The sequence below is a fragment of the Hippoglossus hippoglossus genome, chromosome 12, assembly GCF_009819705.1.
Source record: "Hippoglossus hippoglossus isolate fHipHip1 chromosome 12, fHipHip1.pri, whole genome shotgun sequence".
Taxonomy (NCBI): Eukaryota; Metazoa; Chordata; class Actinopteri; order Pleuronectiformes; family Pleuronectidae; genus Hippoglossus; species Hippoglossus hippoglossus.
In genome coordinates, this window is record NC_047162.1 from 17,332,511 (window position 1) to 17,476,689 (window position 144,179).

Sequence of the window (144,179 nt, forward strand, 5' to 3'; positions counted from 1 at the left end):
TAGATAATAACTTGTTCCCATAATATAGTAACTTGTGTGCACAGGAATACAATATATCATCTTTTAGGACTTTAAAAAGTGAGACTTTAGTTTAAATTAAACGTTTTTTTTTAATGTAAACGTCACTAAAACAATCTCAATGACTTCAAACCATCCAGGTAGAAGGTGAGTGTTTTGGCCGTTTTGATTTAATAATGTCCCTCGTCTCCCTCCGTCGCCTCTGAGCGGACCGCGCATGCGCAGAGAGGCCGCGGCCGCAGCACATTCCCCCCTCGCTTCTCTTCTTCGTCTCTTTTTCCCCCCGGAGTCGAACGATCCACGGGCGCCACGAGCCGCTGTTGCCTTGTACACGGATCGCGAGAATAAATGTTCGAGTGTTTCCCTCGACAGCCTCCAAGAAGAAGCGACGCTGCGCCCGCGGAGCTGCTGCGAACACCGTGAGTAGCGCCGCATGTTCGATTCCCCTCATTGTTTGAATGGAGGGCCGCTCCGTTGGCAGCTCTGCACATTTGTCAACAGCATCGTTTTGATTTTTTTTTTTTTTTTTTTTTTACAAACCAGTGAAACGCTCTCACGCCAGTTAGCCTCCGGTATAAAAACCAGTGAAACCAACATGGAGCTTGTGTGTATCTCTTTATCACCCGGGAGCTAAAGATGCTAAAGGCTGCAGCAGCGGAGGCACGTTACGCTGTTAGCATCACTTTGAGTCGAGCAGCTCTGCTTCAGCTTCTGTTCGACGCCTCGTTTCTCACATTTATTACATTTAATTATTAATTATTAAATTAATTATAACAAAAACATGTCAAATAAACAAACACCATTAGCGAGCGACCGTGTGAAACGTCTCTGTTTACTTCTGTTCACCAGCAACAAGGCCGAGTAGCTGCTAGCAAGCTACAGCTAGCTGACAGCTACATGTACAGCCCGTCCGGGGGGGTGGGGGGGAGGCAGCTTAACACGTCACGAATTTTAAAACCATGTAATTATATAAAATAAACATCTGCATCATTCATCACGGTGCAGATGTCAGATTTAATCCAATACAAGTAAGTACAGGTTTATCTCGACTGGCTACGTGGCTGTGAACCAGTGTTTACACCATTAGCATGATTAGCTAACACATAAAGATAACAACAAGTTAGTGTCAAATCGATTAGATCATCAAATCTGCAATGAAAATCTTATATTTATACATTAAAGAGATACCAGTGTCTAATTATTATTATTATGGACACCAACTAATACAAAATCAATCCGTGTAATTGCAGATTCAGTAAATATTAATGTGTCACTCAGGTTTTACTTTATACTTTACGTCAGTTTTTTCTCTCATGTCACTCTACTTATACTATCTGCACGGTTTCAGTGAATAGAAAATAACTTTTTGCACATCTGTGTCATTGCACATCATAATATATCCTTATATTTATGTGCAAACAGTTTTTCTACTTGCTCCCGCACTGTACTCTACTTTATAACATTTCCATACACACCACTACAGTGAAATTGGTATATAATGGACATACTCTTTTTTAAATATTTTTTATTATGACCTGGCTGCTGCTGTAACTACTGAATCCCCCCCCTGTGAGTGGATCAATAAAGTTTGATCTTATCTTCATCGTCTGCCTCTTCTCTGGTCTCAGGATTGTGCTCAGTCGTCGCCTGTTCCCTCACCATGGCAACAGAAGACAAGAAACCAGAGACTGATACCAAACCTCCGGTGGTGCCGTCGGCGTCCGCCAGTCAAAGCAAGGTTTGGATCTGTTTCAGTGTGTTTTCACTGTTTCCCCCCACAGCCTTCCATTCTTTAAACTGTACTCATCAGCTTATTGTTGGTATTCGGAGGCAGGGTTCAGGAAATGTGTGGAGGTGGGACGTTGGGGAAATAAATATTTGGGCACTTAACACATCGGGGGGGAGATTTTTAAATGTCATGTTTTGTTTTCATTTGCAGTCTGCACCTGCCAAGCCAAACTACAGCCTGAAATTCACATTAGCCGGACACACTAAAGCTGTCTCCTCGGTCAAATTCAGTCCCAGCGGAGAGTGGCTCGCCAGCTCCTGTGAGTCATGTTTCCTTCAAGCCACTTTATGAGCCAGAGTAAATTAGGCCTGTGACTAATTCTACTGATCAACTGTTATGTCATTCTTTTCATATTTGCTTTGTCTTCACAGCGGCTGATAAACTCATAAAAATCTGGGGGGCGTACGACGGCAAGTTTGAGAAAACCATATCTGGACATAAACTTGTGAGTTTAACAGGTTCTTACCTTCACTGCTGCAGTGGTCATGGTTTTTTGTTTCTGTTTTGAAAGGGGGGATCATAGTTGTGGTCAGTTTTTTGGTGTTCAGTTCCAAACCTCTGGTCAAATCAGAGCCTTCAGTGTCGTGTGACTAATTATTTCCCATGAATCCACAGGGAATATCGGATGTGGCCTGGTCCTCTGACTCCAACCTCCTGGTGTCTGCGTCAGACGACAAAACCCTGAAGATCTGGGACGTCAGCTCGGTAAGAGATGTGCAGATGTGGAGAAACAATTGTGTGTAAAACTGGAATCGCAATGTTGCCTAAAGTAAGACCAGCGTGTGTGTGTGTGTGTTGAAGTGTTGTGTGTTATTACACATTCATGACTTATCCCAGGGGAATTCATGCCCACGTTTTAGATTCATATCTGTGGTTTCTGCAAAGTTAAATATTTATGTCCCCATTAAATCTGCAGTGACTTCCCCCGTGTTAAGTGAAGATGGTCTAATTGTTCTCGTGTGTTGCCGGGAGAGAATGTGACATTTCCTCTATGTTTTTTGAATCCAGGGAAAATGCCTTAAAACTCTAAAAGGTCACAGCAACTACGTCTTCTGCTGCAACTTCAACCCCCAGTCCAACCTTATCGTGTCAGGATCGGTGAGTAAGACGCTTTTCGCCCGAAACCAGCGAAAAAATGGAAACCAGATGTTAGACCGTTTCGACTTTGGAGAGAAATTCTGTTTGGTGGTGAAGAAAATAAACAGGAGACCATTTCTTTTGCCTTTTAGTTTGATGAGAGTGTCAGGATATGGGACGTGAAGACTGGGAAGTGTTTGAAAACATTGCCGGCTCATTCGGATCCTGTCTCTGCTGTAAGTTTTCATTTAAAAACTTCTGGACGTCAGTGAAATGTTGTAAAGATTGAAACGGTGTCACTGATGTGATGATGTGTTCTCAGGTTCACTTCAACAGAGACGGCTCCCTGATCGTGTCCAGTAGCTACGACGGCCTTTGGTGAGAACACACTGGATCATCTCGCCCCCACGAACCTCAAGATAGTCACAACCATTAAAGATTATATATTTACCTTAAACTATAGTTGTGTTAGACATTGTGTTACCTACTAACTACCTTAACAACAGCATATTGAATGTTTTTGTCTTTTAAACATTAACAGCCGAATCTGGGACACAGCATCAGGCCAGTGTTTAAAGACGCTCATAGGTAAGATCATCTAATATCTGCAGCACGTTTAGGCCTCGTTCGATTCCCCTCGACCAATCCAATGAACCCCTGCTCTCTGTCTTTTGGTTTGTTTTAGATGACGACAACCCCCCTGTGTCGTTTGTGAAGTTTTCTCCCAACGGGAAATACATCCTGGCTGCTACACTGGACAAGTGAGTTTTAATAAATCTACTTTTTCTGTTTCACAAGTCGTCTTCATGTTGGTCCTACTATATTTGTTTACACATTTCACCAGCAGGGGGCAGTATAACTCTAAAATACACTTTCCTCAGTTACAGTTTTATGTAAAAAAAAAAAAAAATTAAACTATTTCTGATTTCATCTCATTTTATATTATATTTGTGTTTATTTTCAGCACGCTGAAGCTGTGGGACTACAGCAAAGGAAAGGTAATGAATTACATCATTCTATCGTCATGTTTTGAGTCTGGTCTTATATATTAATGTATGTAATGATCTGGTTAACCTGATAAAGTTATTTATAATTATTTGTATCACTTGGTATTTGTTTTATAGGAGATACACTGACACATGGTTTTCTGATGGCCATATTTCTGACAGTTAAATACTTCTTCCTTCTTTTCAGTGTTTGAAAACGTACACGGGCCATAAAAACGAGAAGTACTGCATATTTGCCAATTTCTCCGTCACAGGTGGAAAGGTAAGAGCCGTCGTTCCTGCACAGTTTTAGGTATTTAAGTATCAGTGACGGTGTTTAGGTCGCTGATGTTTTGCAGATGAACTCTTTAACGTTTAACGGCGGCCGCTCTCTTACAGTGGATCGTGTCGGGCTCGGAGGACAACATGGTTTATATCTGGAACCTGCAGACGAAGGAGATCGTGCAGAAGCTCCAGGGCCACACAGGTACAGTAAAAACTCAACTTCTCTACTTTCACAGCTGACGTTTGTGGCTGTGTGTCAATATAGTAAATTTCCCTTTCGTCTTTTCTCTCGCCAGACGTCGTCATCTCGACCGCCTGCCACCCGACAGAGAACATCATCGCGTCTGCGGCTTTAGAAAACGACAAAACCATCAAGCTATGGAAAAGCGACTGCTAAGCCCTCTTGGATCTTTTTGGGATCCCTCATTCACTCAAGTCTCTTTCTGTCTTCCCCCCCCCCCCTTCCTTCCCTACATTTTGATGTAAAAGGACTTTTTATTCTAACGGAGAGCTCCTGCTGGATGTAGCAGGTAACGAAATTCAGCACGGCGAGCCAAGCGGTGAGACAGTGGACACGTACGAGATATTTCACCGGTCACATTTCACACATGCCAGATTTGCGTTGCCTCGTGAGGGAAATGGTCGACTTTTGTTAAACTTTACATCAACGCTCTTGTTCTTCAGTATTTTTTTTTTTTTTTTTTTTTTAAAACCCTGCATTAACCTTGATGTTCTTGATTCATACAAACTCCCACATTCGCTGACGTTTCTGCTGTTGTACAATAAATGTAACGGTCATTTGGACTTTTAGTATCATTTATTTTGCCTTTTATTTTTTTATTTGTCTAACTTTGTAGAATCAAAATTACTTTGAGGTGACGGACACGGAGCTTTAAGTAAAAAACAAAGGCATCCAAGGCCCTTTTATCTTTTATTACAAATCTTTTATTTCCCTTTATATTAAACGTCACATCTCAAGTTAGCGCTCTGCTTTACTGAGATATCATTTCAACAGTTTCTCTAAATTCTGTTTTGATTATTCAGGCAACAACCAGACCTTTTACTTTGAAACCTGGAAAGAACACAAACAAAAAATGCCTCAAGAAACAATGAAGTCACTTAAAACATCTTAATATTTAATTTATCGGTCCCTTAAGTGAGATCCCTCCTCTTCAAACACACAATTCCCTATTTTTAAGTTTACCACAGTGACCAAGTGCAGTTATTTTGTGTTGTAGGATTTTGTACATATTACACTTGTGTTGTGATTTCTTTTAGCTGTCTTTGTTTTGTTTCTTTATAAGTTCTGCTCCTCGTTTAGCTCGTAGTTCTGCACATGAAGCCGACGGCCTCTTGTTCTTCAGTTACCTGGATCTTTTGTGGAATACGTTTTTTTTTCACACCTGACAGCAACAACCTTCAACTTAATAAAACCAGTTTTTGTATGTTTCATGTCACTGAGTCCGTGAGTGAAAGCATTTTTTTGGGATCTGTAACAGAATCAACGGGCAGCAGCCGATTGTCACTTTTAAGTTTTTTTTAATAACTTTTTTTTCAGTCCATGAAAGAACATTAGAGAACAACCCACAAAGAACAGATGACAAAATTCCACCTCCTTTTTTCGAAAAATAGACAAAAATATAATGAAAGAAGACATTCCCATCTTGCAGCGACAGATTTGAAAATGGCGAAGTAAAAGGCGACACAGCTACCGAGGCGCCGGCGTCGAGTGTTCCTCTCGTTTTCTACCAGAAAAAGTTCTCTTGCCTCGTCGAATAAGCTTTTTCCACAACGTATACAACAGCCCACAGAAGAAAAGGCAAAGAACAGAGCACATAAGCGAGGGATAAAATTACCTTTGTACAAAAATAGATCTTTTTTCCAAGTGTTTTTTTTTTTCTTTCACTTTTTTTACTTGAACATTTTTACCGTCTATGCAACGAAAGAAGCAGTGATTGTGTCACGAGCTCAGCTTTTTCCTGATTACACTGTTTGAACACTGAATTGCCAAGCAACACACATTTCGGAGTTTTTTTTTTAAAGACTTTGAAACCTTTTTTTGTTTTGTTTTCTCTCTTTCATTGTTTTTTTTCTCGTTGAGGTCCCACAAACTGCTGAGGAGCTGGTTCCATTCTGCTGGTTGATCAAGATTTAAGATTCTTTAATGAACTCAAGGTCGAGATGCACACAAAAAAAACACACCCCTCAGATGTTTGTGGAGAAAAAACACAAACTCTTGAGTTGAAGAAAACACGGCGCCGAGCAGTTTGGTCTGAAAGACTCGTCCTCCCTCCCTCCTCTCTCGCTCTCTCCCAATCAACAGATCTGTTGATATATATTTATAAATATATACACATATACATATTAACAAAATATAGCTTTATGTTATAAAGCATTCATGTGGGTGATCGTTTCTGTGTCTCGTCGGAGAAGATCCTTGTCCGTCCGTGTTCCTGCAAAAGGAGTTGAGCTCCCACGTCGTTATGGCTTAAGATACCTGTGGTAACCGGTCACAGTAAAGTCAGAGCAGGACACTGCATCACAACAGAGAGAGCACGAGGAGATGCTTCCTCGAGTCGGGTCAAAAAACACAAACTTGCTTTACAAATCCTTTTACTCGATTACCTCCGCCAAGGATTTCATGTTTTCACCCCTGTACGTTGGTTTGTTGTCCTCAAGTTCGGCCTGTATCGCTGGATCACAAGGCCAAAGCACAACTGAGAGTTATGTCCCTAACATCTGCCGGTAGTTGGTAACTTGCATTTTGCAGAAGAGCTTCAAACGTACAAGAGATATTCTCCATCTTGTCCCATATGCTAAAATACAAGGATGCAGTGTAGAGTCGGGGAAGAACCCGTTCAATCTTAGTGCTGTTTCAGATCAGGGGGCAGATCCAGGAATGTGTGTTTTCACTTTCTTTAACATTACGAGATCAGTTATGTAGAATGTGAGGGGACGGTTGGGCCTTGGCGGAGGCGTGGGATCTCCTGAGTGCTTCTCATTAAAATCTGCTTTTCTCTAAAAGGTACAAATCGAACCTGGTCTCACAGAAAAAAAAAAAGCTCTTTTCACCAAACTGCTTATTTTTCTTAAACAAACAATAATCATTTCCCAGAATATAAATACTGTAAACTGAGCTCGAGCTGGCAGTCAATACTGTCACCTGGATAATTAGTCATAACACAGACCGTCCATTATTTTTTTTTAAACTGTCGATTCAGAATAAAAACAACGAGCCAAGAGATCATCACTCAAGTTATTGCTACTTTTTTTTCCGGTTTCGTCTGATCGATGATAATAACACTGTGAGAAAAGTGCCGTCTCTGCGTCTGACTACTTGTAGAAAAAAATTCAAGTAATGTTGCAGCGCCGCGTCTCTTCCACTAGAGAGCGCTCACAGCTCCTTGAATCGGTGCCACCTCTCTCTCTCTCCCTCTCTCTCTCTCTCTCTCCTGTCCAAACTGCTCGGAGACTGAAGGTAAAATGTTGTAATCCCGCTTGAAGCCGACAGTATCTGACATTTCAAAGCTGCCATCTGAACCGGCTCGGAGCTTTTTCCGTTTTCCTTCACAAGGAAAAAGATCATCGGACGTCTGGGGGATCGGTTTCTCAGAGGAGGATTAACGGGGCCCTTTGCCGGTGCCCGTCTGTGAAACCGGCCCCTGGACACATGGTCAGCGCCTCTGTGGAGTCCTGAGGGGGGCGGCAGAGTTTGGACTTTTTTCCCAAACTTTCTGTATTTCGACTTTATTTGAGATTCGTGACGTTGACAAATTGTGGGAAAAAAACAGTAATAAACTTGGGGGGCGGGTCACAAGCCGACAACTGGCCAATCACAGCTTCACTTCACTTTAACGTGACGCTTTAACTGCTTTAAATGAAAGCGGCCATTTAATGAAGGTGTCGACGTTAAAGCAGCGAACAAAACTTGAGATAGAAAATATCAGGCACGTGGAATAATGACGGAAAAAGTTTTTTGTTATTGTGATTGAATTTTAAAATGTAATTATTATTTAATTAGGAAAAAGTAGAACCTTTAATTGGAAAATTTAGCTTTTTGGCTTTTGAGATTAAATTTGAAAATGCAAATCTAATTCATATTTTAGGTTTTTCAAATTATATTTTGACTGATACCAAAAAAAGTGATTATTGACGCGGCGCTCTCAAGACTCCATACCCTCGCTCACACCATGAACTGATGGGAAAGTGGTAAAAACTGATTCTTTACTCTGCGTTTATCTAAACGTGCCCTTAAACTCCACCGTTCCATTAAAACCGAGGGTTACTCGCTGTTTCTTTGCGATGAGATCACTTAAGGCTGAATTCACCAGAACATCTGAATCGTGTGGAAAATCACCTGCACTACATTTCTACTCCCGTCCAGGTGAATGATCCTCGTGGACCCACAGCTCACAGACACGCTCTAAAAAGGACTCAGCCGTACGCACATGCACCCGCCCTGTGGACAATCTTTGGAAATGCACTCGATGCATAGATTTGCAGCAGCTGCAGCGTTGAAAAGAAAAGAACAAGCAGAGAAAATGAAAAAAGCAGAATATGGGCGTAAAGCATGTTTATACACGACATGGAGACATTTTCTTTTTAAAAATTTCAGTTCATCTTGAATAACACTTGGTTGTCCAGAGAAGTGCAGAGAGAGTGACTGTGCGTGTCCCTCTGAGGAGGACGAGAACCGGGGACGTTCCTGATTGGGCCCGGGCCAAACTCCGCCCCCAGAGGTCGATTGCGTCGACGTCAGCTCTCCGACTCGGAACCCGACTCCGCTGTCATGAGGTTAAGTGCCAAGTAAGAAACAAATAAACAAAACAAAAATAAAAACAAAAGATGGCTCTGCTGCAACAACACACACTCTTTCCCGCCTCCTGCAAACGGTTAAACGACGAAGTGAAGGTCCGAGGATGGAAACAGAGGTAATCTGTGTGCATTGTTGTTGTTAAAAATGAAAACTGAACACAACGTCAATACTGTGAATGGTTGTAACTTTCTGTACAGGTAAATATGAGGTTTTTCAAGGAGCTGACGCCTGCTGCTCTGAGCAGAGGTTCTTCTGAGGGTGGAAGTGTGAATGGTGAGAGCTGAGATTTCTCGTGTGAAATGGAGGTCGGACGAGAGACGAAGAAGGAGCTCGAGCGGCCGATGAAAACGATATATTCCAACGCAGATGAGACGGCGAGCTCACTTTTTTCCAGCCGTGTCAGTTTGTTGCGATCAGATTCCGGTGAACTGGTGAAAACGAGGATGACACCAGGAGTTGCTCCAAGGTTTCTGCACCGGCTGGTTCCAGAGCTTCCACTGAGGCCCGTTAGCAGCCAGCGTTTTTTCCTATGTGCAGAAAGAACAGTGCAGATTGTACGTAACGAGCTTCATCGATCAGGACGTGGACCGACAGGCTGATGATTGGACTGACGCGTCGTCCTCCCCGATGTTGCACAGTGCTAACAGAGTAAGACATGGTTGTATTGGTTGGAATTGGGCAGAGACCTGAGGTTTTTTTTGAACACTTGCAGTCCTGTTGACCCGCCTCCACTCCAGAAAGCTCACACTTAGAGAAAAATAACAACAACAAAAAACCCAACAGCTAGTGCAAGACCTGATGTGTTCAGTCGAGTCAGGCGGGAGCAGACGGACCCCCCCCCGCAGTCTCTTCCCGCCGCCGTCCCTCCCCCCGGAGTAAGTTCAGCCCTGAGTCCAGAGAGGGCTCAAGTGTTGACGGCCCGAGTCTCTCCCAGTCCACGATTGTCCCGATCACAACGCTGAGTGTCCAAATGTGACATCATCACAGTTTATCCCCCCCCCCGGTATACGTGGGTGTCTGATGGTCTCTGCTTCTTCTCATCAAGGTGTAGGATCAGACAAGATGAAAACGATGGCTCAATACTTTTTCCTCCTCTGTCCGTCCTCATTTCAGTCCTCTGATGACACTCGTGTTTGTCGTGTGATTTTTTTATTCCATATATATATTTCTTATTTATAATATTTTTTACAAAGTATAAAACAGACCCGCAGACGTGACGATGTCATTGTTTTCAAAACGACGGGGGGGGGGGGGGGGGGGGGGGGGGGGGCGGCGGCGGCGGAGGAGGGGAGACAGGCAGGAGACAGGTTCTCCAAAATCCAAAATAGTCACGTGATCCGTCCCTCGCTGGAGATGGGATTCTTAAAAAAGAGAGGAGGAACCCTGCTCCTGGTCCAGGGGTGGTGGGTGAGGCAGGGGGAGGAGGCGGAGGAGGAGGAGGAGAGGGCGGGGGGGGGGAGGGCTCGACCATCGACGCCATTATGTCATTTGATGCGGCGCTTCTAGCATCTCCATGAGGAAGGTGTCGATGGGCGTGTCCCCGATGAGCTTGAAGAAGAACAGGTGCTCCAGACACTTGAGGCCGATGGAGCGCAGCGCCGGTAACCGCAGCAACAGCTTGGCGAACCTGTCACAACACGAGAGACAAAGTGAGACAGGAAGGAAGGAGACGATTCCACAACTACAAACTACACAAACTACACAACACGGACACACACTGCATGAAGTTCACTGTAATGTGAAGAAGCCCCGCCTCCTCCATGTGAGCGGATGGGACATAGAAACAACTTCAAAGTTGAATAAATACTTCTCAAAGATGGTGTCTGTCATTTTAGATTCTTATCACCCAGATGTTTGTTCATATTTCCTCTAGGTTTGGTTTTAATTTGTTGTTTAACTCTATAAAAACTGGATGAAACATAATGATTGACAGCTGAGACTGACTCGTGATTGGTCGACAGCACGTATGGGCGGAACCTCGATGGTGCAGCTCTTGTATTCAGGATATTTTAGCTTTATTTTTGTACAACGGGAGGAAGTGTGAAGACAAGTAGTTCATCTTTATATAAAGTCATAAAATCTGTCATTCCAGATGTGTACAGATGCTCAGGGACAATATTGATCGATTTAAAATTAAAAACATTTGATTTTTGTTATAATTCATCGTCTATGACTCCTGACCTTGTTAAATATCTTCTGTTTTTATCTGATGTCTTAAAATAGCACAGCGTGACCTTCTCTTTTTTTTCATTTACGCTTCGTTAACATTTCTGTGAATGAAACTCGTCCACAAACTCCTCACGAACAGCTGGCGTTCATCGGGCTGAAATAATCAATTCACGGGCAGGTTTGCACAGCGCGGAGAGTCTGGTGACTACAAGCCGACCTGACGGGGAAACATTCAGGGCAAGAGAACAAAATGTTCCTGCACGATGCCGACTTTATTTAATTCAGACCTTTAAAACTTATTTTAATTCAAATATTCTCCTTAATTCAGTGGTTCTGCTCAGGGTCTGGTTCTGCTCAGGGTCTGGTTCTGTGCAGGACCGTCTCTGTGTTCGTCCTCGTACCTGCCGGGCTGCTCGGGGTACTTCTGTTTGCAGTAGGCCTCTAATGACGCGTAGACTTTCTCTCTCAGGGCTTCGACCTCGCCTGGGTTCGACAAACCTTTGGAGTCTGTTGGAGACACAAAACTAAAATTACACAACAACAACAACAACAACAACAACAACAACAACAACAATCTATAGCCTGTCTGTAGGAAGTTATAGAAAGATTCCTCTTCACGCTGTTATGATCCAGTGCCTTGCTGAAGGGCACCTCGCAGGACTCGCTTACAAGATGAGCTTTGACCTCTCGGTCTCGTCGTGGACGTGTGTCGCCACATTCTGGGTTCGTCCAATTAGGAGCGCGAATTCAAAGCTGCGCTAATTTCGGCCTCAGTGGACGACTCATCTTCGATTAACCACACAAACACGTCAGCGGTTAACATTTCTCGTGAACAAAAGCTTTTACGCAGCTGAGTCGACAGTGAATGAGCATTTTGTTGTCAAAGGCTGCACTGGATCACACAGTGTGGGAAAGGAGAGGACTGAGGGCCTTTTTAGCCCTTTAGCCTCGGAGTCCGCCCCCCCCCCCCCATGTTTGTGAAGCACTTTGTAAACTTGTCTTTGTTCAGTGCTATATAAATAAAGTTGTATTATTATTAGTATACAGCGTGTTATAAAATCTAATATTGTTTAAAAAGAACTACAACACACAGAGATATTAAAAACTATCAAACTAATAATACAGCTCAATGGAAGCAGCGTTAAATGAACGTAACATAATTAAGATCTAAATGTATTTAATATGTAATATTTGTATTTAAGACTTTTTACAGCCTAAAATCCAGATCAATACATGTTAAGACCTTTGAGTTGACCTCAGTGCCACGCAGAGGTTGGACCGTGTCGGTTTCCACAAACAAGTGTCAGCTCCTCAAAACAAATCCAAATTTAGGCTCAAAGAAAACAAAGTACAAGTCAAACTCCAGGTCCCACTTCTCATGTTACACTAATGAGGTCAAGCTGAGTCACCACGATCCAAAACCTGAGGAGATCCTCCACCGTCCGGCTCCTGAGATCTTTGAAAAGTGGACGAGGCCTTTATTTAACAAAGGTCCACATGTTGCTGCAGGGAGGAGGTCGATGAGGCTTCAGACGTGATCTGCAAACTTTCTACAGATGTTTTAGGTTCTTTCTTTCTCCTCCTGTGATTCGATTTTTTAAAACAAACTCAAGCTGCGTCACAAGAGGAAGCAACACTTTCTTAAAGTCCTACTTCAAGCCTTCTGGGAGGAGAGGGTTTGATTCTCCATATATATCCAGAGCTTGTGTTGAGGATCACTTTAGGCTTAATGAGTCATATTCTATTCTTAGTAATATCATCTGTTTTTACCTCATTATAACTGAGCTACAGCTCACAAAGACCTTGTGTTGTTTGGTGTTTACCTGCTGATTCTTGTGCTTTAAAGAATAAAACACAGATCTGTGGTGTATACACACAGCCTTTTAACACCACAGCGAATGAAAGCACACATACTGTTCAGTGATAGTTACCTGGATTGAAAAGGACTATAGCTCGAAGGCACCCCAGTTCTGTCTTATCCATCTGCATGTCCCTCATCTTAGACACCAGCTCTGTGAGCACTCTGCACAGAAGACGGGAGAAAACACAACAACACTCAGAGATTCAGCTCATTTGGAGTTAGACAGAAGAAAATACTTCCAAGTGTGTGTTTTTAATCCTTTACTGGCTACCGGCCTGTTTTCATGTTATATCACAGAACCAAACAAGCGCCAGAAAAGTTAAGATCACAGGAAACCATTTGCGTCTAATTGGTACATTTCTTTATCCAGATCTAGACGGAGACATTAAAAATGTGTTTTAACTGCGATCCAGCTCAGATCTATTTAAAGACAAATAACACACACACGCACACACACACACGCGCGTGTACTCCCAGCCCACATAGGCACAGTTAGATCAGTGGAAAAGTTTACAAGGCTGCAAAGTAATTATATTTAGTACATGGTTTTCATAAAGGGGAAAGCCGCAGAGTAAACACACGCTGTAATCGAACACCAGTACTCCCACTGTCTGCGTGTGACATCACTGGGGTGGGGGGGGGAGTGGCGGCTCTCGAACTCCTCACCCCTCTTTGACTCGGTCACACCCTCTCCCCGGCGCTCTGTATTTCCCCTCTTCCTCCGTCCCCCGTCCCCCCCCCCCCCCCCCCCCTCCCCCCTCTCAGATAGTAAAGTCAATTGTGGCCCGTTGCTCATTCTAATTCAATTTGGCTCCGAGGAAGAACAACAGGCCTGGAAAAAAGAAAGAGAGAGAGAGAGAGAGAGAGAGAGAAAGAGGAAAAGAGAAGACTCAAGTGTTTAAGCTAATCAGGCTCTTCATTTGTATGGCGAAGAGAGAGGGGAGTAGATAAAAGAACATTATCGGTCCTCTGTATCTTAATGCTCGCCACAGTTAACGCAGAGACGGAACATGTCCTGGAGGCGGCGAACGCCAACGAGCGAGCGCTGGTGACGAGAGGAGCGGGAGAGGAAGAGGAGGAGAAGAAGAAGAGGCAGATACGCAGAGATAGGCTGCGGCGGGCGAGGATGTGATGACGGCACCTGTTACTGCCAAGTCTCTCAGTTTGCTCGTGTCTTTTTATAACTTTCCCAAACTGTGTATTTCAGACGCAAGTGAGATTTCAGTGTGTCAGAGAGCTTCCTGCCCGGAGTTGTCACCGGCGTGGTTCCTGAACGCACCCCCCATCGCTGTGACGGACTCGTGTGCATGTTTCTTTGTTTCTGTGTGCGACCCCTGATGCACACATCTGTACATATTTAATACGAGGGAGGCGATCGATAGTTCCTGTGCTGCTTTGCCCTTCGTTTCAGTCGAGGCGTAATATTTCAGTGAAAGCTAAAGGTCACAAGCAGTAGAAATTAAACCACTCTACACTAAAGGTTTTGATATTGTAACTGGAGGTGTTCTGATACCGGTTCTGGCATCGATCCACACTGATCTGATACCAGTGCATTTAAAAACATGTTTTGACAGTTACATGCTTCTAACCCTGTATAGAAGTGATTAATGCTATAGAAGTGATTTCTGGGGACAAGATGACGGTTCATAGTTTTACGAATTCACAGATTTTCAGCTGTATCCTCAGCATTTGCGACGCTGGAGTATTGGAACATCTGTAATTGTAACTTATCAGCGCCCCCTTGTTTCGCTGACTGATAAAAACCTTCATGACCAAAAGCTTGATGATTTATTGACATCAGCAGAAACCTTTAATCACCACTTGTAAAATACATAAAAGGACAGACAGCTTTTCTTTTATAAGTAGATGTTTGTAATAATGAAGTCATTTGTTATCCTTTATTGATCAGTAATAAGACATTAATAATGATAAAGTCAATAGATACACGTTAAGGCTCATTTATGCTGCATTTACGTACAAAACCGGATACGTCTTATAAATGATTTTAAGTTGAGAGTTTCTAACATCAACAAAAATGTCGACGGGGGAAGAATCTTCCTCTCAAGAAAGAGCCAAAAGCAGCTGTTTGTCCCTGTGATCCGAGCAAAGTAGCATCAGCATAGACGCCGGTTGTTTCCTAGCAACTCACAAAAAGCTCCGCCCCTGTTGAAACGTATTCCTCTTGTCCTGTGGTTGAACTATTGGCTACGCTGCCGTCACAATCTAGGACGGCACTGCTCCACTTGTCTGTTCCGTCCGCACCCGTAAGACGTGCACACATACGAAATGAGGTGTCCATTTAATGCTGAGAATAAATGAGCCTTTAGACAGCGGCGCCCCCACAGTTTGCATTTGCATTCACGGTTACTTCCAAGTGACGGAATGTGACATATATGGTAATAATGACCTGTCGAAGATGGCGCCCACTCCGGCACTATGGGCGCTGTTGCGGTGCACGTGCAGCCCGGTCGCCAACAGGATCCCGTCTTTCACCGCTATCGAACGGTGCGAGAATGATGCAATGAGGAGCTCATTCCAACCTGAGGGAGAGAGACGGGGGGCGGGGGGGGAGGAGAGGGATCGAGGAAAAAGCATGAGGAACAGAAATAAAGGGGAAAGAGAAGCAAATCCCAGTACAGAAGTTCACACAGCATTCAGGCAAAATGAAAGTGACAACAAAGGGTGGGGGAATTTCGACGAATCAATTAGGCTGCGCGGTAAAGAAAGCGTGCAGCCCTCTCAAGCGCGCGGGCATCGGGATATTACTGAGACATTCGAGTCATGCTTTCTGAGGGACAGGCGTGTAAAAGGGATGAACTGCGGCTGCCATCGCAATGAAGACAGCGGGCTTGACGTGCCAAAGCAGGGGCCTGACACAGCGAGCACCGGAGACACAAGGCGCCGCCTTTTGAGTGACAGGGCTCCTTTAACTGTTCTGCCTGGCAACACTTGCCTCCTCTCCCCTGAGTTGAGTTGGGTATGAGAGGAGCCGCGATGCTTTTATCTGTGATACAGCAGAACTAAAGCGGTTATTTATAGAAAAACCTGAGAGCCGAGGAAGAGACGAGCTCCTCGGAATAACGTCTCTCTCTCTCTCTCTCCCTGCTTTGCTGAAGTCTCTCCATCAGTGTATGTGCCAAAGATAAGAAATGATGGCAGGGGGGGGGGGGTTGTATTCAGGGATGGGTGTGTAATAGCATCTTTTTTTTTTTTTTTTCTCCCAGAGGTGGATTTAGAATATAATGGTGTAATTTGGGGCGACAGGCAGACAACAAGGTTCAATGTGTTGGGAGAACCCAGAAGACCTTTCCCTGCGTGTGATGTGGGTGAATGTACCAGAGGTGACGGATGATTCACTCGCTGCTTTACATTGCTTGCGTCTGTGATCCTGAGCGGTTTAACTTGCTTTTCCACAAACGGCGGAAACGCACGATGAGCCGCTCTGACCTTGGTGGGTCTGACGCTCGTCTCACGTGACCGAGAGAGTTATTCACCAAATCGGTCTCCGCTTGGCTTCGAGTCTTCTACCCGGATACAGACGGAGAAGCTGTTTGTTTTCTCGTAGAACATTTAATTTATCGGCTCAAATGCTTTTTATTCTGATGTGCATGATCATATAACTAAAACAAAAAGAACAATCAATGTTGTCCAGATGAGTTTGTATTTATTTTTACATTATTTGAAGGGAAACTAGGTGTTTTAATCCAATTTTTTGAAAAAAATCTTCATATCTCTCATTCTTAAAAGATCATCATCATTGTGTTAGAACTTATTTAAGCCTTTCTTGACGGACCTGCTCGTAGGAGGATGACCTGGTCGTCCAGCGGCAGCTCGGAGAAATGCGGGATCCTCTTGGCCCACTCCACCAGGGTGAAGAGTTGTTTATCAGCCGCTTGACAGATATTCGTCACCGGATCGTTGGGCTGTGGGGAAGCAGAGAGACGAGCAGACACCGATGTGGAAGTTAGAGATCCAGGTAACGCATTGGAAATGAATGGGAACCTTTGTTTTTTTATTTTGTCGCTCTTGGCAGAGGTGTCATGTTGAGCAACCGAACACCATCACCCCCCCCCCCCCCTCCTTTTTACAACTCATGCTAACATGAGCGTGTGTGAATAATGTCTGAAGAGGAGCGAGTGGGAAGACAAAACAAACTGTGAGTCCGTCCCAGCTCGTGGAGGAAATACCTGCAGAGAGCGGCCGGTGAAAAAACAACTTTCACTCAGTGAAAGTTCTTCTGGGACCGTTTAGCCGTCGCACAAATCAGCGAGTGGAGCTGGAGACGATCTACTGACACTTCAAAACTGCGCTCGCTGTTTAAATGAGACAATCACCAGACCAGGCTTCGTGAAAAAAATCTGCAAATGATTGCGTATAATGATTATTAATGTTTACTCTTAAAATAATGGTTGTGTGGTCATTCTCCAGAGACTCAATTCAACTAAAGAGAACTAGTTCTCCATCGAGAATTCATATAAATACGTGGCTGTATGTTTAATGTTTGCTATAAAAGGTCAGAAGTTCTGTGTGTGAGAGAATTTCACTGGAATCTGATTAATGATCGTTTGTCAATTCAGAACCAAAAATAGCAACACTGACTAATTCCCCCGTAAAAATAAAACATCAGGTGAATTTAGAAACGCTTCCTTTATCGATTTCCCTTCATTAGACGTACTTAGGAAACAGACGCCTCGAGGAAGCAAGAGCATAAAAGCTGGAAGAACGGCTGAGGATGGATGTTACAGCCACGGGGATATGGAGACATCCGATATTTTGGTAATTAGGGTCCAAAACATGTTTTCTGAGAACTTTTATTACCATTTCCATCTGTGATGTTAGTCTAGTTGTGCTGAATTATAGCTTTTAAATATTTAGTCTCGAAGAAAGAAACTTAAACTTAAATGTAAGGCATCATTTGCAGGTCAGGTTTCCAGAATCTTCCAAAAATAAAAGAAGTATGAGCCAAGTGTCCTAAATATGAGCTCCACTGCGGAATATCAGAACTGTTCCTGTATAGATAATGATTTGTGTGTGCAGCACCAGCTTCAGCGCCAGTTCAAACACAAGGACTGTCTGTCCTTAACTGTCCTGATGCATCAGATTGGGGAACAGTATTTTTTAACCCACGGGGAGTTTACCAACTGGAATACTAATGCACCACACATACAGTCTGACGGGGCTCAGTGCAATGTAAATCCCTCTGTGCAAGGAGGGGAAGGAAATCTTAAACAACACTGACAATCCAGTAATTTACCATCCTCCCAGGAGTGCATACCCCCTGACATGTTTGTCAGTAAACAAAGGCTTTCAGCACATGCGTCTGTGCATAATTTCAAATCAAGTAAACATCCTTAAATTGCAAGTATCCCTGTGTGAACTCGAAGACTTTGACAAAAAAAACAGTCAGCAACTTCTCCCCAACTTCCCCCTTTTTCGTCCAAATCCCACCGATCGATGCTAAAAGCTCGGAGGATCCCGACATCAACTGCAGCTCTCGGGAGGAGATCAGTTCAAGATGAAGGGGAACACATCCCTCCACTCACACTCTTCCTTTTTTATAACGTGCGGGCCAGAGACTCTCCCATCCTCCCCTCCACGTCCTCCTCCTCCCCGCGGTTTGAACCTCACGCTGACTGCAGAGTATCACAGTTATGCAGCTGAAATATGAAAAAAAAAACTTCAGCCAGACACAAAGCCTACACTGTTTTTGAAAACTGAAAGTAGTCTCTCTCTCTCTCTCTCTCTCTCTCTCTCTCTTTTTCTCTTTCTTCAGGGGAAGAAAGAAAACAGGCATCTTATGAATATTTCAGCATCTGATCTCCGTGGGAGACGTGGACGGCGCAGCCTAACGCGACAGTTTTCGTGAGCCGTGCTTCCTCTCTCAAAAAAAAAAAAAACACACATAAACAGACTCCGCTAAATCATTGCAAAAGGGCAACCCGAGCCAAAACAAAGGAAAACAAAAGGGGGCTTCAACGTGCGCCACGGCCGAGTCACCCCTCCTCATAAGAATACAAGTCCCAGGGTTCTCGTTAAACACGACAAGCCTCATGAATGTTGTATGACTATCTTAGCCGTGTTTACACTGACCTGGTTTTCTTTGCCTCTGTCTGCAGAGATGACAGGGGAGAGGAGCTTACACTTTCCTGCAACAATCCTTCCGGCATCGCATTACTGTACTTAGTGTTCGTGTTACAGAGCAGCATTTAGCATGTCGCCCGAGCCACAGTGGAGGAGGAGCCCGACGTGACCTGTGATGAAACCACATTAACCTTCATGTATGAACGGACAAGAGTCCACCTGGGAATTTCCCACAGATCCGCTGGAAGGGGCTTCTTCTTTTACTCTCGCTTGCGGGACTGGAGATGTGACGCAAACGCGCTCGGACAGAAACGAGACCGCGCGAATGTAAGAGGAGATATTTTTAAAGTTACTGGATGCCAGACGCAAACAACTGCTGTCGTCACTCCCAGCCAATCACGGGGTTTAAAGCCCACTGCACCGATGTGGTCGATCATCCCAACTTAGAGGAACGCCAGGCTTGCATACTGTCCTATGAAATTTTCATCACTTGAGGAGGAGGTGGGGGGGGGGAAGGGAGCCGAAAAAATTTGCCTTTCAATTTTTCATTATTCTGCTCGAACCAGACTATACTAGCGTGACAACGGAGGGAAAATTGGGAACTCGTGAGCATGGAAATGAGTTACTCAAGTGCCCCACTTTTTTTTTTAGACTGAGAAAAGAAACCAGCCTCGTACGTTGTCATGGGGATGAATCATCAGCTAATTATCATCTAAGTAACAGCGACGTTCCCTCGTTGTGCTTCCACAAAATGTAAGAAACTGAAACCTTTATACAAATGAATGCACGGAGGGTAAATGAGCCTTCCAGAAATAAAAATACAAACAATTCAAAGTAAAGTAACCCCCCCCTCGGGATCAGTGAGTGATAGCATCCTTTCCTCCCCCCCCCCCCCCCCCCCCCCCCCCTCTCCTTAAGAGAAGAGCTCTCCTCGTCTGATTGAAGGCACATTACTAACGCCTGTTTAACTCCTGTTCTAGGTCACCATGAGATAAACACACTTTATTCAGCTTGGCCAGACCCCAGTCATTAGACAGTGGCGGTGGCCTATTCATGTTGTACACTGATGGCCTGGGCCCTGTGATTAATTACAGCACGGGGCAGCGCCTCTCAATGGAGACCTCGCAGAGGGGGGGGGGGGGGAGGATGCAGGGAGAGGAGAAGCCCTCGCGGTCAGGTCAGGCTACAGCCCAGGCTCCACTTCTGTTCAAGCACCAGGTCAATCAAATTATAGGTAAAATCAAATAAAATACATATCCTTGCTCACTCTTATTTGTATCTGCCCTGGCTAAGAGTTTACCTCTGCAACGGAGGTTACATATTCACTAGTTCGATATTTAGGATTTTGCACAAGCTACCGGATAGATTAGCACAAAACCTGGTGAAAAGATGCAGTATGTGTCAGGGAAGAACCAATTAAATTTTGGCGTGAATGTCTTTCTTTAACATTTGCAAGATTGATTTCTCGCAGTTTGGTGCAGATCCAAATGAATTTAAATGTGGTTTCGCAAAGGAGACTGAGGTGTGAGCTCTCCTCGGTGTCATTCTAGTTTATTTTTCCCCACTTTCCCTCAGACTTGGAATAGCCGCTGTCGTCCTTGTCACTGTAACTCTGCTGCTGGCAGACAATCTGCCTCCATGATGCATTATACCGCCTCCTCTACCCACCTGCCAGCGCTGCACATCAATCATCGCTCAGTAACCCATTACAACAAAGATAAATCAGGTCTTTATAGGTTTTTGCTTATCAAAATTCAGAACTTCAAAATCTCATTTTACAAAAGTACTGAAGACTTTGCAACAAAATCTTCTGGCAGCAATCACAGCCCGACATCTCCGTGGATAAGTCTCCACAAGCTTTGCACACCTGCTGGGACAGTTTATCCCAAATCTTTCAGGCAGATCTTCTCAAGCTCTGTCAGTTTGGACGGGAAGTGTCCGTCTGTCTGCGAACTGCCAACTTCAGGTCTGGGCTTCGAATGGGCAACTCAAGGACGGTTAAGAGAGTTGTCCCAAAGCCACAGCAGGGGCGGTTGAGACAATCAACTTCTTGGAAGGTTGTCCCGCTGCTACAGACGACTTTCGGAGCTCCGGTCGAGTGAGTTGGGTTTTTGGTAATCTCCCTGACCGAGGCCCTTTCTTACCAAGTCACTCCGGAAGAGCTCTAGTCGCTCCAAAGCCTTTCTGCTTTACAATCATTGAGAACAGTCGAGAGTTCAGACAGGGTTCTATACTCTTGCATTGATCAAAGAACATTAAAGCCAATAAGATTGATTGGGATTGATTCCACTTAATGTTGATCAGCCTTAAAGCTCTCTGCAGACGAATGTGGTGTTTCCATCTCGTCTGTATTCCTTCAGAAAACCTCCTGTTCTTGGTGTCGGGCAGACAGTGGGCATCGAGGGACCCACTGTGGCTGAGCTCAAACACACTCAGTGCATTAGTGTGTCTGAGCTGCCGGCTACCCCCCCCCCCCCTCGACTCCCTCCACCTAATGTCAACGCTCATCTCCTACATTTCCATCTGGCCCCCGAATATAGCTCCCATTTACTCACATAACAGCCTTCACATTTCTACCTTTGCTTCACAGGACATTTCCCTCCCCTGAAGCAGACGAATCCCAGAAGAAGCCCTCCCCCTCTTTCTCTCCCTCCTTCAGTCTCACCCTCTGTAACTCCCCACCCCCCCTCTGCTTTCGGTAGGCCCGATGCACAGTTCCTCTGTTTCTCATGTTCCAGCAGAATTACTGAGAAAGCCGAGGCTTTGCGGGATGCTTTCAGGAATAGTCTGCCTGTTGCATTATTCATCGGTCTTAGTCTCCTCTGTGTCAAAGACAGCCCACAGTGCCCAGATGATACTGAGGGGACAGATGAGGGAACGCGCCGCTGAGAGAAGGAGCCAATACGAGGTGAACAGGTAAACCGGCGCTGGAGACCAGAGGCAGCCGCCTCCAAAGGGACCAGAAGAGAGGGGACAAAACAGAGCGAATATCTGATGTTCATCACCGGCTCTACACGCAGGCAGCAGGGTGTCAGCTTGTGAATACACAACAAAGAGAAGTCGGAAAAAAGTTTACTGTTTAAAGAACATTCTTCTATTGAAAAATGACTCAAGTAAGCCTACTTGACCTTATGCATTATATGTCAATGACGGCATAGAAAGTTTGAGCTGTGAATCCTGAACTGCGTCAGAACCAACAGAGCTCCTCATAGTAAACAAAAAGAAATCGAAAACTCTATAAAACTACAAATAATATTAATGATAGAGAGAATAGAGGAATTCAGGTCTTCTTGAATCACGAGCAAGGGCCAAGAACAACTCTCCGTGGGCTCAACAGTTCAACGCAGAAATGAGATACTGTGCAGGAACTGCTTGCAGCTGAAAAAAAAAAAAACTAAAGTAAATTGTGGACGATAGTAAGTCAACTCCAGGAACAATTTTGGGAAACCAAAAGAATCAAAGCATGAGCAAAACATTTAGTTTTCTCGTCGGTAAGTTTTTACTGGCAGGAGCTTTGGACGCAGTTAAAGTTTCACTGACAGCCACTGGCAAAAGTTTTACATCATAACAAAACTATGCTGTTTAATACTATGCATCATAGTATTATGTACAATTTAATGCTAGTTGTCACATGTAAGTTATCAAACTTAATTGCATCTGTCCACATTACCCCAGTGAACCAGTTCAGACCTGGTACAAACTGGGACGCCTGAGACCACAGTCTTTTAGTAATGGGAACCCAGATGCATCCTGGGTCACGCTGACTCACCTGACGTCCTCTGACTCTCTGCAGTTTCCTGATGAACTAAACATGAACTTACACTTCTCACTCTTACACCGATTAATCTGTAACAGTCTGTCCTGTTAAATTCCAATAAAACTCTAAATCAGCATTTAAGAGGTCATGGTAATAATCTGTGAAAATGAATAGTTTCCATTTGCAACACAGGAGTAACCATGAGACTAATGACCCCCCCCCCCCCCCCCACCACCAGCTCCTGCACGTCTACCGTGCGAGTGTTTGCTAAATAATGTATAAAACTGCCGACTCACCGAGTTAGACGGCGCACCGAGGTTGGTCTCGATGTAGGTCTCCGTCTTGGGCTCCACCGCCTGCTCGGCCTCCAGGATCTTCTCCACGGGCATGTCCTCGTTGGCGCAGGTGGTCGACTCCACCTCGTTCTCACTCCTCTCCTTGGCTCGCTGGCGCTCCTCCTGAACGGCTGCATGTAACAAAACTGGTTCCGGTCACTACTGCTGTTTTCTGTTTTGTTTTATTTACACTGTCGATGTGTTTCAGAGCACTTGTTTTCAAAAGAGAGATTCAGGATTGCAAGAAGGGCGGTTTGGATCGTGAAGTGAGCTTCTCGTTGAATTCATTTATTTGGTTAATTAATGTCTTTGCTTCTGAAAAAACACACAGCGCAAATAAAGTAATTCTAAAATGTTTTATGTTGAGAAATAATCAAAAGACAAATAATCCACTGCAACGAGCAGCAACATCTTGATTTGATAAAGTAATTTTGAATTGTTTTTTGTAAAAAGTTAAGAATATGCCGATGAGCCAATGTGGTGAAATGATTCCAGTCACTTCTCTGTTTATTTTTTTTACAATTAACTGCCCTGGAAACCACCATGATAAGATTATCTCTTCTCCCCCGGAGAAAAAAAAACAAACAGCGTGCTTGATAAATATGAGATGAAATGACTTGATTAGCTGGATTATTGTTTTGCAATAGAGATGTAATCTCCTGCAGAACTGAATCTTCCCTTTAAGTGCTTGAATTCTTGCAGATTGTCCAAACTCTGGTAAACATCGACAAATACATATTGACCCTTGTTTCTATGTTCTCACACACACACATATACACAATGTATGTGAGATGCTTGACTGTGTATTTGCCTGCATGCATGAGTGGCTGGTTCAGTCGGTGTGTCTTGGCGAGGCAGTGAATAGTGCATGACCCTGTGTGTATTATGCCAGTAAACATATCCAGGAGGGTTCAATCATCAATAATTGCTTCGACAATGCAGACAGAACATATCTAGGACCTTAGACCTACATTATGCACAACACAACACAGCAGCGTGGAAATGTTCAAGGACTTCTATTGGTACCTTATCAAAGAAACATGTTTTCCATGTAGCCTCCTCCCTTTTAGACACAAATCATTTACAGTCACAGAAGTGACGAACGGGTTGTCGCTGCTTCACGACGCCGCGTGTGATCACCAGAACGTCTTTTAACTGAAATCACCGCCTCGTGATTGTAAGTCTCTGCCGAGGAAGAGGATTTTAGAATCCTGGAAACTGGCCTCAGGCTTCAGTGTGGACGTCAAAGGAATTTAATGAAGGATAGTAAGTGTGCTGTCGCAATGAGGTTGAACTTAGGCCGTTTGAACATTTAATCATTTTAGATATTAAACAATGCAAAATGTATTAATAAATAGAGTATTCATTATTTATTCATGGACAAAAAGTTCACATGACCTTAACATTTGACCTTTGACCACCAAATTCCAATCACTTCATACACTTGCATAAAATTCCCTGCAGGACTTTCTGATATATTTCGTCTGGATATGATGGACGTGAGTTTACAGCGACCTTGACCTTTCTTACCACAAAAAATTCAGCTCATGATGAGTCCACGTAAACGTTTGAGCCATAACACAATCACAGGAATGGGACTGTGGGACAGAAAAACCCCCCAAAAACACAGTTACTCTCACTATGGCTGTTGCTGGTGCGACGGCAAAAAATAAAACAGCCTCAGCGCAAATGAACGAAGACTTTGTCTTGTTAAAAAAATCTTTTTTTTCTCCATGTGTTGTATAAAAACCAATTGAGGGAAAGCTGTGTTGCTTTTGTCACCTGATTGGTTTGGCGAGGAGAAACAGGAAATGGTTTTCGGTGCTGAACAGACACTGAGACTCACTGTGGCTAAGGCGGGAAAAACCTCAAGTCAGGATGGAAAAGATGCGTGCGTTTTCAAAAGGCTGTAATTTACATAATTCAATATACCGCAGTAAAAAAAAGAATAATAATAACTATTGTGGCTTTTTGCAAGTTTTCAACACAACGCGTTAATAAAGCTGTTTGTGTAAATTCAGTGTCAGCGCGGAAGCTCACATTCGCCACAGGAGAACCGCCCTCACACATACAACACAATCTGGGTCTGCAGGATGATCTCTCTTCTTATGGTTCCCCTACTCTGGCTCCTTTGCCAAGTCCTGAATCAGAGAGGCCGTGGTCATGTTGGGGGGGGGGATGGGGGGGGTGGGGGGGTGGGGGGGGTGGGGGGGTGGGGGGGGAGCAGAGCAGGGGTTGTTAGACGAGGGAAAAGGAAAGGGGCCCCACTTTGGAGGAACTGCTGTCTGGTGGTGGAGGTCAGCCCAAGGGTAGAATACTTGTGTTGGAGTCAGGGAGAGGTGAGGAGGGCTGAAATTATGTTAGCTTTATTTCCTCCCCCCCCCTCCCCTCCTCCTCCTTTCCTCTCCTGACTGGGAGAGCATAAATTCATTTAATCCTGTTTTTCTGTGGATTCGCTTAGCCTTTTGGGCTACTGCTGCCTTGTTCTCTAACCACAGCCCTCGGGGTGCGGGAGGAGGCTTAGGCAGCACTGTGAGTGAGGCGAGAGGCAGTAAATGATAATATCCTTGAAAGGAGTAAAGAGCCCAAACAATGATATAAATAAAAGGCAAGACGGACGGGAGAGGAGGAGGCCAAGTGAAGGTCAAGATAAACGGGGCCGCGGATAGAATCGCCACCCCCCTCCCCTGAAATGTATTTGTCCAAATAACACAGATTCTTCTTGTTCACACGACTTTGAACAGTCAGGTTACATCTACTACTACACACACACCTGCACACACACATACACACACACACACACACACCTGGTTAACAACTGTAACCTCCGCTGGCTGGACTGTACCAGTATCTATACACTAATGTATCTGCATTGTGTAGCTGTATTGAGCGTAATGGCGAGAGGCAGTGATTGATTTATCCAATGTGCGAAGGAGTGCTTAACAGCCCTGCTGAGAGTGCTAATATTTCTCACACCTTCGTGGAGTGTTAAAATTCACACCTCGCTGACTGTTTTCTTTTTCCCCTGACAAAACAACCCCTCGGTAATCTTCCCCCCGAACGTACAGAGGGTATTTGCAAACCCAATATTTACAACTTAGCATCGCTCTAAAAAAAGAAAATGTCTGGAGATGGATAAGTGCGGCATCAAACAAGTGCGAGCTCAACACGGCCTGTAATTAAGAGCCCATCTCTCTCCGTGAGGATGCAGTCAATCAGGCGATCCATTAAAAGAGAACGTCTGCGTGGAAACGTTGTTAAGCTCCCGTCCAGATAAATGGATATAAGGTCTTCATGTGCAGTTTCTTTTAATTCTACTTTACCTCCTTAGTATTCGGGGAAGAGTTAGTCATGATCCAGTGGAGCAGAGCAACTCTGGTCTTAAGGAAGTCTGAGATTTTGGCTCTCCTGACCACACCCATTCCCTGACAACGCTCCAATCACAGGCGGAAAACGAAGAGCTTGGTCAACCTTTGACATTTGAGACTAAGTGTCCTTAACAGAGGAGTAAGACCCTGAATTTAAATTCACATGTGCATCTGATGGACTAATAATGAATAGTTTGGTTCAAGGAAATTCAAGGATATAAAGGTTTACAATCAGTGACTGAATTAATGAGCAAATGAAGGTCTTATAGTGATATAAGCTGAAATCGATAATTACCACAATAAATGTCTCATTAGTGTTTCTTTTCAGTTTAAATATTTGTTTTTTTTGCTTCTGAGCGAAATGTGTGTTTTAAAACTCACTCACAGAATTAAAAAAACATTTTAAAACACTTCACTAGTCTGAGGCAAATCAATTAGGTGTCCTACCTGATTAAATGTGAATTGAAAGAGATGTCGTTGCCTCTTTAAATTCACATTTAATCCATTTACCAAACGTACACTCAGACTAAATATATGATTTTAAAGGGACGCTTTGATTAACCGTCTGTCCTCCAACTACAACTGCGCTCTCTGTCTGTGGCTTCATCGTGTGGCTGATTGAATCACTGCATCCATTTCAAAAAGGACACAGTAGTATGCATTCCATCTGTAGTCTGTAATTTGAGGAATGCGGTGCACATGTTCATTTGGCTGTGTAATTATAAGACGTTATCCCATTTGAGTGCTTTGATCAAATTGTGTGCCTTGAGTTCCACGGAAAACTTTGTGCTGGAGAGAAAGACGAGACGGAGCTGGATAACTGGGGCGCTTGTTCTGCACGACGCTTTGGGTTTGTGCTCATCATTAAGTGCACGAGTGGTGACATTCAGACGAGGCAGACAGAAGCAGAAGTTCGCACAGATCCGTCGTTGTGTTTTTTTTTTTTTATTCCTCCAGTCTACATCAGCGAGCTCCCCCAGGAACGGCCTGTTCTCACAAACCCTCACTCCGCTTCCACATCCACTTAATGCCGGATTCCTCGGGGTTGCAACAGCTGAATGCATTATTCCCCCCCCCCCCCCCCCCCCCCCCCCCAAAAAGAAGTGCTTGAAGAAGAAAAAATTGGCTATGGCTTCCAATGCACAGCAGGACGTAGAGCAGTATCACAGCTGCAAGTGCTTCTGTAAAATTTAATAGAGGCAGGAAACAAGCTGATTTACTCGTAAGAGGCAAATAAAAGGAAACTTAATCTAACGTTAGAGTCGTATCCCCGGTCGTCTTTGGTAACTCTTTAGCACGTGCAGAGTTTAAATCAAACTAAATTTGATTTTATGAAAAGGCAAAGTGGTGGGTTTGCAAACTAAAGGAAGCACAACATTTCTTTTAAAATTCGGCGTTGTATATTGTTTCTATAGACTGTGCACACTCTCGTCTCTGAAGTGTTGTGAAAATAAATGACTTGCAGTGACAAGTGGAGTCAATCTGCACGCTCTTGTCGGTGTAGCATGAAGGAAAGTGCGCTTCTTTTAAAGGGGAATGAGATTACGTGATTTAACTGGCTGTGAATGGCTCCCACCGGTAATACGCTTCCTACTCCAACTTCATTACCAAATATTATGCAGGTGTTCAGGTGTGTTTCCGGCAGCAAATACATCAAATACATTCATCACATGCACCGCAATACTGCTATAAATCGATCTGTATGTTAATGTGTGATTATGTGGATTAGTACAGCATCGAGGGAATGGGTAAGTCGGACTTTATCCTCAACGGTATGTGCTGTACCTTCTCTCTTCATGCCCATCGCTAAACACTTCTGGTAGCGACAGTACTGACAGCGGTTCCTCTGGCGTTTGTCGATGACACAGTCCTTGCTGTCGCGGCAGGTGTAGGTCAGATCTTTGCGCACTGTCCTTTTGAAAAAACCTTTGCAGCCCTCGCAGCTGTAAACCCCGTAGTGTTTACCTGAGGGGAGACACGGAGGCAATGGTTAGTGGTGTAACAGTGAGGGAAACAACTCAATGGTGGATATTACCCATGATCCCCTGCTTCTTGAACCAGGAGAACTGTCGTCGTAACAAACAAACCAAACTCTGTTGTGAATTCTTCATATTCTAAAAAGTTCCTCGCTGAATATTGGAGTTAAACGCTGGACGTCTAAGTCTTTTTAATTGTTCTACAATTCAGCATCACTCTTAAAATCACAGGAGATTGAACCTGAAAGTTACGTAGAGCAAGAGCAGACGTTCGGGGTGAGGAGTGGGAATGGAAGCGGCACCAGTCTCCCCATTCCAAGGAACTGTATCATGCAGGAATAGCTTCTAAGCTAAGCTAACTACAGAGCAGTTATGATCAACGACCTGTTAAAGAGAGCCCGATGCGTACTGGGGGGGGGGGGGGGGGGGTTACGCTGAGGTGGCTGGGGAGAAAAGAGGGGTCTTCTTCTGACAATAAGCTGCAGGGCGGCCCATGATGTTGTGTTACGGTCCTGTCGTCCATAACAGCTCTCGCTTGTTATCTGTGACGGATGAAGTCCATTTGTATTCCCTCGTAAAGTGACTCTTTGTTGCCTCTTGCGACAAATAAAGTCTCTGGACACAGTCAAATGAAGCATGACCTGCGAAAAAAAACATTGTTTGGATTTTCCCCCCGTGGGTTCACGTCGGACCGATGACGCAGGACGACACTAAAAGTGTCCAATGAATTACACATCCAGCTTCATCCCGGGGGCGGAGATCGTTTCATGGTTATTTCCGTAAAACAGTCAAACACAGAGTTATTTGTTAGCCGTGCGAAGCCGGGCGATTCTGCAGAGGGGACCGTTTGAATCATTAGCTCTAGGCTAACAGCAGCCGAGAACATGGGTTAGATGTTTTTGTGGTTACGGTGGTTTAGCTAGCTCCTTTACCGAATGATTATCCGTGATTAAAAGAGCCCCGGAGGGAGCATGTGCTGTGTGAAAGGTCAAAATAGGTCCACAAGATAACACCAATAATGATATTTTCTGTCCGAGCTAACAAGTGAGAACTTGTGCAGTGGAATATTCCCTTGAAACTAGAAAGGAGGATCTCGATTTGAATCTAAAACAGGGACATTTTCAGACCTGTGCAGCGATATCAACAACAAATGAAAGTATGTAATGTAATGGGATTCTGCGGGACATTGCATGGATGATTATTTCCACTACCGTGTCCCCTCGATTGGGAGTTCTTCTTTTACATATTAAGAATGCAGTAGGAAAATGTCAGAGTTACATAAACTGGAAAATCTACCGGGCGTCCAGTCGAGAGGTGGAGCCTGGGTGGAGCCGCATGAGGCAAAACACGACGTATGACTTCAGCTGCAGCAATCAATCTTTGTTTAGAGCGCATCGACACAGGCGTCTGACCTTAACGCCAAAAGCTCTTGAATCGTGTTGACATCTTCTACGTCTTTGCATTGCAGTTTTGCATCTGTCGTGTGTTCGCTCCCGGTGAATACACCCGTTTCCTGGAGTTTGGGGCTTGCAGGAAAACTTGTGCTCGATGCACAAGTAATATTACCATCAGGTATCGAGATAAATCCTGAATGCATCTTTTGTTTCCCTGTCCGCGGGCTCACCAGGGGCAGCTATCACACTAACATTGTTGTAGTGTAACCACAGTTTGATTCCAAATCTGCCTTCAGTCGTCTTTCTCTCCGAGCGGCTCCAGCTGCAAGAAAGAAAACGCCCCCCCCGCACCACAGTGGTGCAGGCGTCGCCATGTTTCACAGTCGGGGTGCGATGAGATGAGTGATGGACGGGGCCTGGTTTCCCCCTAAGACACAGAGCTTCTCTATTTCAGTCGAAGTGGAATTGAGGTTTGGTTTCATCAGACCCTACAATCTTTTGCCTCATGATTTCACATTTTTTTCATGTGCCCTTGCGCTGCTGTGCTAATATTTGTCTCGTCTTCCTGCCATTCAGCCCAGATCTGTGAAGAACTCCACCGACTGCCGTCCTTCCAGGAAGATCTCCCACTGCGTGCGGCTGCAGTCTGGAGTTTGTGCCAGAGCGGTGCACGGGGCCGTCCCCTGACCAGAGTTCATCTTTGGATCTTCTCAGGAGGTTTCTCCGTGTGGTCAGAGACACTGGATTGAGCAATTCTCTGGACAGTCCCGTTTTCTTTTCAACAGGCGATGACGGAGTCTTGTGTAATCCCTGCTGCTGGGGAATTTATTTTTACACCACATTCAATTCGATGTTATTTGTACAGCGTCAAAACACAACATATATTATCTCAAGGCAAACTATCATGTTGCAAGAGCTCAGCCTCACGCTGTAAAGAGAAACTTAACAATTTCAAGAGTGAGCAAGCACAACGGAGCGTTAACATTTAATTTCAGATGCTTCTTCCCTTGAATTATACAAAAAGTTCTCTGGACTTTCTGTTCAGAGTTTGTCAATAATTCAATAATTCATCATTTTAATATAGAGAACTAGCTGATATAACAATAGTTCCTCTGCGTACAGCACACGTGGTCGTGCAGTGCGTGTGTTCATCCCAGTCGGTTGTCACTCACCTGAGGAGCGGTCACCACAGATGGCGCAGATGTGTTTGGTGAGCGACAGGGCCGTGCTGGAGGGCTGAGCGGGCACCTTCATCACACCGTTGAGACCCAGCGGCGGCTTGATGTCCTCCGTGCTGCTGATCGAGTGCATCGGCGAGTTCAGCTGGAACATCAACACACACAAACACACACACGCCCGACAGGTCACAAAGCAGCTCGCCCACACAAGGCCACACAGGCGACGCCACACACGCCGCCGCCGCACGGGTGGGACACATTTAGCTTTATCTGATGCGGCATAGTTTGCCGATGACATTGAGTGTTGAACGAGGGCCAGGACTGCAGAGGAGGGAGAGAAGGTTCGGGGATATTAAATCACAGAAGAGTTGTTTCACGCAGATTGTCCTGAACAATTTGTTAAAAGCAGCGAGTGAGAAGGATGTTATGACTTGTGATACTGGATACAGATGGTCAGCGGTCCTAGCAGCAGCTCTCTTTGCCCTCGTTCATTGCTCCCTCTGTCTCGCTCTCCTCCCTCCCGCTCCCCCCTCTGTTTCAGATCTAAATCTGGCGCAGCAGGATCCTGCACCACTCCACCCCAGGAACTCTTTTATTCATGCTCTCAACAAGCCCCGCTGGCTGCCAAATGTTCAGCTCCAGCACAACTCCCCTGCAAAATTTAACAGTACAGCGGAATGAAGATACAGCATTTGTTTTAGCAGCAGTGCAACTGCAGCCTTGAGTCTTGCTTCGATCGCTGCTTCCTGCCTCTCTGAGAAGTGATAAAAATTCATCTCAACGTGACCTCCACTAGCTTTTTGATAAGAGCACAGAGCGAGGGGAGACTAATTATTCTAACTAGCTACATGCTGTTTCCAGAGGACATTAACGTTGGAGGGGGCAGGATATAATTTATCCTAAAACACTAAATGCACTAGAAGGCACAGAAGCTAACTAACCATTAGCACCATCTGAGCAAAAAAATATTAAAAAGTAAAAAAGCACAACCCTGCTTGACTGGGGCAATGAAAACATTACATTAGACTGGAGGAGGAGAAGAGAAGAGAGAGAAGAGAAAAGCGTTTCACCCACAACAGAGTGCAAAGAGTTGGCACAGCAGCCGCATGGACTCATATAGCCAGACGTGTTTTCATTAAGTTACTGCACACGAGACGTCAGACAGCACACAAACACGTTTTGGCTCTAAATTTAGCTTCTTCCATAACAGAGGAGGCCTGTCTCTGTCTGCGGGGATCGGTCAAGACATTTTGTTCTTCTAATGATGAGGCAAACATAGCCTGTCGTCCTCAGCTCTTGTTTGCCGTACTACGTTGAGTGCATTAGTTGTGTGCAATGGAAGAACATGGAGTTGTACACACCACTGATAACAATGTCCTCTCCAAAACACGATGTACACAGCACAACCCAAACTATGGACGGAGGCATAGAGAGAGAAAAGTCCCTCATTAATTCTGGGTCCGAAAACTATTGATTATTTCATAATTGCCTGTATAACGGAGTAGTCCTGCAAAGATTAATCTTGGAATCCATCGGTCAATTGATGGAAAACCTAATTGATCATTAATCAAATCAAAAACTCTCCTCTGAGAAAGCGTGACGTGTATTTTTTTCCCCCGTTTTCTGAAATAATTGAAATGAATAAAAACCAAACTACAGATATTTGTTTTATCTCACATCCTCATTTCTCTCTTGTTGCGATCAATACACACCTGCAGCTCTAACTGCTGCAGCGATTAATGTGCACGCACCAATAATCAAATGCATCGGCCCACGAAAGTCAAAACCAACTACAGTGTGTAGGCTCGAGCCTGAACATCATTTCAAAACTTTTGTCCAAACCCGGCCTGACTGGTTGCGTCAAATATCTACACTTTACTACATAAACTAAAGTATTTCTGTGCAGTAAACCTACATACTGTACTGTGTACTACAATACAGAGGATTACCACATGCGTCTGACATACAGTAGATATAACAGAGTGTGCACATTGAGCTTCTGTGGCTCCTGGCACATCGTTTCACCTTTTGGCATCTCGTCGTCTACACGTTTGATTCCTCATGAAAAACTTCAAATGTCAGCAACGTCACGTTCATTTTAGCCCCGGAGCTACGACATGTCACGCTTCCATTGAGTGGCATCAAATAGAAACTGTCTCCTGCATCATTTCAAACACACACACGTCCACAGCAGTCAGCATCACGTATGTGTTGTTGTCATGGGAACCCTGAATGTTTTGCCCGCATTTGAAAGATGAATCCACTGCTGGGCACCGTGGGTTGAAAAGGTTAAAGCCGTCCACGTCATGAAAATGTTTAAATTCACACCCCGACACCAACCCCTGGCCTGCTCTTCACACCCTGTTTACACAAATACAGACTGAATGCAACGTACACACGAGGCTTAAGCTTCCCGGAAATCAAAAATAACGAGATTATTCCTGGGTTATTATGCTGCAGAGCCTTTCTTGTGGTATTTTACACATAATTTCATTATTGACGAAGGAAATCTGCAGAATATTGATGGAGCATAGTTTATGTTGCTGCGTTTTAAACTGTCAAAAATGTATAATTTGCAATATTTAAATTCACAGCAGACACACGGGAGAATAGGAATGTTTATTATTGTGAGTTTTTTTTGTCGGTAAAATACCGCTCGGTGCTGAAAAAGCCTTTTTTTTCCCCGGGAATAAGCTGATTTTTAAGAAAAGCGTCTCGATGACACAAAGGGACCAATAAAGCTGCATCATGTGGCAGCATGTGCACACACCCACATCTCAGTGTGTCCCCCCCACCACCACCACCACACGCCCATACACACTGACACGCACATGTACACAACACGGGGGCCTTACCTCAGTTAAACGTCTGAGTCTCTTTCCCCTGTAGCGCGGCGCTAACAGAGCTGTCTCCTCGCCTGAGATTCTCTCTATCAAACCCTCTGACAGAAAAGTCTCTTCCTCTCACAATCTATTTTCAGTTAAACCTGCAACACAATCTCAGAGACACTGCTCCCCAACGGTGGGGTGGGCAGGCCGAGGGGGGCCTTTCTTTCTCTTCGGACCATGCCCATGGAGGCAAGGCGGGGGGGGGGGGGGGAATTAAAGGGGCTCAGGGCTGGTTCTGGAAATAGAATACATGTGCCCACCACTTCAACACACACGCATGTGACCCTGCACAGGGTGGCACGACCAGCTGTGTGTACAGGCGTCTTGGGAAACCCCTCGACGATCCTCTGTCTTACTTACTGTCTCTGTCTTTGGAGGAGACTTCCCCCCCCTTCAAAACCTTTACAGACTTGAGGGAGAGGAACAAACGAGGGACATTTAACATCAAGGAAATGTAGCACAAAAGATTCCCCGCAGAACAATGTACCAACACCAGCTCCTGAAGTGCTCCAGCTGAAAAAAAACGGTGTTTTCAAGTGTTGCAGGTGTGATGCAACATGTTTCTGAGGACATTGGATCAGTACATCCAGTACAGTGGGTGGGGGGGGGTCTCTCTCTGCTCGTGGGTGTCAGATTCTGCACGGAGCTGATGTATGTGATTATTTGTCCCGTGCCACCCGCTGGCTCGGGCACATTGATGAAATATTCAAACATGTACGGATGATGAATTAATGTTTCCTCAGAGGAGAGTCGGGTCCTGCAGAGCGGAGGGTTGTTGAGTTTTTTCTGTGAAAGGCTACTGGTAAAAGATAAACTATATATTAGGTTAATATTTTATGTTTCACGCAAAAAATGTAGTGAACTCCGCTAATATATTTAAAAACGTTTTTTTGTTGAAACCCCAACTTGTCCGATACTATTTTGAGATGATAGCAAGATGCTAACAGGTAAGTTGTACAAAGAACAAAAACATTTCTATGTTGTAAATCAAAAGTGCTCAATAACTTCATAAAAACATTGATTATAAGCTTTTAAATAGATAACTAGATTTATATAATTCTAATAATAATTACAATGAGCTTTATTTGTACAGCAACAGGATAAATACAATAAAACTATACTAAAATGAATATGAAGTAAAACTGATAACATTACAAATATAGCAAATATATAGATATTAACGTCCAAAATATATATTAATATTTATGTGTACTTGTAAAGACAATAAACCATGTTTCCTATAACCTATTTTCCCATTCATACGTTCAAAAGATGGTAAAAAAAAAGAGCCATCACAGGTTCCCAGACTCAAGGTGACATCTTAAATTTGCTTTGAGAAGCTGGAAATATAAAAGTACTATGACTGATCATGTATAAAATATTGCAGTCTTTTAATCTCCTGTCAATCAACTAATCGATCAGTCTTTTCTGCACTACAGACACTTCAGGCACAACAATAACCACTTGAAATAGGGATCAAATCACAGACAAATTCATATTCAATACGTCAAATACGATAATAAACGATAATAAATTCCCATATATTGGATTATTGTCAACAATCAACAGTGAGATATACAAAGTTGCTGTGCGTCGGCCCGGCTCCCTGTCGTCGTCTTCCTCACTCGCGGTTCACTTTAATAGAAAGAGTCGTTGCCGGCAGCGGAGCAGGTGCCGTAAACTATTAGTATGCTACGACAACAGCAGCACGGCGGCGAAATGAAAAGCGAGGGAGCCGTCCCCCGAGTGAACGGAGGAGAAAAGGGAAGAGGAGCGCAGACAGTGGAGGCCTCTGCTTAAGACGGGCTTAGCTCGATTCACCGAGTCAGAGCACAGACTTTGCACATAAAGACACTTCAAACGGAGACATCAAATCCTCGCGCACCACTCCTCAATGCACAAGCCTCATGTGGAGCTTCACTTGCTTTCCAGTTCAAGGGCACCTTCTCCTTTTTTCTGTTTCTTTTCAACACAGAGAAAGTTATCCTCACAGAATTCTTTTAAAAAAAAAAACGACCCTTACAGAATTCCTTCCACAAAGAAACACGGCCAGGAATAGAACGTTCTACTTTTTTTTTTACGATCTCAAACTCAATCACAACCCTCAACCGCAATTTCCTCCCCGAGAATGATTAGGAAAAAAAAAAAAAGTGTTGTAACTTTAATTTACTTTTACTTCAAGGCGAGTTTCGGCTGCGGAGGAGCGGAGAGGTGCGGAGTGTGCGGGATACAAATCTGGTGTTGACAGGAGACAACACACGACCAGCTGCCTCCTGAGAGGTGAGGACAGGGATCAGGTCATGATGTCACCTCCTGATAACCCCCCCGCCCCCCCCCCCCGTCACCTTTCACCTCTGACACCTCACGACAATCACTTCCTTCTAAAAGCAAACTTATCTCGACAGCCCCGTGAAGTATGAGAGGAATGAGTGATAACCCTCCTCCCCGTCGTGTGTGTGTGTGTGTGTGTGTGTGTGTGTGTGTGTGTGTGTGTGTGTGTGTGTGTGTGTGTGTGTGTGTGTGTGTGTGTGTGTGCGTGTGTCGGAGTCTTATCTGGACACGTATCAGCAGAGATGGGGGATCGGGTTTTACATAAGGGCCCATGTGTTAATGGGCCTGCTCTTCAGTGGCCTTCAGGGTACATTCACAGTGAGCCACCCGTCGGGATCAATTACAGGTTTTTTTGAAAGGCACCTGTTTGAACACACACGGCTCGAGAACGAGCACGAGTCCACGGACACGTGGGCGCGAGCACAATACGTCGGAATAGCTCATCCCGCAGTTCGGCTATTTGTGGACGAAGTTAGGGGTCGTCTGCAAATATGCCTGTCGTGGAACTGAAGAGCCAAACTCAGGAAGGAAACAGGACGGAGACGTGAATATGACTCGTTGATTTCAGCAGGATTATGCAAAAAATAGTCAACAGATTTCTGCGAAACTCGTCGATATCGGTATCTAAGTTTGTCCGATTATGTTCATCTAGATCCATGAATTATGTCTCTCTGGGAAAATGGTGAAAAACGCCCAAAATTATTTCCCAACATCCACATCAAATTCCAATGGATTCTTTCCGGACCGACATCCTTCCACCAAGTTTCGTGGGAAAGTTATTTTTTGTGTAGCTTCCTTACGAACCAGCAAACAAAGACACGGGTGAAAACATAACCTCCTTGGCGAAATGAATAATTCATGGATCCACAATTTGGTGTGGATCCACATAAAAATCTAAATCTAGCAAATTGAAATGTGTTTTCATAGGATTTAATTTGGTTTATCGTTCCTCTGCAATGGAGATTATGATTTCATGTCCTTGGCGGAGTTATGTGCTCTAATAAGAGTCATTCTCATTAAAATCTACTCTAGAAGCATCGAGCACGATTTGATAATTCTAATGTTAATCATGCAGATTTTCTTTGGAAAGGAAACCTCAATGGGATCCTACTGTATATTCTGAGCAAAGTTAAATCTCCAAATGTTTTAGGAACCCGTCCCTGCGTCGACATGTATTCCCTCGACTGATCAGCATTTGAAAAGAAATGTACGTCAACTCCCCCCCCTCCCAAAAAAACATAGGATCAAGATCAAACTCTGTGCTACCTTTCAAAATAAGATGAATAATAGATGATGCTTTTAACACAAGACAGTTCACAGTAAATAGGTCATCAGTAACGACTTCATTGATGCTTCATCACACACAACATTTTACAGATCAACAATAACCTGCTGTTTACATTTCTGGGTTGCCAGGTTTGCAAGTGCAGACTTGAGGATGTACTTGAAGTAGAAAAGTAACAAGTTTGGCTTTTTAACATTTCATCTTCTTCGTCTTGATATTGGAAAGTTTGCAGGCGACACCAATGAAAGAGCAACATAAAAAAGAAAATACTTTAATTTACTGTAATGGCTTATTAATGATCTGTAAGTGAATCCATAAATCATTCATTAAGTGTTACTAAAGTTTTTTTCGTGACACCATATAAATCCTCGCCCGCATTGTAAAACTGCTCTATTGTTATTGTCACTCAGTTGTAATAAAACACTCTCTCGTTCCTCCCGGTGGAGAGAATTTAGGAGAAGCAGACATTATTCTAGACAGCTCGGAGGTTTTCCAACACTCACCCCCTGCTGTGCCACAACAGATAAAATGAATCATCACAAGCACTGCTGGCACTCGCGTGTGTGTGCGTGTGTGTGTGTGTGTGTGTGTGTGTGTGTGTGTGTGTGTGTGTTTTGACAGAAACTGTTGTTACAGTGAAAAAGGCGGATATTAAGACTATCAGCGGCATGAAAGGCGGCGAGCCTTACAGCAGAGGAGGGGGAATACGCAGAGTGATGCCGAGAGAGCGGGCGGCTGATGCACCTCAGCGTGGCAGAATCTGTGTGTGTGTGTGTGTGTGTGTGTGTGTGTGTGTGTGTGTGTGTGTGTGTGTGTGTGTGTGTGTGTGTGTGTGTGTGTGTGTGTTTGTCTAAGTCTTTGTGGCATCCATGGGAGTGTGTGTGTGCACAAAGGGGTGGGTCCACGGCATGAATACATGCATTTTTTAAATTTTTGTGCCAGTTGCATGTGTGTGTGTGTTTGTGTGTCTGTGTTTGTTTGTGTCTGCACGTGTTTCTGGATCTTGTGTGTGAATGCATGAGCATCTGTTTATGTTTACAGTAACTGTACGTGTTTTAATAGGAAACAGTTCAACAGGTGCCACTGACACAGCAGCTCCTACATATAGCTCTTTTATATTAGTGCTAATCTCGCAGTCGCCATGGCAACGTGTAAGCAAGCAGTAACCAGGGACTGTTCCTGATCTGTTTGAAAGTGAAAGGGTGTGGTGACGCTCAATTTAAATTAAGGCTTGAAAGAAAAGTTGAATTAACTGATTTCCGACATTTATTGACATAGTTTCCCCCTTGATGCCAGGGTGAAAAGTCATGATTGACAGCTGAGACTGACTCTGTCCCCTGATAAAGACGGCACAGACTCCGGGTTCAAATGACGTCATTACCGCAATATGTCAATTTCCATATCCGGGCTATTCTGGCTTCCTTTCTGGAACGTGGGAGCAAGTGGAGACACATCGTCCATCTTTATTTTACAGTCTATGGTTCAAACATGAGCGAGAGAACCAGGTCCATAAGCTCTAAATGCAGCAAAAAATCTGTGACATGTAATAATAAGCTTATTTATGTCGTCCATCTGTCATTCGGTGATGAACGAGGCGTTTCTCGATCCATTAGGAAGTCTTCCAGCAGTTATCTGGCCATTCATCTCCAATGTCAAACGAGCAATTAGCATTTCCATTTTCCGAAGCTAAATCAAGCCGTGAGTGTCCCACTTGTGTTTCCACCGTCCACTGGTACGCGTCCTCCAGCGAGTCATTGAAAACACTCTTCGCCGTGTAACTTATCACTTAGAGACGGATCAGGAAGTATTTTCAGGGTCAAACCAACGAGACCCAATCCTGAGATAAATTTTCTAGTGAGTCCATTATCGTCAAGCCATTCGCCACGGATCCACTTCTGCTGCTGCAATACGGCAATTTTTTCCATATTGCAGCAGGAATATTTAATAGAATTGTGCGTTCATGTGTAATCTCATGTCAGATCAGCAACTACGAAAATGTTGGTACACGAGTTGCCGATGTCATCATTTTAAAAATTAATTCACATACATTTGCAATTGGCTCTAAATAGTAGCTCCTGACGTCAACTTTTAACTTTTGTTACGTGCAAACTGTTCATCCGTCTCTGACAAGTGCCAAACACCATCTCTTTAATATACAATACAGACGTTTTTATGATTAACATGCACAGATGTTTTTGAATCATTCGTTTACCCGTCACACCTGATCCCCTTTCTTTGCTCTTTGTTGTTACGTAAATATTGGACAGAGGTGTCAAGGTGTCGTTTAAACAACTTAACACAAAAATAAAAACACAATTTCTTAACAGCGTCCATGTCTTTTCCACATTCCAACTTCTAAACACATGAAGATTTATGCCTTTCAGCTCACAGGCTGCTATTCACCGATTAGCACACTAATCACAAACAGTTCCATCTTCGACCTTCCAGCTCGACATGACAGCTGTCAGTCAGTCACCGCCTGCGAAGTAAAGAATAATGTGGCAAAAAACCCTGAAGCGCCTCGAGTCCCAGCAAGTTACAACAATGTTAGTTTTTCAAAATGCTGTTTGACCAGCGTTTGCCTCCTTTATCCTCTCAGCACAGGGCTTTTTCCTTTGTTGTGGGGTTTTGCCTTCCCTGCGTGACGAATCGCGCTGAGAGAGTCGGTAACTACTTTCTGCACCGAGCCACAGAAAATTGTACAGGTGTGTAACGAGGGAAAAAGAATGGAGTTAGTCACGGAGAGCGCGTCATTACACTTCACAGACATGCCACGGCGTACGCGTCCGTCCACAGACAGTGTTGAGTTGCTGTAAAATCACACCAGCAGATGCCATTAAAACCCTAAAGGGATTATTTGAAGCTTTAAAATAAATGTGTGTCCCCGGAGGCATTCGAAAACCACAACGTCTAGGAGTCTGCATTAGGGAGGCTGCTTTTCTGAAACTTAAACCCAATGTTACTGTTTCTATCCCTTATAGCTGCCACCTCCTGAATGGCTTGTCTCCTGTGTGGGCCCCCCCACACAGGGCCGAACACACACACACAGGCCCCTGTGTTATCATGCTACATACTGTCACTTCTCAAATGATGGCCTAAGGTATGTTTGAGGGGGTCTGAGAGGACGGCTCAGTAAAGAAAAGAAAAAAGTTGAAGGGTAAATTCCTCCGAATCCGCAGCTCATCAGCCTCATCTCTACAAACAGATTCTGCACGTGGATATGAAAGATTAAAGAGGCGGAACTCATTGAGCCAAATGCATCAATGATCAGCTTTTTTAACTCATCTGCAGATAGATGTTAACAGAGATCAGTCAAAACAACGACTGGACCTCAAACACCTACGAAAAGTATCACCGTTTGTGTTTTGTGCTCAGAAACATTCAACTCGTGCGATTAAAGAAATTAGCCGGACTGTAAACTCGGACTTTAGGCAAATGCGTGTGAGATTGTGCATTTCAAAATAAAAGCCTTCACTGCAGAGGTTTTGATATGAGACGGACGCAGGGAAATTGCATCAAGAGCAAAGTAACTAAACAAATCAGACCCTTCTTTCTAAAATACTTTAAAGTTAACTGTATGTAACAGGGTGAATCTGATAAAAAAGGCCCGGCTGTAAGAATATCAAGGTTTTCTTCACGATAAAACTGAGAAGAACCGAAGACTTGTGTACGAAACTTGTCGTGAGGCACAACTTAATTAGTTCTACACATTAGTTACACTTCCTTGGACTACCAGTGCAGGGGGGGAAAACGGCTTGTAATTGCTACCTGGAGACAGCTTGGGCCCCCCCCCCCCCTCATCCATTTGAGGGTTGATTGACGTTAGAGAGCCTTAACTGTTCCCCTGGGACTCCACACACTGCCTCTTTGTGCGGCCATTAGAGCCATGCGGCGGTGATGTCATGCAAAGTGACTACAGCGAGGTCCATCAAAGACCAGAGCAGCGGAATGGACCTTTATTACTCCCACACAGGAAGAGGGGCCTGAGGTCCACCTCTCTCTCTCTCTCCCTCCCTCTCTCCCTCCCTCCCTCTCTCTGGTTCTCCTATATGAGTGTGTGTGTGCATTGTGTTTTCGGTCTCCAGGCGACCCTAACCTAAACACGGCCGTACCCAAACCCCCGGCGCATGACATCAGCGCCACCGCTCATTTACAAACGTATTAAGAGTGTGTTCCATTTCTTGTAAAACATTTACACCTTCTTCACGTTAGTGTCCGACTTCCAAAAAAACACCCTTTCTGTGCTTTATGTGTGTTTTTCAAGCCAAACTGGGAGAGACACTGGCGGCCTTGTTGTTGGTTTAGGATTCTCAGGGAGGGTTTTTTCGGTGGGAGAGCAGCGGAAGACAGACGGTTACAGGCCGAGCCGCCAAATGGAAAATGCGAGTCTGCAGCGGTCCGATGATAAAGGAACCCCCCCCCCCCCCCCTCACCACCACCACCACCACCAGCCGTCCTCTTTTCCGCGAAGAACAACAGCCAAACAAGTCTCACCATTGTCACTGGAAGTGTAAAATGTCTTCCAAACCCAGAGCATAATCTCTTCCAGCTGCTCGGAGAGTTGCGGTGTCTGTGATCGAAGGGGATGGTCCGCGTTGTCTGCGAGTTCAAAACCCGCAGACACGACCACTGATGGGTCTGATGCTAATGGGAATGGCCGTGTCCGGGCACTGGCCCAGTATCAAACACCCCGAGGACATGTCTCGCCATCCCTGCCTTCATTTAACTCGAACAAAGGCAAATCTATGTTCGTCCCGAAGGTGAAAGACCTGAGGGACAAATTCTCAGAGTCAAAATACCATGTGTGTGGCCCTCAGAACAATGCACACGTTTTTCTGATCTGAAACAATACGCACAGAAGATGACTGGGATGCACCGAGCAGAGGACGACAAACCAGAAAAAAACTCTCACTGGAAAAATAAAAGCGCAGTCAGCGTGTCTGTGTGTTTGGGGCAGGACTGAAGGGGAAGCACTGCAGTTGGAGATGTAAGGATTGGCTGACGATAAAGGACCGTCTCTGTCTTCACATGTGGTTTTGGCTTTTGTGAGGACGCAAGACTCCGGCAAGACTCCAGCAAGAAAGAGACTTTTGTTCATCCCGTCCCCGGCTTTCATCAACTTGTCACTGACAGCTTTGATGCAGAGGAGGGGTAATCCTCATTGTTCTTTTTATATTGACATGGTTTTGATTGACTTTTTTTCCTCGGAGGCCAAATTTTTCACCTGGATTTTATCGTTTTTTACGCCACAAGAAGACGCTGATTGTAGTGAAAAAGAAAAACACAACAACAACAGCAACTATGGCGTTATTTACTTTCTTTTACGAAACTGTAAGGTCAATGGGAAGGATTCAAGGTCTTTATGACACCATACTCAGTAAGATCGAAGAACTAGTGCAAATCTGTGTGCTCACAAGTATGTGATTTCTCAGTGTGTGTGTGTGTGTGTGTGTGTGTGTGTGTGTGTGTGTGTGTGTGTGTGTGTGTGTGTGTGTGTGTGTGTGTGTGTGGTGAGCCTAGGTGGGGGTGTCGGCTCTGGGTGGTTAAGTAGAGGAAGAGGCTGAGCTGTGACCTCGTTCCAGTCAACTGCTCATGAAGACTCAGCCGAGTGTGAAGAGCAAGTGGCATCCGCCGTCTGACTTAAATCACGACTCGTCAAAAGTGCCGCACCTCACGCACCTCACTCCGTCTTTAACTGCTACCAACAAACTGCTCGTCTCCACCCTCACAGAGCAACTGTCAGCAGCAGCTGGATTCCAATTCTTTGTCTTACTGTACTTTGAGAAACAAAACCTGTTTTTGTCTTTGATAAAACACATAATTTCAAGCTCACAATCTGGCATTTACAAGAAATATACACTAATTTAATGTAGTATTATACATAGATACAGTATGAATAAATTATTGTGGGCAACGGAAGCATCACAGAAGAAGTTATTGTTTTATTGTAAGTGATCGATGACCCATAGCGTATAGACCTTTGAAATTATACTCAAATCTAAATTGTACTGTTGTATTGTTTGTTATGAACTATTTGCTAAATGTCTGCTTACTACTTGTAAATGCTAAACAGGGAAACAGGAAGTGAATTCAATCAGTATCGATACTGAAGTTCTGCTATTGTATCAGAGGTAGATGTGTGAGACTTAAAAAAGTGAAGAAGAATCGGGAAGCGAGAGAGACAGAGAACGAGGGGAGCTTTCTAGCAACGGCAGATTCTGTCCTCTTCCTGAAAGTGGCCCTAATCCACTCTCAGCTCCATCACACGTGGGACACTCTCATTGAGAAGGCGGCGATAAGCCCAACAATAGCGAGGAGAGCCCAATTCCAAACAGCGTCACATTGCCGACGCACTTTAACACAATTATTAACAAACACACCCAAAAAAAAAAAAGGGCAGCCGCTGCGTTTTGGGGAGGAGGATGAGAGGGGTGTGTGTGGGGTGGGGGGGGAAACAATTTCAATTTTAGATATGGTTTCAGATGGAAACTGGGCCACTGCAGGCTTTGATGTCTTAATTGTGTGTGTGTGAATGCAAGAGGAGAAACTGAGGCTTATTGATGGAGCAAAAACAACAGAGATAGAGGGGAGAAGGAAATGGAGATGATGTGAAAGGGAGTATAGCGAATTAAAAAAAATAATAATGGGGGGGGAATTAAGAGGACAGAAGACAGAGAGGAGAGAGAATGGAGATACAGACGCCTCAGATACAGACGACAGGGCCGACGTGCTGTCGAATCCCAGTTTGAATGGGCCTTGATTAACTGTGGCACGGGGGGTCAACGCCGGGGGCCTCAGTCTGCTGCCGGGGCCCGGGCGCGCTGGAGAGTTGTGTGTGTCTCTGCGTGAGTGTGTGTGTGTGTTGCACTTCTGAGACGTGTGAATAGAAAGACGTGACAACGCAGCAGCGTGTGTGGCTGGTTTGTATAGTAAAGTTCAGGGTAAACACACAGAGAAATCTCACGTGAGCGCGGTGGAGGCTGATGAATGTAAAGGTTTTCGGACATTTCACATGTATCAGCATCGCGGTTTATTTTATGCCGATATGCATCAATATGAATATATAAACAATTCAAATATATTAGGTTGTATTTGTGTTTTATTCTTATATTTACCTATATATTTATAATGAAGTTTATGATTAAACGGTTCAATATCAAGCCTCAATTGCATTTCTTTGTCATCAGGGTTTGAACATGTATTTGTTTGAAATTTTTCTTCTTGCTAATATCAGTATCGGCATCAATCGCCAAAAAAATCCATATCGGTTTTTAAAAATCAGTTTATAAATTAATAAATCGGAAATGTATTGATTTTAAATGAATGTTTGAATAGTGGAAGTGACTGCTACTTGAATTTTCAAACAAATCCGACATCAACAACTCAAGCGAACTGGTGAAATAACAAATACTGTGATGAGGAACCACAACCTGGAACAAAACTTACTTCCTTCCACAGCAACTTCACAAATAAGTCAAGTTCCGCACAAACACCGGCCACTAACTTCAAACTAACATGTTCTGTACAAAGCAGCCTTCATGAATGATGACGCTGAGCCCATGACGACATCTGTGCAACAAATACAACTCTGTGTACCTCGGTGCCTGGAAGTCACTAACATCATTCTATCGTGAGGTAATACGAGGCCAGGGGTTGTTGTAACACTAAACCCTGAGTCGGTCACAAATAAACAAACGTTAACCGGTGAAACAAACTGAATTTAATAACACAAACAAAGTGTTTGTTTTATTTTTTTTTCTCGCGAGCAGGTCACAACCCCCCCCGTGACTGACACTGGATCCTCAGGACGAGATAAGCCAGCACTGACCTAATGTTATTGCATCGCTCACTTGTGACGAATCAGGTCAGACTCGTGTACAGTGGTGTAACATGTAGCTGCTGTTTCTTCATGTGTGTGCATGCTCATACGTGGCTGTGGACATGTGTGAGATGCATTGTACAATTATGTTTATGTATTTATGTGCCATATTTAATGTGACGCTCCATGTTCAAGGGAGTAAGTGACCTTGAAGACGCAATATTCCCTTCATACTGTCCCTTTGTGAAAAGGTGTACATGCTGTGTGTACTTTATGTATGTGTGTACTTTATGTGTGTGTGTACTTCATGTGTGTGTGTGTGAATCTGTTACGGGCCTCACCTGGGGACTGACGCTGGGGCCGTAGCCCATGCCCGGCGAGTTCATCGAGTGAGGGCCCATGGGCGAGCTGATGACGGAGAAGGGCGAGGCCATGCCGTTCATGGGGGAACTCAGCGAGCTGATGGGAGAGTGCAGCGAGCCCGAGGGCCCCATGGACGTCGGGCTGAGCAGAGACGGGTGCATTCCTCGGTGGGACGTGGGGGAGCCCAGGGGCGAGGAGCTCATCTGGCCTGAAGAGTCTGTTCGGGAACAAGGGGAGAGAAGAGGACGGACCTTTAGAATGAAAGAACCCCATAAATCCCTGTTCCTCGTGTGCACATTTGACATTTTCACACTCTAATTTAGAGTTTTCTGCTGAGCCGCCGCTGGCACCGAGGATCCAGCACATCTGGTGAAGTGTGAAAACAGTTGTTGAATCTGAACGCGATCCAGCAAAAATTGTCAATTCAGCAAAAAAAAACACTTGAGACTATTAAAATCCGACGGTGGCTCTTGTGGGAAAGAAAAGTAACACGAGAGTCGACGGAGGCTTATTATCCCCACGTGGCTGAGTGGGGTCTGTCCACCTCGAGTGGTTCCCTTCAGGGATCAGCGAGGACGGGGTGTGCATCCATAATGCATGCGGTGGATGAGTGGGGGTTAGCTGACCCAGGAGCAGCCATGTCCCCTCGAAATGACGTTTTTTTTTCTTTACAGCTGAACTGCGGCAGCAACTCTGTTCTGTGAGGAAACATAATCGAGTTCAGACGCAACATGTTTTTTGAATGAACGAAGCGCCACGTTTATTAACAGCAGAAGAGTCGCTGGAAGGAGGCTTGGGCGGGGGGGGGGACTGCACAAAGCGCACAACTGTCGCAGGACCTCGGTTCACATGCAGGGTTCCATCTGCGGTGAGGTGCAGGCAACAAAAGAGCTTTGGTGGAGATTAGGGGAAGATTGTGGTTTTTTATTCAGATGTAGGAAGAGAAAAAAGAAACTGGTTGTGTCTGAAGTCTGTTTTGAACCAGACAGCGATCGTTCCCCAAACTTTTACTGAGTCTCAACAAACAAATGCATATTGTTGTGCGAGATTTGATATCGGTGCATAACAAATAAATAACTTGCGTAGAACTTGCAACATATTTGTATTACGTTTGTTGAAATCTACCCCTTTTCTGGACTTTTAAAACATTATAAACTTATAAAACATATTCAAACATTAACTCTGGGGAAAAGAAAACTGCAGTTTGTTTGCTGGGTGAAACCAATATACTTAAAGTATGTAGTTTTATTGTAATTGTACGTAGATTTGCGTACTCGCTGATGTCCTTCCCAGTATTCTTGGAAGTATGTGAATCATTATCAGCACATCTCCAGTTGCAATGATGTTTCTAACAAAAAGGTATTTGCTGTTGAACTTTATATTCATATTTGAACATAACTTCGAGGAGACGAGTGTTTCCAGGAGTTCAAATGATTCGGTGGAAACACAGTTGAGGGGGAACTTGCACGATAAGGAGAGAATTGTACATATTAGAGCCCCATGTTCTCTCAATGTCTCTTTTCCCTTCTACTCTCATTCCCCCATCTTCCCATCAGCTGTCAACACACAGGAGAGAGAGGACACTGTGCAACAGGCTGGATAACAACCCCCCCTCTCACTCTCTCTTCTTCTTCATTTGTCTGTCTTTTCTCTCTGTCCCTCGTCTTTCTTATCCGTTCATCACGGAGGAGGGACACAGCTGCAGTTTAATTTACACACAGAATTTGCTCCGTTATTAGTGTCTAGCGGAGGACGTAACAAACTAATCAGACTGATTAACCCACTGAGACGATCTTGTGATTTCGGGCTTCACATAAAGACGCTTTACTTGAACAATGTAAAATACAATTTGAGAATTTACTCAGTAATCGAGCTGAAACGATTAGCCGAGCGACACAAAGTGAATCAGCAACTGTCTTGATAAGTGATAAGAAGTCATTTTCAAGGGGAAACTCGATGGTTTCTACCTTTCAAGTGTGAAAATTCAGCTTTTCCTTGCTTATAATTAAAGAAAAAATTCTTTGGAATTTAAGACGCGTGAAGATATCATTTAATCAGGTTTATATTTATCAAACGAATCACTAATAAAAATGCAGCTGAAATTATTCCTCTACCTGACGATACAGCAGGAATTTCACCTCAAAGTGATGGGTCAGGAAGTTAAAAGACTTTCCCATGTTTATATTTGAATATCTTTTAAATTCAATCTTCAGATATAAAATGATATATACACCCTGCTAGAGCAAATCATGAAAACCCCGACCCAGCGGGTGATATAACACACTTATCTCCACCCTGCCTGTCTGTTGTCCCGACATACCCTCCTGTCATACGCTGTCCTTTTTTGACACTATACAACTATGCTCTCTCTCCGCAGCGGGGACATGGACTTGTTATGTAACAGATGAGCGCTTGTCCATCACACTCCCTCCTGTCATGAGTGACCAGGTTCCTCTCTGTTTTTCCGCGCGGTGGAATAAAAAAAAACTGACTGATGACTCAATTAGCCGACGGCCCGAGAGTCCAGAGTCCAGTTCACAGTCGTTTTTTCCCGGAGTGGTCTGTCTCCGTCCCGGCTGAGTTTACAGGAATCTGTTTCTGTGTGAACGCGGGACGACCAAACAGGGGGGGGGGGGAATCTTCGCATCTTCCTCCCTGCATCGGCAATCCTCATGAGCAACAACCTCACTGCCAGCTGAGCCAAGCCAAACACTTCCTGCACATCCTGCTCGCCTCACGAGCACTTCCTGTCAGCACGAACACACACACACACACACACATACACACATACACACACACACACACACACACACACACACACACACACACACACACACACCATCCTTTTGAAAACAAACACCCATCCATCTTAATAAAGGGCTAACAACAGCTCTGCATCGAGCTGTATTAGTTCTGTGTTTAATCCTGACTGATACCCCTTGAGCTTACATCCCTCTGATTACATTTTTTTTTTTTCCTAAAATGCGCCCACACACGTAATTCCTGAGAAAAAAAAAACAAGAAATAAATAAATAAATAAATAAAAGCTCTCCCTGAGCCAACAATTCCCATAACCCTTCTCCAGTAGGGTTTTAATTCAGCCAGATAAAGAGAGCTGTGGTATTAGGGCTGCCAATCTGCCATTGTAGGCCTCAGCAGGGGGGCGAAGCTCAGCTGACAGAGTCCCGGCAAGCCCCCACCTCGGGGGAGATGACAGAGACGGGCTGGGAGGTAGACCTCTCTCTCTCTCCCATTCATTCCTGATGTCTCTCTCTCTCTCTCGCTCTCTCTCTCTCTTAAGACTTTCTTTGGGAGCGGAGGAAGAAGCTGAGCTGAACACTTATTGAAAAATCTTTAAAAAAGAAAAATCCTCTCTGATGTTATTTTTCCATATGAAGCTACGAGCTACGTAGCAATGTGGTCATATATGTGCAGGGTCTTATTTGGGCAAAGCTCCCAGAACATACAGTATATATATCACACAGCAAAATGTGTGTATGTGTGTGTGTGTATGTGTGTGTGTGTGTGTGAGAGAGAGAGAGTGCATGTCCGTGTGTATGTTTATTCTTGTTGGAGTTGGGTTGCCAGTGTAGGATTACAGCAGGATGAAAAGGACTCTGTCCTAATCCTCCCCAGAGAGGAGAGGAGAGAAAAACAAGGAGGAAATAAGGAGGAGAGGAGGGAAGGAGCCGAGAACCAGAAAGGTGTACGAAGAGAGGAGAGACGAGGACGGAGGGAGGAAGGTCAGAGGAGAGGAGAGGAGAGAAGAAGATGATGGAGGGAGGGAGGTATGAGGAAAGGAAAAGGGAGAAGAGTAGGGTAGAGGAGAGGAGAGGTGAGGTGAGGAGAGAGGAGAGGAGAGAAAAACTAGGAAGAAACGAAAGGAGGAGAGGAAATACGGAAAGGACAGGGGGGGAGAAGAGGATGCAGGGAAGGTAAGAGGAGATAAAAAGGAAAAAGTAGGAAACAAGGACAGAAAGTGAGGAATCAAGAGGGGAGGAGAGCAAATAAGGAGTGGAGAAAAGTGAGGAGAGGAATGACAGCAATGAACGTGAAGGGGAAAGAGGACAAGCAGGACAACATAAGAAAAAGATAAAGAAAAGGGGCGTGGTGTTACACTGTCACATGTCTGTAAATACAGCGGTGCCACTTGAATTCAACTCAACCTGTTGAACTGGAAAGTGAAATATGTCTTGAGAAAACATTGCAAAGCTCCGGCAACTGTTTATTTTAATGCGTTTTGCAGGTAGAGCAAACATGGCCCGCAAGATTAAATAAGAGAGAGGGTGTCGGTGAGCGAGGGGCAGGGCAGGAGGAGGAGGAGGAGGAGGAGAAGAAATTATCGAAGCATCCAAGACATGAGTGGCAGTCGTCCAGGTTACTGAACGCCAATATACAGAATATGTTTTCCTAGGGAGGAGGGGGGGGGGACAGAAAACCTCTCCCTGTCACTTGGCCTGGATCGCCGGGCGCACAAAAGCACAAGTGACAGCTACAAATAAGCAAATTACGGCTCATCTCACTGGCAGCCGTCGACAGACTTCTCCAATTTTCACTCCTGCACTACACACGAGCGTCTCCTGTTTCCAAACAATCCTTCCCTCCCTCGCTCTTGCCTTTTTTTTTTTTTGTTGTTGCTCTTTTGTTCCGCCGTTGGGTGTGATTACACAGAGGAAATTTGCCAATTTGTGTTCAGGCTGTTTGCGGGGCGCTTGTGAGCACACTGCATAATATGATAAATGGATGATTGAGATGACAATGGACGGCGAGATGAAAGGAGGCGGCAAATGGAATAAATGACGCCCACGTGGCGTTCGTTCAAACGTTTTTGAGGCAACCTCTGTTTACGGTTTGCTGACAGGTGATCTGTCGTGCGGTGAATAACGGCCGTCCCCTCCGGGAAGAAGACACCGCCATCCGTCATTCTTTCAGCAGCAAAAGGTGGAAACACAACGAGATGCTCGGAGTTGGTTCAGAAAGTGGTTTTAGAAGGTGGCACATGACGGGAGGTCGGACGGGCTGAAGGTCGGAGGCAGGGTTTGTGGAGAACGAGATGAAAAGGTGTGAAACGATGCCTTTTTCTGTTTTTCTTTCCTCTTTGTTTTATACAGGTTGTTTGTGAATGTCAAAGTTCTGCAAAGACAGAAAGTTAATTGGACGTTGTCAGGAGGAGGGGCTTAAAGAGTCAGGAGCGAAAAACCAAGTTTTTCAGACAGAGGCTGAAAAGAGGAGCTGCAGCAATAAACTGTATGAGGAGAGTAATGTGTTTTCTTAACATTAAAGCGTGTAAAAGTAATAAAACAAATTCAAATGTATGGATAAGAATAAGAGCATAATGTCTATGTCCTAATAAATGTACTGAAAAAGACCTTTGTGAGTCAGTTTGGGGACAAAGCATCTGACTTCGACCAGAACTTAACAGTTAACAGTCTTCCGAGGTGTTTTAGGAGGCAGAAACGCTCCTGCACAGTGAAACTATAGAGGAACTCGATCTTTGTTCCTCTATAGTTTCACTGAGTCCCTCCACGTACTGGTTGGGAAGCTCACATCCTGGAGGGAAGGCGGCGGAGGGCGCGGTGTTTGTCAGCCAAACAGAGCTCGTGGTGACAGACTGAAGGCTGAGAGAGAGAGAGAGAGAGAGAGAGAGAGAGAGAGAGAGAGAGAGCCAGTGTTCACACAAACCTGCACCAGACTCTGCTTAATCATCTCTGAGCGTCAGGTAGAGACACGAGGCTCCGATGATAAAATGGGAGAATTCTCCTGAGCGACTTGTTCTCAATTTGAGATACAAACAAGGGGATTGGGCGATGATTCATGCGAAAGAGAAGAAGAGCCGTACATGCGTCTGCACCACAGCATGATGTTTATTTCCGTCTAGTTAAAAATATGGTAAAACAATTTTTTTATTGCATGTGGCCTACAACTGGGATTTATTAGGCTCTTTCACCGCTTTTCAGCTTGATCCAGTTTTTCTATTTGGTTTATTTATTACTCGTCCAGGGGAATAATAGGAAAACAATACGCTTAACAATAATCAGCAAGTGGTGCGCCCACTTCTGTGTGTCTTTGTGACAAATTTTTAACATTTTAAAAATACATGCACAGGCAAACAGGCGTTTGTTTTCTCCACTCTGCAGCTAACGCTCCTCCTCTATTATTCATCCACCAGTGCCACCGTGGAGATTTAGCGGATCACGAGGGCAGTAAAAAACAGAGAGGGAGAGCTCATAAATCTCAGCAAATCACTTACTTACATCCCAAATTGCCATTTTGCCTCTAAATCTCGTCACTTGTGGCAGCAGACGAGCACGAGTCCTGATGCTTTTGGGTGGTTTGTGCTCACAGAACGATGCCTGCAGCGGTGCCAGCTTTAGGTTTACACAACTATTGCTTCTGTCCAAATACCCGTACTCTACTGAGACGTTGTTGGATCTTTCACTTCGACAAACACGCACAGAGAAACACAGAATATCCCCGACTGGCTCCGTGCAGATCCTCGCTCAAACAATGGGGGGTTTTTTTCTATACCACCCTGCTGGCGCTGGGTCAGCTGAGGGATGATGGCATGGGTGGGACAGCTGCCTGGAAAGAAACGATCACTCCATGGATTGGATTCGGTGCAAAATAAAGAAGTCATGAGTCACTTTCACCTACACTGCGACACTACCCCCCCCCCGCTCCCACCTTTCTGTTGATCTGGGATGGAAAACAGATTATTATATATCTTTTATTATTATTTGCAGGAAACGTTTTGGAGAAGCAGGTGAGTCAGAGTTTTTATTTTTTGTGTGAAGAGCAACGAGCGCCGCGGCTCAGTCACAGTCTGGATGAGACGCCGCTCATTCACATTTCTCCAGATGGGTTCAGAGGAATGAAATTCAACCCAAGAGATTCAGTCGGTTGCGTAAAAAAAAAACAAAACAACAACAACCCCAGAGCTCAAAATAACACCGGAGTCGGTGGAACAGCTTCATTTTCAGTTCAGAGTTTTTCCCCGCTGATGTCTATATCACCATGACGACAGCAGGCGGATGTGCTCAATCTCTCACGACGCTCGCTGCATGTGTGTATACGAGTTTCAACGATGAGGATGATTACTCATCAGCTTAATGTCACACTTTCTATCTGTCATTACAATTAAATACTGAAGCCGATGTGTGTGTGCGCGTGTGTGTGTTAATCAAGTCCTAACAGTAAATATCCCAGTCTGATGTGTTTATTCTATGGACAGATATGAAACTTTTCAGTATTTCAGTATTGTCGGAATTATTGACGCTATATTTTGTTTTAAAACGGAACCCAGCATTGCTGAATTTGTCATTATCCAAGACATCAGTACAGAAACTCATCCCCCTCGCCTCTTTCACAGCACAAAGTTTTGTCTTTTGTTTGTGTGACTCTTTCTTTGTATTTGTTTTGTCAGAATATCCCACCTCTTTACTCCCTGACATTAGATGGGAGAGTTCACGTCTCGATATAAGAAGCCGCTGATCAGAACAAACTTCAAACAACGCATCAAAGATTCCAAGAGGGAAAGTCAGTATATTTGTGGATACCGGCGTCTGATCCACACCTCTGAGACGTGGGAGCGGGCAAAGGACATCGCAGCCTTATTCAATGCACGAGGGGGATCCGTGATGAAACCAGGGTTTTGTTCTCAGTCGTTTGTTCTCCGTGGTCTTTGTGCTTTTTTTTTATAATCCTTTCACAATTACACAAACAGTACAGAATTACTTTTAATGACACAAAGCAAGGTGAGCGATTCGGAAAGTGCAAAAAAATCCACAATGTGACGCGTCGACAGGAACTCCGAGTCGTGAGGAGATATTATCAGACAGCAGCTGAAACTCGACTCTGTGACAGCGCCGATCAAAACCCTTCTTCTGACTTGTTCACGCCACCATCCGCCGGCGTCTGTGATCTCAGAGACTAAAAACTACAAGAAAGGGACTAAATGTGGGATAAGTGGCAGAAAAGAGCCAAAACAGCCCACCCATAATTTCCCAGTAGGTGGGCTGCTAACAACCATCATTTGATACAGCGTGTTGATATAACCCGATTCTCTTTGCCTGCTCAAACAACTGCCCTCATTAAAGACTTAATTCTTCCCTCCCGCCTCCCTTTCTACTCTTTTCTGTCTCTCACAGGCTCTCTTTCATTTCTTCCCCATTTCATTTAACTTCCCCCCCCCCCGATAGCGTGTGGGTGAGGGCGCCAGCTCCCGGGGGCCACACCAGTGCCCTCGGTGACTCTTAAGTGTCTGGAGAGGCCACGGAGCCGCGGCCGGCCGTGGCGAGGTGCCAGCTAAGCCACAGATTACTGGCGCTATTGCAAACTGTGGCCCGACAGCCAACGCTGTGATCCGCTGATATGGCCTAATTGTTCTCTTTAGCTCTGAGGTGATATTCCATCTCTCTGCCTCGGAGCTGCAGAGCCGGAGCTGCAGCTGGATTTCTGAGCACCGAGGCCGACGAAAGTGTTACTGGAAGTAGGAGCCTGGAAACACTTCTGTGTAAAGTATCCGACGTACGACTCATCAAAGCCGGAACCTAACAAGAGGGACCTACTGGCTGAACATCTGGTTGAGCAACTGGACACAATGAAAAAGGGAATAAAACAGTTTGAGGGGTAAATGTGAATGTTTTCTTGAGAATAAATATATTTGCCCGCCGGTGTAAATGTCCTTTTTGGAAACTTGTTGCCATCCTCCTCTTGTCTGACAGCTGGGGAAGAAGATATGATGGATGTGCAACGTACGGAGAGAACAAGCGGGCGCTATGGAAGATATCGGAGGAGCTCTTAGAAAGTTTTCTGTAAATGTTCTGATACTTTTCTCCGACAACATAAATCTTTGCAGACACCTTTATTCCCACATGGGCGACGCATCCCTGTTGTTTATAATTCAGCTGTTTCCAGCCAGGATAAAAGGTAAAATACCAAATGTTTTGTGGATGTAACCGACACCTCGTTTTTTATTTGGCTGTAAAAAGTTGTGCCAAACAAACTTGTAATAGCTGTTCAATCCACATGAAGTCGTGGGATGAAAGGAGTTTTAGGTTGTTTATACAATACAAGTATGAAACAAACATCCTCTTGGAATCCTCTTGGGTTAGAAGTGAAAGTATCTGGATTCAATTTCTTTTGCATAACGTGACCTGGACGACTGAGAAACTTCACAGACGTATAAATATACATAACAAATGTAGTAAATAGTTGTATTTCACTCTCACTTTTAGCACAAAGAGACGAGAGCAGATTGCAATTCAACTTCACGTCAGAGTTATTTGCTGATATCAAACTTCACCTGTTCAAACTCGTGTGTTTTTCCTCTTTTCAGGACCAGAAAGTTTGTTTTCACGCTCTTAGCCTACATGAATATTTGCTTTCTGTTTATCTTTCTATCTTTTACATCACATGGTGTCATACGGCCGTCGGGCTCGCGGTGTCGCCTCCCTGATCTCATACAGGAAACCCAGTGGTGGAAATCTGTCTTTCCTCACTGAAAAGAATTCATATCCACATCTGAAACCGTCAGGAGCAACAAGTAGAGAGTAACACACACCAGCTACAAAGAGAATAAAAAAACACACACCTGAGAAGGTACAAATAAATAACAGCCAGCCTGGTTGGCGGCTTATGTCACGAGCAACAACTGACAATAGCAGTTGATCAAAGGGAACGGCGTGCAGCGATAATTACCGCCGCAGCCTGTGGAGCGGCCGTCAGAAGAGGGAGATTACATTTGCACCAGGCGCTCTTTGACTCGTTTTGAGGATTCATTACCTTTTCAGTAGCGCGGCAGCTTAGCGCTAACTTAATAAACTCCCAGATGTTAAGTAACAACGGGCGTTTTTTGTGTAATCTCACCCAGACAAAATAGAGGCTTTGGGGTGATTGTTGAAGTCCGCAACTTTTGCTGATCCCATTATCCGCGTGTGGACCCCCTGGCATTAGGTAAATGGCTTTGCCTTTTTTTTTTTGCAATACAGATGGAAAAAAGTAGAATTAAATAAGATAAATCCTATATTATTCATACTGTTCTGAGTGGTCCCATCTGAGACTGGTTTGAATCCAAGAACCGGGGAAATGCAACGCAGCCAGGAAGCTGTGATTCATCAAGCTTCCTCTTTTGTTGCGCCCGGAGATAAAAATCATAACACGGGCCCTTATCTGGCTCATTCACTGCCAAAGCACACTTGGAGGCACATGGCCCGAGCGTATATATATACATACACACACACACACAAACACGGAGGGATAATAACACAACGGCAAAACACGACACTGAGTGTAACTTAACAACGGCAGCTGCAAAGGAAACTGATGCTTTTGATTACTTTTCTCCTCAGTTGTGTTTTCATTACGTTGACAAGTGTCAAGTCTCAGAACACGATCGTGGACCGAAAAGAAAGAAAGAAATAAAGGCCGAGTTGACAGTTGTAGGGAAACAACGTATTTAAGAAGACATGCTTTGGAAAATGTTCACGATCGAGGTCAATGAAAAAAAAAGAAGTAACACATGACATGTTTGATGATTGGAGCAGGAAAAGTTCTGCGGACAAATTATTCTTGACACACTGAAGAAACAGAAATTAGGAATCAATCACACGCACGTAACTTTTTAACTCGTAGCTATTTCTGCTCCCCCTCAACTTGGAGAAGAAACACGTTCAAACTGAATCACATATAAATACACATAGAGCCGTCTTTGGCCAATCAGAGGTGAGGATATATATTACATATCTATTATTATCAGAGCCTGACCAACATATCGATATTGGAATTTACGTTTGCAAATGTACGCACATATAAAAACTTATTTTAAAGACTAAACAATGCAGACATTAGTGGCATTTATGCTACGTTAACATTTTGCATAGACAAAAAAATATTTTCTTAATTCAAGTTCTATATATCTGGTCGTATTTGTTTTCTTTTTATTTATGGCTTATTTATAAGAAAGTTCAAACTGTAAAACTCGGTATTGTAAATATTTGACTCCCTAATATTGGCATCAACCCCCAAAAATCCATATCAGTCATCACATTTATTGTTATGAAGTTAAATGTCATAATTTATCATGGTATAGGTTTTACTGTACATTGTCCAGGACAAGCTGGTTTACAGTAAAATCATCATCTCAGACCACGAGGAGGATTTAAGGAGTCATTCAACCTGGAGACACGTAAATGAGGAAGAGGAAAAAACAGCCACTCGTGACGAGGAGTGGAGGGGAAACGACTCCACAAGGTGTGTGTGTGTGTGTGTGTGTGTGTGTGTGTGTGTGTGTGTGTGTGTGTGTGTGTGTGTGCGCGCGTGTGTGTGTGTGTGTCTGCTCACTCTCCAAGTGCCTTGTTATGACTCACTGGTGTTAAAGCCATCAGTCTGCGGAGATTAATTATGCCAATTACCAAGCAGGAAAAACAAACTGTCCCTTCCCCGCTGGTGACATCGGGAAGAGGAATTTGCCACTCGATGACTTGGTCCAGAGGCAGCGGGGTGATTGGCAGCTTCCATTTGTATCGAGGAAACAAGGAAAAACATGAAAAGTTGAGTTGCCGCACGTGCGTGGAGGCAGCACCGCGGCCCGTGAACAGGTTACAGTTCTCTTACGCTGAGATGGACGTGTGTTTACGTGTGATTGGAGACAACTGATCCGTTTTAATTTGTTGTCGGCTGAGGCAAAACAAGCTGGTTCCCATTTAGGTTTTGGGCCAGAGAAGTAATATCAGTGGGAAGCTTGAATTTATTGACTACATTACAAGGCCTCCTCTCTTTCTCTCATTCCCCCCCCCCCCTGATTATTATTCTTTTGTTCTCGGCCGTGAGGTGCTGGTCTGTTTGTAATGAAATCCAAATGGAGCGGGTTCTGGCTCCCTGCCTCGCGTTGGACCTGCACACCCACCCACCCCCCACCCCCGCCACCCTCCTTTCTCGTTCTCCCTCTGGGGAGCGAGCCTGAGATGAAGGCGAAGGGGGGGGGGGGATGGGCTGAGACAGATTGATCGATAGATGAACACATAGAAAGATAAATTCAAACAGGGAGCAGGGAGGAAAAAGAAAGCGAGATCGCGGGGGCCAGTCGGAGGGAGTTAGGGGGGGGGGGGTGTCGGCGGCGATGGGAAACTATGTGTGTACGTGCTGCAGGAAGAGGCCTCGCGAGCGGGGGGGAAACACACGCGCCTCAATACAAGGAGGCTGAGGGGTGGGGGGGGGGGGGTTATGTCCTGAAGTGTGTGTGTGTGTGTGTGTGTGTGTGTGTGTGTGTGTGTGTGTGTTTGTGATTGTCACCAGAGGAGTGTACTTTGGATCGGGGGGGACATCGATTCGCAGCAAACAAATAACACAAAACCCAGCAGGGTGGAGGCGTCGGCGTATCGGTGCATGCGGGACGTCGCGTTCCAAGATAAACAAACAAAAAACAAAATCATGATAATATCGCTGCATCGACTGATGAGGCCCGACCTTATCTGCCCCCCCCCCCACTGCCCACTGCCCACTCGACATCCGCCCCTTCTCTTGCGCGACTGCACACAGACAGTATCTGTCCAGTACACACAAAATCAATTACCTTTTGGCCCATTATCAGCAAAATAAGTCACATGGACCGAGCTCAAACAGTTTAAGTCAACAGCGAAAAACCCCTTTAATCCACCGAAGGCTCCGACTCAACTGCAAGTTTCAAATACGTTCTTGATCACCGGCTTGTCAAAATGAAATAAATAAAATCAAAAATACAAGTTGTAGAGTTCAAAACGTCAGATGATGCAAAACCTAAAGATGCAAATCTAATCTGCGATGATGCAAAACAGGGAAAAGAGGCAAATCCTCATAAAAAAAAGGGAAAATGTAACATTTGCTCCATAAAATGTTGCTTGATTATCATGATTATTCATTACCGTTAATCACCTGCTTGCTTTAAAAGACAAATTTTGCTTCGATCAAGAATTTTCTTATCTTGAAACTAAACAAAAAAGGGCAGATGAAGGATAAAAAATAGATAATATCAATATTAGATTTCTTTTTACAGTGCAGAGCTCCACTACCTGCGTCTGCTGTACGTCTGTTTATGAGCAGAGTGCTCATGACGGATTAAACTGTCTGAGTCTGCAGAGGTGATGTTCAGGAAGGCGTCAGATCAAACAAGGACATTGCTTTCTGGTGAATTACCAGCGTGGGTCATTCTTCGGGGGGTTGGAGTCTTATCTTTTGAGGGAATAAAACAAAAGGTAGTGGACTGCAGCACCGTGAGCATCAGCAGAGCCGTAAGTGGAGCTGGCATCCGTGTGGATGAGAGCCTGTGGATGCATGTCTCTTTATCTCTCGCCGGTTCTCTTGCTCTCACATTTAATTTCCCCCCCCTTCCTCCCTCTCCTCTGTCCCTGTTTCCTTCAATTTCTTTCCACATCTTTCCGTCTGCCTCCTCTGCTCATCAGAGGGTCTCCCCAGAGGTGGAGGATAATCCCAGTTCGGAGCAGCGAGTCTTTCATGTCCTGGGAAGACACGCTGGCGAGAGCGAGCGCTGCCAGCTCTCTTTCCTCTCACTGCAGATACCTGCATCAGCTTCCCCCGGCTCCGCTGTCTCTCTCCTTCTCCACCTCCCTCCCTCCCCCCCTCCGTCTCCCTCCCCTCCTTCTTGCGTTTTCACCCATGTTTATGATCTCTTTTCGTTATCGAGCCCATTGGTTCTGCCCGGGGATGAACCCGCTGTGTTTAGACAGCATAAAACAGAACACAAACACCGGGGGGGGGGTCGATCCATCTCCAGGTGTTGGGAGTTCGACGGCAGCAGCGACTGCTCTTTTGTATCGTCTGGATACGACAGAAGAGCCACAGGAAGGAGATTACTTCAGAGACGTGGACTGAAGTGTGGAAGATATTTTTTTTTTTCTTAAAGCAAGACGTCAAAATGAAATCTCAACATCCTCTCCATGGGTCTCGAAGATCCAACTTTTAAAGTTGTTTCCTACACTGAACAATTTGAGCCCTTTTTTGACCCGAGTTCTGAGACACATGACAACTTTTAGAATTTGACTGAGCTTTGTCGTGTGTCTTTTGTCTTGCAGATGCTCCTGATCCACCGTCTTCAGGCCCTCCACGTTGTCACGGGTCGATTCCCTGAAACCATCTTTTATGACTGCGCCTGTGTGACACTGTGAAACCAGGACGTGTCAATGCAAACTAATTTCAACTTCTCCTTCTCTGACAGTACCCAGATCAGTTACGATGGGCTGACCGGTACATTCAGGTCGAGGCCTCACGATCGGACTGTACAGTGTGAGCACGAAAAATCAGGAGCTTTGGGTTTTCAGTGCAGACGATTTACTCTTTACCTGCAAATATCTATATTGTGGACCGGACCACAAAGTATCTGTTCAGGTGGGCTTCTCTTCTCTACTACATAATAAAGTCAGCATTTAGTGGCGTATCTACCAATTAACAGAAAGTTCTCGTCTGTACATGCGAGCGGGGCAAAGCCTTCACACTTTTTTAAAAAGGCGACAGAATGAGTAACTCCACCAGAGTCTCACCGTTAAACAATGATCCCTCAGTCCTATCATGAGGCTGCTGTGCTGCAAGGAACGTTTTTTCCGATGATGCAACGACGCAGCGCACATTTGCTGTGACATTTGTGCTGGGAAAGTCATTTTCTGGAAGGGTTCGTTCCCGAGAGGTAAAAAAACATATTTCTTTTTTTGCCTGTGCCTCTCATTGCCTGGATGCCCCGTGAATTACATGTTTGGATTGGCTCCACGACAGAGGCCAAATAAAGTGGGTGTTATGATTGGCATAGGGAGCCCGCGCTTGAGAGAAACAGGTGTTGCTCATTGGCTCGCACCGATGTGCCCATAGCCGCGGAGCCTTGCGATTGGCGGAGGGAAGACACCACCGCTCTGGGAGGAAGCTTTGCTGATGCCGGGCATGTTTGCGGGCGAGGGTTGGCCGCGGCGGGCAGGAGGGGAGGGCGAAGGGGGGGGGGGGGAGAGGGCGCCGCAGAGAACAGACCACCTGGATCACGGGCCTCAAAGGCCGGCCTGACAGAGTCAATCTGAACAACAGTGAACAGAAGACAGCCAGTCTGCTGACTTCCCCTCGCTTGCATTTTCACTGGCAGCTCTCCAACAAACACACGCTGTCCAGCAAGACTTTCAAAAGGATTTTCAGCTCGGGTTTTTCCACCAGGCTAAGGGGGATTTTTTATTTTTTTGTTCAGCTCTGCCCAGCGAAAAGAGGGAGTCGATTAAAAGTCTCCAAAACACCAAAGATAGTCAGGAATGATCATTATTTAGCAAAAGTCTAAAAAGGATCAGGGAGTAAGGGGCTCGGTGTCTTGAGGGGATGATAGACAAAGGGATTGTTGGTTAACCATTGAAAAGAGCGAGAGGGTTACGAAGTTCAAAAATGGCTAAATCTATGTTATCTTTAATCTTTATTATAATTATTATAGTTTTGAGAGACATCTTACTGAGTCATTTTGTCTTTAATCTGTATCTAAATGAACAAATTAAAAGGAGAAACAATCTGCCAGCCATTACTGTGAAAAGTTTCAGCCTGTTCCCAAACAGCAGGAAAAACTGTTGCATTGTCAACAGGTAGAATCCATTGTTTGTTTAAGACACTTAAAACGTCTAAAAATGTTTAACAAACAACACAGAGTTTGAGTTTCTAAAAGTCCATAAAGACGTGTGACAGTTTGAAAGAGTTCAGTGTATTCAAGCTGTTTAAAGGTCCACGTGGGCTGTCACACATTAATCTCTAACCTCCCTCATCCCTCGACCTCTCGACTCGGGCCCTTTACAATACGAAAGTGAGGTCGACCCGGGCTGATCCCGACACTTGGCCTCTGTCAAGTCTCGGCAAAGGGCTTCGCACGCGCTGCAACCGAAGCTATTTCTCTCTCTCATGTCTTTATTCCTGAGTTCTCTCCTGATCTCCGTCCTCTTTTCTTTGATATTCCCGTCTTGCTGTCCTTTGACATGTTGCATTTCCCTCGTGACCTTGCATCCTTATGTATGAGATCATTCATCATCCATGACTAACAGCGGTCCTCAGGGTAGAGAGGGTGTGGGATTTCTTTTCTTTTTCCCCACTTCCCCCAAGGGCGCTGCGTGGGGGGCAAGACAAAACATCCAAACATCAACAGAGGAGAGACTCTCGGCCAAGTTTGCAAACTAATGGGAGAGGCCACTGACAGATAAACTCTCTATAAAGAAACAGCTCCTCATTACCACACACAGGCTGCAGTGTTTTATTTGGACGCAAATCCATGTGATAGGCCGAGGCTCGGACGCCCGGCTGCCTATCTGCCTTCAGCCCGAGAGAAAACGCCGTCCTCTCGCCACGGGAGTGTCGGAGCACGGCGGTGGGGAGGACAGGACTCCCGCAGTCGTATGTTGCCTCTTGAGACAAGTCATGAATCTTTTACAAACACGCTGATATCCCACCCACACAGACATGATTAATATGCCAATTAGACCGGGCCTCAAGGCCTCCTCCTGTTTTTAGCCATAAATAGGATTCAAACACACGTGTAAACAAACCGCACGGATGCAGCAGCAGGCATGAAAGCAAATTGCACACAATAGACACCATGAAATGATCAACTGGTTTTTCATTCCAATACCCACGTACATCCACCCACACATAATTTATACAGACTTATACTTTGAATAATAATAGACACGATTCGTCTCTCGTTTGCTTTTCATGACTAGATACTTAGATAAGCAAACACGTGGCTACGACGGAGGTAATGCGAGAGTGAGGAGTCGATTGAAAGAAGTAATTTACAACCGCTGCAATGATAAACTTAGTTTCTCCATGGAAGTAGTGAAAAGAAAAAGCTCTCAGAACCAAAGACGGCATCTTCAAATCCCCAAAACATGAAGAAAACAGCAAAATGCTGCGTTTGAGAAGCGGAACTCAATGAACATTTGCTTTCTTCCGCCAAAACACTTGAATGATTCACCTATTATAACTTCACTTTGTACTAAATTAAAGATCTGAAACATAATTGTTGGGTCTTTTAGTTAGATTTTTAGTGTTTTTTTAGATAAAAAGACATTTTAAAAACTGGAAGACGACACAATCAGCATTTTAAACTATTAATCGAACGCTCGATAGACAAAATAACCCTAGTCATGGCTCCTCTGGAATATGGTGGAGAATGACATGCAGCAGCAGCAGCATGTGAGGGACAGACTGTCAGACGGACCAATCACAGGCCTGAGAGCAGCGCTGCACGGTTCAACCTGACGCTGACTGATAGCTGGCTGTGGATCCTGAGGGGCATGGAGAGTTTAATCACCCATAACCGCAATTACAGACGTACGCGTCAGACTCATAAAGCACCGAAACAAGATGAGCGCCTCCCTCCTCTCCTCCCCCTTGGCGCACATGAGCCAAATTTCTACAAACACTCGAGGAGGAACGAGCGAGCTGAGGGCATAAACCTCGGAGAGAGAGAGAGAGAGAGAGGGTGCTTACCTACTGCATTGCATTACAGGGAAGATTGCGGCGCATTAATTAGTGCTTTTAATACACTCATGAGCCATAAAACCAGCTGTTATGCACTGACTCTGTAGTCGAGTCGCCCCTTGTTGTCAAAGTGAAGACGTGCGTCCTGTTATGACTGAAGATATTTCAAGAGCCTTGAAATACCAGATTCAAAGCACTAAAACTCCTGCATCGGCGATTGTACGGGGAAAAAAAACATTAACATATCAAATACGTGAAGCCCCCATACACACACTTATACCTAATGCGTGCGTGAGGACGTGCACGTGAGCATACACTCTTAATGATCACATAAAAGCTCGTAGTACACCGTAAGACAGGCCTTAGGATGGATTAAGATGCAAGCCTTTATCAGTGGGTTCCCACAATCCCCAGTAGAGCATCTCAGCTCTCTCTCTTTCTCCCCACCCCCCCCTTTCCATTTCTCTCATTCCTCAGGGATGGTGCTGGGAGAAAAAAGAGAGAGAGAGAGAAAGAGAGAGAGAGAGAGAGAGGGGAGGATGGTAGGAAAAGGAAACACACTCGAACAAGTAAGCTAATGGACAGGCCATGGACAGGAGGTCAGCTTGCAAGACAGCGCCAGCCGCTTTTAAAGTGAAGAGGCCAACGCGATGCTAAGTCGTCCTTGTGGTTATAATGAGTCGAGCACAAAAAGTGGCGTAATGAACGGGAAGATTAGCTCCAGTAGGTGAATGGGACGGGGCTGCGGGCGGGGGGGGGGGGGGGGGGCACCAGGTCAAATGGCTGTCATCTGCCTGAGGGTTGACAGACTTGAAGGCATCACATGATAAAAGCAGATTAACTCCTTTTCTTCAATCCTGGTCGGGGCAGTGAACGCAGCATCTGCAGTTATTGGTGGAAAATGGAATTGAAGCCAAAACAGAAAGTTCAGGTCGCGTTTAAAATCCAAGGAGCCGAGGAGGTTTTGTTTTTATTTGTCGGTTATTTAGCAGGATTACGCCAAAAAAAAGGTCTTGATTGTTACGAAACTTGGGGGGGGGGGGGGGGGGGTGTTGTGGGTCTGGACTGGGTCCAGGAGTTATTTTCCACTTTCTTTAACGTTGTGAAATCATATTTGCATGATTCTCCTTGATTTCTCAGCCCATAATTCATTGATCTTGGTGAAAGGTTTGGTGCAGATCCAATTCGAAATCTGGATCTAGTGAATTTAAATGTTTCATCAGGTTGAGCCTTGGGGGGGTAGGTACTGTATGTGCCATTCTATTACTTTTTTACACTATAACATTTTGCAAGAGTCCAAATCCTGTTCCAGTTCCAGCCACAAACCCAAACGAATCAAATTTACGACATTGAAGACAGAGAAGAACAACAAACCCTAAACCATAGGAACATGTGAAATCGCTAAACACAACAAACACATTTAACATCAGCAGTGGGAAGGATGAGAGAGCTGCCCAGGACAGTGCTGAGCTTCAGATGTTCACAGAGTCAGATGTTCAAAGCCCAACGCTGCAGAAAAGCCTGATCCAGCACCCTGCAGGTCCAGCCCACCGCCAACAGGGGGCCCATTTACACCTTCTGACTCCACGATGCTGAAGAGCAGATTAGAGACAAGCTTCAGAGACGACCTTTGACCTCCAGAGTTGACCTTGGGGAGCGACGGGTCACAAGATCACCATAGCAGTTAATGGATGAAACAGTGGCTGCACAACGCCGCCTCTGTCTCCCCCACACGTCCTATTTGGCAAATAAGCCCCCCCCCCCCCCGTCCGCCACGGGTGATGAAACTACATGGACATGGACACTGGAGGAAAACATCAATTTTTCCCCCTCATCATCGTCACCACCACACACACACACACACACACACACACACACACAGGCCCGAGTTTTTCTCTGCTCTCGTCAGTGAGACCTTCCCACATGATCGGCCGCGATTGACTCGTCAGCTGCACAACGATGCGAGAGGGTGAGCTGCCCCGTGTGTGAAAGGTCAACGCTCCTTTTGGGCGCAGGGCGAGCACACACTGCGTAAACAAGACAGGCGTGAGGATAAATCACGTAGACCGTATATTTATTGCCTTAGTTGGCCGAGAAGTACATCCGCTGCAACATGATCCAGGACTAATCGCGTGGAGGAGGAAGAAGAGACAGAAAAGAGAGGGAAGAATCTGAGGAGTAAGAAGGAGGGGGAAAGACAGAAAGTATTGTTCCGTTCACAAGTTTAGAAAAATGAAAATGCCTGAAATCCAAAAGTATGCATGCATCCATCAGAACTGGTGCTTGATTAAAAGATGCTTGATGGAAACACAATCATTCATTTTGCAGCAATTTCCCCAAATGTTTCTCCGAGCTTAGAAAACATTTTCATGGAAATAAAAAAGCGGAGACAGAAAGGCAAGTGGTCCAGTTGATCCCCGTGATGCATCATTAGCCGCGATCCGACCTCTTTAGTTACGCCGGGAAGTCGCTGCTCGATTCACGGGTTGTCACATTTACTTGTCACATTACCCCGGACGTCACAGAGAAAGACGCTCCTAGATTTGGATATCCGTAATTATAAGCTCCACGGACGATTAATAGAAACGGCGTGTCAATGTGTTCTCGTCATGTATGATTGGAGGTTTGTAAATACACGCTGACTGAGGGTGATTCTAATTCCACCCACCCCCCCACCCCACCCCTCGTTTCTGAAGCCTTCCCTTAAGCTTCCCGGCAGCACATAAACAGGAAGGCAAGGGCCCTGCGTCTTCCTGGTTCGCTGCGCTGAGGGACCTGTAATATAGAACATGGAAGTAAACATGCAGAGGAACTATGAAACTGCACCGTCTCATCCTCTAAGACACGGTATGTATTTGATTTGGGATTACACGGAAAAAAAAAACCTAAATGCATGAAGTGCAGGGCAAAAATGGAAAACTCGAGGTAAAGTTTGGGGTCGACCAGCGGTTCTGCAGATTCCCTGTTCTACTTGAGTGAAGTTCGACGTCCTACAAGTGAGTGTTTTGGTTTGTAATTGGTTGAGACCTGTTGAACTCATCAGAAGATGTTCTCTGTTTAAACACTAACTCTTTTATTGTTTGGAATTCGTAGTATTTAAAAAGTCAAAATTACACGATTTTATATATTTATAATTAAAAAGACCAATTATAAATTACAAAGATAAATTAAAACATGGCACAATTTATTTTTTAAAGTTTGAAAAAATTGTTTTGAGTTGACCTCAAAATTAAAAAATCTAGTGCAATAAGTTGCCGCAAATGTTTTAATTTCCTAACTTTTCTTTTTTCGCTGCGTGTGGGTGATGAAGCTGAAGTGAGGCTGAACTACATTTTGATTAAGATTCCTGAGAACCCCAGTTAAACTGAAACTTAATTAAAAACAAAATCATGAGTCTAGAAGACAAAACTAAAAAACCCCATCCTCTAATGTAAGAGCAGCTGAATCATGAAATAAAACTGAAACACATTAACACGGCATTAACACGAGTGAGTCGACACCAGTGCCCCACTTGTTTCTCCTTCCCCGACAGAGCCGAGGAAGCCGTTTGCATCATTCACTCTGATGTACAGTACGTGCGGCGGCAGATAAAACATCCTGAAGGATTTAACCGTGTCAGCTTACGCCTCCGGTGAAGAGGAAATATGAAAGATGTTGTTTACAGTCACTTTCACGTCGACCTTTTTCTTCCTCCTGAAGCCACTGCTCCACATTTACAGCATCTTTGAAGACTATTTTGACAAAGATCCTAAATAAAGACGAGGATCCTCTCCCGTCTCGTGCGGAGTTGTAACAGCTTTCTTGTCTTTTTTCGCTCTCCATTCAGTGAAATCTGTTTCTGGAAGAACTGCGGATGTTGCGTTGGCTCCCTGCTCGCTCTTGTATGTGGAATTTCCCCTGGAATCTTTAAATGTTTGATATGGCACAGTCTGATGTTAATGTCATCCAGACCTGCAACTGGATCCAGAGGATATTCTGGGCGCAGTATAAAGTTTTTCTGGTCCAGCCGTCTGATCTGTGACGACTCCTCGTGAAAGAGCTGCGAGGACAGCGGCGCAGACGTCGTGTGCTTCTGCTCGTCCCGACATGCTCCCGCTGATGTGTCAGTCACGGCATCCTGTCAAATTCATGACTTTAGATACTCTGATGTTTGACGGGAGCACGTTTCTGATCTGACGGCCATGTCATTGTTCTGCATATTGTCCAATACTGTTCTGATGCAACAGACTTTGTTCCTGGAGGGGACTGGTGGACGTCAACTGAGTAGACAAGGCAGCACAGATCCAGACGGCCCCATCACAGGCAGCAGCAGCAGCAGTTGAATTCTGTTTACAATCCTCTGTGCTGCTCTGGTCTTCCCGTGTGCCGTTGCACTTCTTTAACACAACACAGCAAAGCGACATATTGTGTAAGTTGAACAGTAGAAACCGAGGCCCGTTACCCTGCACGCCGCCACGGCCGCGTGTGTGTGTGTATGTACAGAATAAGTCTGCAGCGCACGTGCAGGTTTTCACCAAACTGGGTGATTTCTAAGTGATTGAAGACGTCATGCATGGTTCAACAACGCTTTTCTCCAGGTATCTCTACGTCCTATAGGTCTATAAGCCATGACCTTAAGCTTATATAAGAGGAAACATTTATCATGAAGTTAGTATGAAGACAAGAAAATTGTGTCACACACTGTAGTAACACATTAACTATTGCAACCAATAAGATAAGGGATCTGCAGATTGTTTAGATTAACCAATCATTCTTGAATATACGTCGTAAATTATATCTTGACGATACCATAAATATAAATAAGTTAGCGTTGCCTGATTGTAAACATTATGTGCACAGGGTAAAAGAAGATTTAACTTTAATTTCTATTTTTGCAGTAAATATATAAACATTCAGTCTCTTTTCAATTGCCTTTATTTAGTTAATTTCAAGGATCCATTAGCGATCCAGTAGATCTCTGCTCTGCCTCCGTAAAAAAAAAAACAACCACACTTGCAGACGCCGCGGTTACACATTAGGTAACTTGATCCTGCGGTTAAAGATCAGTCGTCATCATCAGCTGTCAAAAACCGGCCAAAGTCAACGTCTCGTCCCTCAAATATTATCAACACCTCAAGTGATAGCTCACGCGGTCAGATAACAGGGAGCCGTAAAGCCGTGTTGTAAACAGTGTTCTCTGCTTTGCCGCTCAGAGGCTAATGTACTTTTCAGGCTGGTATCATTATGTAACCTACTGTGTTTGGATTGCACTCCCGTGTACACACAGACACACACACACAAATGTGTCAGGTTCAAATATAATGATTACATGGACAAGCAGTGAGAGGCTGAATCAACACACGCTTAATAATCACATAAAACTAAAGGTGCCATCAGCGGTAATAGACTTGTTTGTTTTTCCCCATAAGCTGGAAATGCTCTTTTTTTTTTTTTTTTAAAGCCCTGTGACCTTTGGCAGACAGATGGAAGGCAGCAAAACACCCCCCCCCCTGTCGTTGTTTTAAGCATAACGATGTCAACAGACCCTCTCCTGTACGTGTGCTGCCGCTCCACAGTTAATCACGTCCCTGCCGGTGCATCTGTACGCGACTTCAACAGCAAAATATGACAGAACGTGGAGCAATTTCCTCGTGTGTGTGTCCCTCTTTTCCTGCTTTTTGCATGTGCATTCGACACTCGACACCCGTCTGTGTGCTTGTCTTGATTCGGTTCGAGCTGAGCGAAATCTGAATAATGGATCCGGCGGCGCGTTGGTGTCGGGTGAGATGTTGCCGCCACAAAACTAAACCCGGCTGTTGTGTAATCATCAGGCTCATACACATGTGCCCCTGCCAGCGTGTATCACAATACATGGAACAGATGGCAGGGAGGGTGTTAAATAAACACAAATACATGCTCATTATCAGCTCGGGTTACAGGCAGCTGCCGCCGCTCGTTTTCGCTTTTTCGAGGTTCTATAAAATCACGACCCGATAAACTCTGAAAACAAATCACGGTGCAGGAAAGCAAACACAAGTCATGTTTTGTTTTTGTTTTCGGTGTGTGTGTGTGTGTGTGTGTGTGTGTGTGTGTGTGTGTGTGTGTGTGTGTGTGTCGCCTGTGTGGTACATGTGAAATCTATAACATTGTCAAGCGCAGCTGGCAGAGAGAGGAAGAGCAACACAGCCTTTGTAAATACAGTTGAAATATATTTATATATATGCACACATACAAATTTGAGCACAAAGACGGTGCCACTGACACACAGGCATAACTATGCACAGATTGCTCCTGCTAATTTTTTTTTTTTTGAAAAGCAAAGGCATTAGGCCTGTGGCAGCTTTACTTTCTGGCATTAAGCTCTTGTCCCTGATAACACTGCTGTCTTCCCCCCGGAGAGCAGATCTTCACTGGACTATAGCATTAACAAGATAGGGACTAAATGTTCCACGTCCTCCGCCGTTTCATAATATTTAGAGCAAAACTGTCACGTAAATGATTAACTCCTCCCTGGGCGATCCTCCCCGCAGCCCGAGGGCGAAGCAATCAAGGCAGGTGACAATGTGAATGAGGACGACGCACACACACGACCGTGAAAGTCGGAAAAGAGTGGAAACATTTCTACCGAGCTGAAGGTGATGTCTTCAAATAGCTTGTTCCGATTGTGATCGTCAGCCCCGAAAAACTCACAATGCAACGGTGTGAAATTTGAGCAAAAAGAGAACATTTACGAATTATTCACAGGACTTGCACCGGCTCTGTTCGTCCTTTTCACTTGTTTTTAATCTCTTTTTATTTGCACGTCATGTCGTCCTTTTAGTCACATCGAAGCTTTGTGAACCAGGAGATCTTATCAGCGTGATTCATAAAGGTCCGGCTAACTGAACCACACGGCACAGACCCTGTGATAAACAACAACCGGGGATACGTCGATGCTGAGCCATCGAGTTCTGTCTCCTCTCCGATCCCTCGCTGTCTGCACTGCACTCTCTGGATATTACTCTCCCTTTCGCCGCGCTCATTTTAAAGTCATGCCACCACCGCCGCTGCACAAACCGCGTTAGTCAATTAGCTCAATGTCAGTGACTGTAATGGACTTGTGGACATGATGCCCCCGCGGCGTTTTTGCTGCGCTCTTTTCACATAAGGCCCTACTTCCACAAACAGTCCCATTGACTGAGCCGCCCCCATTGGCAGACACTAAAGGTCAACTTTCTGCAGCGACTCCCCCGCCAACGCCACCGGATCTCCCCGGCGCTCGGAGCACATGGCGAGCGGGCGGGCGGGCAAGAGCAGAGTTGGATTTAAAAGATGATGCTAATTTCTCACAGCCTCAAATTTGTCATATATTTTGCCGTCGTAACACAGTTTTCATCGAGCGACAAGCGGCCTCAGAACAACCTCCGTGATCTTCACTTTGTTACGACTTTGAGACGCGGCTTCTGGATTGTTTGTCGTTTGTTTTGGCGAAAAAAAAGAAAAAGAAAAGGGGCGAAAGCTTTAGTGTCGCCACAGCAGCCACATCTGCTCCTCCAGGGCCACCGGCTCCTCAGACCAACACGGTCCCAACAAGACATTTCCATTAGCTGTTGCATTACCGTCACCCCCCCACCCCCAACCCCCCATCCCCTCACTCTCTTTCTCCACGCACCCCCAGAAGTGGCTCTCTGAGGAGAAAGCATGTGGGAGCTGCAGAGGCAACCCCCCCCCCCCCCCCCCCCCGCACTTCCACCTCTTGCATCCCAGCATGTACAGTCCTGCATTAGCGCACTCGGGTGGACTTGTTTCTGTGCAGGATAGACATGTGACATTGGGAGGTCAGCACCCCCACCCCCCCAACCACCACCACCACCGCCGCACACATCTTTCTCCAGACCTCACCGACCCTCCGTCCTCCACCCCTCAGTTCCTGGTTTGCCCTTCGTGGACGCATTTGGGCGGGGCCATCGAGAGCTGGGGAGGCAGGTGCTACGTTTCTGACCTTCCCCTTCACGAGATCGGGTCCAGTGACATTCGGAACAAGAGCTTGGTTGGGTTGCATCTCCCTCCTCCCCCCCCACCCCCCTGCCACCAAGCTGGCTATAATGCCAAGCGTGTCGAATCGCTTTAGCGTCAAAATGCCGACACTCCTCACCCCTCTCCCTCTCTTTCTCTCTCTCTCCTCAAACATCCCTGACACTGGCTCTTTCTCTCCCCCCAGCTTCTCGGCCTCCGGGGACACACAGAGTCTGATGATCTGTGGCTGCTGTTGCCCTTCAAAATTCCCATCGACGGGGACGGAGGTAACTGACCGTGGTTAGAGGAGGAACAGCCAGAACCGCCGTTGACAGCAACAAGCTCCCGGTCGGTTCCTAAAAAAGGACACCTCGGCCCCCCCCTCACTGCTTAACACACAGGCCAGTGAACAAACAGGAACACCGAGGTGGACGTGTCGGGATTGGACCCAACATTATGATGGATCACATCTCTCAAGATAAGACTAAAGAGCTTCTACTTCCACATAATTAAAGATTGTGACCCAGTGTTCGAGTGACACTACGAATGTCGAGGGCCAAGTAAAACATCCCCGCATTCTTGTGCTGTTGTTCTTCATTGTTACCAAAGCAGCTTCGGATGTTGCAAGCAAAAGCATAACAACCAGGAAACGCGTAGTTTTTTTTCCCGAAAGAAAATAAGACTCGATAAATAAATCACAAAAATTGGCCTCTTCCGTTGGACTGGCCTTGTCCAAATATGCGGCCCTGCTGCTGTTAGCCGATCCAGATGTGAGACGCAGACGTGTCGGGTTCTTCATCATCGTGTGGTGACAACAGGAAAAACAAAAACAGGCGCCGTACTGTAAAGAAACACTTGTTTTTTTTAATGATGTTCATCTGTTACAACACACACGGTCACTTTTAAACAATTTCTCTTCGTCAAATCTATGTTAATAATTGATCTCGGTGCATTTTTAAGTGCAGGAAGAACACATTTCCCGGTGTTTATTTTTGCGCGGCAGCGTGTCACGAGCCGTACGAACTGTTTCTCCTGCCAGTGTGACACACATGCGATTCTTTCCCATCCCACTCCTCCCATGTTTATCTGCGGTTAGAGGAGCCAAGTGTCCCTCAGCACTTACTCAGCCTTGTTGATACAGCGATGAGGCTCGGGATCAGGATCAGGGAGAACTGAAGTGACACAGCAGCCTCTGACTCTCCTGCTTTCGATCAGCTGACCGTAACAGACCCAGAATGTGGGGGTGGTGGTGGGGGGGGGGGGGGAATATCTGGGTTAAGACGTACATGTTAATTTATATTCATGCCATGCGTTAATTTGCTCGTATATTTCAGCGGAACCCAACGTGCTTTTCGTCGTGATTAACATACTGTTCTATGTTGGGAAACATGGGGCCTGAAGAATGAGAACTTGCTTATTCATGTTTAATTAATGCTAATAAAAAATGCACGGTTTTCCTCTTTCTTTTTTCCAGATGCAGAGCCGGTGCTGTGAAAACCTCACTCGTGGGGTCAGGATCAACTCCGAGGAGAGCGGGAATCTGTGGCAGCATGAAATTTCATCTCATCTGTGAAAACTGCCTCTGAGAGAATATATTATCTACGAGCTAAATATAACTAACGACACGATAGAACATGCATTTAAAGAAAAAAATTATAAGTAACGAGTTTTCTGCTTTCTGATTTTTAAAAGAACAATGGATACATTTGTATTCTGCTCCAAATATTTATTAGCCATTCAATTATGCCGTCCTCCGGATAATTTAAATTTAAATGCTGTTTCTTTTGTGCTGCCATGATCCAAATTTAAATTCATAATGACGGCCTCTGAGGATTTCGGCTCGGTTTAAAAATTCAACTTCAACTCCCAGCTCCCACCAACCCCTTAATTACACTGTGGAGACGACAATGACGGCGTGATTGTGGGGACACGACCACTTCTCGCACCGTCCCGTGTCCCTGGCTGCCAGCACGCCGCGCTCTGTGCCGGGTCTGAGCTACAACAATGAGATAGTATTTCACTCCGATGGTGCTGCCGTGGGATTATAGGCTCAGAGAGTTATCAAAGGCTTAGTTGCTCTGATTTCTAGTGACCTGTCGTGGACAGCTGCCATTACTCCGTGTAGCGCGGAGACCTCCACCTCTGCATTTGCATCCTAGCTGCGGCCGCGGTGGCAGGCGGCCGCCGCGGGGCCATGTGGCTCGGTGGATTCCCATTGGCAGACATGACAGATCCTGTGGGTATTCTGTGAATCCCCTTCAGATAAGATGGACTAGAAGCATTATAAAGGGAATATGATACTACAAGTAGGGTGTTCAGAGAGGGATACCTCCGCTATAGGCTGATCTCACCATGTTTATGAAAAACATAACCTCAACAATGGAGGTAAAAATAAAGCCTAGTGAATCACAGCTGCTTTGTAATTAGTGAGTCCAGAGACTCATCCTTCTCGTCTGCACTCCGCTTCACTTCCTTGGAAAGTTTGAGCATCTTTTAACTCATAAGCTGCAAAGTTATTGTCCTGGTTCGCCATCTCTACTCTCGTGAAACGTATTTGAGACGTTAGTTGGTGGCTGTGCTGCACAAAGTAGAACAACCAGCAGCTAAAGAGCCACAAACTCCCCTCAGACGTTGGATTACAAGCAGAGTGAATATTGGACTTTGTGACATGGTAACGTCACCCCCCCCCCCCAACCACATACATGCCTGTGTCGGACAATGAGTAACTACATCGTACATATACAGTTTAATGTTAAATGTTGCGTTTATAGTTTTTCCACTTGCCACAAATGACCAAAGAAAGTAATAATGCAGGTTTATTTTTAACCTTTTTTATTATATAACACTAATAAAGCTGGTTGGTGGTTTTGCTATGACTCACTGGCGCTGCAATAAATTAACTGGAAATAAAATAAATTGCCTCGAAATGTAAACTGACCTTTTCCAGTTTTTATATTTGGTTCGTTTACATTTCACGAGAATTTGTCTCAGTTTTCAAAATTTGTCCAGAGACGTATTTTTCTTCTTTTAAATGATCACGTCCAGAGACAACAGATGTGATGCGTTTTAAAGCACTGCAGCAAATCTGTTTTCAATTAAATGGCAAATGTTCAACAATAAGCCTCTCTACTCTGTTCCTGTGTGGATGGATATGGAACAAGGGCATGGACTGAGATCTCCTCTTGCTAATATGACGTTATTAGATTGTACAGAATTTCTGCTTCTCATCCCTTTTTTCATTTTTATAACCAAAGTATAAATGAACAGCTCAGTCGTGTGGTTCTGTGGAACCGCAACTCAAGTATCTCACGGTATCTGATAAGTTTAATATAAATTCTAAACTCAAAAGCCAATTAACTGAATACTTTGGCAGTTCTTATCCCAGTTTTGACAAACTCCAGTCCTCTGGCCTCAAGTGAACCCCCGACCGTCAAAAACACAGATATTAGCTGCTGCTTGAGACGAGACATGATAGTTTGTGCGTTAAAAATATTGTTGTGTGTGTTTGAGCTGATGAATGGGGCCCTGGCCCCATAATCCGCGACTTGGCATCCTTCGGCCCCTCTGGTTTCTGACCTAGGAAGCAGCCAGGGACAGCGCTGACTCTGGACAGCCAATTAGAGCGCAGGGGGTGCGGGGAGCACGGAGCACGCTGGGGCTAACGAGCTCCCTCTCTGTGACCCTCCTCACCTCTGCAGGACCTCTCGATGGGAAATATGAGGAGCCGGGAGCCACTTCAACTTGCCAAAACCTCCCCAGCCCCTCTCTTTAGCCTTGTTTGCTCCCCCCACCCCAGCCTCTCGTCTCAGACCCCGCTGTGCGACCACAAGGTCTGCAAACACACGCTGCTTCTCTGCAGAGCCCGGCCACATGACTTTTTACTGCCATGCTGCAGCAAAAAAGTCGCTTCACAGAAAAACAATGAGGATGAATTCACATGCACGGGGGATGAAAAGCTTGCGTTTCCGTGCAGTTTACTCTGGCCTGGTTTTAGGTGGAGGGGCAATGGAGCCTCTGTCCAAGTCCTGTGAATAGTAAATGGGCTCCAAATTAATTGGCAGGATTTGTGAGGCAATGAGATAATTCTGAGCAGCGTAATGAAGTGGGACTGCCATGAACACTAATGTGGTTTGGCTTTCAGCATAATTGCTACTTACTTTAACAAAACAGCACCAATAAAGATAGATGAAACGCAAACAATACACCTGGTGTGTAAATGCAAGCAGGTAACACCGAGGACGGAGCAGTGAGATCATGTTAGTTCCTTATCCGGCGCATCGGGGAGCCTCATCCAAAGCTAATGAAATAAAAAAGAGAAGGGGAACCAGTCACAACCATCTACGTCCAACACCCCCACCCCCTTTTCTCTCCAGGCAGAATTGGTCCTGTCATTTGGACCCCTCCAAACACGGACCATATGTGAGTTCAGCACTGGCAATCAGACTGCATTGTGGAGCAGGCGGCTGAGTTCATCAGGAAAAAATTAGCCCGCCGCTCTGCAGGCCTCGCTCCCATTGGCCAGTCACGCGGCCCGCTCCGTTTGAGGGCACCCCAGACATTCCTGCGGATAATCTTTTCCATTCCTCTGCTCAGCTCGGTGAGGACAGACCAAATCACAGCACAAGGCCTGCATTGTGAGGGCCTTTTCAAAAAGCCCTGTTTTCAATGCCGTCCTCTCTCTTACGCTTTCCCTCTCTCTCACCTCATACACCACAATCCCCCCCCCCCCCCCCCCCCCCCCCCCCCCCCCCCCCCCCCCCCCCCCCCCGCCAACCAAAAAAGGAAGAAAACGTTTTCCCATCATGACTCCTTTTTCTAATATAAAACACTAAAATGATTTTGCCCTTTTTTTTAAAAAATAATCCTGCAGGAAAAGCGAGGTCCCGAAAAACACCATGTTTCTCACGGTCCCTTTCCAGTAAAAGTTTGTTTTTGAAAAGCCCAAACAATGTAAAACCACTGAAACCGGAGCCCGGCCACATCAGTCCGCAGCCCGGGGTTCAGTAGATCACTGCTGAATACGTCTCCCCCGGGCGAGGCTCGCAAGCCTTCCCAGAAAACCTCCTGCTTGGTCACCGCTACACGCCTCGCGCCTCCCACAGCAGCTTGTCATTGTGGCCGTCGTCGGCAGCTGGAACGCCGAGATTGGAGGACAATCACACAATCTGAGGACACTGGTGGATTTACAGCAACACGTTCCATAATTAGACCCATGATTATTACAGGGTCTATAAACTTTCCAACTGCAGCCTGTCCACCCTCTGCTGCTAACGGTTCACTTTCTGTCGCTCGCCCTGCTCGTGGCTGCTCAGGGAGCACCGGCTGAATTTGTTTAATATCTCCGCTCGTGAAAAAGCAACAAGGAGAAGATAGTAAAATCAAACTTGTCAACACTTTCGCTCTCCGCTAGATTTGCCCCCGAGTCTGGAGGTAGACAAAATAACCTCAAGTGAGTCATAAGCCTCGTGTGCTTACAGCCACAACACAAGGAGGGAAAACCGTACTTTTTCCTGACTTTACGTGTAATCCAGATGCTCCCTAATTGTTCTGGGAGGCTGCCCACCTTTCCTGCTGGGTGTAACTGTGAAAAAATGCTGCAATCAATCAAGAGAGGTCTTAAAAACACAAAGATGGGGGTGAGGTTGGTTGGAAAAACTGTGCACTTCTCCGATCATGCTGAAACTTGTCCGCGAAAGAGTATATACCTGTGAAAGAGGGTCGAAACTTGTCTCCACTTCAACAGCAAAGAATAAATGATCCTCCAAAGAGAGACAGTCTATTTGCGTTAAGGACGACTGAATACACTTTGTGTAACGAGTGTAAGACAAATATACAGTATGTGTTGTTTGTTGTTTCTCCAGTTATGTCAGATGGGGAAACATGGCCCCTGCAGCAGGTTCAGGCTCAGCGTCCTGCTTTGAACTCTTTGAATGTACAAGGTGTTCTACATAATATCCAGTCTACACAAAACAAACACTGCACGAGCTGTGCGAGTACGAAATGGGACATTTGCTGCTGCTCGTCTGTTATCACATTTCAGTTGTGTTTGTGATCCTGGAAAAATAATCTATAACAGAAAGAAAACTGTGCAGCGATGGGTTTGATCAGTGTAATCATGCTGGATTGTATCTTTGTCTGATAAAATCCAGTATGATTCTAAAAATGTGGAAAGACCTCCAAGCAGTTTTTTTTTTTTGCCAAAGCCCAGCATTGCCAGAACAAGTCATATATTCGCGAAATGGGTCTGGGAGCTGTCACTTCACTTTCAATTTGCAACGGACATGTTGCAGATCAAAATGCAGTTGCGGCAGTGAAATAAACCTAGAGTCACTCAGAGCAATGAAATGTGCAGAGTTTCAAAAAAAATGCTGTAACTGCAGTTGTTTGTTCTTCCTCTAATAAAACTGTTGCAATAGCAGATTCAACAGAGCGCTTTAAAATCTGCTTTGGAAATCTGGGGGGGTGGGGGGGTAAAACTATTGTAGTTGTGCTATAGATTAATCAGACTGTGTAATTGTTGACATTATCTTTGCGATTAGAGAGTCTGGATTTCATTGTTGGCTCCGTTAGCATCGAGCACATCGTGTATTTACAAGACTTTCATTGAACGTTTAACTTGTTTGTCCTTGTTTGGAAAAGAGATTACAAAACCCCATGACCACAGAGAAGAACGACTTAACTGAATATTTTTAAAAAACCATTTACTTATACGTTGTTAAATCCACTGAACAACATCCACTAACGCAGCTAACAGCACTTAAAGCAAAGGAGGAATGATTCAATCAAGGAAACCAGTGAAGGAGACGGACTGGTTCGTGCTGCTGAGACAATTCAACACCAAACAAAGAATAGTCGCATTAAGTTTCAATTAAATCCTCATATTATCTTTTTCAGAATCACCTGAAAATGTCAGAATAAGAGTATGTACTTCTATATCTTTCTTGTACTGAGAAGTACTAAGGGTACAAATTCTATAAGTATCGTAAACTTTGACGTGAAGCAGCTGCTCTGGTGGAGCTGTTTGTGTGTTTATTTGACTTTCTCTCTTTGCCGTCACGCTCCGCTCACTCGGCCGCCGCTCTCAGCTGCGCTCGGCACCGCCGCCGCCGCAGGAGGAGCGAGCCTTCGGGCACCGGGTGATAAATGTATCGTCATTAAACGTTTGTTCTGCGGCAGGTCGGTCCCCTTCTCATTAGCCACATACCAGACAGTTCAGTCGAGAACACGCACGGAAGTCAGAACCTGCTCCGGCTGTGTTTGGGGGTGTGAAGGTGCAGAGGTATTCGGAGGAAGGGGCGGATCTCGGAGCGCCTCTGTTAACTTGTCAATCACCGCGGCTCCACATGCAAAGACACCATTAATCATAAAGTACCGGCTGAACGTGGCCGCCCCCCACCCCCCCCCGAGCCACACCCGTGACCGGAGGCGATGGCATGTGCGTAACAAACAAGCAACACTGCTTGAAAGAAAAAAGAGAAACTCAAATCAGCATTTCTCTATATGCAGAAAGGGTTTTTCTTTCAACACAATATCGATAATGTAACAATTATGGTCTGATGTCTTGAAAGCAGATAAAATGAAATTAGTATTTTGGACGATTGGAGTCTCTTCGGGTGCATTCACCAACTATCTTTACACGAATACACAATAAAACTAAACATGGATGGGAGTTGAGACCGGGATCCGGCTGAGGGCCGATTCCAAATTATCCGAATAATTTTTTTGGACAGTTGTGCATTGCAAAACCATGATGTCAGACCTGCTGCTGGAAACTTGCAGCGAGAGGGAGAGACGGTCCAAAGAGAGAAGCAATCTGCCGAAACGTCTTTCAACACAAATGGGTTTAAATTAGAGGAATGACAAGTGTTTGACTCTTTACAAACCAAGCAACTCGTTTGTTACCAAGGGTGATACACTGAGTTACTCTTCATCTCAGTTGAGTGCGCTGCCATCGAGCTAGCATCTACTGCACGTGAGGCCTTTAGGGTGCATCTGTAAATTACAGCAACACAGTAATGTGTCTGCATGCACATCGCAGCACTACAACACCACAAGAAAACTGTCAACCTGAGAGACTCACTGTACGAGAAAGAGGCGGTTGAATAGGCTGGTGGAGTTTGTGCACACCTGAGTCACATGCACACCTTTTGTGTTCAGATACTAAGATAATAAAATAGTTGTGTTGATGCTGTAAAACCTGTTTTTTCCCACGACTGATGAGCAGAATCAATAATGGTCTTGGTATCGATAACATCTCCAGTTTTACCCGGTAGTTCACAGAGGATACATTCCAACAACATTTTACGTAAGAAATAAAGTAGTAAAGTACATACAGTAGGAGTTACCTGAGGACAGGCGGCGCTGGTGCAGGGGACACATGCCGCTGAAGCAGGAACAACCCTCGCCTGAGCGACCTCGCTGCATGGGAGGGGCCAATGAGCACTGGGGCTTCAGGAACCCTGCAGAGACAAGAGAGGGACAGAATTAAATGGACGGAAAACACGATAAAGAAGAAAGGACAACTCTGAGAACATCGGTTTTATGGGCTGATAACAGCTGAGACAGGTGTATGACAAAATTAAGAGCAAGGTTTTTGTTTGGTGTTCAAAGAGAGAAGAGGGAACGACTAAAAAGGAAAATTCCCTGCGGCATTATGCGACTATCAGACCCGGCCAACCTCTCACATTTAAAGCTCTGTGGCCACCGGGGCCCTTTTCCCCAACCTCCCCACCGGTGGCCCCACGTCACCTCCCTGCTCATGTACCCGGGGGTGAGGGCTGTGGACACTGGACACAACAAAGCTGGGGTGAGGAAGACAAAAAGCTGTCGGGCACGGGACGGGGGGGTTAGTGGCTCTGTGCGTGCAAAATGCCAGATTGGGCCCGAGTGCCTGGAGGGTCTGGACGAGGCCGTCTTACTGTCTGTCTCCGGGGTCAGAGAGGTCATTTTCAATAGGGAAGTCATTATCCGGCACAATGAAGCAACTGAGTGGGCTGCACCCCCCCGCGGACCAGCGCTCACAAGCGCTCTGACATCATTCAGAAAAAAAGGAAGAAGAGCAACAACTAAATCAAGATTGACGAATATAGCTGCAATTTGGGGAAATATTTCCTGAATTGCTGCCGCTACGTTTGCTGAGACGTAAGCGGATACGGCAGGAAGTTTAAAAAACCTAATGGACCATTTATCAATCATTAAATTGGAAAAACGTGCCAAAACTCTACAACCACAAACCCTAAGCAGACCTTAAGTGGCAGTGTGGCATTTGATTCCATGATTGACACCGTAGCCTCCAGCCAGAGTGGAAACTTCTGTGCCTCCCTCCGTCAGCGGAGGATTCACTAGCGTCTTTATTGACTTCGGGAGCTCATGCGGATCTCAATTGGCATCGGCAGATCTCCGCAAATCCGCACTTTATTCATTCCTCATGAGGACCTTTAAGATTTCCAGCAAATATCAAGAGCAAGCTCCCCCCCCCCCCGCCCCGTCGCTGTGTTCCCAGCCCAATAAAACGCCTTTATTTCCACCATGAAAAACATGTCACTCTGGATGAGCTCAGCGAGTGACATTTAAAACAGGCAAAGGGATACTGAATTAGTTCCCCATGATAAGCTGTCTGGGATGCTGATACTTTCTGCTTATAAGTGTGTGTGTGCAGATGCATGTGCAGCCGTATGGATGCGTGAGAAAAGAGGGGTGGGGCGACGGGGGGGTTTCATGCCCGATGCATTCTTCAAAGCTTTGATTAAGTGCTACGGATGAAGCAGGGACGAGGCAAAGCAAGTCTGAACCAGCAGGAGCGAGCACAGAAAGAGACTCACAGCATCCCGAGCTGAATTAAATAAAACAAATGAAAGGGGAGATTTTAACTGTCTTATTAAACTACAAGTAAACATGCATCTCCACATCAAGAACCATGATGGTGCCGTTGTTATCAAATGATGGAAAAAATGTCAACTCAAGGCAGCGGCACGGTTTTATGGCATCGTTAAGAGCAAAGAAAGGCTGGAAGGGCATGAATAAAAAAGTAACGACAATTTATGTTGTTGATTCGACATAATAAGAAGTTCAAAGCTGACGTGACTGGAGTCAAGACTGTGAGTGCATGTGATTAAGTTCAGAGTAAGCTGTAAAATTTGTTGTCAGTCTTGCAGGATTAACATCACATCAAGATACAATCAAACATCTTTTTCTTTTGGTGTTGGTGAAACCGGTTCAGTGTGATTTTAAATATCTGTCGGTCATCATGTCTTCAATCCCACACAAGAAATAACATGCGCAGAAATAATAAATATAATCCAGATCCGCAATGTGGCACAAACACTTCCAACTAAAGACAAACTAAATAGCCTATCTTTGAAGTTTCAAGACCACAGCAGGACACCAATCACTCAACCATCTATTTTATCATCGGTATGAATATTTCAAGGTTGTTTACTATCCTCAAAACACGACTTTACAATGCGAAAAGTCTCAATAGCCAAAAGACGATATATATATATATATATATATTTTTAAATATTCCCAATACTTGAGTAAATCAATGCAGGATGCATTTGTCAATACTCGTAGATGAGGTGGACGCACTTCAGAAGGACCTTTGATTAAAGACAAAAAAAGAAGTCATGCTCCATCAAATGTAGTCAGCCATATTTTCCCCATCGTTGCCTGAATCAATTCACCAGGAACACGGCACATTCCTGGTTGTACAAAGGGGGTCAAGGGGTCAAACAATGACACATGTTATAGAGCTCTGTGCAATGTCACTAAACATTAGGACATTAACATATGAGCCCGAGCTCCCAGTCAAGTCGGACTGTTTCAAAATCAAGAGTAAACTACACGGACAGCAGCTCCCTCCCCCCCCCCAAAAAAACGCCCCAATGTCGTAAGCCATCCAATGGGATAACCTTCCCACGAGGGGGTTTCGAACACGTGGAATTTCACCTACAGCTCAAAGACGGTTAGAAAATGGAACAAATTAGTTTGAAACCGAACCTGATCTCAAGCATCTCGAGGAGAGAAACCTTATCCTTTGTTATTCTCAATGTAAATACACGTCTGTGCATTACGAGCTAAACCCCTTTCAGAGAAATCACAAAAAAAAAAAAAAAAGAGGAGATCATCAAACGGTCTCTTTACTTGACAGCTGTAAAAATATTAGAGGAACTATGGATTTGAGAGGCATATACGTGTCTTCTTCCTGTTGGAATCGTAAATCATTTTTTCAGCGAAGGGCTTTACTTTGCCGGCCTTGAAGTGAAACGATGAAAGGGAAGCAGCAGCAGCACAGGGCGTGTGTGTGCAGGTTCGGGATCGACTGTCACGAGCGGTGAGGTTGGTACATGTCTCACCATTAAATCGTCTCTGTCATAAGGCATCATTATGTCTTGGTACGCCGGAGCAGGACCTTGATTACAGAAATGTTTGATCTCGGGGCTTCACTTCTAAGGAGCGAGGAGCTCATTGGCTTTAATAATTGTATGATCCAATCTTCGGGGGGGGACAGGCTCGAACCCCTTCCCCCCACCAGCAGCCAATCAGCATTATCCTTACCGGCAATCATGGGGGATCAGAGAAATGTAAACACGCTGGGGGTTTCCTCATTAAAGAAAGGCTGCTAATGAAATCGCATCCAGCATTTACAACCTCGTGCTAATGAAGTCAGGCCTTTGAGATGTTCCGCTAAGTTTTTCTTATTGATATAAGGCTAATAAAAGAAAGTCCTAATGACAAGGTTCTAATGAAACAAAGGTGTGTAAATTTGCCAATAGGAGAAAACTCACTGATAAGAGCACAGCTGAGGAATTTTCATTAGCAGACGATCCTCATTTATCACAGACACATCAGGGAAAGTGCTTCCAGACTTTACAAGATCCCACAAACTCTTTTGAATGAAATACATTCAAGCATTTATGAGAGTTTAAGGGATTGCAGCCGAGCTCTTTTAAAGCGTAACGATTGTCCCCGTGTCCCGTGTTGCCGGGGTGATCAAGCCCAAGGTCAAAGTTCATTGGGCCCTTAATGCATCTCCCAGGTGCAATAAAGAAGAGCCTTTCCCACATGGGACTCCAGGGGATAAGGTCCTGGCAGAGCCGGCAGGAGGACGGACCAGAGGAGCAGCCATCAATCACTACGGTTACCATCGTGAATGCCATTCACCTTCAGCATCGTGCGACTGCGTATGGGACAAAAGGCTTGACCGTGAATTAATTCTGAAATGACAGTTGAGGAGGAACCAGCGGCTCAATCTCAGCGTTTGATGTTCCCGCTGTTTCATTTGGATCTGCAATTGCAGCGCTCAACAAAGTGGTGGCGCTGTACTGTAATCAAAGCTGTTCTAAAAAGGTGAATATTGCTTCTTTTGCATCCTTGCATGTCCAGGTTGTAGAATCAATGTTTACAACAAGTTTGTGATATTTTAATTTCTTGCCAAAATAACAGAGAATAGTCCAAATTAAAAATATGCATTGACTGCAAATCTAATCAGTTTTAAATCAATGCTTTTTGCAATGTCATCCTTTGAAAGGCAGGAAGTACAACATTTCAATTGAATTACCAATCTCGACGTTTCCCTCAAGAGAAAGTAAATCTTTTTCTACACCGTCACGTTGCACCTTTTCCTCAGTAAACTTTGTGAGGAGCTAAAGGACGCTCCAACACCCATCAGCTGATTATCAAACACCCCTCTCTGATCCCCATCATCAGCATGGAGAGCATTCACCCTCAACGTATCTGCCCCATCAGCAAAAATGTCTTCCCTCCAGTGCCATGATATCCGTTTTGAAGGAGAAGCCTCTGAGCTCTTTCTTTATTTCAATCTATCACAACAACAAAGCTCACCTCAGATCACTGGAGGCCATAGTTAGATTCTGATCATATTGTCGTCCTTGTTAGAAAAACAGCTTTGACATATTTTTGCACACGTGTAAAATCCCTTCTGTTGTTGCTGCTGCATGTTTATCTCCTTATCTGAAATTGATTACATGCCATCTTGCACTTTCAGAACCACAACCGTTCCCTTGAAATTCCACCCCGACATGGACCCCATTACCGAGAGCCTGAGGGTCCACGGAGAACCAAACCAGAGCCAGGATAAAACAGCAAGGTCTGTTGAGTCCTGGGACATTAAAGGTGACCCCCTCAAACCGGCAAGAGCTTTTAAAACAGAGCCGCTCATTTTATTTGTTTTATCCCAACTGGATAGCCCCTAGTTCTGCAGCCAACCTGCATGTCACCGTGGCTAAATATTCTTCAGAGCCTTAATTTCACCCGCCTTGGACGGATTAGGGGAACGTCAGTCACCTGGGGGCATCTTTTAGCCCTAATGGAAGGTTAGACAAAATCTGCAGGGACTGATACCCATGGAGACCTTGGTTGGAAGACATAATTCTCAGCTTCAGCCACAACAAACCGAATCAGCTGCTGCAAAACCTTCCTTCACGCTCCAAATGTAGTCTTCACTCGACCGCAAAAACAAAAGTGACTAAAAACCCTGCAACTTGCATTTGTTTATCGAGCTTTGACTCACAAAACCAACCGCTGTTGTTGAGGTCTCTGCGCTGGCAATAAAAAGTTAACTGGACAGCTTTATTGAATGACTTATTAAGCGACTGTGTTTTTTGCGAGGGCTAAACTGAGGCGCTTTCGAAATGAACAAGAGAACCTTTCTGTAACTGCAGTTTCAAAACAGAGCACACACACACACACACACACACACACACACACACACACACAGTGTAGACTCGATTTCGTCTGAAATCGAGTCTACACTTTCACACAGTCTCAGTATAATGAAAGTGGCAGTTACCCCGGTGTGGCATTTGAAGCTGCGAGGCATCTGCAGGAAAAAGGTACGACTCACAAAGATGACCTTTGTAAAACCGTGACTTCAGGACAGTTATTATTGAGCGGCACGTGTCTATCTACACTTCCTCCGCTATCAGAGCTCTTCGGCATTCAGAGAACCACTGAGAGAATATTCCTCAACTTAATCAGCAGATAAAAAGCCTGAATCGATTCCACTAATGTTAATATAATAATCAAAATGTCATTCTGTTCAGTTTTTGTTCACATTTGCATGTTTAATATACATATAAACTCTGTGTCAACAGTTATTTCTAGTGCCCTTGTCGACTCCAGGGTTATGACTACTCTCACAGAGCCAGACATAATTCTAACACTTTGTAAAATGAACACACGTCTGGAGACAAAAAAAAAAGTGTGGTTGTGGTTGTGGCAAAACTCTGCCGCTGACAAAGCTCCGCCCACAGGCCTCCTCACAACTCAACCCCGCCACCTGTAGACGTCTCTGGATTGGTCCTCAAATCTTGGTCCCCCCCCCCCACACACAGAAGTTTATGCCATAACCAAACTAAACGGCCTCCAGCTACAACAGTACACCTGCATGCGAAATGGCTGTTAAGTTGAGTTATGACAAAAGTATTCACCGAGTATTTAAAGCTGAATGACGGATGGGTGTATTCTGGCTGTGGTAGTCTCTCAGGTTCACCTTTCCCACAGAGACGCACCGCCGTCTCTCAGGATTGAATAAAACGTTACAGCGCCGGGGTTAAGCTCAGATGAAACCAAAGCAGCGCTTCCTGGTAATTTATAGCAGCCATTTGTCTCACTTGCCGTGACGTGACGAAGCCAAAGGCAGGCCATTGGTGGGCCGCCGCAGACAGACAGGGGGGGGAGGGCGGGGAGGGGAGGGGCGGAGAGGAGAAACTAAAAGAGTGTGGTAAATGAGGTTAGAGGGGAGGAAAAGAAAGGGCCGGTTCAAAGACCGCCTGTGCACGTCAGAACCTTTCTCCGGGGCAAATAGGCGAACAAGGGCCTCACTGCAGCCGGAGCAGCTCCTTGGGCAAACGGCTCTAATCAAATTTGTGTGACTGGACTCAGAAAAAAAAGCTGAAAAGGGTAAAGGAGGCTCCTTTCACCCGGGGAACAGACACAAGGAAGCTTTTTTTTAAAAGTCTTCTATCCCTCTGCCGATCTTTACAGTAGCAGTTCACATGATGGACTATCTGCCCACACCGACAGCCCCTTGGCACGGCACGCACTGGCCTCTTTCCTCAGCCGGGAAATATCAACACCAGAGAGGGAGAGATAAAACTTCCTCTGATGGGTCCCTGGTGGAAATTCACCCGACACTTTGCAGGATTCACCCTGGGTCTGCTTTGCTTCAACTTGGGGTCAGAACTGCTATTTTTAGCCCTGATTAGCTGTTGCAACAGGATGCGTTTTTCTGGCCTGAGTTCATAGATGTGATTTGGCTTGATGGTAGCTGACATGGCCGAAGTGATCAAAGGGAATTACCTCCAGCGATTTAAGTTAAAATAACACCGGGCTTCACTATATGGAGATGAATAATCTGCGGGGGGGGGGGGGGGGGGGACATTTTGATGAATCAACAGCGCAGCAGCGGTGATCCACGGCACAAAGTGAGGTGTGGCACAGCGTAGTGACCTCTACTCCACTTGCTGCGCCCGCCCGAGCCCCGGTGGAGGCTCCCGGAGCACGCTTCCTGTTAGCCCCGCTAATTCGACTCCACACGCCCACGCTCCCGTCTCTACAGGAGCACAGAGTCTCCCATTAACCTCCTCCCGCCACCTCGGCCTCGTACATCTCGAATCCGACGTACTCGGGATGTAAACACGCGCAAACACCCAAGGACAGAACACAAGGAAGCACTTGTGCAGACACCCACGTTCTGTTCTTCTCCTCCAAACAATATGTTCTATAACTCTGACCCAGATTCACTAATCAAGGACGATGCATGCTTAAGTCAAGACTTGCATTTGCATTCGCTCTCTTTGCCTTTGTTGGTGCAAGGTCCTCTTTAACCCCCGGTGTCATTCAAGCAGCGAGACGCATTTATAAACACCCAACAAACCCCCGACCCTCTGTGCCACACTGAAAAAAAAACTGATATTGATTTTCTGAAAACTGAAAGAAGAGAATTCACAGGAAAATATCACATTTAAGATGCTGCCACCTGAAAACGTTCAGATTTCTCGGTTCATAAACCGCTGGAAATAAATAACAAATCATGACATTTTTGTTTTCAAGGCTAAAAAAAGTGATTCACATCTGTTTTTAGATAACAATTTAAATAACGATGTGCCATTCCAGAAAAAGGAAACACAGATGTATTCTGGTAAAACAGTTTATCAAAAGAAAGTCGATATACATATCGTGGGAAACATTATGTTAAAGGCCCGTTATGTGAAATACACTAATATGAGGTGGTACATAATTCAAAACCTGAAAGAAAAACATCTGGAGCCACAGCTGCCCTGCATGGGCGTGCGCTGAAAACCAGAGCAACAATAAAAACCCTTAAATTCATAATACAGTAGAAGAAGAATTACACAAGACAGACCACTTGCCGGAGAGTTAAAAAAAAAACCAACAGGGATTAAGTGGACTCTTTGGCTAAAATGGCTCTTTAAGCCAGAGCCATTAAATATGGGGAACGGGGGGGTTTTAAAACCAGTAATGTCGATTCCATCTTGTTGACAGTGAAGCTCCATTAGGGAGAGGAGTCCAGAAAGGGAAAAAATATTGGAATAGTCCCGTACAGGACTTTGAATTTACAGCAAATTGGTTTGTAAAGAGCACACCTTTCGATTCTGTATCACTGCACGACATCGGGCCAGGCTGGACTGGGAACGACTTGGACAGGAAAACACCGCTTACGGAGCAGAATCGAGTTTTCGGAACGAACGGGTTCAAGGCCAAGAAAGTGAACGGAGACAACAGCGTCCAGGTCCCGGAGTAAAGCTTCAAGTATCCACATTTCAGGTCTCGTTTTAGTGACACGGCTCATGCAGGGCCGACGCACTCAGAGACGCAGATGTTTTGTTTCTCTGGGTTCTTAAAGAAAAAAAGAGTCACACTTCTGTGAGTCTGTGAGATAAGTATGTTTTTAAAAAGTAACCCAGAGGAGGACATTGATTTTAATCTTCAGCAAAGACTCCAGGAAGGTTCCAGAAAGCTCCGTCTCTCAACTGGCTCTTTGGCACCTAATGCACGTTATGTAAAAAATATGAAATACTGCAAAGAGCCTGACCTGCTGAGCCATAAATGGCATGAGTGAAATAATTACTCTTAAATGGGCCAATCTTGCAGAAAGCATTTAAGATAATGGATTTACATTGAGTTTTACCTCAAAAAATGAAAAAAAAACTCTTGCGTAATAATTTTTCCTCCCCTACATTATCATTCAGGATGGAAAAATACTGAATGTCCAATCATGAACTGTGTAATACTGGATAAAGTACTGTGCGTGATTAAAGGAACTGGTGCCACACATACGGTTGAGTGGGGTTTTAATAATTAAAAAGAAAAGAAAGTTTTTACCGTAATTAGTTTGGAAATGGAAAATGCACAAAGACTAAAATCAATGCAACCTTTTAGTTTAACAAAGAATTGAAACTGAAGAGCTACTCTCTTATTTTTACCATTAGACACAGTGAAGGAAAGACAGGAAACAGATTCAGAGAGTGAAGCGCAGAAACACACAGGAAGTGGTCCAGCCAGTCAGGAGTCGAACCAGGGACCTGCCGCTCCAGGCGTTTGTTCCATGTGGTGCTCGCCGTGCACATTCAGCCATCGCCCCGACCCGAGCTACGTTGTTAATTCACATTTGCAGAGAGACGTCTTATTATATCTGACAAAACCCCACGTTTTTATGGCTTGTTCGGATATAAAACCTCTACAGCGCTCGCGAGTTAGAACTGTGCAATCTGCATGTCGGCGGGGTGAGAGCGAGACGGCTGAGGCTGCGGCTTGTTATGGGTCATAGTTTTTTTTACCAAAGCCAGAATGATCTCCTACACTCTCCAGGAATGGATACATACCACGCATTCCAGGAGGCGACCAAATCGTTCCACTTGAGGCTGAGCCAAGCAGCTGCTCTCACGGGGATGTCCATCGACTTCATCCACCTCTCAATCCATCTGTCCTGTCCTCAAACCCCAATACTCTATTTTGCAAAGCACAAATCATGTACGTTGCCCAGTTAGTCTTTTCTTTTTCTCGCAAATGACCGAGCAACATTTCACTTTGCTGTTAACGACCTCCCCGTCATCCCGAACCTGCGAGCTTACTCATCAGGGCTCAACTAGCAGGATTTCTTCAACCCTTCAGATTGAGGAGGAGAAGATTTCTTTCTGATTGCCATGACTATAATCACAAAGACTTTCAACGTCAAAGACAGACAACTTCATTTTCAACAGCAGAGACAGCTTTTCACATTTCAGCCCTTTGGATGACACAGTTAGAGGCTGAGGATTCGTTTTAATGGCGCCTCATCACTAAAATCCATTATAATCTACTTATTAACTATAAACTACAGAAAGAGAAAGACATGCTTATTTGGCTTCTACTGAGAGCCACCACTGAATTACACTGTTTTTTTAGTCTGATCATAAGTTAAAATCATACCCTCGAGATGTTAATCATTGAAACAATCACCGGTATCTGTCTTTAATTACTCTGCAGTTTACCGACTCTGACGAGGTGAAATCACAAGAGCCGCGCAATACAACTTTCATAACGCTGAATTAAGTGGACTGCAGAAAAAGGGGACACCTGAACAAATACGAGAAGTTAACAAACCCAAGGACAGAAATCTCACAAACGCTGCTGAATGAAAACCAAAACAAACTGCGCTCGCTGAAGTCAAATCTGACCTTGTGTGATATTCATCAGCTGACACAAAAATGAGGATGTCAAGGATGACTCAGCGACTCCTGACTTCAGTGAAACGACGGCTCTGTGAGCGAGTGTTGTTTTAAAATCTGCATTGAATAGATAATCAAGGACGTAGTCATCGGCCACTATAGCTCCAGATATTAACACATCAGGCGGAGGAGACAAGTCCTTGGATCAGTCATGAAAAGGAACAGAGATACTGAAGGACGCCAGCATGGGGGCGAACACAAAAAAAAAAAAAAGGGAAGAGGGATGGAGAGTGAGAAAAAGAGGAAGAAACAAGCGTGAGAGAGGGATAGAGAAAGAGCAGGAGAGCGAGGGAACACTTACAGACAGTGTGAGAAAAAGAGAGAGAGAGAGAGAGAGTGAGGAAGGGAGGAAAAAGAGGAGAGACAGGCAGAGGGAGGCAGACAAAACTAGGTCAAGTCACATGACTGGGATCGACTGCAGGCAGGATTAAATATCCTACAGCATGTGGTCATTTACACAACAAATGTAGATTTCGTTTTATAAATTATTTCCCGTCCACGAGGGACGAGGCTTGGCGCAAAGAGAGGCTGATTCGACGCTGTGTTCTGGTTGGAAGCCTTTTTTTTTTTTTTTTTCTTTTTTCAGTGAGCACAAAAACAGAGCTTTAAAAGACTTGAGCGAAGCCGTTCCCTCCGAGACAGGAAACAAAAGCGAGTGGCTGAGATAGCACGGAAATGATCATAGCAGGAGGGAACACGGCTCCAGTGTGAGACAGCTCCATTGTGACGGGCTAATGGCCATAACATGCACTGTCCATCACCCAGGATGAAAAAGGACAGTGGAAATGGTTTTTCAAAAAAAACTAAGATGTGACAAATGACAGCTCTGTGGAAATGTGTTGGGGAATCTAATGGATGCAAAAAAACGCACAAAATACAAGGGAACGCAATCATGCAATACATTAAACACAAGCTGAAACTATCAGGAAATGTAATTACTCATCTTGGATCAATAGAAATAATCAGCATCTATTATTTCTTTTTAGAAAATGTGTGAAGCTTCTCTGGTTTCAGTCTCTCAGATGTGAATATTTTCTGGTTTCCGCTGTCGTTCCATGATAACAAACACTGACAGAGTGGTGGATATGTTTCGGGGTTGTGGATTTGTTCACCGGACAAAGTGAGACACTGTGTGTGCTTCAACCTTAACAGCCTTTTTAATACACCAGGAACTTGTCATCTTGGACTTTGGGAAATTAAGAGGATTGACCAATCAGTTAAATTAGTGAATAATTAACAGATGAATCAATACAATACATTTGTAAGAGGTTAAGATTTTAGGTCTAATTCTGTTTCAACTGACTGAACTGTTGAAAATGTTGATTTCGCCGCCGCCCCTGCAAAGTTAAAAATATTTTTTGGAAGTATTCCTCTTCTTTAAAATATCAAAAAAGGTGTGTGTTTGTGTTTGCTGTGTTTTAGGTTTTGATTTGTCAAATAAATCCAAAGCTCTACGTAATAATTTGGCAAAAAAAGCACAACCTCATAAAGAAGGTGTTTCAATCTGCTGCACTTACTTAGCTTCTTCTTTGGGGGGGGGGTATGGAAAAGCCTATCATTGAAATCAGTGAAAAAAACTTGAGGTTGTTTCGGAAGTGAAGAATTGTGGAATATGAAACGTACGACTGAGATGCACATACAGCTTAATGCAGGATGTCATGAGATGCAAAATGCCACTGGGACCCCATCAACTCCCCCACCACCACCACCACCACCCTCCACCATCCTAAGAGGAAACTATAGCTGCCAATCAAGCGGAGGAGCCCGGGCTAAGCTGGTCATAAGCTCAGTCAATCCCCTGGAGTCCAGCCTGTGGAATACCAATCATTCATCCACATATGTGGTCAGCTGAGGCCATGACACACACACACACACACACACACACACACACACACACACACACACACACACACACACACACACACACAATGTATATGTGTGTGAGCGACAAAGAGCTGGTCACTGGGTGATAATCGGTCAGTAGCGGAGATTCCCAGCCAGATCCAAGCCAATCAATGTGATGTAATGCCACTTACGACCCAGACCGACACGTGGCCCCTCTCGCCAATCGCTTTGACCCCCCCGGGGGCCGTCCGGGATCACGAGGCCGAGCACAATGCTTTTAGATCGGCCCTGTTATGAAGTGAAGATAAACAATGCAGCTGCATGCGCTGAAGATCCCATCGACAGAGTCGGTACAACAATGAGGAAAAATGATTTACAGGCACAAATGTGCTAACTTGTAACTGATGAACTGAAATGAGCTCGTGGCTTAAGTGTGCAATCCATTTTTAAAAAGCAATCTGCACTAAAACTGCATGTAATTATGAAGCATAACACACCAGAGTATTAGGAAAAGCTGATGGACTTTAGTTGAGTATAATCAGGTTACAGAAAGTCATGGTGATCATTTATTTTTAATATATTTGCCAAGAAGATAAAGAGATAAGATCTTAGCAGCCCACATGTTTCACTAGTTGTTTTAAGTGTTTTATTAAACTATAAACTTTACCAGCTAAATTCACCAGGGTCCCACAGGTTCTTACATATAAAGTATATGTAACTACAGCTGTTAACCAGATATTTTTTTATTTTATTTATATTTCCGCTGTTTCCGCGAATTCAAGTTTATTTCACCTCAAATGTAAACAATCACTTGACTTGGTATTTATTGGAGGCATTTATGAGGGAAAACGTGAAATTCTTTGGTTAACCCTAAACTATTTATTCCAACTTTTTACAGTTCAGCCTGGGAGTGAGAGGAAAAGCCCTGGGGCATAAAAAAAAAAAAAATCAAATAAGCACAGCAACAAGAACCAGGTGAAGAGGTGAGGCGCCATTTGAGGGCTGGCAGCGTGTTCCTTCCAAATGTCAGTGACATCACCGAGCGTCTACCTGCAGACGCCGCGAGACGCGATGAGCCAGTGGAGCACGAGGCCGCTCCAAAAATACTAAATCTGCCTTCCGGGGTAAAAACTCTTTCTCTCAAATAACAATTACTGACCATGAGAGGCAGACGGTCAGATCGGCTTATGGCTGAGCAGTGCTGCACCCTTCTGAAAACAAGTAGGGTCCAAAACAGCAAAGTTAATTTGGATCAAGGGGACGGGGCGAGTGGACGAGCCGGAGCAAGGTCGTTCTGCAGGGCTGCACACTTACGTCAGCGTACGTAATCACCTTAAGGCAAAGAGGAAATGCTTCCCACAGCAGCTCAGTGTCGGGGTTGTGTGAACCGCTCGGCCCTCGGGCGCTCGCATTTTTAAAAGAAGGCAACTGTCATAATCTGAGTTTAGGACAAATCCCTGGCACAGAGTTTTTTCCTCTCTCTAGGAACACTAGTATCAATAATCCTGGCTGGTCTGGTTTGCACGTCCATTTTCCGTGTTGGTACAGTGGGCAGATCTAGTGGGAGCAAAACAATTAATCGACGAGCTGACAGACGGAATCATCTCAACCATTTATCAATAAAAACATCAACATTTTCCCTGTTTCCAAGTTGGAAAATGTCAAATTCTGCCTGTAAATCTGATATTTTGGGGCTCTGGTTGTGTCGGTCTGATGATGGATGTAGATATATTTGACACCTTGGACTCTGGGAAACTGTAACAGCCACTTTCATTGATTAAATGAGGAAATAAAACTTCCATGAAGAGATTATTAACTTTTTTTAAGAAGCAGATTTATGTTTTGCATTGTTTTTCCACCGGGATCTTGTTGTCAGTCATTTAAAAGTGAGTGTGTTTCCTGCAGGACGACACTTCCCACTATAGTCCACAGTAATAAAAAGGTCCACAGAGAGGAAGAGGAGGAGAAAACGTGCAGATGATTAAAGGTTAAAGTACATTTTCTCTCTGCTGTAAACCAACTTAAAATGCTGAAGAAGAATTCGTGCATTATTTACAGATTTTTTCGCAAGATTTTAGTTGTTTTTAAATCTGGTTAAAAGAATGACCATCTGTTACAGGCCTGCGTATATATCGACTTGTCAGCTCAGCCAGGCAGAAAGATGTAGGCCAACTGCAGAGCAACTTGGGGAAGAGAGAGAGAGAGAGAGAGAGAGAGAGAGAGAGAGAGAGAAAGTAAATCAGCTCAGTGTCCTCACACAGGGAGCGATGAATGATCAACTGAAACTGTTTCCCTCAGTCTAATAACCAGATAATGAAGGAAAGTAGATCCGCATCAAAACGAGCCAAAAGTCTGATTCTTTCCAGCAGCTGCAATAAAATATTCACATTATAACTTGAGCAGAAACTTGGGTAGATAAACAACTGAATTGATTTTTTTTTTTAAAATCGATTCGATAATAACGGGATGACATTCCTTGGCTTTCTCTCGACGCTCCCTCGTCTCTTTCAACCCGGCCTCCCTTCATTCTCTCACTCCCCTCCCTGTCTTCCTCTGATCACTGCCCGGCTCCTGCTGCAGCTCTCAGGGGGTGCCCGGCATCAGTAAGCCCATCAGAGGGGGGTGGGGTGAGGCCGGGATGCGCCTCTTTTGATCAGCGCGCTCGCCACATTAGCATGTACCTCTGCACTCCCCCTGCCCTCCCCTCCGCTACCTGCCTGTCAGCGCCGCCGACCCACGAGGAGCCTCGCCCAGGTAAGACAGAAGGCGCTCGGCGCTCGTCTGAATCTTAATGGCTGATGAACACAGACTCGCACCGCCACACATGAGAGACAGAGGGAGAACCACTCTTGTGATCTCGCCGAGGGGACGGACACAGGCCTCGCCGTGCATCTCTAATGTACAGTGAGGGGCCGCGGACTCAGCTGACTGATACCAATCCACTGAAGGTGTTGATTCAGGAGCTTTTTTCCGTCCCTCCTGGGACTTCGCACCTCAAAGGGAACCTCGTGTGCGCACACTCTTTGTGCGTCCCGTTCGACGAGAACAAACCAGAACATGAAATAAGAAATCTCACTCTGTTTTTTGAAATAACACAAAAGGTAGCCTGTTTGTGTTTTCGTCGTAATACACAGTGGCTCTTTCATGCCGCGCCAGAGACGTCAGTTTCAGTTCTGCAGGGTCATTTTTCATGCTACGACATAAACTTTACTGTCCATGGAAAATTATTTTTTCCTTTTACCTCCCCCCCTGCTTTTATGAGGGGTTGTGTTGGGCCCACGTCTGGCCCAGGTCTGGATCCACAGATGGGTGCCCTCTCACTTGTGTGCCACTTAATTAGGCCGGGGCCGCGCACAAAGGGGAGTTGGTCACATGGGCCCAATTTGGCCCACTATAAAGTCTGTAAGGGCTCAACATGCATTACAACGGGAGTATTTACGTGCCTGCCGCACCAGGGCGAGAGACTTTGAAGCTGCAGAAAACAGGACGGGAGACGAAGAAGAAGAAGAAGAAGAAGAAGAAGTGAAAAGAAGTAGAAAAAAAAACACACAACTGAAATGAAAGGAGGGGACCCTTAAATTCCAGGGAATTTTTCCAGATGTTGCACAAATATTCTGCTGAGGCAATCCAGATGTGCTCACTCTGTTTATCCCCCCCCCTCCCTCCTCCCTCCTTCCTTCTGCTGACTGTTCCAGGGACTTCTCTTTCTTCCCCTTTTCCTCTCGTTTCGCCCGCTCTTTCTCTTTCTACAACCCGGCCGCCCCTCCCTCCGTCGAGCGGCCCACATCAGTGTTCCCCGATAGTGCCTTTTAAGCGCGGGCTTTAATAGCCCCCAGGGCGCCTTAGCATCCACTAGGATCCTGTAATAAACATTCACTCTCATTCTCGACGGTGCACGAGTGTGTGTTGGCAGGAGAGAGTGTGTGTGTGTGTGTGTCGGAGAGAGAGGGAGATTAGGTGCCTTGTTTTATCGCTCTTTGGATCAATTAACAATTAACTCTGTTACTAACAATAGCTGCACTGATGTGATGAGGGTAGGGGGAAAAAAAGCCACGCAGCCATTGAAACAAGGCCAAAATAAAAACAAGCCGGAAACCCACCAGTGATGTGGTTTTGTTTTCCTCCTTCCCATCACGACTCCACCCCCCTTCACCTCCGTACAAACACCGTCATGTCTGCCGAGGCTGCTCCTCTCCCACAGAGCGTGACCCAGCCACAACCCCTGACCTTCCCTCTCACAGACAGCACACTGACTCTCAGCTGCTGCGCGCCGTGTCAGGGACTCGCAGCCAGCTCCACCAGTTCAGAGCGTTCGTGCTTGCAGCATCAGCCAGTTGTGCACATGGCGCGCGGAGGGACACGTGTGCAGATTTGTACACACAAAGCACATGCTTGTACAGGAACAAATGTGCGAACGGCAACCTTTTTGATCCAGCAGATAAACAGAATAATAAACGTTCATCCCTCGTTGTTGAAGTCGTTTATCAAGCAAAAAATAATCTGGTGCAAGATTCGAAAAATCTGACAATTTTATGCTTTTTCTCAGTTTTGTGTCATCGTCAATCAAATATCACAAAAATCAACCAATTTAAAAAACGAAAAGTTGAACTCCCAGAAATGATTACAGCCATTTGTCAAGTGGTTCCTGTCATTTAAATACTTCATTGTTTAAAAAGAAAAAAGAAAGAAAGAAACACATGAATTCATAAAGGGAGATTTAGCAAGCACAGTTCATGCCAACAGTAACACACACATACACAAACACACACACACACACAGTTGCGCACAATCCTTGTTCAATAACAGTCCTGCCAACAACTCAACACTCAGATCTGTCCTGTTTAATCTGCAGCCTTCTCCTGTTTCCCATTCGGGCCCCGACACAGAAGGAAGCATCCTAAACGTGACACTTGAACTTGTCAGGGCCGTTTGTGCAGGCAACTGTCAGCACTTTGGTATGTGGAGCAACGCTGACGACAAAGACGCGGCCAGCGCCTGCACGCCTGCCTGTCTCCGTCTGTCTAGTAAACCTGGTTGCTCAACTTTGTTCTCGTACACAAACAACCGGTTTTATGAAGAGGGGGTCGGCCACATGCTCCCTGGATTTAATAATATAGTGAGAGAGTCAGAAACTGCACACTGCAGTCAGGGAGCAGTGACACAAAGCCTCGTACAGTACGTAATCCATTTACACGACACTGAGAACATTTTCCTCGGTGCAGTTTTTTTCAGTCTAATAAGCGAGTTAAAAAACTTTCTATGGACGGAATCAAAGCGTATTCAACCTAATGCGCTTCCTGCATTCATCTATTCTTCTCGTTTGTAGTATTAAAAAAAAAGAGACCTTGCGCCGGTCGAGATGGGTTTAAATTAAAAGCAATTTATATCTACAGTGCGATTCCACAGTTGTCTACTGAGCAAATCTCCCTTTGACGGTAATAAGCTGTTCAAACTCCAATAGAGTGAATGTTGCAGAGAAAGGGAGGGGGGGGGGGGGCGGAGACCAAATGTAAAACGGTGAAAATGTACTTTCCCCTTTAGCTGTTCTGTTCAACATGGAACCACTGGTACGGCATGTTCATCCGTCGGCATTAAGAGTTAGAGGTTTCCATTTGTCAGTGTTGTTTTTCCAGCTAGACAGCCCATCCCCCCCCCCCCCCCTTCTCTATTCTTAACACCCAGCCACCTTCCTGCCGCTGAGAACATTCCTAAAACCAGACGGCCTCAGCAAGGTGTCTAACCGTAGGTGACGAAGCCCTCCAGACTCCTGTTCAGGCTGTCTGTACGTGTGCACATGCGTACAGGTGTGTGTAGCCAACCGAGAGGCCCCGGTCGGGGTGGATGTACGAGCGCGCTAGACCTGCAGGCGTCAACAAACAGTTAATGACTCGTACTCTACCGCAGGCGAGAGGAAAAAACCCAACAGCTCTGTTATCTCTGTTTGTGAAAGTTTTCGAGTCATAATGTGAAAGTTGCAATTACGTAGAAGAACAGACAGTATCTGCTTTGTATCCGTTTCGGAGGTGACTCGTGTCAGGCCGTGTTTTTTTGCGTCTGCTAATATCGCTCCTTCGTCAGTAATCCAGATGGTTCGGCAGCTCAAGTAATGGATCTTCTGTTTATCATATAATTGCTGTCGCAGCCTCTAATCTCACCGACTGGTTTAAACAGACGCTCTCGCAAACAGAAGTTGAACCTGAGTCCTATCGCTGCAGAGAAGAAGGATGTGAAAGTCAAAGACAACTTTCTCACGCAGAGTTTCTTGACAGACAAGTAGGATCTGGAAACACTCTAGTCGATGCCCAGTTCAACGAACTTCAATCCAGGCCTGACTCTAAAGAAGGGAAAGCTGAAGCTCCAAAGCGAGGTCACCAATAACTGTGAGGGCAACATGCAAGACAAGAGAGGACAATGGCTCTCGGTGTCAGTTGAGCTACACAGACGCAATCAATCTAATATATACGTAGAGATCCATGTATCGAACCCCCGTCTCCTGCTCCCGCTCCACCTCTACCTGGCCACGTTCCTCAGACCTGCCATAACACACCTGCTCCTCATTTCCCTCGTCCGCCTCCTTGTTGCCCCACCAGCCAAGTTCCCTCGGCCAGTGCCAGTTTGTCCGTTTACGTTCCCTCATGTTCCTCCATGTTTCCAGCTACCTACGTTCTGTAGCCCGCTGTCTGTTCATACTTGTAGCATCGCCCCACTTTTCATAGCATCAAATAACCATAAAACTATAAAAAACATCTTTGAGAAAAATCCTACGTGTACTTTGACAACTTAGAATGATCCACATCCAATCTGCTAACACGGCGGACGACGGGTTTATGACCTGAACTGCAACAAGCCACGAGGGAGCCATCAAGGTGCTGTGGCTTCACTGTTGTGCAGTCGCCATGTTGTCCGTCTCCACACACACAGTCTATGATCATAGTTGCTAAATGTAGTCAGATAGACATTTATTGCTTCAACTAAATATTGCTCAGATAAACTTGTTTGGCCCTGTTAGCTTCTTTCTTCTTAGGAAGTGTTGCAACGGCGTGTTGCTGCGCTGCATCAGATTGTCGAGTGGAGAGAAATAACAATACTAAGAAAGAATGAGGTTTTCTTAGAATCCTCCATTACATGCAAGATTTTAATCTGAATTCAGGCTTTTCACAAAGCAGCTCAGTATGGAATGAGTACATTAATTAGAAAGAGACAGCCGCAGGAAATGGAGGAAAGGGGGAAAGTTTCACAAATGATGAATGAGAGTAGCCACAGACGCAGTGATACGCGTGGCTGAGCAGGATCTTATCAGAGTCATGTTTGCGTTACTCACATAATGAATTATTATTATATCACTAATGTTATTTTACAGCCTCAGACTCACATTTTGTATTCATTTCCTTTACAAACAAATGGATGAAAGTGACGAAATAAAATAAAATAAAAGCTGTTGAGGGTGAGTTTCTGAAAATGCTTTACAATTCAGGATAAAGTTTCTTTTGTTGTGGGAATATTACGACAGCAAAGTTAAGGTTTTTATCGGCTAATAGAGAAGTTCCTAAGCAACACATATCACTGTTAGTACTGCAGCTTGCCTGAGAGTGTGTAGTACCAAAAACACAACCTCAGAAAAGTGAGTCACTGGCTATTATAAGTTACTTGTGTTTTGTGCCCATGGGCCACGGTACCTTATTCTGTCTTGGTCTAATTTGAATTACGGCTGTTCCCAGTGTAAGTTAATTTCCTAGGTATGAAAGCCCTTTGTGTGTGTTCAGAGCAGCAGATCTCATTCTCTCTTGGAAGGAGGAAATAACCACATTTCAATTCTGCGTTGGGATTGTCCTCAAATTGGCAGCGCGAGGTCGACTCGGCGAGGTCAGATCTCGCTTTCATGCCAACGCAAACCTCCACCTGACTGGGTGAGATCCTCCGCCAACATTCGGGTGTATCTAGGCTGAGCGTGTGGTATTTAAAATCATAAATATAAAAACATTCAAGATTGACTTAACGTTTAGAGTGATTTACTTTATCTGGTTTTATCTCCATCCTGCCTGTATTGTTTCAAACTGCTTCAAAAAGCTTTTACAGGTACGTCTAACGCGAGTAGTTACAGCATTTAATCATGTCGTCTTAGCTCTGCATTACTAGGTGAAAATATAAATATTACAGCCTCCTGCTTACACACAGTCACACATGCGCTCGCAGACTATAATGGGTGCTTTTTCAAATGTGGGATTTTTGTGGCCCCATGCCCGGCAGTTTGTGGCAGCCCCACCCCCACCCCCTCACCGGCGTGGCATCTGGCAAGTTGACAAAGAAACTTAACGGCGACGGCGGTGGCGGCTGGGACGGGGGCGTGGGACACACTGGGACACCTCATTTCACTACGTGCAACCTGAAAACAGAAACCGCGAAAGGAGCGGCGAGAAACGGCCCTTAATGTTGCCCTTAACCTTGCTCTCCTTTTTGCGTGTTTTCATGTATATGTTTTGTTTTGTGTGTGAAAACAGGGAGGGTGCTGTGTACACACCTGAATATACAGCTTCAGTAAAAAAACAACTGCTCAGCAGGGGTCCACAACTTAATTCTCCCTCTTTCTCTGAGGAGTGCAGCAACATCAAACACACGAATTCCTGCTTTTGATCATGTTACACGCTGGTGATATCGCAGCCAGTGTAACAGATACATATTATTACTACATGTGAAGCAACGACCCACTGCAGTCAAATCCACCACTCGGATGCGGAACATAAAAGTCTGCCCACCACTGCTGCCACATTGTTCTACATGACTAGTTTAAGTAAAACAAATCAACTTTTTTTTTTATCTGCGGTTCTCATTGGGGCCAATTATAATTAGGGGAAGAAAAAGAAATGTGGGCATAAGGAAATATAATGACATGAAGGAGCATAACATATCTAGGATTCACCCGATTCGTCATCCCTCTCCAGCGAATATCCATCAAAGCCTATGCGCTCATAACTTAATTACAAAACACATCATGACTGCCAAACAGCCCGAGATATTTTCATGCATTACTGCAAATCACAGAAGAGGAGTCGACAGTTGTTTTTATTATTGAAAACATGGCAATCGGAGGATTGCGGAGGAGAGGAGAGGGTGGTGAGTATCTGACAGACGTCTTTTTGTGGTTTCTTGGCAGCGTTTTAATTTTACAACACACATACGCTACGCTTCCTTTTCATTCCTCCCTTAATCGCGCTGCTTCTCCCTCAGTCTTGGCCCCCGTCTGGTTCTGCGATGCACACAGAACACTGAGAAGGAGAGCTCTGGCTCGAGCAGGGCAAGCTGACCTTCCTCTCAATGCGAATTATTAGTGTGATCTGGTCAAATCCCCGCAGAGACTATGTTTCCACTTCAAAAGAGACGGCTGTACGTACGCTGAATACCGCCAGCCCACAGAAAAGCCATTCAGGCACTCAGAGGACCTGCAATAAACCCTGAAACGAATGGTGCTCGGGATGATTCCAACACCGATTGGTGAGCGCTCACAGCAACAACCGTCAAGCGTCTGCCAATCCAAACTGTGAATGTAAATTACGGCTGAAAAGACAAGCTGATTTAAGTCATCTAGCGAGCAGAAACGCCAATCATTCTCCGGTTCGAGGGTTTTAAAAAGTGAAGATTTACTGTCGTTCCCTGTTTCAAATCATTGTAAAAATGAACATTTTTTGGTTTTGGAACTGAGGGAAGGGATTAAAAAAAGCAAGATGAAGACGTCACCTTGAGCTCGGGGAACTTTTGAAGGCCGTGTTTCACTGTTTTATGGACTTCACTTCAGCTGATCCTGACGGTCTGTCGTGAATCACCACAAATCATCACAGATTGTTGAAACTCCGAGACGGACGCACTGACAACTCTTAGAAGAAAAGGGAAAGAAACCTAAAGCTAAAAAAAAAAAGGCTAGAGAAACAAAGAAAAGAGCTACAAGCTACTGTCTTTAACCACTTTAAAAAACAGAGTAAATGCCAAAAGGCAAATTCCTGACATGATGGAGCACACGTGGGAGCAGAGGTCGAGGTTTGAGGTGCAGGGTTCAATGTGGCCGTTATCAATAAAGAGCGGCGGAGCTTCTTACACAAATAATTAACGAGCATTTGAGTCACTGCGATGATTTGTGCATCAGAAAGCCTTCCAGCACTTTGTGATTCGTACTATGTTCAGAACATAAACAAGTGTGGGCTGCAGAGGAGAGAGCATGACAGGCTGACATATGCATCGTTTTATCTGAGGCCAACGCGGCTTCTTCTTAGTCATGAAGTATAATTAACGCTTGATAATGATCAGCAGAGATATTCCATGAAGAGGGAAGAAAAAAAAAAACACAGGCCTGCATTTCATGGCAGTTTAGCGTAATTAAAAAAACACAGTCTCTCGCTGTGTTCATACTTGGAGCATAAATCTTTCCCTTCTTCTAATGCTCGGTTGGCAGGGGTGAGGGGTGGGAAAGCGGAGGGTGGGCACATGGAAGGCAGGCAAAAAAAATGTTTCTTTGATTTCCGTGAGTTAAAGGCCTCGTGGGTGAGATGGAGGGAACAGAAAAGAGAAAGGAGAGGGAGAGAGAGCTGTCACTTTAAGCCATTAAGTCTCGCTATAAAACTCCTCCAATAAAAATGACAGCTGCGGCCCTTTTTCCTCAAAAGGGGAGCAAAGGCATCACATCGGGAACACAAAACTGGACGGCCGTAAAAGACAAACTTGGCCAAATGCTTTTGGCAGTGTAGTTCCACCACACACACAGACACAGACACAGACACACACACACACAGACACAGCCCTCCCGGCCGGCACCCTCCCTGTATTACCTTTGTTCCAGAGTTACTGCCAGAAAAGGAATGTAGCCCTCCGTCCTCTCCCACACACACACACACACACACACACACACACACACACACACACACACACACACACACACACACACACACACACACACACACACACACACACACACACACACACACACACACACACACACACACACACACACACACACACACACACACACACACACCACAAATCTCACTTTCTCATCAAAGACCATGAACTTCATTGATTTGGGAGAGGGAGAGTGTGTGTGTGTGTGTGTGTGTGTGTGTGTGTGTGTGTGTGTGTGTGTGTGTGTGTGTGTGTGTGTGTGTTTGCTGTTCCCCCAAACAGAAAGAACCAAAGAGATTGGGTCTAGTGGATTCACACACACACACACACACACACACACACACACACACCGCTTTTCAACAGGATTAATTTAATTGTGATGAATCAAAACAGAGTGTTTTTGTTTCATAGAGCTCAGTAAATCATAAAAACTTGAGTCGAGTTTACTTTTACACTGATCAAAATCCAGCACATGATATAAAACAGATGATTCAGTGTTAATATGATCGTTTTAAACTCGATTGGACTCAGTCTGCCCAGTTCTTTTTTTCCCCACTGAACATGTTATAGCTCATTAGACGGTTATTCAGGACAAAGCACTGGTTTCAATTTCATAAAAAGTTGTTTATCTCAAAAGAACTTTTGAGCATGAACTTTTTGGGGTTAATTCCAAACAATACAATGTAATCAGACCAAATCTGTCACAGAAAACTGGACGTCCTTCACTATGGACACCCTCTGTCCCCAAATCCAGGATGTAGAAAAACTCAATAACACCAGACACGTGCACCATCCAGCTGCTGAAACCTCCTGACGCCTACGCAGCTGTAGGTGCCGACATTAGCCACAAACTAATCAAGCAAACAGTAAAATCAATACCGGCACATAAACTTTTCTCCACCTCAGCAGTGTTCGAACACTCTGTCCCCTCCTGTCACCGCCACATAGTTTTGCTTCACTGACAGACTTTCACAATCAGCTCTGACACGAGGACACACTCTCCTTTTCAATGACGTCCCCCTTCAGGTCGCAGCTTCGTATCAGACACACAGACTCACGGTGGGATCAGGTGACACGGCGGCGCTCTGACCAGGCCGTGGCCAAAGGCGGATGTCGTCACCGCGGCCGACAACCAATCTATAATTGTAAAATGTACTTGCTGTCATTTCAAACAGTTGCATGTCAGAATCCCTAATGCGGCGGGCCAGATAATTACACTGAGTACGTGGCTAATCGATACGTCCAAGGACTTTGCAGATAGCAGCGTCCTTGAAGTGGCCAATTAACAATCAGCGCTCAAGTGGACCCTCTGATGGTGCAAGTCTAAATATGACCGGTGATTTGAGGGCTGACAGATTAGGACTATGGGGGGCGATGAAAAGGCTGCTGATGCAGCATGTGGTGTTGGTGTGGAGGACGAGACGAGATCCAGAGCTGCTGGGGGGGGGGGTGAAAGAAAAAGTGTTCATCCACACTTAAACAATTGAGTGGCGGCCCTTCCACCAGGCAGATAAGACCTATTCCGCCTGTATGTGCTGACAGGCGTCTGGATTAGCTACTCCGGTGCACAGTTAGCCAGAGTGAAACTTGAATCACTTTCAGCATGGACACACAATACGGTGCACCTGTAATAACAGCCTGTCAGTGTGTGTGTGTGTGTGTGTGTGTGTGTGTGTGTGTGTGTCTAGCACTGGCGGTTTAGCGTATTTCTGGGTAGCCACATAAAGGCGTTGTGGCGACAGTGTCAGCGAGCGGCCTCTGTAACAGAGGGAAAGCCGCCCGGCGTCTCAGAAGTCTCAGTGAATCTCCTCGATGCGCGCAGGCGGCCCGACGATACGTGTCGAGGTGTAACACGACGCCCCCGTGAAAGAGCAGCAGACACAATAACAGGGACTCGCCTGCGGTCCTGGGCCGTGTCTCTGCTGCTGCAGGGGACAAGGGTCTGCTCTGTTCACTTTGACAAACTTATGGCGGTGTTCGGCATTAATGATTTACAGTGGGCCGAGCGCGTCGCCGTGTGCGTTTCAGGCTGGAGATTTAAAAAAAGGAGCCATTAATAAAGAGTTGTGCATTTTTTCTGGGAATGCAAACATGACCTGTGTTTGTCTACTGTTTTAAAATGATGACAGCTGCTTATAAATGCACTCTTTGCTCTTTTTGCTCTGGAGGGGGGAAGATGAAGCATGAAAGTTGCCACTCAGCCTCGATGACAAACAGAAAGTGGTCAATACAGTAGCCCTATGACTGAGCCTGGCTCTGCAGCCTGCATGGGATCAGCAGAGTGGAGATTAAATGGAGCGTTTCCTTCCTCACAAAACGGGCTTGTGGTGCAAAAAAATGCGTAATTCCACCTGTGTCACCTGTGTGTGGAGGTGATGTCGGCACTAATCTCCGCCGGGTCGGTTTTTAAAATAGACTGTCTCTCCGAAAGTCAAACAAGTTCAGTTCTCAATCATCACGCTGCTTTGAGTTTTCTAGCTTTGAGTTGTCACCAAGTGTTTTTACTCATTGTAGGAACTTGAGATATTGCATTTTGTGATTTTGCTGCTACACAAATAAAGACTTGAGTTTTAAAACCATTAGCTACATAGCGAAGCCACATGTCAAAGCCATGTGGGAAGAACAGCAAGTACTCAACTTGACAACTGTACTTACTAGAACACTTGAACTTACACGCATGCAAATACACACACGTGCCTTGAAAAAAAGTAAAAACTCATTTAAAAAATGTTCCTTGAAGTTAAAACTCTGCAGTCAGCTTCAAGCCTTTACTTTGACTGCACACGTGAACCTAAACATGACGAAGGTTTTAAGGGAACGTGCAAAGTTAAAACAACATTTAATTGCAGCGCACGCGAGGGAACGCGCACGGTTCATCCCCGAGTGAGATGTCAAAGCCACGCACGTCTCAACGCGGGACGTCACCCGGCGACATTAAGACGGTATGTGCACAATCCAGCATGTATGAAATAATAAAGTGTGCGCGTGTATGAAACAGTTCGTCCGCGGCTCCCCGACGTGGTGATGAAGACATTTGGCCGCTCGCTGCACGCGCTGTCAAAAAAGATAAAAGGAGGGCGAAAAGAAAAGAAAAAAGCAGCGCGAGACCGATTCCCCCTGAAAAGTCCGATCAAAGGCACAAAAAAAAAAAAAGAAAGAAAGAAGAAGAAGAGCCCGAAAAGCGACCAACTTACCCAGTGACAGGAAGGGTTTAGTCTCCATGTCGGCTGCTGCCGGTGGGTTAGCTCATGCCAGCTGAGACGACCGCGTTCGGGAGTTGCTCGCAGGCGGCTGCCGCGGCTCGGGCGCACCGCACCGGACCCAGACCAGACCCGGGCGCTTTTCCTCTCGCCCCTCCGGCTCCCGTGAAGCTGCTTGCGGGTTCCCCGGGTGGCTCGGAAGCGGCTGCAGTGACAGGTCGCTGTGTGTGTGTCTGTCTGTCTGTCTGTCTGTCTGTGTGTGTCTGTCTCTGTGTGCGTGTCTGTCTCTGTGTGCGTGTCTGTGAGATAAGTCTCAGCAGAAAAAAAAAACCTAACGTGTGTCTCTGTTTGTTCACTCAGCTGCTGCGCTCCTCTCTCCTCGCGTCTCTTCTGTACAACTACTCCAACTACTGGATCCGCACTGCAAAGGGGACCCGCGCAGGGGGGACTCCCACCGACGGCCGCCCGGCTGCAGCGACGCCGCACACCACCGACCCGGCACGAGCTTCAACGTGCACTTTGAAATTAAACGCATGAAAAAAACAGATTAAAGCATAAACACTCGGTGCATTTCATCCTGAATCTTTAAAAAAAATCTGCAGGTTTCCTCGACGCGTTTCGGTTCCCCCCCCCCCTCCTCCTCCTCCTCCTCACATCACGTGGAGCTCGTTGCAGTTGCAGCAGCAGCAGCTTCTTATTCTTTTCACTGCTTATCTCCTGTTATTTTAACCTGGTCACATCTGTTGAACCGCGGCTGGTGGCTCATGTAGAGAGATGTTTCCAAGCAATTAGCCTATCTGCCCAATCTGCTGTACACCCCGAGTCCTTTCTAAATTCAGACTCGGGGGTTTATAGCTGTTAAAGGTTTAAGGGCTGTTATTGAGATTCAAAGGCCGAAGTTCAAAGAACTGGAACTTGTGTGTTTGCTGCACATTTAAGACGTTTTGAACATTGAAATTTAGAGAGAAGCCTATTACGAGTAAAGAAATGTGCTTTAGAAATCCAGATATTTTACCAAATTCAGTGAGGCAAGAAAATCGCCCGAACAAAAACGCCGTTACAATACCAACACTTCCCCAAACTCTCCAATCACATCTGCCAATGTTTATGAATTTAATTTTGTGCCAACGTGCTACAAAAAATTCTATGAATTTAGTGCAGATGCATAAAAGTTTGAGGCGGACTCACATAAACCCCCCCCAGGCTAGCTTTACAGCAAGCAGCAGCACGCTGGATTTGCATAACTCTCGCTGCATTATGCCAACGTTAGATCTTGATCATTTCACCATCATTGTTCTTGCTGCAATATTCCGTGAAAGTAAACTGTCGAATTCAAGCCGTGTCCATCTTGCACGCGCCTCCTCTCCTTTAAAAACACACTCAACCTGTGCTCACAGAGGAGGCAAAGTGAAAAATGGCCCCCTGCTTTGGCCCAGATTGAAGGAGAGCTCCACAGACCGGTCTTCACCCTCTCCCCCCCCATACCGTAAAATCCCTTATGCAGAGCATATAGGAGCGATGCAAGCGTATACTGTACATAAGCCTCCTGCAGCCATCCTCTAGGCCCCTGTGATGAGCTTGCTCTTATTAAACACTTGAAGGTGTTCGCCATGTTTGCACTGAGGCGGGATGCATAATTAATGCAATGCATGGCATCTCGCAGATCAAAGCACTTGTGCAAGAAAAAAAAAAAAGGAAAAGTTAAGTCTGACTGGGCACCGATTCAAGGTGTGTTCGAGCGCATGTGTGAGAAAGAATGAGCGTCTTTGCATTTGATGTGTTTATGTTTCTGTGTAATCGTGCCGATGTCGGATAAGAAACCAGAACTTGCATTTGTCACTTGTCTTCCACGTAAACAATTATCTCTCACCAGACGCTGTCTGACGACTGATAGTCAGACGCGTGGTGTTTGTGGGTTAATGTTCAGTCGCTTAATTGGCTGAGTAAATGCTCATTGGCGGAGGGAGGGAGGGGGAGGGCGGTGATTGGATATCCTATTTGTCCTCACTTCAGAAGGCCGTCTTGCCTCAGGTCTTCGCTCTGTAATAGAAGACAGACACGACCTGGTCTTTTTAATCACCTCAACCAGGCCAGGTTCTCTCATCGGGCCCTCTGCACCGGGCTATTTAATCCTCAACTTTGGCCATGATTAATAGCAGTCTGACCCTTCACCTCCCTCCATATAAATCCTCTTGAGGCTGTTGTGGCTCTCCTCAGCGCCTCACACCTCCGCTCACAGGCCTCGAGTACACACTACACTCTTAATCGCGATACATCTCTCGGCTCAGTCCTTTCCCCCCTCTTTCTTTCTCTCTCCTCCTGTCGTCTTTCTCTCCACTTTAAGCAATGTGTCTGGGCCTCAGGGGATGAGAGACCACCACTGTTACGATACACTCTGCTATGGTAGCTCTGACAGCTCCCCCTCCTCCTCCTCCTCCTCTTCTTTCTGCCTCTCCTGAAGTGGGTGATAAATGAGACAAGAGCCTTTTGGTCTCCTTTGTACTTTGACCATTCACAACAAGCTCATCCGTAAAAGTGATTATGGCCCGTTTTGAATGGCAATGACAATGGTTTCCAGTCCTGAGGAATGTACGGATAAATGTACTCTGGAAATATTCTGCAATTATTTTCTAGTTAGTGGTCGGGAAATAGCGAACAAATGCTCAAAAAAGTTTAAGCTGACAGGTTGAAATGACTTGTTGTGTCCAACTGATTGTCCCAAATGCACATTTTCAAATTTAAGAATCTGAAGACACTGAAAATCTTCACATTGCTGCTTGTTGACTAAATTGACTTGAACTGTTGTAGCTTAACTACTGGAATCCATCTTTTCAAATTAAGCCAAGCGTCTTATCAAAATAAAGGGAACAACTTTAAGGCAAGTCCTCAAAGTTGATCTGGTTTGTATTAGAGAGGAAATGCCTGATATTCCTCTGCATTGAAGCCTGATTCCACTTAAATGTGACCAGTTGATTGACGGGCCGAGGAAAAAGGTGTGCACTAAAGCATGTGAGATCATTTGGGCGTTTGCTGAGGTGTTCGGCATTGTCCGCCCCGAGGGAAGGTCTTGATCGTCACAGCCCCGAGTTCACATTCCTTAACCCCGGGGTCAGGGCTTTGTCTGAGGATAGCACTGAGGCAACTTCCCCTGCGGAAATCAACAAGAGCTGACACACTGAACACTGGAGACGCTACACAGAGGCAGGAAGAGCGGCCATCACACGCACAGAAGCACATACGTGGCCGTATAGAAATGGCTGCGCCGTCTCAAAACCAAAAACACTGAGGACAGATGTGTAGGGACCACATGGGTGTGTTGCAGTAAACACAAATCCCATGTTTGTAATTTACATTTTTGTCGACCACTTTCAAAATGCACGCTGCAGTTTTAGTTTTTTTTTCCTGTCCCAGGCTGCCACTGGTTTCCATTCTTTTCTGTACAGTGTCAATTAGCCTGAGTCTTACGTTCGATCATAGGTTGAGCTTAGAGTTTATTTTCTTATTTGCCCTGTAATAATATTGTTCTACCCACCCAGTGGATATAAAGACGGATGATGCGTCTCTACTTCCTCCCATTGTGCAAAATAGGTTAGAATTAGATAACGCAAATCATAACCAAAATATCTGGACGCTGCAATTTTTGGGCTTTTGCCGTTTGGAATCAGAATCTGGGCAGTTGTGCCATGTCGTCCATCTTTACGGACTGTGTACTCAGTGAAGCAAACTGCTGAGATCTAGGGACGCACTGACATGCATCTTTACTCGAGTTGCAAAACGTCATTTTTTAAAGTCACAGCAAATTACTCGGTACGTAGGTTTTTCATTATTTCAACCGGATTGTTGGCAAAACGTACGAAAACGAGACCCAAGTTGTGCTTAAAATGAAAAATAAATAAACGTAGATCAAGTTGACATATGTTGTTTATGACCAAGTAGAAATAATCCAGACTTGATATTCAGTATAATGATTTACACAATTTATATTGAAGGACATTTCTTTGTGCCGTACCAAAAACCAATGGAAATCAATGGAAACATTTCACTCAGAACCCAGAAAGATTAAATCACAGCAACCCTGCCTGTCTTAGAGTTTCTCTCAGGGTTTTTTATACACCACAGAGTAAATATATATACAAAGACCTATTAAATATAGATTTCAGAAAACAATCCAGGTTTCAAATGAGGTGCTTGCAGAACACATTTCACCTCATATGAACAGCGCTGGTTTCCCCTGACGTGTTTTTCGCAGACAGAGTTCATCTCATTGCAGCTGATAAAAGCTTCGTGGCTATCTGCCCATCAAACTCAACTGATAGATGGCAGGAGTCTAGGCGTGGAGCCAAGAAATGCTAGTTTAAAAAAAAAAAAATCACACAATATTTTCCCTAAATGATCAGAGCCCATTCTGCTCAGGGCTGTTATCAATAATGAACATTACATCAGCTGTATCGCTGGCTTACCGTGCTGGGTTTTGAACGCCGCCACGGGCAGATGAGGCTCCCTCGAAGGGGAACGTCTGAAACTCGGGCATGCATCATTCTTTAATATCGTATTAAAGTGAAATTGGCTACGTTTAGAACAGACACTGCGATAAATCTCGTCAGCACTTGGCAGAAGCTGGTTTTATCACGCGGCGGAGAATCACCGTCCCTGCAGAGCATCATCTTCTTACCTACGATTGAGTCCCGCATTATTGCTCGATGATGGAGCTACTCTGCCGCTGGAGCCGACAGATTGGGAAGGTGAGTTATGGCCGTGCAAAGGGTTGAAGGTGTAGTCAAGCCTTTCTCTTTTTTTGGGGGGGGGTCTGGAGTTGAAGGAGGACAAGTGACGTAAGTGCACGGTGGAAGGTTGAGAATAGAATTAATCACATAAGTGATCCAATCAGTAATTTGCATATAGTTTAAGTTCGGGGTCTTGAGCACGTTATGCAAGATCTGTAATATTCCTTCACTCAGTCCTACTGCAGCCAATTCTGTTTGGAAATTACAGCAAATCTCCTGGATTTCCTGTTGAGTGCAGCCGCATATAATGGCAACTAGAAGGAGAAGTGTCGACCATCGCTGTCGACATTCTCTTGAGTCTAATTTACATTTTACAGAAAGCTTTTTTTTGGGATGCAGTTGCAAAGCTCCGCTGCTTTGCATTGCATTGTTGCTGATCCTGCTTCCTAATCCTGCATTGCTCTGCACCATTGTCACTTGCAATCAGAGCACATCCTGCAACAAAATGGTCCCAGTTCAGTCCCATATGGATGAACGATTGGTGTGAATGTTTGTTTTGCGATTCCTATTTTTAACTTCCTTGAAATATATATGTGCTTTAATATGCTTCATGCACAAACGTGTTGGGGAAGCAAGTGAACCAAGATGTGAAAAACCACAAATGCAGTTAAGTAAAGGGAAAAATATATAATTTACCTTTCCAACTGACACATTAACCTCAGAGAAGGATTCTGCAGATCTGATATTAGTCAGCGGACGTGTCCTGAGTGACTTCCTCTTCAGCCGGTACAGTGCAGCTGGGAGAGAGTGCGACACTGTTGGACTTCAGCTGGGTAAACATTCCCCGCCGAGGCCAGAGATCTTGTGTACACACGGGGCACAGCGCACGTTCAGCGAGGGGGCCTCACAGCCGCCGCGAGGATGGATGGTCTAACCAGGCCAGAGTCCATGTGGGCACAGCAGTCGAAAGTATGACAGGAGACCACCCGACCTGCTGGAGCCATTAAGCTCGGATGATCAGATACCAGCTCGGTTTAAACTGTGGATGTGGCACCCGCACGACTCTCCCCCCACCCCCACCCCCCACACACACACACACACACACATGTGTTTGCATAGATTCACACACGTGCACGCTGCATGTTAAGTGATCCTCAGACCGCCCGTGAAGGAAATAGACTCAATGGAGCTTGAAAGAGACGAAGAGAGTCATTTTCATTGAGAGGGAACATCAGAGTGAAGTGAAGTAAGAGGACACCTCCTCCGTGGGGCCCTGAGTGCTCACCTGCAGACCGGCAGTGACAGTCCGCCACACGTGCACAAGGAGTTAAACCTACGACTCCGACACAGACGATGCAATAGAGATAGATGCATTTTTCTTCTCGGTTGAAATCAAAGTAATTTGTCATGTTGTTTGAAAGGAGGCCTGTGGAGACATCAGGTCCCAGTGAGCCCAGGGGATGTGGAGAGTCACAGCGAGGCTATTTGTCTGGATTAACCCTCCTCGTGATGCTGCTGCCAGTTCCCTGCCCCACATTTTACAGACTTCTTCTTTTGTGCGATTCAGACGTTTGTTTGTTTGTGTCCTAATTAGCAGGATACCAAAATAGAGGGAACTACTTGGCAGGATGTTGGTCCACTGGCTGGAGAAATAAAAGATAATAGATATTGGACGATTCTAACTGTCTTTTATTTTGGCTCGAGACTCGCTCGTGTGTGAGGCCCAGACACAAGATTCTGTCGTCCTCGGTTCAAGGAAAATCTCTCAGAACAGGCTGAGCCCAATTCTGTCAAAACAATTTCCACTGTTTAAACAAAACTCTAAATGTGCTACATACACGGGCGGGGGCCAAAAACAAGAAAGTTATCAGTGTATTATTTGATATGTTCTATAATTAGCTGCCAGAATCTTGTGGTTAGTGTCTATGTTACATTAGACTTCCAGAAATCTGAAAAGCATCATGTTTTTACGAGTGAATCTCGATGACACGGGCACACATGGGTAGGTGAAAGTTGCCAAATTTCGAAGTGAGGGGACCATGAGTCTGAATGGATTGAAATTTTGCACAGTTCAGCCTTGTAAAAATCCATCATTTTCAGGATGTCTACATCCTCGAGACAAAAACGGTCCATTGTCTGTATTTTGATGCAGCTCAAAAAGAGAAACCACTTCAAACATGTTCTGTTATTTCAAATAAAAAAAAATAAACAACTATGTGTCCTTGGTAGAGATAAGCGCTCTCTGGATGCCTCTTATTTTTGTGTATAGTAGTTCAGGCCTTGGGGATCATGTAACTCACTCAACATATTAAAAGTCTTTTGAGTTTTATCGATTTTTAAAAACAAAAAATAAGCAAAGAATAAAAAAACTTTTCAAGATCATCTCCGTCTTGCCGTCCGACCACTGGAGCGGCCCCCACCCTCCCCTTCACACATTATCTGCCTGTGAGCTGTGGGAGCGTAGCGGCGGTTGTGTTTTGTGTGCACGTGTGTCTGAGCCACACTCTCGCCGTGATTTACAGCCCCGCTCACACTCTCCCCTTCTGTCTGCTGGTCAACTGCCACGGTGAAGGCGGGCGGCTACAATGGCCCCGGCTACGAAGCCCCATAAATCTGGACACTTCCTACCTCTGTCTCCCACTTCAAGGGGAAGCCCATCCTGTTGCAAAACGTGATTAACCCTCTTCCTCTCTCTTCCACAGCACACACCCTGCAGGCCTCCCCCCCCCCCCCCCCCCCAACGAGAGGCCCTGCTGCAGGGGGGGGGGGAGAACAGGGCCCCCTTCACACCTCAGAGGCAAGGAACCTTCCAGATTTGCCATTCCTTCCCCTACACAGGAAATTAATAATATATAAACTAGTTTTTTAGCTGTCAGCAGGAGAAAATACCGAAAGGAAAATTAAGCAAAAATGCTAAAAATCCTTCACACGGTGATTTACCTTGTGAAACTGACGGCGGAGAAATAACTGCAGCCGGTATTTTGAATAATATATTGGACCTATATAGACTGAAACTGGAAAAGTAAACAAAACAGATTATGCAAGGAGTTACAGTATTCCTCCCTCGCAAAATGTTCTAAGTATGAAGGCAAACACTTCTTTTTTCTTGAAGTTTTTATGAAAGTGCCTCTCAATGACAAAGTAAGAAGGAAAGTTTTCAGAGGGCTTTTCAAACCACAAAAGAGCCGTTCAAGATGAGTGAAGCGATAGTCCCAGCATGCCAATTTGCTGCTTAGTAAGGAAGTTTGCTGGATGCTGGGAGGTTTTTGGATCAGGAATAGAGACGTCTTGTCATTGAGCTGCCCCCCGAATGCATCTATGAAATTTCAGATGGAAGAGAAACGCAGAGGGGGGAGGTGTGCTGTCAGCGGAGAGAGCCGGTCCTTCACTGAACTGTGGCAGCGAGACTTTAACACGAGCGGCTAACAGCTGAAGCACCCAGCCTGCTCCAGCCCAGAGGACACGCACACACACACACACACACACACACACACACACACACACACACACACACACACACACACACACACACACACAATCATCATCACCCACGTGTGCACAAAACAACACACAAACCACATATCTGTCCATCCGCCTACTCACGCATATGCTGTATATAAACAGAAGCATGCACATTTAAGTGCAGGCACACATGCACGCACACACACACACATACACATCATTTCAGTGGCACAGAAAAGCCTGCACACACTCATTATTCATGGGGAAAGACACACAGACGCTTGATCTCCTCTCTGTCAGTCAGGATCTTAGTTTTCGGTTCCAGCTGAGGACACTGATGTAACATTTTTTGCAAAAGTTTACATGGCCAATCAAGCTGCAGCCGTCAAACGTCTGAGTAGATGTAACAAAGAAAATATCTATAACGTGAAAGATTTTGATCTGGTGTATTGCTAAGTTTAAACACAACATTGTTGATGCAAAGGGCTTTACAGAAAAGAGGTGATAACAGATAAAAAACAGATAACAGATCTATTTTACTAGTGTGCATGGCAGCTAGCTTGATTGTCAATTTGTTGGCACAAGATTCCAGGTTCAGTTGCTGCCATCTTGCATCAATCATGACATTCCACCCTGTTTTTAAAGCATCAAATCACTAATTCATTCATTCCAACTACCGTAAATAAACTTTTCTTTGAGTAAAATGTATTTGATGTGGATTTGGCCTTTTCTAGTTTGGTCCGTGTCCCACCCACTAACACGGAGGAGGCAGGATATTTGATTATTTCATGTTGGCCATGTTTATATGCAGCCTATGGTCTGAGATGCTGGTGCTGGTGTGACATCTAGTCAGTGAATATCCGACATGTGACCCTCAACGCACAGTAAAACGAACGCAGGTGCATATTCACGTTACTTAACTCAGAATAAAGTAAAGTTTGAAGAGCCGACAAATGTGTTTGCAATGTTTTTCTGTCTATATTGACAGTCAGACAACATAATGGCTTGTTTGCTCAGTAAATAACCTATGAAAGTATTGAATAGTACAAATTACAATAAAGACTAATGTGCACTATTTATAGATCTGAAGTTCTTCCAAGACGAGGGATCACATTCTAAACTTAACGTAGCTGCGTTGAAGCTCCAGTTTTTATGACGGTTGAAGTATTTACTCCCCTGCAGCCTGCATCAACATGGGAAATCCTGTATACACCCGGCAGACTGTACATACTGTATACAGTGTATAGTAAAGAAACACACAGGAGGTGAAAGCCAGGAGTGACTCAGTGTGTATCAAACACGTCCCGATGACTAATCGACCACATCCCGTGTTCTCTGCAGACAGGTCCCGGGGTCGATGTGCTGTGGGTGGCGGGGACATGCGCCTCTGCTGGCCGAGTCTTTGATCGAAGATTATTCACCTGAGACTCGCACCCTCCACCCCCTCAAAGTCTTTACGACCTCGCTACGCTAATAGGAAAACACAGATATGATGAGCCCATTAGCCCTATAATGATTTACACTGGAGAGACCTGTCAAGGAGCCGCCACCTGCTCCCACACTCTCTCCTCGCCTTTACCTCCGAACGCATCACCAGGGTCATTACGTCCTTATTACCATCATACCATCAATGAAGTCCCGGCACCAGTAACAACACCTGTTTGACTCCGGGGGACGATACTCTGCAAACAGCCGGCGTCTTTGTATTCTTATTTATTTCATTTTATTTTTATTTCAGCTAAAAAGGGGAGAAAATAAATAGATGGCGGCGCAGCACTGTTTATGCAAATCTCATTTCACATGCGTCTTATGTCCCGCCACGCTTGCTTGGCGGCGCACAGCTGAGATTGTGGGGCAAATGACAGCGCAGCGGCTTAATATGACTGATTTCCTCTGTAATGATAATGCGATTGAGCACACTGTTTGTTGGGGAGCACAATGGGGCACATGAATAAGAGAGGGGTTCGGAGTTAAAGTACAAACGATGGCGGGCGCCGGTGGGTGGGGGACGACTTCTCCGGGCCTCCCTCCTTCTCCCTTCTCCCCCCCCCCCCGGGCTCATACAGTAGATACATTAAAGCGTGTTTAACTTCTCGGGGAGCGTGAAGTCTGATCTGTGTGTGTGTGTGTGAGAGTGGATCACACCATATGGAAGTCGTCAGTGGGTGAAGTCTGCTATTGTACTGCAGTGATGAATGAGTCTACATGACGGATTGCCGTCAACATGTGGTACTTTGTGTGTATATTGTGTCACTCTGGCCGTCGATGTCCATTGTTTTCTACACATTGATTTCTTCTTGGGTTTTTTTTTGGGCCACCTGGCGACGACGTAAACAAGCTTGAATACAACACTGGTGCTACGTCTTAACATAAAGCAAACAGCAGCTTATATATTTGTGTCTCTGGCCTCCTACTCCCTTTAGCCAACATATCTCCATTCAATTCCACCGCTCTATGTTCCCCCAGCTAGTTGCTAACTTTGTTGGTCTGTCATTTGCTGCTGGGCAGGAAATGCATTGAGGTTTTGCTTCTACAAGTGAGAGCGGCGAGTGTGAAATAAGAGTAAAGTTTGGGACCAGAAAACAACACAAAACAATTGTTAAAATGAAATTGATGACACCTGAATCAATTTAAAGAATAGACGACTAGAGGGGGGGACTTGGAGAGGGCAAACCTCCTCAGAGGCTAAAGCCCTATCTCTCTATGTTTATCTAGATCCACTCTCAAATCGAATGGGCTCCTCGTTGGGTCGTGTCCTACTCGTCTACAGAATTTCCTGGAAAAACAGAGCTGTAGTTTTTACATAATCCTGTTAACTAACAAACAAACAGATAAATAAAATCCTCCCTTGCAACTAAATCTGAATCTAGGAGGCTTCCTTCGCTCCCTTTGGAGATGGACGCTTCTTGTTGACTCTTTGGGTGACCTTGACGTCCACCATCGTCAAGGACGTCTCAGATGTCGTAATACTGTTCGGAGGAGCATGTAGTGAGGGGCGGGGGGGGGGGGGGGGGGGGACCATCCTTCTCTGAAGTCTTTTATCAGCCTGACACAAGCCTTTGTTAGGCGACATCACGGTTTGTGTAATTTTACCACCCAATTTGAAATTTATTTGTGGGCTGATTCACCGTTTAGTTAAACTAACGACACGCGTAAAAAAACGACCTCATAGCTCATGTGTGCAATCAGCTTATTATGACCCATAATTATGTTTTACTGTCAGCTGACCTTTAGCGGCACTGGAGGAAGTCAGGCTACGTAATATAAAGAGTGACTTAATGCATTAGATGGAGGCTTCGGGGTTGATGGATGGCCGAGAAAACATTTGACAAGGACACGCCGCCGTTTGTTTCCTGTTTGAAACAAATACTCACTTCAGATCTGATCAATAAAGGAAGCACAAAACAAGCACGGTGATCAGTTCTCAATATAAATATGAAATAGAGGTTTTTATGTAACTGCCTGTCAAACTGCTCATTCGAGGGGGAAACAGGCAGAAGTGTTTGGACATATGTTGGAGGACATCACTATCAGTGTTATTTGGACAGTGCATGACATCGTCTGTGCAAATACAAGCTCGGAGTCATGCAAGGCTCATTTGCACTTTGGATGCCTTCAGTTCGAATCCAGAAATCAGTCTCCAGATCGTTTTTTTTGCACGTTACGCATGTTGTGGGTTAAGATTTGTCAGGTTTCAATCTGTAGTCTAACACTGCAGGAAATGAAAGAACAGTCATATTAGAGGCTATTAAAAAGGAGCGCACTGTTGCTATCAGGCAACAAAAGCTGGCGTTGGATGTTTGCTCAGATAACGATCTGCACAATTAGTGCGTTTTCAGATGGGTACAGAGATTAAACACAAAGCAGATGCAGATACAGACAAATAAAATGGGTCATGTTGTGAATGGGTATCGGTAATAGATTTATACAATTTACCTGGGAGCACATTCACTCCTTTTTTTCAAAAGCTATTGATTCCATTCAACCATCAAAGTGTTTATAATCCAGTGTCGGTGCGTTTGCTTATAAAGAGGGTGCATTAAATGAATATCAAAACCGCGCCTGTGTTCCGCGTCTCTCACCGCAGATCCAGACAGAAGCTCGACATCAAAGCGTAATCACCCATCACATGTCCGCGTGTTGGACAGATACCTCCACTCTCGGAGAGCCGCTGTCATTTACATAGTGCAGCAGAGAGACGGAATCAAACGGCAGAGACATCAAAAAGCTGCCAGGGTTTTTTTTCTCTCCCTCGTCATTTCATTCCTGCCTCTCCAGCCTCTCGCCGTCGCTCCCCACCAACTCCTAATCATCAACCGAGCGGATTAGCATGTCACTGCTGGGTATCCCATTCTCATTCAGAGGGGCCCCAGAATTTTTCTCTCCCTGCTCTCTCCCTTCCCATTTCTGCCATTTCATCAGAGCGTGCAGCGGTCACCAGTCGGCTAACTTCATTGTACAGATGGGGGGTCAGGGGCAGGTCAGCTCCCAGGGTCCTCCAGAAAGCAGAGGTCCCGGCCTGGCTCGGCCCCGCAGTCTGCACAGCCTCACCCCGGCTCCTGGCCGGCCCTCATCTTCGCCTCCCCCCCCCGCCAAACTCTGCCCCCTCAGGACCAGAGACGCTCTGGAGGTCAGCAGCCTATTTGCGAGGACACTTGGCTCTCTACGGGGGGCGAGAGATCCTTTACAAGAGCCCCTGTCATCTGCACAGTGACTAATGAAACCAGCCTGGTGACAAGAACTGATGAGTTGCCCCAGGCCGGCTCATTGCTCCTCCGCTAATGACACCAACTGTGGCTCCGACTCCCCAACTCCTGCCTCGGCAAGTTCCTGGAGCACGGCCCTCGTCACTTGGGCCGCGAACACGTCAGCTTTTGTTTATTAATAAAGCTCAGTTTCATGCAGTCGCCGGCCGCGAGTCACTGCTGGCTCTTTAAAAACACCGGGTTCCCATGGTCTGATGCTTCATTGGCATCTGCACAAAGGAGGGTGATGAATGGGCCCAAAAGGCTGATGAAACATTAACACAGACAGTTGGTCCAATGGGGTGGGGGGGGGCCCGCCACAGATTAAAAGATGACTCAGTTATTTTGCAAGGCAGATTTCATCCTCATGATTTCGACAACGAGACATTAATGAAAAACAGCAAGTTGTCGCGTTGACGTCTCGTTGTTTAGTTTGCGCTGTGGAACCCGTGCATGCAGGAGAAAGAACACACACACACACAAAAAAACAACACAACCTGTGGTTCTGCAGAGATGCTACGCTGGACACGGAGCAGCGCTGTTCCACCCCTGGCATCACATCAACTGGGGCAGAAGCATTCATTATTCACAAGCTCTATGCATGAATTATGTAATGTGATAGGTCATTCCCAACACTTTGGATGAAGGAGTTTTTACAGAAAGCAAATAAGGGGCCAGAGGACAAAGTCGAGGAGCAACTCCACCAGCTGAAAGATCATCTGTGTCATTCTGTGTCATTTCAAATCAAATAGAAAGAGAAAATCGAATGTTTTCCTTCTGTCAGATTACTCTTCAGTCTTTTATCTATTTTCCTGACCCTTATTTGGAGAAAAAGAAAACTAGCATAATTCCCCCTTAGCGCTACTTTTGGGTGCTACAGCTCCATAGACTAAATCACTAGCGCCACACAACCCCGGACGTTTTGGGAGTTTGGCAAGTTCTCCTTGTTTCGGAAATCCTCTGCAGGAGTAAGACGAAATGCAGACGTAGCTCTGTCACAGGCTTATGTAACTTTATTTAACACAAATGAGGAAGACAGGCTCTGGGCTGTGCTCACAGTTGGCACGCCACCAAATAACGCAAATGAAATTCTGTATAAAAATAATGCTCTCAAATAACCGTACAAGCACCAGAGCTGTTAAAACATAATCGTATCCTTTCGGGTAACCGGCTGCTCCTCGGTAGGTAGATCTGACCGTTATGTTTTCGCTGAGCTTGTCCGTTATATACAAGGCAAATAAACATCTCAGATCTCAAGCAGTCGTTTTAGGTCAGCGGGGGGTGGGGGAGGAAAGAAACTGTGGTATCCATTCCACGCAAACTGCGTCATGACCCCTAGAATGATTTCAACACAAACGCTGAACAGTTATCTGCAGATCCCCTCTGTTGCAAGGTGATGTGAATGACAAATGGTCTGTCAGAGGCTCTTAGAGAACAAGTCATAATTGAACCATCTGCACAGACTTTGCTGTAAATATTTCAACAGTTATGGACTAACTGTTCCATCTGTGCATCCCTCCCTGCTTTTCTTTCCTCTTACTGTCTTCTCATAATGTGATTTATCGGGGTGGGATTTTCCTTCTCTGGTGATTTCAATTTTTTTTTCCTCCGCACATCTTTAGTGTTGGGTGGGGGGGGTTTATTCTTCGATGTCCCTATTTCTAAATATATCTACTTTTCTGAAGAGGAGAAGAGGAAAAAAAAACACACTCTCCCTCTCTCCCTCCCTCATCCCTTCCTCCCCCCCATCCCAACCTGAAGCACTTATAGCTCCATGGCAAGGATGAGAGAGAATATTTAATTTTATAAGATGAAAAAAAAAAAGAGGAAAGTGTCACACCCTGTGCAGTCGGGGAGGCCGCGGCTCGCTGCCGCTCGTCTCCTGCTCTCCTGCTGTGAGCACATGGGGGGGGGGGAGCCGGACTCATTCCTTTATTTTGTTTTTTCGTTTGTCTGGAAACAATAAAATTAGTCAGAGACCGGAGAGATTTTTCTAAGGGGCTCAGGTTCTTTGTAGTGTTTTTCTTGCTATACCAATAACTGTATTTGTTTGCATAATTCATTCCCATATCTGGTGTCTGGCGTATCGCATACAAGTTAATCAGCCACACAGAGGATCGTGCACAAAGAGTGTAAGCGCTGCAAAATGCATATATATATATATATATATATATATATATATATAGAACTAGAAGTATGGATTATTTACAGCAAGATACTGTTTATTGGCTGGATTCAAAGGACTGCAACTGCTTTTCCTCCAACACCTTGCGTCTATTCACACTTACTCCCAGCTACAAGGTTCAGTTTTAAAGAAAAGATCCTGTCGTTTTCTTTCACATATAAAAACATGACGGCTGTTTTCACAAGTTCTGTGGCCTCTTGCCCTCGAAATATCTTCTCTCCCGTTTCAAAAGACGACTCCTACCACAACACATAATTCGCAGGAATATGAAAGCGGCAGTTTTTTTTTTTACATGCCGCCATTTGTTCTTATGTCTTGAAAGAATGGTGGGAAATGGGTAAAAAAAAAAAAAAAAAAAGAGGCTTAGCCCGAATACAGAGGAACAATAACGTATGCACAAGGACTTTTGGACAAAAACTAATCATGTTTTCCACAGTGGGATGGAGAGAAGAACCACATGACAGAATTTTAACCCGTTCTCTTTCTCTCCACTTTTCCAAACACTGTGCCTCGGCGGTGGAGGGGGGGGGTGGTGAGCAGGGAACCAACCCTATGGGACTGCTCTATTTAAATTCCCATACAGTTTGACTCGGGCCTTTGTCTGCTACTGCCTGGTGTCTGCTCATTGTTCGCGTGTAACATCCTATAGACGGAGTTTTGTGGGTGAGAAAGAGCAGCCGTGCAGGGACGACCCTCTCCAATGCGTTTTCATCCACACGCTGACACAAGGCATGAAAATCACACAGCGAACATATGGAAAATTCCTCTAAAGTGTGATAGAAAACATATAAATGGCCGCTCAGCCTGCACCGATGAATGGGGGGCACAGACGAGGCAGTGTGTGCAGAGCTGGAGGCCTCCTGGAGCAACTCTGCGTCTCGGTCTTGTAAAAAACTGCTCGAACAGGAGGCATCAGGAGTCTTTAAAGCCTCTTGTCACACATACTCTAAAGTACATATATATAAGGGAAGGGGAGGGGGGGGGGGCAGGGAAGGGAGTTTCCCTCCCTCGTTCCCCTCCTCACATACATCTCCTCAGGAGAATAGATCATTTTTGAAGGACAGACAATGGAAAAAAACGACCAGGGACACATTTCGGTGTCGGATTTCTCAACCGAGGGTTAAGACGGGAAGGAAGAATCTGGTTCATAAAGCTTTCCTTCATTTCTCTTATGTTCTTTACATATAATTAATATAAATAACCATTTATAAGTGAGTGTCTACATTTTTTTAAGTCAATTTCCAGCTCCTCAAATGTGACATATAACCGTTTTTCTCCATTCTAAATAATGTTTACTTCATTTTCTTTTGCTTTCAGCCTGTTATTCGGACAAAACAAGCAATGTGAGGACAACGCTGGCATCTTACCTGCAAAGCAACTGATGAATTGATAGTAGAAACAATTTGCAGTTGCAGGCCTATACGTTAAATAAAGACGATAATAGAAATCATTTTTTTCCAACCTCCATTATCTAACTGATGGCTTGATTCTGTGCGGTGTCCATCTCACTGTATCGTCCTGATCCCATCGCAGCAGGAACCTCCACGACAACAGGACCCCGTCAGCGGCTTTGTGCATAATTAGGGCCGAGACGGATGGCTCAGTCCTGTCCGAGCCCCCCCTCCCCCCTCGTCCATTTTTCTTTCTGATGAACAGGGAGGGAGACGGCGCCCTGTCATCTGCAACGGCGACAGTAAATCTCTTTCAAAGTCACCCTCGCATTGAGAACGGTGGGAGGGGGGTGGGGGGGGATGTGGAGCACTGGACTGGACACGTGCACGTAACTGCACAGCTTACACTGCGGCACTCTTCCAAATGAGAAGACTACAACTTATCCTGTGTAGTTTTTAGGGAGCAGTATTTAATTTGTCTCTATTTGAGGCTGTTGTGGCGACATCGTGTCCGATCTTTCGGTTACTGATCTTTTTGTCCCATGATGCAACATTGCGCTCGACGATCAATCGACGAAATCAATCACAAGAAATCCAATCACTATCTTCGAAGCATGTTTGATGCAAGTGGACAGTAAGTTATTGTTTCCTAAGGATTAGGGTGAAAAGAGGCAAATGTATATCAAATGAGCAAAAGATTTGATGCTCGTCCAGACGCTGGAGGAGTTTGATCGTTGCTCGAGAGCCAGCACATGTTTTTATATCCACAAACGTGGTGGAGTAACCGCACTGAGCAAGGGTCATGTATCACGTCTGCCCTTTGGTTTGTTTGTCAGCAGGATTACACAAAAAACTACTGAAGAGATTTCAAAAGACAGAACCCACTCAATTCTGGTGTGGATTTGGACAAGGTGCGGATCCGGAGATTTTATTTTTTGACAATTTAACCGATTGGCAATGAAATAATTAATGGATCTTCATTATTTTTAATAACTTTGAGTGGGTCCGTTTTGAGGCGAGAGGCGACAAACCTGAAACTTCCACCCATGTACCTGAGATAACGTGGATTCAGCTGGGAATCAACTATTGAAATACATCTTCAACTAGATGTCCAGATTTGGTGCAGGTTGTAAAGAGGGTCTTCCTGGGGGGTGCGACATCAATGTGGAGCATCGCACATTGAAGACTTGTCAGAGTAGACACTGCACATATCAACTGTGGAAGCTCTACAGGGGGGGGTGCACCGTGTCTGCAGACGAACTCGGTGGATCCACAGCAGCGTCCCCTCTCTTTGAAGACCATCCCGTTCAATCCTGGATTTATGCCTTTGCCTCCCCTCTCCCCTTTGATAGCTATTTGTTCTGTGCAGCTTTGACTAAGGGGGAGAAGCGGCGTGTGAAGGAGGCAGGACATTAAAGTGTGGAAATGTTTCATGCACTGCATTGCTGCCACCGAGGCTCGCTCTCCGCGTACCTCTGCCTGTGACCCGGCGCCGCCTCAGATGCCGCGTGGATGTTTTTGTTGTGGAAATCTCAGAGTGGAGAGGTGGGACGTGGGGGTTACCGCGACAGGCTGTGTTTGTGTTTTGTTTTCGCTTTGTGCCTCTGCAGCTTTGGTTTGTTCCCTTCCTTTCCTGCTCCTTTCCCCATCCTGGATGTTGCAAACTCCGAAAGTCTCCTCACTCACCTCTTTATCCCCTCTCTCTCCCCCCTTTTCTTTTTTTTTTCTCTCCTCCCCATCCACTCCTCCTCCCGTGCTTCACTTCTCAGGAAATAACCTTCTATTGCCTTTTCCAGTCCCAGAGGACTGAGAGATAAAATCCCTCCTCGGTCTAAGGGGGTTCTGTGAAGATAGCGTAACAGTCTTTTCTCACAGTCACAGCTCCAGGCTCTGTGAGGAAGCCTCTGCCCATCCTCCCCCCTTTCCTCCCTTTCCTCATCCTCCCCCACTCCCTTCCTCTTTCTAACTTTCTCTTTGCCAGATCGGAGCCGTTCTCGACAAGGTATGATACAGCTCTGCGGGAGAGAAGGAAAAGACTGGCAGCCGCTCGCTTCTCCGTGCTTTCCACGCTGGCTGGTGCCACGACTGTACAACCGGCTGTCACTTCCACCAACATGCCGAACAGCGACCACAAAGTAACCTCAGGGTTTATACTCCTACTGTACTCAAACGTTTAAGTACAGTTAATAAAAGACTCTCAGACATAATATTATTAGTTTTGGGGTTTGCACAGACATTCATGGTCCTCAGGGGATGAAACCACCTGATTCTGCCGCAGGTTGACATGTTTTTAAACCAACAACGTTTACTTCACACATCCATGACTCCATTTTCTGGTCTAGCGCCACCATGAGGTCATGATGCTCTTCTTGTCCAATACTTTGTATTAAAAGTTCCAGCCCATACTTTGTGCTATAGTTAGCAAAAAATTGGCACAATAAGATTGCAGGCATGGTGAACGTTATCTGCTGACATCATCTTTTTAACAGTGTAGTAGTCAGCATGTTAGCGTCTCTGTGCCTCACCACAGGTCTCACACTACTGTTTTTTTTTAAATGTAAGAGTTTGGCTCAGAGCAAGATTCATTCTCCTTCTGCCCCCAAGACTTATTTTAATATCTTTACCATGACTCTTTATTTTTTTATTATTTCATAATTCCTTTAATAATTTTTCTTTTATGCAACTTTGCAACTTTGCATATTTGTATTCTTTCTTATATGTTTTTGCCTTATTTTATTCAGTTTTTATTATTTTAATTTTTTTGTGAAGTATTTTATGTATGGAAGGAGCAAGGCTATGTGAATAAAATGTATTTATTCCACAAAATTTACATTTGGGTAAACCCTAATTAAAGCAGCTAAATATTCAGGTATTAAAATAAGACAATTTGACTAAGACAATCTAAATAATGCCGTATAGCAATTTATTGAAGCTCATTCCTAGTTCATGTTTCTTTAGTCTTATTATCTCTTGCTTGATATTCAAACAATGCAGCCAGTGGATTCACTTCTCTTCATAACGAGCCCTTAACCAAACACAATCATTTCCAGTGGGCGCTTCCAGCAGCGGCTCCTCTCTGTTTGCTTTATCCTAAGCACCTGTGGATGTAAACAGATGAAGTTACAGTGATGAATATCAGCACTGAGGCCGTTTAAAGCAACACAACCAGTTACAGATGATGGCACACGTTGGTTCAGCGCAGGCCGGGACCCGGTTGTGTGTGTGTACATGTGTGTGTGTGTGTGTACTGTATGTGAGCTCCAGCAGCCCTGTGGCCCGGCCCGTGCTGTTTGTTTAACCTTATCAGCAGTTGTCATCCACTCGGGCCGGCGTAGAGTGGATTTCAAAAAGGAAACTCCATTTATTACCTTCATGTGAAGCTCACTTCCTCCAGAAATGAGCCCCGCGCTGTGAAAACAACCATTCATATGCAGTGTTATTCAAGCAGATTTCAAATCTTCTCTGGTTATGTAATTGCGACTTATCTTAAAGTCTGTGTACAGAGGTTTGTGCCACAGCGGTGAAACGGCTACGACCCAGGAAACACACAGAGGACGGAATGAGAAGCAGCTGTATTTTAGAGCCAGTTTATACGTATGAAGGAAGAAAGATCCCTGCCTGAATCTTTTAAAATAGGTTTTTCTGCTTGAAGCTAAAAAAAATCAAAAAAAATCACATTGGTGTTTAAGAAAACGTCCTTTGTCTATTTTTATCCCCAAAGGATTTTACTTCAAGAGAGAATGATTTAGAGGCAGCGACCTGCTTGTTTGACCTCCATTCATTTTCTTTGCTGTTTCAATGATTCAAACTCATTTGGACGCGTGGCACTGTTGCCTCAGACAATAATCAGGGAGTTCTCTCCAAGCTCAACGCGTTCTTTGGGTGTATATGGATGTAAAGTCCCATTTGAACTTCACGGAAACAAGACGGCAAATTGTCTCGTTTAAAAAGAAAAAGAATCAGACGTTCACTAAGAACGGGGTCATTTTTTTTAAAGAGTTTTCACTTTTTTCAGATGTTGGAAGTTTGTTTGCGAACATGACCGCTGTAACTACACTCCAATTACTGAAGTCAAAGAGCCACCAAAGTTTCTGACATGTCATAAATCCATCCGACCGTCTGCAGGAGAATCTGATCGCTCCCGAGTCCCGTGTCTCAGAAAATCGGGTTAAGTCCCACGGTCAGGTGTCCAGGAAGCAGCGGCAGCTCTGCAGCACAGACCCCGAGTGGAACAGCGACAGCAAACAACATCCTCCAGACGTTTGCACAGCAGCTTCACCGACTCTCCTACACAACACAGTTATTTTGGGGAAACTACAGCTGGAATCGAGTGGGATTCTTAGACAACAACCCTCAGTGTTCATTGTTCTTGTTGCATTGACTTGTGATGCTGCTGTTTGATTCCAGAACCTGTGACACAGTCACATCAGCACCGGTGTGCACCCCCCCCACCCATTTCATCTGACAATGCAGGATGCAGGCCAAGCACGTCTTGGCCAACTGCCTGGAGGAAAAGCAGCAAGAAGCCTGGTAATTGTATTTTCATTGTTTACTGTACACTTCGGGGGGTGGGGGGGGGGGGTTCCAGAGTTTGTTTTCCGTTTTTTTTTGTTATTTTTGTTTTGCGGTATAAATATTATATGATTATGTAAAATTAAAGGGGGACAAATTTGGGCTGGAAGCATAAAACTCAATGAAATGCAAATACAAGGATGAACAGATTCCTGGGGGGGACAGGTGACATGGGAAGTGTTTATTTCTTAAAAGTCAAAGTAGAATTTTTAAAATCTATTGTGTGTGTGTGTGTACAGATTGTTTGCCTAAAAAGTTAAGAGGAAAGTTTTCTTCCCCCTCAAATGACAAAATGTTAATCCGGCCTCACGTTTGGATGCACCTGCAGTCCTGGACTTCTTCTGCTCGTACGTCTGCGGCGCTCGAGTGCAAGGTCAAAAATAACGGGCTCAGTGTGTCAAGGTCACGCAGGCTAGACGATACAACGCGGTGCGGAGGAAAGGTCGTGTTTCTGTGAAGTCTCGTGTGCGTGTGTGTTCTCCTGCAGACGACGGCAACGTGCTGCCATTTCAGCACAAAGTCAATTGCACACGTTACTGTGACTAACCGTAAAGTGGTTAAATTCAATATCAGATCCTCTTAATATCCCTTTTCTTTTCAGTTTCACTTCCCCTAACTTATTTTATTTACTTATTTATTTACTTAGCCTGTTTCGTCTATTTGTATGTCAAAGGGTCTTTGATTTGTCAACTTAAATTCTTAGGTGGCTTTTACTATTCTCTGATTTAGTTTTTTATTTCCTCTTATCATACTGTTATTTACATTGAACAGCACTTTCGTCAACTTGTTTTAAAACTGTGCTTTATAAATAAACTCGAATAAACTTTTGTAAAAGAATGATAGTTTTGTCAGTGAACTCTTATGTTTTCTTACTGTAGCACAAGCTGTAAAATCCATCGCATATTAAAGAATCCTGACTCTTTGTGCACTAAAAGGGGAATTGAACTACATTTTCTAGGTGTTTCTTTCCCGTTTGACCCCCTAACCCCCGAACCCCCTCCATCCCAGGACTCAACCCAGTCAAGCAGAACAGAATAAACAGCAAACACCCAGCGTGACCACAGATGAAGAGTGTCAGCCTTTCACTGCACCATTCACAGAAAAACCACCAGCACTGCCACCCTCACACACACACACACACACGCACACACGCACACACACACACACACACACACACACACACACACACACACACACACACACACACACACAATCTAAACGCAGACGCACACTTGTGAATCTATTTTTGGATCGTGACAATCATCTCACTGTGACTTGAGTCCATAAATGTTTCACAAAGCTCCACAGGATGCTCTGTCACTATTGAGAGTCTGGGAATAGATCGCTGTGTGCAATTTTTACGAAAAAGCTGTAAAAAGCATGTTAATCTCACAGGATGAAAGACGAACCCGTGTAGAAGCAGCTGAAACCTTCCAAAGGAAAGAAATAAGAAGTTTTAAGGTAAATAAAACCTCAAAAATAAGAAGAATGTGTCTTAAATTTGACTTTTTCGTGAGAGATAATAATAGATAGAGGTGATTAGCTGTTGTTTATGTGGGTTAAGAGTCTTGTCACCTGAGGTAACATCAGTCAGTGCTTCGTCTATGAGGCCCAATGATTTGTTTATGGTTAAATACTCATTTGTTTACTAGAGACTCTGACCTTTCCCTGGACCCTCACTCTCCATTATCCCCATTGTCCCGCTGTCTGTGTGTGTGCGTGTGCGTATGTGTGTGTGTATATGCTGCTACACTCAAATTGCCGTCTCAGTCTCCTTGCGGCATTAACAACACGCTGCTGTTAATAAGCTTGTTTATGAGGCATCTTTTACTTCCTCTCTTCATCATCTTTTTGTCGTGATCAGGAGCTTTTTACTGTGCAGCAGCAGCAGCAGCAGCAGCAGCGTCGGACTCTCGTGGCGAGCCCGCGTGCAGGATGTTGAAAGTGTAAAACAACAAGTTGGCAGAGGAAACATGAGTAAACAGACTGTACGCTCCCGTTGCACAACAGCACGCGGCCGCGCAGAGACCTGGAGACGGCGGTTTGGCTTCAGCGCTTCACCTCTTTCTTCATTTAACAGAGTGCAAAGAAATTTCACGAGATTAATTTTCCTCTTTTACCCGCCCCGTCTCTGTCATTTCCACCTCCACCTCCGTACGTGAGTGGCAAATTAAAGGGAAGCCGCCTTTAGACTCACTAACCAGACGCCAGGTTGCCAATTTTTTCCTCTATTTTTACTCTGCTCTGAACATTTTGTTTTTCTGTGGCATAAGTCACACTTTCCATCGCACTATTTCCGTCTGTGGGTGAAAGTGCAGTGCAGACAAAAGACAGAAACCACTCAGCTGGCTAACTTCCTGTTTTCTCACAAGGTGCCTGCTTCTTCTCGAGCAAGAATAAGGTGTGTGTGCTGCATATCCTGCGCTGGTAACACACAGGTGATTGAAGAAAAATGCACCCACGAGAGCTTTTCAAGCCATTAAGTCTTTACTACACGAGCTTGAGAATGAATCGAGGACTAAGAGGTAAAAACACAGTTTTCTTCGTGCATGTACTTTCCCCCTCGTCCCCGGCTTCTGTGTTATTTCTACCTGTAAAAGGTAAACTTGGCTGCAGGTGGTCCAGCGTCGGTACTTCAGCCTATTGCACCTCCGAGAGCTCGTAAAGTCACCGTGTTTTCACATGGCCGGAAAATTAATTTAACCAGAAAGAAAAAAGCCCCCTCCCCGCTCCCCGTTTCCAGGAAAGTTCGGAAGCAGCCGTGCAAACACGCGGAGCCTCATCCTGCCGCTCTTTGCCTCATGCAGTCGCTCTCTTAGTGGCTCTTCTTCTATTCATTACCCCTCCATTACACTGCTGATGAAATGAATAAATCAGAGAGGAAATGTGAAAGCTTGTGGGTTTAGCTCAGCTCGCGTCGGAGGGAGATGAAACAAGGCCACATGCAGTCACTTTACACATTTGTCTCAGACTTCCTGACGATGCCCTTCAAGCACATATGACACATACGTTCACACCCACAGTCTCTTTTTTTATCTTTAGGTTTTCCCCCTAATCTGCAAACTATCTCTCCGCTGCATCTTCTCCACCTCGAGGAACCCACGTCTCCTCCGTAATGCAACACCTGAAAAAGTGAGCACGATCTCAGCTATTGCAGGAACAGGATTCCCCTCTTGTTCCAGAGAAAATGGGCCGTTCCGTTTCTATATATCAGTACAAACACATGTTGCACAACACAGATCCTGAAAAACATCCACAACACTCTCTGTAGGGATTTCAAAAACATACCAAACATCTCATTCTGAGCTGCAGGGGGAATGTACATGTTTTTTTTATCTGATGCAGCTATAAAACACGGCGTCTTTGACAGTTAGCACACAGCTTCAGTGAAGGGTTAGAACCAGCAGCTGCAGGTTGTACAGCGCACTGATGTCGAAATGTGTGACGGGGAAAAGCCTCGTCTATGAAGCGTTAAAGGAAAAAAATATCAACATGAATTCAGACAGTGGAGGAAGACCTCATCTTCATCTGCACTCATTTTCTTACCTTATGCAATATTGTAATGTTAGTCAAAATATACATAAAGCAAACACACATTCACACTATTTGGAGAGGAGTGTATCTGCAGAGAGAAATAACATGCTTTTGGTTTTTCAATAAATGATCTATAATCTAAAATAAAGCTCACGGTAAAGTCACAGTAAATGTTAAACCCAAGTTCTCGCAGTACTTTCTCCAACCAGCAGCTGGAAAACCTGAAGATGTTTAATCAAACTGCACCAACTCTCACACACTGAGTAGAAAGTGATTTAAAAAAAAAGTCTCGGATCCAAGTCGTTATTAAATGGCTTAATTTTTGTCCCATTGTCTCAAGTTTTGTGAAAAGTTTTTGCGTAGTTATGCTGACTAACAAACCAACTGACAGCTGCGGTAAGAAGAGGCTGAAACCAGAGAGTGAGCTACAGGATAGATACTGAAACACTCAATACCACAAAGAGTAGAGAGAGTATGTGTGTGTGTGTGTGTGTGTGTGTGTGTGTGTGTGTGTGTGTGTGTGTGTGTGTGTGTGAGAGAGTAAATGTAAACACTAATAACCTATAACACTAATCCAGAACTGACAGGAGAAACACTGCGACTGGCCTCCGTTTGCACTCTTTACCGTAGGAAACCGAGGTGTCAATCATCGGCTCAGAGAGCCTTCCTCGAACTCCGCTGCAGCAGCCCAGTGCTCAACAGGCCTCATGACAAATTACAGCGTGTGATCGTGATCGCACAAACAATCCGACTGCCGGCTCCCCAGACCATCACATGCTCAAACGCGGGAGGTGTTGCCCGTCTGTGGGGAGGCGTCACCTGTCAGCGATAGCCCATGTGGTTTTGTCGACGGCGGCCCTCTGAGGAATGCTGATAAGGGCCCGGCAGCGAGATCCCCCGAGCTCGCAGGGGCTCGGCACATCCAGCGGAGATTCATCAAAACATGTGAAGTGGACTTGTGGGCTGATTGAGGGCCTGATATCCCCTCCTCTGGTCTTCATTAGAGAGAAGAATGGGGGGACGGCAGGGGGGGTTCCTCACCGCGGGGCCGGAGCGCCACTTCCCAGCAACTGGGTCAGGCAGAGAGGAGCCGACACAGGGCTGGAAACCCTGACTGCTGACGGCTTCATCACTGCAGGTTTCCCATACATCTGGGAAAATACCGGATCTTTTAAACGTTTGGAGAAACTCACAATAAGAGATTCAGTTACTTTTTTTGGAGTTGGTAAAAACTGAAAAATATCTGAAATTGAAACCAACAACTTTTTCTTGTGTATGAAAAGAAAAAACCCTGAAGATTGACATTGAAAAACACATCTACAACAAAACTTGTTTCGAGGCCAAACAACTTCAGTCCCCAGTATTTCAATGTTCTATTCGTCAGTTCAGGTTTTGTTTTCAACGACAATATTTAGTGTCAATGTTCCGGCCTCAAAAATGATGATATAAGAATAAATCTTCTACATTTGAAGAGGGATACGTCTCTTTTGTCCTGTGAGTCGTCCACATCAAACAGCAGAATACACCCTCTGTCTTCCAAACCCATTGAAAATCCCTTTTTTCAAAAATAAAGTAATTTTCCGATCTGCTACGATTAAAGTTTGATTAGATTTAGGCACAAAAACAACTTGGTGACGTGCAGGGGAACATTTATGGATTGGGTTGAAATAAATAATTCATTAGAGTTGGAGACAAAATCCTTCCTTCACCAAACGTCCCTTAAATCCAACACTGTATATTTACTCTATGAGGCTTCGTCTCTTGGAGGAAACCATTGCTTCCATAAAACTGTATTTTAGATCTGGATCTTTTCTCCGGAGCACAGTCTCTGTATTTGCATTTTTTACTCTTTATGCTTCACCTCTACCGAATGTGGTGTTAAAGGGTTAAAACGATATCAAACGTGTGATCTGCTTTGGATTACATTCGATCTTTGGATGTTGTAGTTCGGTAAATGGGGTTTTACGTCACAGTCGCAGTACCTTTGTCTTTCACTCACACATCTGGAAACACACTCACAGTCATCAGGGGTGTTCGGGGGGGTGGGGGTTCAGTGTGTTGCACAAGAACACTTCAACATGTGGACTGGAGACGCAGAGAATTGAACCAGCGACCTTCTGATTAGTGCAGGATTCACATCTAGTTTTAAAAAATAGCAGATTTGCCACCGAAGTCTATCTCCAGTCACAACTGTAACGAGGTGTGGATATGGTGTGATAGCATTGAGCTACATACTGTACGTTACGTAATCTGAACTATTTCTGTGCAGAGACGCATTTCAAAGCCTCGTCAGCTTTGCGACGTGCACAGAGAAAAACAAAACACAGCTCATGATTCTCATCGCTGGCGAAGATCGTGTGTGTTTCCTAAGAGATACGGTGAAAAGTGAGTGGACAGAAAGATCTAACCACCAGTGGATCTAGAGTAAAAGACAATGGGGAGAGCCACAGATTGGGTGGAGGGACTGGTTTCTCATCTCTCTTAATTTTGATCGAGCTCCAGGCAGAATTAAATGAAAGTAACGGTTTTGAAAACTATCGTCACTTGCAAAAAGAAGGAGGAGCTCAGTGAAGAGCAGCGTGGGTGCAATCTTCATTTTTGTATTCTCGTTACTATTCCAGGAAGTTTGATGCAACTCATTAAAGGTGACACTTGGAGAAAAAAGCTCTGGCTAAAGCCAAATCAATAACATATAATACAATCTAAACCTCTGAGGGGTCAAGGTATTTGTTTACTTTGGATAGATGCTACTTCTGCATGTCCGCAAACACGAGACGAGCATAAAAATGGAGTTCAGCTACGTTCTGTATAACAAGATATATCTTTTGTATTTAAATAGCTCAAATGTACTTTTTCTCTTCACTGTCAATTTTACCAGGAAACGGTAAACAGCGTTTTTCCTGCAGCTGGTGACTCACTGGCAGAAAAGGGGCCTGAGATGATCTAAGATAGACTCAGAATAATGGAGTGGCGTCAGTCCTCTCTGCAGCTCGGCGTACTCAGAAATAAAAAGCATCCAGATGGCTCGCGGAACCTATTTCATATTTTAATTGTGGCCCCGTTGCCTGGTTCCCGGTTTTCAGGTCGTCGTTCCGCCGAATTCTGCAACGTGACATAGCTCGGTGTTCCTGCGGGGCCGGAGCTTTAATGGGCGGGTGGGCGGCAGAACAACGCTGATTGGGAGTAATCACGTTAATGGCCATTACAGCTTAAATAAAGGTAAGTACTATTAATGCATGGGGATAGTGGGCTGCTGCGTTTTTGCCTGTTCACATTGTTGAAAATGTCTTACATTGATTTATTTGGAGGTGATTGTTGACCCTGCGAGTTTTGGCATTTACACAATAATTCATTTCTTTCTATTTTTATCTTCCCTGGTTTATCTCTCTCTCTCTCTCCGTTCCACTCACATGTTACACAACCACGCTCGACTGCAGTTTCTCCCTCTTAACCCTTCGTCATGACAACATATGTCCTCTTACGATCTGTAGGTAATCTCAGTTCAACGTGGGAGGGGTGGTGTGTGTCTGCATGTGTGTGTGTGTGGTAGGGGGGGGTGCTCCTATAATCATGCAGTAGTCATGCTTTGAGTCGCCGTATACTGTTTGCAGTCATTACGCACTTACTGCCACTCTCTGCCGTCTTCCCTGAGCAGCTCAAGTCACTCAAGGCCCCGCTGCCCTGCAATAAACATGAGGCTTCTCCTCCGCAGCCGCCCTCACACTCACAGCCCCCCGCCACCTGTGAAGGAAGTGGTTTTCTCCTTTAAAGAACGACAACGAGAGCCATCACCCTGGTTAAGATGTGTGAGCATGTGGAGCGAGGTAGCGGTTGGGGGGGGGTTACTGCGAATCAGCGGCACCCAACCTCCCGATTGGGAGATAAATCTAAGCGGTTACACTGTTATTATTCGCAGAAGAAGAAGAAGAACTGATCGCGTATAGCAATTTATATGTATTTTTTAAGCTTTTTCCACTTTTTGAAATACTGGTTTACTTTGACAGGACGACTGCAGCAAATCACATGAACTGATGTGAGAAGGAGAAACCATCAGATATCACCCAGCGTCTGATAAACCGCTCGGTAAACACATCAGGTTTCAGTGTTTCTTCATGTTGCCTCAGTCAACTCTTCTTCAGTCTCTCTGTGCGGGCGATTAAGATCAACTTATCAAAAATACTCATGTGAAGAACGGTTATAAATTCCGATATGAAATCTATAAAATCAACTGAACACCCAACTTGTCTCGTGGTCACATGTTTTACAGATGTCAGTTCTGAGGAGGGAAGCAATACGCTGCAGTTTGCATAGGAAAACATTGCAAGGATGTTATTCCTCAATTTTAAAATGTTATTTCAATAGAGGTTATTAATCTTTATGGATATATATGAAATTTAAAATTTTAGGATAATGGTATGTTTAGTTGTTTTTGACTGAAACACCAAAAAAAGTGCATTTTAACTTGATTAAAGATCATCTCCCAGATCAAGGCTGTTTTACCTGGTTGAGTGTATTAAAGAAAAGATTTACACTTCATAGATAAAGATCACAAATTCCAGGTCCTGAGATCAACGTGTATCACAGCCCTCTACAATGATAGATATTTAACTGGGACCAGTAAAGCTCTGTGTCTCTGAAGGCCAAGTTGAAGTGCGGAGCCCGCTCAGTCACCAGCTGTCCACGTCCCCCCCACTTTCCTCGTCTTTGTTTGTCGTCTGGTTCTCGGCGCGCTCTGCGACACCATTTGTCTCCATAACAAGAGTCTCAGTAAACAGGGTTTTGCTGGGCCCACCTGCAGGAGCCCCGGTGCTGGCCGCCGCTCACCGCGGGCCTCCCAGGACTCCCCACAGAGGAGGAGGCAATTAAGGCCTCGGGAAGGAGCCATAAATCTCCATAAACTTCAGCGAGCCACTCTCCCCCCCACTTTCGCCGGACAGTCGGATAATGCATCTCCCCCACGCGGACTCCAGAGGAGACAAGACCTCCTGATTTTCCATCACAGAGCTGCAGAGGTCTGCTCCAGGTTTTGCTGCTCGGGGGAATACATTTATTTATATTTACATTATCAACTATTGTCAACTATGCAACTTTAACATTTATTCATGCTAGTACTTGAATCCTGCGAAACCAAACTTAGCCATTATGCAGGAGACAGTCGATATACAGAGCCGCTCGGTTCCCCCGATAGAGTGCAGAGCTAAAGCGGAGTTATGAATTATAGAGACATTTTTTTCTGACTGAATGCAGCGGAGAGCGTTTTCACAACATGCTGTAGAACATGAAACCTTTTGTCTGGGAACGCTCGGCGGAGAATCGCCTCGCGGTGCAGTTCAGGGGAAGAGGCACCGGGCTCGCTAATCAGACCGGACGTGCGGCGGAAAAAAAGAAATCTCTCTTGAGGAGGAAATGCCTGCTTCCTTTTTTGTCATATTCTTAAGGACGTGTTCCTCTGCAAAGCTGCTGATGTATGGCCTCCGCACAACCACCTACAGACACACAGGAGGTGTGCGTGTTTTTGTTAGAGACAGAGAGAGGGGGGGGGGGGGGCATTTTGTTTTATAATATTATCAGTTTCCTGGAAGAGGATTTATTCTCAGGATGAATGTGTTGGTCAGTCCATTAGCTCACCACAATGGATTGAAGTATATCAACAATTATTGGATAGACCGCCACGAAATTAGCTGCAGACATTTATGGTCCCAGGGGACGGAGCCCGCTGACTTTGGACTAGACCAGTATATTTAAATGTTCTCCTGCTTATGATAAATAGTAGTTATCTGAAAATGATGCAGTTAAAAACCTGAAAAAAGGGATTTTCTACTTAACTTAGGAAAAGCTCAATGATTAGTTTGCAAAAAAACAAAACGAAAAACAACAATACAACCTAGTATCAACATCATTTTTATTTTTAGTAGCATTTGAAGTACCACATCGCCCATCAGCCTTTTGGACTCACAGACTTCAGCCCGCATTTAAAGACGGACGGCATGACAGCTCTCTCGTGCATCGCCTCCTGGTGGCTGGCTGCAGTATAGTTCGCAAACCCTGCCTCCTCCGTATTGGTGGATGGGACACGGCGAAAAACTAGAAAGTCAACGTACAAAGCTGGTTTCTATCATTTGAGGTGTCACCACATCCTGATCCCTGCAGAGCAGAGTCCAGCTTTAAATGACGTCAGAAGTTCAAAATGGCGGTTCCCGTATCCAGGACATTATGGCCTTAATTGTTGTCAAACAGGAGGAGGTGGAGACACGTCGGCCATCTTTACATACGGTCTTTTATCAAAGAGAGGGCCTTTTTAAACACTATATTAAAATATGACATAAGCTGAAAGCATTGCTGGTTTGTTTGGACTTGAACCTGCCACACAGGAGCTGAAGTTTGTTCTTTTTCTTCACTCACACGTTCAACATCACAAAGGTTTCACTTCTCTATAGCAACCGACTCCCGTCTCCTGCGAGTGGTAATGCAAGTGGAATGTATTTGAGAAAAGAAAGTGCGTAGAGGTGTTTTCAAGGACGCCTGAGCTCTTACAATCTGATGCTCGTGTGTGTGTGTGTGTGTGTGTGTGTGTGTGTGTGTGTGTGTGTGTGTGTGTGTGTGTGTGTGGGCTGCTGAACGCTCTTCACGGAGTAAAAACGCTTCTTAATTAAAACAATCAAAACCCTGTGTGCTAAGTTTCAGTTTCTCACTAAGTAGGATAACTGTTACCGAGAAGACGTGTTAATAGACGTCTCGCGGCGGACGCTGCTGACTGAGACGTGAAGGGTGGCGACCTGATCTGTGAACTGTCTCTCCTTCCCCCCCCCCACCCCACCCACCCACAACAAACAAGCCACCTGTCTGGCACATCTCAAACACACATCTGTGGGAAGACTAAAGTGTGTGTGTGTGTGTGTGTCACTTAGATGTTCTACCTTTCATTGACCTACAGACGACGTTTCCGAGTGCCGGTGAAACCACATTCTGAGGTGGCAGCGCAGCTCATTCGATCCCTACACCTCTCTAATGTTCCTTTCCTTTTTTTTTTTTGTATTTCTCCTCCACGTTCCTCCTCTTTCGCTGGTGTGATATCGCTTTACCGGGTCACCAGATTTCCCAGAGTCACCGCGGGGACACGTTGCTCACCTCTTGACTTCTTTACCTCTTGAACTGAGAGGAAACCCCCCCCCCCCCACACCCACTGAGACTGCCAGCTGTCACTCACACCTCCCGCTTATCGAGGAGCGAAAAACCACGAGCGGCAGGGGGGGGCGGGAGAAGGTGTGCAAATTAGTGAAAGTAAAAAAGGCACGTAGCCGGGGGGGGGGGGGGAGCCGATAAGCATCAAGCTGTACTTGTAGAGCAGCTCATCTAACATTAATGGGAGAGTAATTGGTTTGTAACTGTAACACTTACTCGGCCATCAATAATGACCAGGGAGGTGAGTGTAGAGTTACGCGGTCGGGATAAGGGGCCATTGTGCCGGAGCCGGAGCCGCGGGATCGGCTGAATGGACCCGCACTTATGTCGGACAAATATTTATACAGTCTCACGTTACTGGAACATTCTAACTAGGGAAGACAAGAATAGGCCGGGTGATTGAAAAGTCAGATACACATGTAGTACAGTTGGACTTTTATCTGAGGATCTGCTGTTGGGGATCATTCACTGATCAAAGCTCAGGAAATTCAATAATCGCCCAATAAACTCCTCGGACTTACGAGTGTTTGTTTTTCTTTATGATAAACATTGGGATATTTGAAATGCCTCGTGGAAAACATCCTGAGGGTTCAGTTGAATTTGTGTCAGTGTGGATTTTTAACTTTTTTTATTCAACTCGTTCAAATAAACCAGATATTTTTGTCTAAATTTGTAAAAAAATAAAGTAATCCAGTAAATTCAACCAAATCATAATACAAGTTGTTTTTTTTATTGTTATTTTAAAATCTGAATGCCATACCCTTGTGTAACCAGAGTCGTGCTTGGTGAAATGAGTCAAATGTCAGGCGCCCGTTTCATTTTTGCTCGTTTGAATGATTCCTGCCGTTCACACAGTCCATTAAAATATATCACGTGCACTTTCATTATAACTTTTTCTTTGCCAAGTTACGGGACGTAATAAAAACCGATTATTACCGGCCAATAAACCATAACAGGAGATTTAAAACTCAAAAAATAAAAAGTTTAAATTTCAGTCATGCCATAATTCTACAAGCTATATTGTTCTAACGTTGCAATAAATAACTATGTTTTATGAAACTGCATTTGACTCATGGGGAAATTTATGACTGAATGATAAAGTAATTTGGCACCATTCAGAAATGTCTCAGTTCATATTAAGTTCTCGGCAGCAAACACTTGCATCCACCCGAACTGAGGACAGGTGCGTTTCCATGGCCACCGACTGAACTACAGCTTGTTCTATGCAGCTGGAAAGAAACTACTGACATCACATATTATTTCTAGGTGACCCCAGTTACAGGGAAATATCAACTTTTAAATCTTAAAGTCTTTGGCCCACAGATTCCAAAACTTTACTGGAAGAGCTCGACTGATTTCTGGACTGGTACCTGAAGATAATAGCGCATGATTCAGGCCAATTTTATTCAATTAAAGGGCCCTTGTGCCCTGTGTGTTATATTAGGGTTCATCCTTTAATACCGCTCACCTGTCTGTTCTCCACAGCAACAGAGAAACAGGCTTAACATCTTCTACAGACATATTGAAAAGTACTGACGCCAGAAGAAACAGGACATTTTTCCTGAAAGTTTAAAAAAAAAACGATAGAATTAATGTTAATGTGAACAAAGATTGGGAGGACGTCAGAATTAAACTCGTCCGCTACAGCTCGATACAGCTGAGTTGAGAACATCGTCAGGTAACCTGGGTGTTCCACAAGTGCCACACAGAAATGCACTAAAATAAGCCTGCGACTTTTGCAAAAGTTTCCTCTGAGACCCGGCTTTCATAACTCTGCTGATTCTGATTAACATTTCAGTCCGTGGACCTGCAGCGCCACATCCCACAGTCCGCCCCTGTTTTCACTAAACTAACCTTGAATCCTGCCAGGTTACATCTCAGAGCCTGCACTCATTTAAAGGGAATGCTTGTATATCCGCTCCAACCCCAACTTTAGTAGTATCATCATTTTGATGAATGCCAAAGCAAATCCCTGCGTATACGTCAACTTCAGAGCGGTTCAGACTTTAGATTCTGACATTTTCCTAAGTTTATGATTCAATATGAGGTATTTTGCTAAAGCTGGTTTCTATGCAACTTCCTCCCCAAGGTTTTTCTCGGCATTAAATCACTCGAAAAAGAAAATCTAAGGACGTAGACACACAACCAGCTTCCTTCTAATGCGGACTGCATTCTCTGTGACCTCGGTTTGTTGCAATGGCCTTGAACGATTATGTTATGGACGTATTATGTACATTACGTATTCCCTGTTGGATCTAACCAAGGTATTTTTATTCGTGAAGCCAATGCGTTGCATCCTCGGGAAAGCACGTAGGACAAAGCTTTATTCCTTTTTTCATGAAATCCAAGGAAAACGTGGAATTAAGAAACAGCAACTTGGGTTTTTTGAAGTCAGACTGAGTTGCATAGTGACCCCAGACCCCCCCCCTCCCCGTCCGCAGCACCCTCTGAGCCCTCTGAACCTCCCCTGAGAGCCACAGCTGTTGGGGACCTCTCTGTGAACCCACAGCAGGAGGTCCGCTGCACCCCCCCCCCCCCCCCCCCCCCCCCCCCCCCCCCCCCCCCCCGGCCTTAAGTTATCCCTTCTCTCCACCGCCGCTCTCAAACTTTGCAGCCCTGTAACCATAGCCCGACGTGGAGTTTTTTAAGAGGGCTCAAAACCTCCCACGGCAGCTGCCTGCCTGGTAAACGGATCCAACGCCGGCGGATCACATGAGAGCACCGGGGGGAGACCTGCTCATGTGTCCCACTGCCTGCTCCGTTTGCACAGGATCACAAAGGGAAAGGGTTCGCGAGGACCCAAGAGGCTGAGCAGAGAGGAGACAGTAATTCAACTAGAAAACTTTCAAGGTGACCCGTTCATTAAAAGACTTTGGACTGCTTTATTTAACAGGAGTGATTCCACACGGGTCTAGACTCAAACAGAAGGTGGAACAGGAATGAAAATCCTTAGAGCGATTTGAAAAGGAAGTTGTTGGAAAAAAGACAACAAACAAATAAATTGAGTTTAATGTTGTTGCAGCTTGTTGTCGGGTCAAATTTGTGTCTTCTGTGAGGTGGATAGATATTTGTAATTTCCTCATCTCCTCAGATATCTTGTGTCTCAGGTGAAAAAAAACATTCAGGATGTTTGTACTAAGCCCATCTCGATCAAATTCACCCATTTGTTTGCACCAGCAGGAAACATGAGCACTGTAATTGGCCAATTGTGCAGAACCCTGAGATCATATATATATTTGTGCTTGTTAACATTTGTCTAATTTCAACATTGTACGGACAAAAATCCACAACATCCTGTATTTTTTTTCCTAACTTATATAAGATTTTCCTGTTTGTTTGTGTCTAAATGATGAAATTGGGACAAAATTCAGCAAGAACGCCACAAACCAGCAGCTGCAATTCAGTCCAACTGGGAATTTATCTTTATATGTTCCACTTAAAGTGCCTGTTTAAAAAAATCAATCAATCAATCAATCAATCAATCAACTTCTTCCTGTGATCTCTGGCGGTGCCACATCATTCTTTCTGCCTAATTAGGTGAAAAATAAATAGTAACAGAAATTCAAAAAAATCAAATCCTCCACAAATCTTTCCCTGAGAAAAGACTCTCCACCTTCCTCTGCTCTGTGAATTATATCTTCTAACGTTTCTTGCGCAGTGTCAGGAAATTAAATCAAATACCGGTGGCACAGCGGCAGCTGGGGCGTGCCGTGTGGGACCTGGAGTCATTAATGAGTAGTGACTAATTGCTCCGCGGTTCTGTGGGAATACGGTGAATCTCCATGGGACCTGTTCAATGCTCAGCTTCCTCCTCCTAACAACCCCCGCGCTGCTCTTTTCCTCTCGCTCTCATCGGGGTTTAAAGCTCTGCAACCTCACAGCACATCGCCAAAGAGACAGTGAGACTAAACTGTCATTAAAAGACAGCGCATCACCCTTGATGAGGGTGTTTGCACTTTAAGTTTGAATGCTGTTTGGGGGCAGAGTCATTGGTTCTGCAGAAAAACTATTTACACAAAATAATATATATCAAATTCTGGGTGAGTTGTTCTTAATCCATGATTCATCAGTATTTCAATCAAAAATATCAGGACAAAAGAGCCAAGAAACAATAAATTAGTTGATCAACGTCCCCCCCTCACTGAGCTGATCCACAGGATCTACTGCCCGTCCTTCTCTTCTCTTTACGCCGATTGTTTGCTATTGATTGCCGTCAGTTAGGAACGATTCTTCTCGTGGTCGCCTGTAATCACTTAGAGCGTGAGCAGTGTGTTTCTAGCCTTGAGGTGGTGGTTTCAGCTGCAGCTGGACGGGTGACATTTGTCTCAGCTCTGACGAACTCTCCCAGATCAATAACTCCTCGTCAAAAGGATGAACACCGCTTGAGTGAGCATCTCCATCCGGTGGCATTTTGTTTACTCCAAGACTTAAATCCACAGTGTTATGTTCGGAAATCTGCTCCACACAATAGCAAATAAAACAGTTTGCAGACCGTCATGACGAGTTACCATCTGCAATAACTGTGGCTGAAGCTTCTTCAAGTCTTTTTCCCTTGAAAGGTTTTCGCAGACTAAACTAATCCACCTAATTCACAGGGAGTTACCGAGAACTCAGCGCTGACCATGAAGACGTACACTCAGCCGGAGGCATTCACGACTCTTGACTTGTCCAAGGATAAATCTGCTGCTGGAGCTTTCATCACAAAAAGGAGCAGCACAAGATGATAAAGAAAACTCTGCAGGTTTTTCTACGGATACTTTCGGCTTCCTCCTACAATCTAAAGAGATATCACGGGAGCATTTACATACACTGGGCATGTGTGTGTCGGTGTAAACAGGAAGTAGATTGTCAAGACAAGGAGCCAAGGAACAACAGTGGTGATTAGTAAGGGGGCAGGGATGTTCTTTCTTGGAGGGATGACAAGGTGGAACTAGGAGTTTACAAGATTTTGTCTCCACCACTGGAAGAAGAGTGATGACTGATGAGAACAAACCCCTGGACGCAGATTCAAGTAACTACATCATTGATCCCATCAATTCTGCACATCCAGACTCAACAACGCTTCCCCGGAGGTTTCAAACTAAAACAGGAGTAAAACTTTAGGTGATCTCAAACTAAAAAGAAGTAGATGTATGACGTGTACTCTGCCTCTCGCCCCCAATGTCAGTTGCGATTGGCTCCAGATGGATGGATGGGTATTGTTCAGCGCTAAGTATTTTCCAATGTTTGATTTCTCGACATAAGAAAACGGGCTTCTTTTCTATCGTTTACCTTAAATATCAAATATGTACGAATGTTCTGAGATCAGGTTGGTGCGAGAGAACGTGAGGAAGAACGAGCCTCTGAGGCAACAATCACACAAAAACACATTTGGTGGTGATTACAGAGCCAGTCATGCTGAGTGACTCCTACAGGCCGAAACACTGCTTACAGTGTTTAAAGGGGATTTGATGAAAGCTTTCATTCAGTCCAGCTCATTAGTTTGAGCCTTGGGTAGTGCTCGCTCTGAGATTACTCACGGCGGGCCCCGCGCTCAGCTGCCAATGCCAGGAGGTTTGCTTTTCATTAATTTCGACATAAATCACTCAGTAGAAACACTAATCAAAAGCAGAACACGCAACACACCTAATGCGTCCAGAAACCGTGTGTCCACAACACCGGCCTTCTGTTTGAGAAATAAGACACAGACAGGATTCGCTCCAACGATGGTCAGAAAGACGATGTGAATAATCATCTAATTATACATTATTTTTCATTATTTCCTGGCATGGCTATTAGGGTATTGCTAAGGTTGTTTAAGGTAAACTCCAGTTAAGGAAAGGCCTTAGATCCCAATTCACCTTCCCAACCCACACACCTTTACACTCCGTCTCACTAACTGAAGTCCACACTGTTCCCTGCACCGAGTGTGAATCGTATTTCTGGACTTTTAGTTCTCGCGCTCTGAAACAAACTCATGCTCTGCTGTGCAGGGAGATACATTCAGGGAGCAGCAGAGCATTGCTCGGACAGGACTACATCTTCGGTTTCTTTATATATCCACATTTTGTTCTGCTCCCTAAAAATCGACTTTGAAAAATATTGAAAACAAGAATTCAAGCAGCCAGAACTATTTGCCATGTAGGTGGCGTTAGGACGTAGCAGTGAATATCCTATAATCAACCTTTTGTTATCCTGTTTATCGTTTTTCTTTTCTTATTTATTACAGAGAGCAAAAAAGCAGGAGCAATTTTCTTCATCTGCACAAAGCACCGTGCTCCATTGTGAGCCGGAGCCAGCCAGAGGACTGTTGAATGTAAATAATAGAAACAACTAAAATAGGCCACTTAATAAGGAGCACAGCCATCCAGCGATAAGAGCTCGTCCACGATGTCATTAAGGTCATGAAAACATCAGTGAATGCATCTCTGATACAAAGCAGACAAGGGCTCATCGTGTTCCCTGGTACTTCATCATATGGTGCATTATTGCAGTG

The 144,179-nt window shown here is 45.0% G+C and overlaps 2 protein-coding genes across 7 annotated transcripts; one reads left to right on the forward strand and one right to left on the reverse strand.

Annotated features, from left to right (window-relative positions):
- Positions 1-221: 221 nt before the first annotated feature.
- On the forward strand, positions 222-5,612 carry wdr5 (WD repeat domain 5). The gene is made up of 14 exons (XM_034601848.1): positions 222-437; positions 1,647-1,756; positions 1,958-2,066; positions 2,179-2,252; positions 2,423-2,512; positions 2,816-2,905; positions 3,037-3,120; positions 3,207-3,262; positions 3,426-3,472; positions 3,570-3,645; positions 3,849-3,882; positions 4,079-4,153; positions 4,270-4,357; positions 4,452-5,612. Exons 1-14 carry the CDS (start codon positions 236-238, stop codon positions 4,550-4,552), a joined length of 1,236 nt encoding a protein of 411 aa, XP_034457739.1. The 5' UTR covers positions 222-235; the 3' UTR covers positions 4,553-5,612.
- A 2,108-nt stretch (positions 5,613-7,720) lies between these two features.
- Positions 7,721-106,500, reverse strand: rxraa (retinoid X receptor, alpha a). 6 transcript variants are annotated; one of them, XM_034601846.1, is made up of 12 exons: positions 105,904-106,500; positions 79,574-79,687; positions 45,755-45,993; positions 31,085-31,235; positions 28,328-28,507; positions 23,136-23,320; positions 16,795-16,924; positions 15,409-15,541; positions 13,072-13,163; positions 11,542-11,647; positions 7,826-10,598; positions 7,721-7,786 (listed from the first exon to the last, which is right to left on the reverse strand). In XM_034601846.1, exons 1-11 carry the CDS (start codon positions 105,929-105,931, stop codon positions 10,451-10,453), a joined length of 1,506 nt encoding a protein of 501 aa, XP_034457737.1. In that variant the 5' UTR covers positions 105,932-106,500; the 3' UTR covers positions 7,721-7,786; positions 7,826-10,450. The 6 variants fall into 6 exon arrangements, with proteins under 6 accessions (XP_034457737.1, XP_034457734.1, XP_034457733.1 ...); XM_034601843.1 differs by having other exon boundaries at positions 31,085-31,244; positions 105,904-106,497; XM_034601842.1 differs by having other exon boundaries at positions 79,562-79,687; positions 105,904-106,497.
- Between the last annotated feature and the right edge of the window lie 37,679 nt (positions 106,501-144,179).

Excerpts from the sequence above, each read along its gene's own strand:
- wdr5 (XM_034601848.1), top strand. The coding sequence starts at position 236 with ATGCGCAGAGAGGCCGCGGCCGCAGCACATTCCCCCCTCGCTTCTCTT. Across the intron at positions 2,513-2,815 it reads AGATCTGGGACGTCAGCTCG|GGAAAATGCCTTAAAACTCT; the intron begins GTAAGAGATGTG and ends TTTTGAATCCAG. Across the intron at positions 3,473-3,569 it reads GTGTTTAAAGACGCTCATAG|ATGACGACAACCCCCCTGTG; the intron begins GTAAGATCATCT and ends GGTTTGTTTTAG.
- rxraa (XM_034601841.1), bottom strand. The coding sequence starts at position 105,931 with ATGGAGACTAAACCCTTCCTGTCACTGG. Across the intron at positions 31,245-45,754 it reads GCCCCAGCGTCAGTCCCCAG|ATGTTCCAGCTGAACTCGCC; the intron begins GTGAGGCCCGTA and ends TTGTGTGTGTTG. Across the intron at positions 10,599-11,541 it reads TACCCCGAGCAGCCCGGCAG|GTTCGCCAAGCTGTTGCTGC; the intron begins GTACGAGGACGA and ends GTGTTGTGACAG.